We start from the raw sequence: 144179 nt of genomic DNA on the forward strand, positions 1-144179 counted from the left end.
TTCCTCTCTGGGGCTCATATTTAGAATAAGTTTGATAAAACTGGTTACCAAGTAACTCAGGAACGTGGACATGAGGTAGAGAAGTCTAACAAACAAGCTGCCTATTGTCTAAGCACACGGCCCTAATTTTACCCTGACTTTAGGGTAAGTCCTGAGGCACAAAGGTGGAGATGAAAAATAGAAAATCTGGCTTGTTCATTCTTTGAATGTTTCTCAGGCACATGACCAAAGAAAATGTCTCCATTCAGAGAGTGGAACTTGACCTTTTTCCCAAAACGTGAGTCACATGGACACTAACATTAGAAGTACTACATATAGTATTAAATAAATAGAAATGCCATTGTGCAATAGCTGTAAGTTTTGGCATTCCAAAATAAAATAAATGTCTCGGATTCTCATAAATTTGTAGAAAAATAGACTATCTTTATACTTGCTTTATTTTTTACTTAATCTTTCAATCCTTATCTAGAACCTCAAAGCCTTTAATCCTAAGTAGCACAAAATAAATATAGTCATGTGCTATATAATGACATTTTGGTCAACGATGGGCAGCTTATATACAATAGTGGTCCCATAAGATTATATTACCATAGTTATACTGTACCTTTTCTATGCTTAGATACACAAATACCATTATGTTACAATCACCAACAGTATTCAGTGCAATAACATGCTGTACAGGTTTGTAGCCTAGGAACAATAGGCTATATAAATATAGACTAACCCTAGGCTATATCACCAGGTTTGTGTAAGTACACTCTATCATGTTGCACAATGACACAATCACCTAATGACACATTTCTCAGAAGGTATCCCTGCTGTTAAGGGATGCATGACTGTACATCTGATGAACCTGAGCATTATCAAGTTCAAAAAGTTCTGACAGAATGAGCCAAAATGGCAATTTTCTCATGAGGAGTCTTTCTGGGAGATAGTAATAAAGGATTAGCTAAATTGGCATTCCAAACACTGTGCAGGGCTCAGGGTGTACAAAGATGAATAAATAGCGCCTGATCTCAAGGAACTCATCAACTATGAGGAATACAGACCCATAAATAGATAATTATAATATCATGAGGTAGGTGCACCGATGGACGTATGTATATGTGTTATGTGTGCACCAGCGAGTGATCCCTAGCTCAGACCTTTGGGGTAAGGCAAGAGCTTCTTAAATATCGACTTGAGCTGAGATCAAGACTATGTATGGGTACCAGACAAAAGGGTATGGGTGGAGTAGACGAGGAAAGGACATACACAGGCAGAAGGAGTAATATGAGCAAAAGGAACACAGTGAGAATAAGCAGTGGGGAACTATGAAAAGCTCTAAATTGCCAAATTGTAAATTATAAAGCGAAGAATGCAGGGATATGGGGCTACAGAGCTATAGACAGGGAACAGATCATAGATGAGAATATTTACCCCATGAAAAAATTTATCCTTGAGAAGTCATTGAAGGGTTTAAAGCAATCAAGGGGTATCATCAAACCTTAATTTTAAATAGATCACTTTGGTAGTCACTTAGAGAATGCATATGCAGACTAAGGGCTATAGGTTCAATGAGAAACTTGGGAAACAGGGATTTTTTTTTTTAAATGAGAAAAGAAGAACCCACAAAAAAGGCAAAAGGGAATAGTCAGAGAAATATCAAGAGAAGCTGCAGACTGTGGTGTCATGATTGTCAAAAAAGTAGAATGTCGTTTTGAGAAGTCAGAGGTCCATAGTAGCAAATAAAAGAAAGCAATCCAAGAAAGCAATTACTGAAAGACGTCCAATAGAATTCTAATTAGGAAATCAGTGATGCCTTTAATAAGAGCAGTTTCCTTCAAGCAGTAACTGCTAGAAGTAGCAGTAGAAGCTGGAGTGTCGTGGATCATGGAGTAAATAAGGGGTGAGGAAGAAGTGTGACAGAGTGAACCTTTAGGGAAGTTGGTGTGAGAGGGGGAGAATTACTGGGTGGCAGACAATGGACTTCCTAACAAGGGCGTGGACAGAGGCCAAGTGAAGCCAGGAGAGAAAGGTGAGAGACAGACAAAACAGAAGAGATGTCTAAAAAGGCAATGTCCCAGGGGAGGTGTGAGAAGATGAGATTTTTTGTTGTTGTTGTTGTTCAGTTTCTTTTCAATTTTTCAACATGGTTTGAGAGATCTTAAAAGGTAGAAGAGTTGAAGCCTCCAGAAAGAGGATTAAGGAGCCACATATTTACGTCACCAATGAGAAAGCAAGAATTTGAATGAATTAGGATAAGCCTTCCAGCCTCAATTTCTTGATGAAGAGGTAATACGAGTATAAAGATTGACCTGATCTCAAAAGACAACTTTGGATTGTTTGTATTATTTACACTTTATAGAACAAAATATTAGGCTGGCAAAATAAATTTATGCTAACAGTTTCAAAGAGCATCTGGAAGATCAGCCCCTTACCACTAACACAATCATACCTTCATCCTAAGGGGCTGAATATGCAACTTCTCATCTCTAGGGAAACATACTCATCAAATTCAATACAAATTCACACCCTTCATCACTGGCTTTTTGTGGATGCCCAGAACACCTGTGCAGTCATCTCCTGTATTAAGGCTTGACACGCTGTCAGTTCAGTCTTGTGACAACGGGGAATGCCAGGTTTTCCCTCCTCATGGGTACTGTCAGAATGAACAGCCTGTTCTTGTTTAATTAGCATCGATTTTCTTGAAACTGGCTATTACCCTCAAGTCTTAATTTTTTTAATGCCTTCTGATAAAATGACACTTCATTTGGTAAGTCTTATAAAAGGAGCACTTTTTCTAATGTCTTTGGCTAATTAAAGATTTTGCTACTTATTTATATTTCATTCATTTTGTGTTTCGATCAGAGCATCTTTCTGATTATCAGAAAAACGCAATGTGTGATACTCAATTCATAATAGGGAGAAAAGTGTAGTGTTATTAAGATCTGAGGTTTGTCAAACCAGTGGATCCATATGTCATGTCACACTTATCCTCCCATCCAAGTACTAAGCAGGCCCGACCCTGCTTAGCTTCCGAGATCAGATGAAATTCGGTGCATTCAGAGTGGTATGACCATAGACCTTATCCTCTACCTCTTCTTGTTTTAGTAATGACTATATCTCTAGCATTGCTCCATCCCACTGTATATCTAGCACCTTCAGTCAGTTAGAGAATAAGGCTAACACCAAACACCACCATGCATACATGGGATATAAGTCGACCTAAATTATATGTGATGAAATGGGCCATTTCTAATGCAAGCATTTTTTTCTGTAGATACACCAAGCTCTCACTACTCTGTTTAGAGCCCAGTGCTGTAAATACTAACTGCTGCATCCTTCTTAGGAAGACAGCCCAACTAAACCTCACTTCACAGTGGCTCTGGGGTAGTCTTTGGGGAGTCATTGAGGAAGATGAGATTATTGGATTTTGGATGCTTTATTCATAAGAAGTCTAGTAATAAGCAATGTTCACATATCTTTTTGTTCCTTCCCAAAAATCATATCTTTGGGGAGATGAATAGGCTCATTTGAGATCTTTTTTCTATATTCTAGGCACTATCTTAAGGGATTTTACATATCACTGCGTTCAATCTTCACAACAGCCCTGTGTCATATTTATTAGTCACATTTAGAAGAAAAAGAAACTAAGGAGGTTTAGAAATTTACCCAAGCATCTATGACTAAATAGTGCAAAGGAAGAGCCTGGGAGTCCAGATGACCAACTAACTAAAGGAAGAGCCCAACATAAAACTCAGGTTCCTACCCAGCAGTCTAGTGTTACCACGGTACCCAACAACAGTGGGCAGAAACAAATATCTGATCCCTTGATAGACTTACAAATTTAAAATCTCCAAAGAGCACTCCAGCCTTGATTGATACTGACATTTTCAATGCTGAAGATGCATCATGTTTCTTCTCTGGAGACTGAATGCTCTGAAGTTTGAAAATGATCAACTACAGAGTGTGTCTGGGGAACCTGAGTGATTATGCCCCAAACTGCACTATTCCAGGCTCTCTCCATGGTAAATTCCCATGCCCTCCTGGCTGACAAATGTAAATTCTTCCATTGTTTAGGATTTTCACTTCCAGATTATTCTCTGTCACCTCAGGGATGCCCCCATGTGTAACCTGGTGACCGTTTACACCGCAGCAGCTTTGGCTATAGTACATAGTGGCTTCCCTGCAAAAGTCCTCCACGTGTGTTTTCCTGTGCATCAGTGCTGCAGCCCCTCTGCACCGATACCTGCTGTTGCTCTGCTGATCTAAGGCCACTGACTACATTGCTTGCTGACTTCAGGGCCTGGCCCTTCTCACAGCAATAGTCTTTAGTTATTTAAACCTGTTTCCATCTCTCTGTCTCAGTCTCTCTTTCCTTCTCTCTCCAGCTATAGAGAACTTCATAGCAGAGCTTGTTGAGCTTTTAGAAATCTGTTTTGTTATTCCTCTTTTCTTTGCTCATGGGGAAGGGGAGGTGATGAGCAAAGCACAATAGGCGTTAGGATGTTCTAGCTCAGTCTCAGGCCCAGTCTCTACAGTGGCATGTGCCTCCTCCATTTATAGTGACTTTTCCAGTGATTTTTTTCCCTCATTTTCTCCATAATTTATTCTTGTATTATGACTCAATTTGGGGTCCTTATCATTTAGGAAGCTTTCAGGTACAAAATAAATAAATAAACAAATAATTACATAAATAAATATGACAGTCTTACATACATAAACCAAAAAAGTGGTTTGTTTGCTCAGGTCTGACATCTGACTTCAGGCACCAACTTGAACTAGAATTCCAAAAACATCTTCCAGAGTCATCCACTTTGTTTTCTTTCTTCAGATTTTGCCCCATTCTGGGTTCTATCTTACCCTGCCCAACACCTCCAAGCTCTCCTCCTGTGGCTATAGCGGTTCTAAGCTTCTTCTCTCAATACCAAAGAATCTCATTTTCATTATTTCAAATAAAATTCTCCACATTTACTCTGATTGGACCCTTTTAAATCACTTACTCATCCATAACGAATCAGTGTGACTATGGACTAAGGAGAGACTACCCTGATTTGTTTAAACCAATTAGAATCCACTCCTGAAACTATAAGTTTGAGGATTAGGGTTGGAAGCTAGAAGTTATTCCCCCAAACAAACCTGGGATATCACTACCAAGAAGTACAGGAAAAATAAATGGTAGACAACAAAGTGTCTACTAGAGAGTTTCCACCATCCTTAGGCATAATGGTACACGTCAAACCCCATTCCTAAGAGGAAGCATTGTCTGAATCAGCACACCAGCTAATGGAGTCCCAGCTTCAGCCCAGCTACTATTTTTTGTGGCAATTCTAATTTAAAACTTTAGGTGTGAAACTTGTCCCATTTATAGTTGTCCCCGATATCCATATCAATATGATTCAGTCTGGAGTCGGTGAAATTCCTATATCATCAACATCAACACTGTCCTAGGCTACCACTATTAAATGTTTATGTAAACACTTGAATCTACCGGTGATGAGACACCATTCTATTTTGTAACCAATACTTTAAAATTTGTTAAAACCAGCTGTGTATGGCCTAGAAAGAAATGACGAAAGAAATGAAGTTCAGAAGCTCATTTATGCATGCATTCCCTGGACACCAGTGCCTCAAAGATCAAACTAATACTGCCAGGGACACAGGGCATTGTGCCAGAGCATTAAAACAGTGACTCACGGTCAGTCCTTCCACTCTCACTCCTGGCATCAGAAAATCCCTCACCCAAAGGAAGGACTGGCATCAGCAAATTATAGGGTTATTTTCCTCTGAATATTTCATCAATTACATATGAAAATTCTTCATCATTGCAAGCAGACCTGGCCCAAATTATTTTAAACCCAATACCTGTCTCTTTAATTTGCAAAGAGAATCATTTACAAGTCAGTCTGTTTACCCCATCCATTTGTCCCCACTAGCACCATTTGTCACCCCTAAACAGAATTACCTGTACTCCTCATTTCCCCTCCACTCCAAAAAGACAGGTAAAAAAATATCTGACGTTCACTGGGATACTAGGTAATCACTATGTGATTCTCCCCATGTGCATGGTATTGGTAATAAACCTTTCTCTTATTAATCTGCCTTAATTGTGAGTTGACCTTTCAGCAAACTTTTGAGACAAAGGGCAAGTTTCCCTTCACCCTTACAAGTTTCAAGGAGTTCAGAGACCATTTTTCACTTTTTCAAATCCCATTCCATGAATAAGCTCCTCCTATTAGCCTAAACATAAATGTGGCTCTGTTTGCAAAAAAAAATTTAAATAACCTTAAATGGGTTTTTGCAATTACCCACTTCCTTACTCTGCCCCTCAGAATGCAATGACGCCCTATGTGTCCCCAGATGGTAAGTGTCCTCATCAACATCTGCCCAATGGCAGCTTCCTGGCTCTGTCCATGGTCCCTGTTCCATCTTGATGACTGAATCTTCATCTGACATCTCTCCAGCAAAATTCAGAAACATTTCCTCAGTCACATAAACATTTATATGATCATTTCAAATTAATTTCCAAGAATAATTTAGGATTTAATTTAAAATGTAAGAGCACATTTATCTTGCATTCCCCTGTAATCGGAAAATGAGCTCATTCACTCTAAATAGCACACTTGTGACAGGCTGGATGTTAAGTAACATTATCCTGTCACCAAAAGATTAATACGTCCAATTATCAGTGATGCTTTACCCTCAGTAGAACGTAAACTGAAGGGTAACCAAGGAAAGCTCCGTCGTTCCAGGGCTGGGGGTGGGGGTTGTGACCTAAACTCACAAGCTAATTCTGCTCAGCACAATGTTATATTTCCTGCTCTCTCCCTGATTCCCTGGAAAGGCAGCACTGTGTTCAATCATAGTGCTTAAAAGACACTCAATATACAAACACGTATCGATCACCTCGACTCTGGTAAGCGCTCACTGTGCTAGAAGAGCTAGGGCTTGGCACTTACCTCCTTCTGACTCATCTTCCAAACCCCAAGCAGAGGCTTGCGAGGCCTCCACACCTGCTTTGCCAGTGCACGTGTTTGTACGTGTTGAGAGTAGACGGAAGAGGAAGAATTAATACAGAAGCCTGGGAACTGAGCTGGGGGAAAGTTGAGCTCTGACTTTCTCGAGATGGGTTGTTACCACGGTCACTCAGCAGCAGGCAATGGCTTTAAGAAGCAAACTAGGGGAGAGGCTCTTTAACACTTGAAATATATCCCACCAGAAGTCACCCCACGTGCTCCCATGGCATCTGTAACTTAAGCAGCAAACCTCTCACCATGTCTGCATTGTTAGTCCGGAGGCACCAAAGAGCCTGCACATAGAAGTGAAAATACAAAACTAAGCATGATTCAATTTACTTTACAAAACCAAAAACGCTGCCACCCTTTCATGAAATTATACTGTATGCTTCCAAATATGAATAGGAATATCACTAAATAATGACCTCCACAATGTCAAAGTTTGTATGTAATATTGTAATGAGCATTTATCAACTTTGGATTTCTAGTAAACATTTTTTTCTATTTGAGAAGAATCTTAAATCCTAAAGTAAAGGTATAGGACTCTATTTTTTACTACCAATAAATAAATAAATAAGTAAAATTTTTTAACAATAGCCTTTTCCAGCCCTTGGGCAGCTAGGGTTGCTGGACACCAGTCATGGCGTCAACCAATAGATGTCTCAGCTAAGATTTTGAGACTTTGAACCTTGAGAGAGTAATACAAACAAGTTCAGAGAAAATTAGGATCTTAATAAAATACCAAAAGAATTCACAATATATTTTTTAAAAATTGTTCACCAATGACCAAGTAGTTTAACATTTGAAAACCAGTGTAATATACTATATCAGTAACATAAAGGTCAAAACCCACACAATCATCTCAATAAATGCAGAAAAAAAGTGTTTTTACAAAATCCAATACCCTTCATTATAAGAACACTCGACAAACTAGGAATGGAAGAAAACTTTCTCTACCTGATAAATGAGATCTATAGAAAAACGAAGCTAATATCATACTTAATGGTGAAAGACTGAATGCTTTTCCCCCAAGACAGGAACAAGATGAAAATGTTCATTCTTGCCACTGTCATTCAGCATTGTGTTAGAGGTTCTAACCTGGGTAATCAGCAAGATAATGAAATAAAAGGCAACCAGGAAAAGAACAAGTAAAAGTATCTCCATTTTCAGATAACATGACCTTGCATACAGAAAATTCTAAGGAATTCACTAAAAATCTAATTTGAACTAATATGTGCATTTGGAAAGTTTGTGAGACACAAGAAAAGATCAATTGTATGTTGATACACTAGCAATGAACAATCTGAAAATGAAATTAAGAAAACAGTTCATTTAAAGTAGAATCAAAAAGAATAAACTACTCAGGGATAAATTTAACAGTAAGAAGGGCAAAACATATACCCTAAAACTACAAAAACATTGTTGAAAGAAAGAGAAAAAATCAGTGCTTACTCAGAGCAGCTCTGGTGAAGTTGGGAGTGAGGCAACAGCAGAATGTCAAAGGATGATGACATCAAGGGACTGATGTCCTGGAAGCCCATATTCAGTGATAGTGGAGCAAGGATCATCATCAGCAGGCTTTTCACAGGATGGAATTTTGGCTGTGACATGGATCCAAATTTTGGTCCACTTTCCAAGTCTACTTCTTCAGCCCTCCTTTAAATTCAGAAACCTATGTATCCTCCTCGAGATAAACTCCATTTAGTCAGAGTTGATTTGTTCTGTTTTGTTTTGGCTTTTGTAACCTAGAACCCTGACTTGCACAGGTATTGCTGCACAGTTTTCTCCCTCTTCTGATGATTTTGCTTATTTCCATTGTATTAGAAAAGGAAAAACCCTTATAATTCTAAAAATATATATATATTAGCAATTTCTAAGTACCCATTGCTTTCCCGATGTTTAACTCATTCCCAAAATAACCGAATAACTTAATAATAACTTCATAAGTTTTATATTATTAATCCTATTTTAACATGTGAGAAAAGTTAAAAGAGGTTACTTAATTGCTTAACAGGGAGTTGATTCCAGATGGAAATACAGTATAAATTCTGTGCAATTTCTACTATACTAAGCTGTTTCCTTAACTTTCTGTCCTCAAAGCACAGAGAGCACATTAGCTTGCCTCGCCCTAAAGATAATGGCATTGAGGTCACCAGCACCTCCCAGAGTTTCCTTATTCCCTTTGTTTTTGTTTCTGATTTGTTTGTTTCTGTGGTGGTGGTATATATAAATCACTTAATATATGATTTTCAAATATTTTCCTTTTAAACCTGAGATCTACTCTCTTAACATATTTTGAAGTGCATAATACCCTATTAACTATAGGCACTGTGTCATACAGCATATCTCCAGAATTTATTCATCTAGCATAACTGAAACTTTTTACCAACGAAACAACATCTCCCCATTTTCCCCACCCCCACCCCCTGACAACCACTCTTGTAGTCTCTGCTTCTATGAGTTTGACTATTTAAATACCTCATATGATTGAAATCATGCAGTATTTTTCCTTCTGTGACTGGCTTATTTCACTTTATATAATGTTCTCCAGGTTCATGCATGTTCTCGCAAATGGCAGGATTTTCTTCTTTTGTAAGGTTGAATAATATTTCATTGTACGTATTTACCACATTTTCCTAATCCATTCATCTGTTGATGGACACTGTGTTGTTTCCATATCTCGGCTATTGTGAATAAGGCTGCAGTGAATGGGAGTGAAGACATTTCTTTGACATACTGGTTTTATTTCCTTTGGACATATACAGAGAAGCAAGATGGCTGGGTCAAACGATAGTTCTACTTTTAATTTTTTGAGGACCCTCCACTGTTTTCCATAGCTGCTGCCCCATTTTACATTCCTACCAAAAGTATACAAAGGTTCCAGTTTCTCCACATCTTCACCTACACTTATCTTTTGTATTTTTTATAATAGACATCCTAACAGGTGTGAGTGATATCTCCTTATAATTTTGATTTACACTCCCCTAAGCATTAATAATGTTGAGTATCATTTTATAATATATATATACCTGTTGACCATTTGTATGTCTTTGGAGAAAAGTCTGTTCAAGTACTCGCCCATTTTTTATTTGGGTTATTTATATTTCTTGTATTGAGTTATAGGAATTCCTTACATATTTTGGAAATTAACTTCTTTTCAGATATATGGTCTGCGATTATTTTTCTTTTGAATTGCTGGTGGCTATCTCAGCTCTCCCAATTAACAAAGAATGCTCCATATCTTTCGGATGCTGACCTCTCCTGGCCATTTCTGGTATTGCAGCTCACAGTATTAGGCAGCGGTCAGCCTGTTCTCTTCATTGTTAGGGGACGAGCCCATATGACCAGAGGTGCCTGAGAGAACACTGCTGGGACCCACAGCCGGTAACACCAAATCGTCTTTACATCGCTCTTACCATTATCCAAATCCAAGTTTGTAATAGGTGGGCACTCCTGAGAGCTCCCTCACCCCCCAGCCCAAAGCAACAGAGATTTCTCTGCCGTGGACAGCTTTAGACATGGGGCATTTTCCCAAACTGGGTTTCTATCACTGATTTGAATTTTCTCATTCTCATCTGTGTTGCCTGGTTTCACACCCTTTTCACACCTGTGTCCTCTCTCTGCCTAATTGAACAGCGAGCCTTGCTTTGATAATTATGAGTCTCCACACTAAATGATAGAATCACTAAATTTGGTAGCAATATCAATTAAGAGAGAAGAAAGGCTGGGCCCTTTAACATCTGAAATCCTTCTGTCACTCTGGAAAACTTTCAAGGTAGGAGCTTTGTCCAAATTAACTGATAGGAGACTCCAGAGGTCTCCAGCTGTGGTTAAAAATGGAGCCATCATTTTGGTCAGTTTCTATGGACAATCAGTACACTACTAAATAATTTCATGGGTCATAAAATTTTTGAAACAGCAAACAACCAGTCCAGTATGTTGTCAGTCATTCAAGCAAGACTTTTTCTTCATGCTAAGAGTTAATTGCTGGTTAGGTTAGAATTAGAAAGCAAACCTCTACAATGAACATTATCCAACTGGTAATATGTATTTGATGCCATTTACATTATGGTCACAGCTTGATAAACAATTTTAGATGGCTCATTTGGGTGACGCAAGTTTTTAATAATAGGCTTGGAGTTCTCTAACAGCAATTTCCTTAAAAAGCATACACATGAATTTGAGCATTTCTGAGAAAATTGTGGTCAATCTTTCTGAATTTAAATTTTAACATAGGCCATTAAATTACATAAACTTGATATACCAACCTCAGGAATGAGAAAGAGAAGGCAGAAGTCGAGAAGAATCAAGCCGTTACCACAACGAAGGGAGTGTGGGAGCCGTTTGCACAAGAAGCTGTGACGCTTTGCATTGTCAGCTGGCAGGGCCACTGTTGGAAGCAGTATACTGTATCATAGTTTTCATTTTCATTAAATCTTTTTATCTTGCCAATAGCATGTCTGCTTTCAATTTATGTCTTGTTTATTTCAGGCCTTAGGCCTGTAGCATCCTGCTGATAACACGGTCATATCATCTGAAAAAGCAACCTTTGTTTTCCTGGGGTGCAATTTCTTTATCTTTGCAAGGAGTCTAAGAACATTGGTACCCATTTCCCAAAAACATGCAATGAAAATGAACACAGTTCTAATCAAACAGGGAATACTTAAGAACCTAAACTTGATCTTGGCCCTGTGAGGGATGCAAAAGAAGTGTATATGAGTTAGAATACTTTGGGGTACAAGTAACAGAATATACAGCTCAAAGTGGTTTAATTGGTAAGAACAGTTGGTTTTTTTCTCCTGTAACAAAAGTTCTGGAGGCAAGGCAGCTCCGGGTTCTGTGTAGCTGCTCAACAATAGAACCAGAGACCCATGCTCCCTACAGCTTTTCACTCTGCCACACTTAGATTACTGGCTCTCAATTTTGGTTTTTCTCCTTGGGTTGACAAGACAGCCATCATTGGCCCCACACAACCACAGCAAGACAGAAAACAGTGAATTTTATTTTCATGCCTTTTTTAAAAAATCAAGGAGTAAAATAATATTTCCCAGAAACCACAGAGCTGGTTTCCATGCAGCATGCAATAGCCAGAATTGCTTCCACTGCCCAGGTCCTAGCTGCCAGAGATGTGAGAAAAAGAATATTAGGCACATTTAGCCTCTACAGAAGGACCAGGATTAAAGGAAGCACAAAGAAGCATGTAAAGTGCAGACAGCTGGCAGACCAGCAATCGACACACCCTGCAACTCAGTAGAAGGTATATTTTATTCTCAGGGGCTTATGATTTACTATTACAAATAATATGCTGAATGGTGGTTGACAGTTCATAAAGCAAATACTTCACAATATTCACATTACCTTGAAAAGTAGATTAGATTACTCTTTTTATATTTCTTAACAAGAAATGTTAATCTTAGTAATGAAACAGACTAGCAGTATAACACAAATTAGGCCTTCTTCAACTTTTTAAGTCCAGTGATATACAAATTTAGAAATCATAGACATCCATTAAAACTGGAATGGAGACATTCAAGACCAGAGACTGAGTCAGAGAAACCAGGTGCTACATAGCAGGATGGATACCAAAAATTAGCTAATGATCTAGAAAAAGAGGAAATTAGCAAACAAGAAACAATTAGCACAGAATGAGTGGCTAAATTCTAAGACAGGGCCCATGAATGCAATATCAGCTGAGAAGTTTAATTCCACAATATTTATTGGGCACCTACTATGTGCAAAATTTCGAACACCAAGGTGAATTAGACTTAATCTCTACCTTCGGAGAGTAGGGTCTAATACAACGCCAATTAGTAAATGCTCTGTAGGAATATGAATCCCAATATTCCATGAACACATGGGGAAAGATGGGAAAATACAGGCAGATTTTAGAGAGGAGGCAGCATCGTTGCTTAGCATTGACAAAAGCACTGAGATCAGCAGAAAGTGCACTACACATGGAGTCAACACCTATTAACAAAGAGAGAGGGTACTAGGGACTGTGCGTATAGAAGAATAGAGAAGGGAGCCCAACAGTGCAGGTGGAATGGTGGAATAGTTAGGAACTGCTGGGTCAGAAAGGATGGAGAATGGCATCTACTCATGAACTAATGGGCACCCTAAAAGCTCTGACTTAAGCATTATACAAGATATCCATGTAAGTAAAACATTTATGCTCCTCCTAATATTTTGAAATTAAAAAAAGAAAAGAATGGCATCTAAAGGGAAAGCGTGAGCAAAAGTGAGGGGGCAGGAAGGAGGCAGGAATGTGGCAAGGAATTCGAATGGCTCAGGGAATACCCGCCCATTAGAACTGAGGGCACGTGGAGAGCTGTGGGAACAAGGCGGGGTGGGTAGGAGGGGCCGGGCAATGGGGGCGGGGGAGATCCATGTATAGGTAGCTGAGCATTCACATGACACAGTAGTTCCAGGTAGAGAGGAATGCCGTGAGGGAAGGGGTATCCAAGGAAGATTAGCTTGGCTGAAAGATGCAGCTAGTGCTGGAGAAGGCAAGCCCAGGTGGGAAGCTACGGCAGTGGCCATCATGACACAATGCCTAAGAGCAAAGAGGGTAGAAGGACGTGAGCCTGTGATAAATATTTCAGAAGGGAAAAAGGGCAGAATCCAATGACAGAATAGATACAGGGAATTAAAGAAAAGTGAAAAAAAATTTCCAAATATTCTCGCCTGAACTACTAGAACAATGTTGCCACCAAGAGAAATGAGTGGCGAGAGAAATAATTTGTCTACACGGTAAAACGTCTGGTTTGAAATATACCGAATTTGTGGAACTGGTAGAATTCCAAGAAGACAGGTCCTCAGACTAATAGTCAGAAGTAAGATTAGAACTACACTTTTGGGGTGTCAGCCACAAAGAAATCAGATTGGAATGCCTGCAACTGAAAAATAGCAAACATGGCACCGACCCAGAAGAGAGTAGAAGATTAGGAACGCCGGTGTGGAGGTGCCGGTAGATGCTTTAGACTGAGATCCACTCACAGAAATAAGAATGAGATTACCAATGTGAATTCCAAACATGCAGTTCACTAAAAGCAAACATGAGTCTGAGTTTGAAAGAATGAACACTCTGCTTGTCATTCTTGTTCCTGTCCTCTTTCCTGTGTTCCTTTTCCCTAGCCACCTCCTCTAAAGGCCTTCTCGGGCCTATCGAATGTTTGTCTCCACACCCCCATCGCAGTGTCGACTTTTATTACAGCACCCTGTTTCATTGTCTTCACAGTAGCCATCACTATCTAAAACTATGTTGTTTACTTAATGGATATATGTCCACTGTCTGCTACATTGGACTGTTAAGATGGCCTTACTCAACATTATTTTTTTAGTGCTTATAACATTGGCACATAACAGATGCTTATTAAACATGTACAGAAAGAAAGTCTATGGCCACACCACCCTGAACTCTCTCTTGTCTGATCTCGGAAGTTAAGCAGGAACTGGCTGGGTTAGTAAGTACTTGGATGGGAGAATGAAAGAGAAAGCAGAGGGTGGGAGGGAGAGAGGAAGGAAGGAAGGAAGGTAGTAGGATGGTTGTAAGGAAGATTACATAGAATTCTTGCATATATGTTATATCCAATCAGTTACACATCTGCTAGGTATTAACATGTAACATATGCTAAATATTTGATGAGTAATTGAATAAAGAAATGAAGAGTAAATTTTAAAAAATAGGTACATGGTACATAACATTTTAGTAAATTCAGAAGATAACACATCAAGTAATAGCAACATTTTCTGAGGTTGCAATAAAAACATAAATGAATAAAAAAACTGTTTCATTTTTCCCTTGTCTCATCATCATTGTCACAATACCTCTGTTCTCGGCAAGAAAAGTTATAGTGCTATGTGTCCTCCGTTTGATCTTCAAACCACTGTGAAGTTTTCAGTGATTTTGAAAAGGGAATATTTTCCAAAATGTCACTGTTCTTTTTATCTTCTTGTGTGTGTCATCATAAATTAATAATATTTTTGAAATTAAGTGACCTAGACGTCCAGCCAAGCCCTCTGGCTGAAGGGGGGAAGGAATGCCATGGAACAAAACACACAAAAGAGTCAGACAAACAGGAGTAAGGGTTTTAAATATACCGTACCGAACTTTGAGGCCCCTGAGAGCTGACGCTGAGGACTTGACTCAGCCGGGCTGCGGTCAATTCTGTCACCTCGCTTAGAAAGTGCGCCTCTCCCCTTGCGTTTACCCTCTGAAGGATGCCCTCTGACTTTAAAGCTTTGGCCTCTCTTATAAAATACAAACTCTAGTCAAGCCCCAAATGTCACAAGTGAATCATCTTGGTGTTCTGTGAAATTCTTGAGCAAATACCAGGATCGCTAGACTCCCTTCTTTTTGTCAGTCTCACCTTTTTAATGATTCTTTCCAGAAAGCAGGAGTAAAAGTTGCAGAACTCCAAAGGGCAAATATGAGACCAAAAGGTGTTTCTAAAACAATCCCTTTTTGTTTCCAACTCAAGGTAATATTAAGGAATAATTATCTTTTATTTGCACTGGTTATCACGGCCTCCATAGCTGAGGTTTTTCTTGTACGTCCAAGGTCTGGGCAGTACCTATTTTAGGAGAAGTGAACACAGATAAAGCCATTTGAGGAAAAGCTCGAGGATATGACCTGGTCATTGCTCACTTGGGGTGAGGTCACCTCACTCCTTCTTTAACAAAAAGCTCACTGACTATGCTGACATATTATTGCAACCATTCCTTTCAAATTTAGGACACCTAGAGGAAGATTCTTCTATTTGTTAATAGAAGAACGAATATTAATGATGAAATTGATTCCAACCCTGGGAACAATTTGAAATAAACATTCAGGTAGGTGCAAACGTTGAAACAACCCGAATGTTCACTGACAGAAGAATTGTTATGTAACTGTAGTTCTGAAATGTGGTGGAGAATTAAAAAGAATGGGATAGATCCATACATGCTGACATAAGACACATAAATACTTTTAAAAGGCAATTCATAGAACCATGCATACAGAATTATTTATGTAAAAACAATGTCAAAACGTTTAAAATATAGATCAATGACACACAGATAACATTTTATAGTGAATACACCTGGGGACTGGGATGAAAGAGGATTTTCACATTTGCTCTAGACACTTCCATGTGTTTTGTATCCTACATAGTGTGTAATCATCTGCCGCCTGCATAACTTGAAATAAAGGTTCTGTGTGTGTATATTAGTGGTGGCATGGCAGGACTGACCCAGAAGGGACGTGTCCAGGAGTCTGGCTTGTCAGAACTCAGGCAAGCCTGAACTCGAAGAGGGGAGAGGATGGAAGGGAAGCAAATCAGATCTCCTTAGGCTGTACAGAAGATACCGAGGTGAGTTCTAGCCCCAGTGTGTGCAGAAACTGCTGACTCTTGGTCCTGGTTTGCACCGGCTTACATTCAGGAAGTTACTTCACCTTCTCAGTGTCAGTTTTCCACCCATTAGACGGGGAGAGGAGAGAAGGTCACATACTGTAGTAAAGTTGAATACATGGGGGCTGTGCTGGTCCTGTTTAAGCTCCTTGGCTCCATCTGACTTTTCAGTACCCAATCTGCACCATCCTGAATAAACCACTGGCACTACCTATCGTCCAAGTATTTAATCGTTCAAGTAACCCGGACCTTCTTCACTGTGTTTCAGTCATTTCCTGTGTCTTCTGAACTATCCCCGGTTCCCGTCTCCTGATGGACTGCTCCCAATTGCACTTACACAATTGAAACAGTGAAAAAATGCATGGTTCTTTTTTGCCTCTAAATAGAAAATAATGTTTAGTTTGGGATGAGAGGCTTTTGGTCCAAGGGCCATCTGGAGCAGGTAACAGAGAGGGCGGCAGGTGGGAACAGTCCTTACATGCTAGAGGCCAGTGGGAGGCAAATCTCAATTGAGCAGAAACAGCAAAAATGGCTAAGATGCCAATGTCTTTGGCTGGTGCTGAAGTAGCCTGGCTGGGGCCATGGATGCTTCTGCAGGGAGAGGGTAGGGGGAGCATGGAGAACGAAAGAGTCGTCTGCGGAAATGGAGTGGACATTGGTGATGTTCTTGGTGTCAACTCTTGATTCCACTACTTGACTGAAGAGCCATTTAAGCACTCTGGGACTCATTTCTCATCTGTGACTGGGAATCTTGACACATTTTTCTTAGGGTGATTGTGATAGTTAAATGTAAAGTGGCCAGCACAGTCTGGGCAGATGCCACGTGTCTTCCCTCTGCTTCAATTCTTCCTCTTTCTCTTTCATGCCTTTTCTTTTTGACTGGGAGGACTTCATCTTTACAGGATGCCATGGTATTTTACTCAGCATTCTTCTCCCTGCAGATGAGACATTCATTGTTAATGGAAATTTATTCTCTTATTACAGAGCTATTTTAGTGCCCAGATCATTTGACATGAATACCAATTAATCATGATGGCTTTGGGCCAGTACACCATATTCTTAATGCTCCAAGTACTTTTGGTCAGAGCATGCACTGGGAGAGCCACGTTCCATGGCTTCATGTAGGTATCTTGGAGGACAATAATGAGTGGATCAGGAGCGTCCTTGGCTTCCATTTTGTTCGATATTTTGCTCGTAGTATTTCTTAATTTCTCCTATCCAGATCAGTGGCTTATCGTGACCTGGCTCTCACATTCTTAACAACCACGTAAATCAGCATATGTCAAGACCTAGGGTCTATCCAGAATTTAGCCTAAAATGTACTTACAAAATCCTAACTCTTCTTTATCTTTATGGTTTTTTTTCTCAAATCTGTACCTCTAGGGAACTCTGAATTTGCTCTAGGAAGATCCTTATGAAAGTATTGCAACTAAAAGAGTAGAGAGGCACTAAAAAATGACAAGAAATTTCATGGAAAGTAGACAAAGATTTTTCTTTACACTAATGTAAAGTGAGGCTGGGAGTTACCCCCACCCTCAGTATTTTTTAAATAAAATTAGCTTGACCTGCTTTTACACAGGAACTTCTAGTCTTGAACAGTTGGAATGTGCCCAACTGAATAAACTCTCAAACAGTAATTCCTTTTTTCCCACCTAAAATTCTTCTGAAATATATTACATTTGATGGAACTTTCATAAGAGAGGTCAAACGCAGAATTAATAAAGAAAGGGGGGAGTGGTATTCACTGACATTGTCTAACTTTCAAGTAAATAGAGCAAATCCAGATTTATAGTCATGTGAACTATGCTATGCACATGGTATTTTCTAAAGGATTTCAGGGCCAGTCCTCCAAGTGTCATTTAGCATCTCCTGCAACAATAATAGCTTATTGTATAGAAAAGTGAAAATTATTGCTGTGATGTGCACAGTTGATGGAAAATAGACACAGCCTCCTCCTCAGTAGCTAATAAAAGGCCATCTGGAAACACCCTTCAACACTAATGTTACATTTTATTTTTTTAATGCACCAGAGACTGCATGGAAAATTAGGTTTTGTGAAAGCTAGCAAAGTGGCATGTCTGTTGCCTTTCCTTGGGACTTTGTCATTTATATTTATGACATTGTTTCTAAACTGACAAGGTGACTCAAATCAAATCCATTTGCAAGACTTACTTTGAATGTGCTACTGTGGATTTCTATATATAACACATACTCACCCTGGAAACTGACTAAATAAATATCATACCTTATGTACTAGTGTCCTGTGATATCTTTAGCAGTCAATGTAAAATACAAAATCTGATTTTGTTTTCCTTCCAGTCTTAACTGAGTGAAAAACTTTGTCCATTGTGTTATTGGATAGCCTATACATTTGTTTCTCTCTCTCATGTTTGTAAAACCAACATTTTTTCAGCTTACTCTGTCTGAGACACACATTCATATAAAGAGCGATTAAGGAGCATATTAAAGTATTAAGAAAACTGTGGCTCAGCAGGACAAGTAGATAACTTGCTGGTAACAGGCTGAACCAGACTAGAACCCAAGTCATTCCAGTGCCCAAGTCCATGTTTTTTCTATAACACAATATGATTCACTAAGATTGAGCTGGGACGTTAAGTCCTGGGTGTAAAATTATGAAAGCCTAAAGTGGAAGCTTGATGAATGGGACAGAAAACAGGAAAGGGAAATTTATTTTCAAATTGACATCAGAATCTTAGAAGGCATTATACCTATCAGTACCCACGAGTAAGTTATTTCCATATCACCTGCATACACACACACACACACACACACACACACACACGCACATGCAGATACACAGAAATACACACATGCATATCTGCTTTTAAAAACTCAAATTATTTAATAGGAATAAAGAATTTGACAGAGGAAATGTGTCTTTATGGAGGAGGTGTGTATGCAGCATTTCTTAGCACACTGTTTTCTTTCCACTCTTGGTTCTCTTAGAGTGCAAAGTTCCTGTTGATGGTATCCTCAGAAAGTGTCCTATCATATGTATTTAGATTATTAAGTATGAAATATCTGATTTCCTTAAGTACTAAATTTGACAATTATTTCTGACATTTCACTTTGAGACTTCTTGTTTTATTTTTATTGTGAAGGTACATCCTCAGTCTTTCAGATGAACGTTTTGGCTTGTGATTCTCTCTCAATATTTTTTTTTAGAGCAAATTTTGTGAAACCATGGATTAGTCAAGAATTCGTGTCATTTTTTAATATGAGTTCCATCGTGGAACCAATGCAACACAGACAGCTTGAAATATCAACAAAGTGTTTGGGAAGGATTTGGCTAATGAACGCATAGTATGTTGATGGTTTGAGAGGTTCCATTCTGGTGATTTTAATCTTGAAAATGAGCCAGGTGGGTGACCTGAGACCAAGGTGTATAATGATGAGCTGAAAGCCGTAGTGGAAGCAAATCCATCTCAACCTATGCATGAATTAGTGGCAAGATTTGACGTTACTGTCCCAACAATATTGGACCATTTGAAACAAATCAGCAAGGTAAAGAAGCTGATAGACGGGTTCCGCATGAATTAAACAAGTGTCAGCAGAGAAGTTATTTTGAAGCTTGCCTTTCTTTGCTGTCACGACATAAAAGGGAACCATTTCTACACCATATTGTTACTCATGACAAAAAATGGATTCTTTTTGACAATCTCAAGCTTTTGCACAATGGTTGGATAAAGTGCAAAAACACAGTACAAAACCGAATAATCATCAAAAAAAGCTAATGTGTCTATTTCGTGATCCAGCTCTAATATTATCCACTACAGCTTCGTGAAACCTGGTCAGTAGATGACAGCGGATGTCTACTGCAACCAGTTGGATAAAATGATGAGCATGCTTGCGATTAAGCAGCTGAAATTGATCGATACAGACAGGTCAATCCTCTTGTAAGACATTGCTCAACCACATGTCACACAAACAATGCTGCTCAAACTACAGAGGCTGGACTTGGAAACTCTCTATCATCTGCTGCATTCACCAGATCTTGCAACAACTGACTGCCACTTCTTCCAGGCTTTGGAGCACTTCTTACAAGGAAAGTCCCACTGAATAGTGACTTTGATGAGAGTCAGAAATTTTAAATGAATAAAGCTGCTATTTTCTATCATGTAAAGCATGGCAATTCCAATCAGCTACATCCTCAGAAAAACAATGGAGGAAGGTATTTCATAGAACTGTTTTTGCTCCAATCGAGAGTGGTTCATACCCACAGACTGGCTAATAATTGGATGTTTAAAGAACCCTTAGCTAAGTTCTCAGCAGATGGAAGTCTAGAATTATCTTAAGTGTCTTCTATAGAAATGTCTGACTTTTTAGAGGACAGAAAATACACTTTGAATATTGGGAGAAAAGAAAATCCATTTCTGTTTCTGTATTCTTCACTTAATGATCAAAATAAATCTTCTAGTCAAGGAGGCCAGCATTTTGGGGAAAATGGCTTTCATTTGGGTAAGTGAAATAGGAAGGAATTAAATTTTCTCATCGAAAAAGGCAGTAAGCACAGGTCATCTCAATTATTTAGCCTATTGCAGACACTATCTCTCTGAACCTTTTTATGTGAACGATGCTGCCCATCCAAATATATACAAGGCACATGTGTTAGTCCGTTTTGCATTGCTATAAAGGAAACACTTGAGGCTGGGTAATGTATAAAGAAAAGAGGTTTTAAAAAAAAGATGTTTATTTGGTTCACAGTTCTGCAGACTGTGCAAGAGGTGTGGCACCAACACCTGCTTCTGGTGAGGGCTTTAGGGAGTTTCCAATAAAGAAGAAAGTTGAAGGGGGAGCAGGTATGTCACATGGCAACAGAAGGAGCAAGAGGAGGAGGAGGAGATGCTAGGCTCTTTTAAACAACCAGCTCTAGTGTGAACTAATACAGCAAGAATCCGCTCGTTATCATGGGGAGGGTACCAAGCCATTTATGAGAGATCTATCCTCAAGACACAAACACCTCCTACCAGGCCCCATCTCCAACACTGGGGATCCAATTTCAACATGAGATTATTATTATTTTTTTTTTTTTGAGACAAAGTCTCACTCTGTTGCCCAGGCTAGAGTGAGTGCCGTGGCGTCAGCCTAGCTCACAGCAACCTCAAACTCCTGAGCTCAAGCGATCCTCCTGTCTCAGCCTCCCGAGTAGCTGGGAATACAGGCATGCACCACCATGCCCAGCTAATTTTTTCTATATATATTTTTAGCTGTCCATATAATTTCTTTCTATTTTTAGTAGAGATGGGGTCTCGCTCTTGCTCAGGCTGGTCTCGAACTCCTGAGCTCAAACGATCCGCCCACCTCGGCCTCCCAGAGTGCTAGGATTACAGGCGTGAGCCACCGTGCCTGGCCTCAACATGAGATTTTGAGGGGCCAAATATCCAAACTATATCAGCACATATCGAAAAGTTTTTCTCCCCTAAACGAAGAAATGGTTTGCCAGTGATCTCATTATCAGATTCCTTTGTGACCAATAACACATATTTAGTACAATGACCCTGGGTTTGAGTGTGGGGTTTATAAAATGGATTGAAACTAAGAAGTCTATTCTGAGACAGTCTATATTTTTAGTAAGCAGTCATAAAGGATTCCAAAGCAGGTCGACCATATGCCACAACTTGGGAAGTATCTCCCTGATCACAGTGGGCAATCCTAGGGAAAAAGAAAATGCAACTTGAAATCGGTGAGCTACGAGTTGGAAATTAATTTCAAAAAAGATTTAAAAGCAAGATGCCAATAAATGATAAAATCCATATTCTATATTTTCAACCTTAGCTCTTTTCATGAATTTCACGCTCTGTCCCTGTCATTGTTTAGGCTTCAAAGGTCGTCTCTTCTTTGAAACTTTTTGCTTCTCCCACAGGAGAAAATCAGCAACTTCTTTTGTGTTCTCACAGCACTACGTGGAGACATCCTTATGACACGTATTCACAGTCTTTTTATAAGTTCATCTTCTGCAAACTGGCTACCAGCTCCTCAAGGAAAAGAACGATGTAGTATGCATTTTTCTTTTATTTCCAAGGTCTAGAAGTGAAGCTGCCATAAAGTATAATAATCATTTGCATAGAAAACATTTATTATGCTTTCACTATATGATGTACAGTTCAAAGAAGTTATATGCATGATCTCATTTAATCCTTTCAACAGACATTTGAGTTAGGCCCTGTTTTCATCCCTCTTTTAAGAAGGAAAACTGCAGCAAAATGTATGCAGGGCTATGACAGCGCATGACGGCAAAATTAATGGCTCTCTCTGGAGTCAGTGCACGACCAGTGCACAATTAGTAATGGCCCTCTCAGTCAATGTTTTTGTAATCAAATTAAAATGTTCAACCTTAATATTTGCACTTTCTCAGGTGTATTTTCAATTTTAAAGAATATATTTACAGGCGTTGATGTCCTAACCCAGAGAGAACATGTTAGAGGCAAAAAGGGCCGTCTGCCTGGTGTCCTTCAACTCTCAATGTCTAGATAACCATTTGTTCTGTCTGACAGAAAATTGTCACGAATATTGCTCTGATGACCATATGGTCTGATGAGAATGATAAACCTAAAGAAGACGATAGGACTGTTTGATTTCGAGTAAAGATGGTTCAGGAAACCTGAGAATATCATCACCGTTGTTTTATTTTTCTACTCCTTAAGCAAATCCTAGGCTGAGTTTTCCATTCACAGGAAGAATTCAACAGCAGAAATCTCTCTTCGCTATGGAGATATGTAATACTTATTGGGTATGTGTAGCTCTGCAAAATCACAAAAAAATCTTTACGTATTTATTTCCCAAAAGTAATAGTATATTAAAATTTAACAAATAATAGTCAGCTAATAAATATAAATAAAAGCATACATTATTGTGAATTCACAGCATTTATCTGAATTAATATTTTGCCCATGATCTCAGAATGAAAATGGTACTGAAATAATCTTTAAGTAAGTTATTAAATTCTGCATTTCTCTTTTTTAAAAAACTTTAGGGGAATGTGTACTGTGTTTTCTATGTGTAAACACCCCAAATATCATGTCCTGATCTCATGGTAAGTAGTAAGAAGAGGTCAGTGTAACAGTAAGAGGTTTGAATGCAAAGGGAGGAAACAGGCCATGAGGAATTAGTAATGTAAAATGAGTAAATGTGAGTTAGGGATAGATTTACAGAATATAATTCAATATTAATCTCATGTTATTCTAGTTTCACTGCTAATGAGCTAACCAGTTTAGCACAACATGCAACTCAGTTCATAAACAATCATCAACATTTAGTTTTATTGACCACAGATCATAATCATAAAGGATGCCATTAGGAACATCTAAGTAAACTATTAAACAGATGTGCTTTTTCTGAGAGTGTTTATATAGCACCTCTGGGTTTCTAGGATGGGCATCATTTCAAATATAATGCCAGGGAAATAGAATAATCCTGAACTTAGGGAGACACCTACAGGTACAGTAGAAAAAATAAAATAAAAAGAAGATCTGAGAAACAGAAAACACGAACATTGTGTTTAGTTAGGAAAACCAGAATGGATTTTCTCTGAAAATATTTTTGAATGATGAGAGCATTTTTCATAATGATAAGCACAACATAGACAAGAATACCTTAACAAATATATATGTTTTTTCAATTTTATCTCTCAACTTTAGGCTACTTCTAAAACCAAACTTTGTCTAATGGCCTAAAGGATGGCCCCTAGTTCTTTGAAAGTGAGTCAGGATTTACCTATTGGTAGAAATAACATTAGCTGTTATCATTATCATCATCATCATCATTTTTATTGAGTGTCTACCAAGCAGCAACAAGTACATTTAGATATTAATCACTGTGATAAGATTTTTTTCCTCAGTTGAAGTAAAAATATCCCTCATAGAACAAACATAGTTCACATTAATAGATATTTCTACCTTAACATACATGATTTTATTATATCATTTTTTTTTAAGAATAGGTTTTTGAATAGTATGAAGTAGATGGGAACTTAAGGTACCACTAGAGGGTGCCAGTGACATACAGCATAATTTTGTTAGTGGGTAAATAAGTCCAGAACTGTTTGAAAGCCCCTCTCGGCCGGGCTTGGTGGCTCGTGTCTGTAATCCTAGCACTCTGGGAGGCCAAGGTGGGAGGATTGCTTGAGATCAGAAGTCTGAGACCAGCCTGAGCAAGAGTGAGACCCCGTCACTATTAAAAATAGAAAAAGTAGCCAGGCCTGGTGGCACATGCTTGTAGTTCCAAGTACTCAGGAGGCTGAGGCAGGAAGATCACGTTGGTCCAGGAGTCTGAGGTTGCAGTGAACTATGATGACACCACTGCATTCTATCAGGGGTGACAGAGGGAGACTTTGTCTCAAAAAAAAAGAAAAAGCCCCTCCCCTCACCACCACCCCCCATTATATGAATTCCCACTCCCTGAGATGGAAATCAAAGGAGGGAGTAATCATCCTATTTTCTTTTGTTTTGTTACTTTAATTTATTAATATTAATATATCTCCTACTTCCATATAGGTTTCACTCAGAAAGGCTGACTCTCCAAAGCTCTCCTCCCTTCCTATACCTTCATTATAATATTTGTGTAATAAATTCCCATTAAGTTGCAGGAAATGAATTTTGATGTCTTCAGTGCCCCCTAAAGACATCACCCTGGTGTGCTGCTAAAGCCAGAAAAGCCTAGAAAGCTCTAGTATTGGCAAACATTTCACTAGGGAAAAAAATCTCATAATTTTACCTTTTCCTGATTTTGACATTATACCAGTGTACTCTCAGTCATGAGATCACTGCACATCAAAAGAGGTCCATGAGAGAACAACTAAAGTAGGTGAGGGGACATAGCCTATTCCATACAGCAAATACCTAAGGATCAAGAGACTTTTTAAAAGATAAAATCCAGTTTCTGTCAAGCCAGTCTTCCAAAATAAGATCATATCTTCTCCATCCCTGCCATCTCTCAGTAGCACCTAAGCAGATAAGCTTAGATGCTTAGGATTTCTCTATTAAATCACTATAATGGCCTTTTAATTCTTATCTGCAATACTGACCCCATTAAAAGGCATCTTTCATTTGCTGTGCTAAAATGATCTTATTGGATTATTTCCCTGGTTAAAACCCTTATATGGATCTCTGTAACCTTCAGGATAACAATCCAAATCCCTTAACAGAATAAGCCTCTAAATGGTCTGGTCTCTGCCTAACTTCTTGGTTTCATGACTTGCCATCCATTCATTTTTAAAAATAATAACAGGAATAATAATACAATAACAATAATAACTAATACCTATAAAGCCTGTGTCACATTCCAGGCATTGTCCTAAACACATTTTTTATTGTAGCAAAATATATATAACATAAAATAGACCATATTATCCATATTTAGGTGTAGAGTTCTGTGGATTCAAGTACATTCACACTAGTCATGCAACCATCACCACCATCCATGTCCAGAACGTTTTCATCCTCCCCAACTGAAACTCTGAACCCATTAAACTCTAATTGCCCATTTCCCCCTCTGCCCAGCCCCTGGCAACTACCATTCTACTTTCTGTCTCTTTCATTCTCTTTCTACATTCTGTCTCTATGAATTTGACTGCTCTAGGAACTTCATATAAGTGGAATCATACAGTATTTGTCTTTTTGTGACTAGCTTATTTCACTTAATATAATGTCTTCAATGGCACATGTCCATATTATAACATGTGTCAAAATTTCCTTCCTTTTTAAGGCTGAATAATGTTCCACTGTAAGTATATATCATATTTTGTTTATCCATTCATCTGTCAGTGGACACTGAGTTGCTTCTGCCTTTTGGCTATTATGAGTAATGCTGCTATCAACATTTGTGTCTTAGTCTGCTCAGGGTGCCATAACGAAATATCATAGACTGGGTGGCTTAAACAACAGGCATTTATTTCTTACAGTTCTGGAGACTGAAGTGGAAGATCAAGAAGCCAGCTAATTCAGCTCCCGGTGACTGCAGTCTTAAAGATGGTTGCCTCCTTACTGTATCCTCACATGACCAGGAGAGAGAGGAAGAGCAAGGTCTCCTGTTTCTTCTTATAAGGGCATTAATTCTCTCACGAGGATCCTACCCTTGGGACCTAATCCAAATCTAATTACCTCTGAAAAGCCCCACCTCCAAACACCATCATATTGGGGGTTAGGGCTTCACAATATGAATTTGGGGGAGTCACAAACATTCAGTTCATAACAATTGGTGTACAAATATCTGTTCAAGTCCCTGCCTTCACTTCTTTTGGGAATATGCCCAGAAGGGAATTTCTGGATCATATAGTAATTCTATATTTAATTTTTTTGAGGAATCATCATATCGTTTTCCACCACAGCTGCACCATTGGACATTCCTACCAGCAATGCATAAAGTTCCAATGTCTCCACAGCCTCTCCAACACTTGTTCAATCTGGGTTTTTTTTTTTTTTTTTTTTTTGATAATAGCTATCTTAACAGGTGTGAAGTGATATTTCATTGTGGTTTTGATTTGCATTTTCCTAATGACTAGTGATGTTGATCATTTTTTTATGTGCTTATTAGTCATCTGTTCAACTTCTTTGGAAAAATGTCTATTTAAACCTTTTGCCCATTTTTTAATCAGGTTGTTTTCTGTTGCCGTTGAATTATAAGTTCTTTATATATTTTAGATATCAATTCCTTATTAGATATATGATTTGCAAATATAGTATCCAATTGTGTGGATTGCCTTTGCAGTCTGTTGATTTCTGTTGACAGTGTCTTTCAATGTAAAAAAGTTTTTAATTTTGATGAAGCCAAACTTACCTATTTTTTTATTGTTGTTGTTGCCTAGGTTTTGGTATCATATCCAAGAAATCACTGCCAAATCTAATGTCATGAAGTCTTTCCCCTATGTTTTCTTCTAAGAGTTTTATAGTTTTAGCTCTTATGTTTAGATGTTTGATGGTAAGGAAGGTAAAGGCCCAGCTTTATTTTTGGCATGTGGATATTTAGTCTTCCCAATACTATTTCCTTTTTTTTTTTTTTTTTTAAGAGACAGAGTCTCACTATGTTATTCAGGCTAGAATGCAGTGGCACAATCATAGCTCACTGTAACCTCAAACTGCTGGACTCAAGCAATCCTCCTGCCTCAGCTTCCCAAAGCCCTGGGATTACAATCATGAGCCACCAAAGCCCAGTCTAACACCACCATTTTTTGATTGCCCTAGTTTACTGCCTGGAGGTAGTTTCCAAGCCACAGCACACGGAATAAAATAAAAACAGAACATGGCCATCTCACTGAATTGAGGAGACTGAGATTCGAGTTGAGGAGGCCAAGGTAGTTAGAATTTGCAGGGCAGAATACCAAAGAGGGAGATGTTGCACAGCAAAAGAGACCTGGGAATTTTCAGTCTGGTTGAGGACTGATCTGTGCATGAATGCTGTAAAATCCCTCCAGGTCAAGGAAAAAAAACCACCAAATAGCAGTAGGCCAAACAATTCTGAGCATTTACACAGGGCTAGGAATAATTTACCTTTCCACCACTCTAAGTGAAGAGACCTCATATGACACATGATATTAAGCAAAATCCTCAGAAGAATCACACCTTATAAGTGGCATTAAATTAACTCTAATGTAAAGGCTGTTCTTGACCCAGCCTATCAAAGCTTAAAAGCAAGCATGGAAATAGTCAAACTGATCTGCAAGTAATTTAACTGGGCCAGAATAAAGTTCATTATTCTTTAAAGAAATGCAACCCAAAACTAGCACTTACCATCATAAAACTTACAATATCTGTTATCCAATAAAAAATTACCAGGTGTACAAAGCAGCAACATAACCCTAACCAGGAGGAAGAAAACCAGTAAGTGGATGCATACACAAAAATGACAGAAACAATAGAACTGTCATGCAGAAACCTTAGCACAGCTAATATACATCTTACAAATATGTTCACGGATGTAAAAGAAAACATGATAAATAAGAGAAATGGAAAGATACAGAAGAGACATAAATGGAACTTCTAGAGATAAACAGTACCTGAATGAAAAATATGGCACTCTTGTTAGGGAAACAGCCTCCTCACTTTTAGTTAAGGAACATAATTCAAAATACTTGGATTACTTAACTAACACTCTATTATCTGAAGACTATTAGTTGGAGACATATCTCTGGGATTCTCCAGTCTGGAGTTCTTTCTTTCTATATTTTATGTATTTTTCCTATATTTTTTTCAATAACACATTGTACAGAACTTTGAAACAGTCTAAGTATCAACAAATGACCTACCTTTTTCAAGATTAGTTTTTTTGATAAAATACTACCGGTAGCTAAGTCTGATACAACTCGCCTACTTATACATTGCTAGAAATATTTGGTTCACCTTCCCTGTAGTTATGAGACTCCACAAGTTCCCTTTAAGTCGTTTTACTCTTGACCCATTTAGGAAGAAGAGTTCAATGAAATGGTGTCTACGATCAGAGCAGTCTTTAGAGTCAAAGATTGGTGGCTGCTCTGTATAACGAGAGTTGTGACCATCCTGGAAAAACCTTATTTATTTACTAATTTCAGTTGATGTAGGTTTATTAATGGCATAGCAGATCTGAGAATAATGGCATTTTAAGAAGACTGCCTGTGAGAAAGTACATCCACAGATAACTTTGATGCAAAAGTGTGAATCAATATAAAAGTGATTCTTCAAATTCTTTTTACCAAGGATTGTACATGTACTCTAAATTTTGGACCTTTCCACTGCATGATGGATAGCAAATATGAGTAGGTATGACTCTTCTCAATGTGGTTCTCTTCAGATATAAATATGAAAACTGCTGAGCCTTGAGCCAGCAGACGAGGCTCCAGACATGCTATAAATACTGTCACTTTTGTTAAATCTTCCTTTCCCTGCCTCAGTTACCTATCTACAGTGAGGGCATATGATAACTTTATAATGTGTCAATTTAACTAGACTGAACTACAGTCTCCACAATTCTCAACTGTATTTCCAGTTAGGGTGGGATACAAAGGACGAGATATTCCCTCCTGAGAGTTGGAGGATGGAAAGGAGATGACAGTCATTCTGTAGCGCACACACAAACACACCTTCTTCCAGTTAATCATTTAATCTCTAGATAATGCTGGGAAGGGATCTTGTAGATATAAATAAAGTCCCTAATCAGTTGACTTTAATCAAAAGAGAGATTATCTTGAGTGAGACATCAGACTTAATCAGTTAAAAGCCCTTTAAAAGAGGGTGTGAAACTTTCCTGAGCCCAGAGACTCCAAACCCCGGCAAAATCAACAACTGTTCTCTCTTCACCCAGTTACCTTCCTTCCTTACCGACTCCCTGAAGAAACTAAGCCTCAGCTTATGCCTGTGTGGTTCCAGCCTGCTCATGATCTTCCCTTTGTTTGCCCTGTGGATTTCCGGAGGCTTAGCCAACCTCCGTAATTGTGTAAGCCAATTCCTTATGTTACTGCAAGTGTTACAGCGGGTGGTCCCGAGGACAAACTGAGCGGCACACAGAGAGTCGGAGAATCAAGGTTTATTCGCCGGCAGGCTCAGAGGGGGTCGTGTCACCAAATTCTTAGTGCCGTCCACCTAATTTTTCCCATTTTTATTAAGTTGAGGTGACCCAAGGGGAGGGGTCTCAGGTGACTAATGCCCGCCAGGTAATAGGTTTAGTGTTATGCTGATGTGCCAGATGTTAGGTTAGTGATATGTTAATGTGCCAGGTGTTAGGTTAGTATTATGCTAATGTGGGTCTTCCCCGAGGGGTGGGGGTCTCAGGTGGCTGCTGTGCTAAGTAATAGATGGGGGTTTTCCTTATCACTTATAATAAATCATGTTTAAACACACACCACACACACACACATTTATCCTACTGATTCTTCTCTAATTGAACCCTGATGGAAGCAAAAGTTTAAGTTAGGTAATGCCTGAGTTACTTATTTCTTCAGTTCATGTGTATGTATGTGGTGTGTTTCTCACAGATGAAACTATTGTTTTTTTCATTAGTCTCTGAACTAAGCAAAGATACCTAGATTACACTGGATATGAATGCAAAATCTTGCTCCCACTGGCATCACGTATTACAAATCTAATCTTATCAAAGATGAAACAGCTGTAACTAAGATGTGGGCACTATTAGATTGATGAGTGTACTGATCTATGAAACAGCATATACCTTAGCAAGTTAAAGTGCTTGTGTAGTGTGTATATATATATATATTTGGTAGCTAAATGTACCTTTATTTATTTATTTATTTCAGAGTATTATGGGGCTACAGTATATTTTGATTGTGCTTTATAATTGCCACTGGAATCTTCTATTTGAATCAGATGTTTTCATCAGAAAGAAATTACGTAAGTGATTTTATAATACTATTTGGCGAATATGGGACAGCTTGTCTGTACAAGACATACATTCACTTTCTTTGTATACTTGGTCTTGTCCTGATCATTTCCAAAACTATGCTCATGGATGGTCATAGAAGTTTTCATCCAAAAATTAGGATAGTAATAAAAGTTAGACATAAGGTACAATTTCTTTTGGAATCTTTTGGGATATAAATAACACTAAAAAATTTAAGTTTTGACATTTTCTGGATTTAATAACAGAAAATTTAATCCTAGAGTCAAGCCAAATTTAATTCCTATGGCCTATGCCACTGAATGTTTCTGGAAATAGGTTTTTAAGCAGTGAGGTTACTGGCGCCAGCACTTCTGCATTCAGGTAAAAAATACATAACGGATGTGAAATTTGGTATCAGGAAGCTCCTGTTCTTTTTCCCAAAATGGCCTACTCAAAAGACAATGAATGTCAAGAATTGTAAATTTCTTGAGGAGTTTATTTCACATGTCACCCATAACTGAACATAACTGAACACACATCATAAAAACCAAATACTTATTAAATTAATATGCATTTTTTATAAGAAAAAGTAAATAAAATGGCATGGTGAATATATCACTGGACTTAAAGTTAGATTGCTCATCTGTAAAATGGGAACACTAATCATGACTTAATACTATTCTAATAATCATGTTCTAAATTTAAGCTGTACCTTAGAAATTTTGTAGCAATATATAAATCTTATAATACCTTCTGAAACATTGTTCTCTGATCTAATAAGATACAATAGAAATTCATTACAAAATAATCACTGTTACTTATTTTATATTTATGTAATGGATCATGTTAACAATAAAGGACAACTTTCCCTCTTTAATGAGCAAAATTGCTCAACAAGCAAAGTACAGGTGTTCTTTGTGCTATTTTTATTTTTGCGACTTATCTTTAATGAGCTAATATATGCAAGGTAGCATCTTTCTGGATCTGGAAAGTTCAGTTCTTTCTATATCATACATCTACACCCTCCACTGACGTCACCATTCTGGAGAAATCATAATAGCAACGTAAGCACTTTGATTTAAGGGAATGTTCATAAACATCCACTCTCCCGGGTCTTGAGCCAAGGTTCACAATAACCAGGTCACATGATCATGCTCAGGAAGAAAGTATTTATAAAATCAGACTTGAAGAAATACGCTGCCAATTCCCCCCTATTCCAACCTACTGTGTTTGATTTAAAATTGTTTTAGCAAGGTGATTCTGGTAGAGTTTGGCTAAGGACCACACCCATAATCTATTTCCCCACATAAATATTCTCTACTATTTTTTCAAGATAAGTGTTTTATTTTATTAATATATGGATTTTATTTTCTGGGGTTCAAGTCAATGTAACGCTAAACTGAAGAATGGGACTAGTCATATCTTTTTAGGTAAAGTTTAATTCTTAAAATAAAAAGTAAATAGATTTATAAGAAATATTTCTAATAAATATAACACCATGGTTTTTAAAAATAATACCTTTGTCTAGAGCTTGTGATAAAGTATTACTACAGAGGGTTTTTAGGAATTATTTCTATTTTTAAAGTGAAACTGTATATGCTTATGATTAAGGTATTTTAATGTAAACCTTTCCAGGGAAGTACATACCAGGTGTTGAAATTAAATTGCAGACATAGCTTTACTCTCTTTCTTGATCATAACTAAAAGAGTATTTTAGAAAAGAGCTAAAGCAAAAACAGGATGTTATAGAGATTGCTGCTTCTTTTCCAAACACTTCTCAATATCATCAAGCACTTGAACGGCAGCCTTTGGAATTCGAGTCCCAGGACCAAATACATTGGAAACCCCAACTTCATACAGAAATTCATAATCCTGTTGAAAGAATTTATTTAATTAGTAAGAGACATTATTTCCAACTTCAAGGAAATAAAATAACAATGAACCCTGTTCCTTTCTTCTTTGTTCCCCAATGCCCAAAACCTTCTCAGCTGGTGTACTATTGGTATCTGGGGCTAAAAAATTCTTCCTTGATTGGGACTGCTATTAATAGCAAATAGCACACCCTCCTACCCCAAGTGATTAAAAGAACCAAACATACTCTGTCCATTTTCCAAATACCCTAGTGTATTATTTGTGGCAGGAAGCTGAATGGCCCTAAGAACTTCTGAACCCTAAACCATAATTTTCTCTCATCTAAATTTTCACTACTTGTCATTATTTGTGTTAAATTTGGTAACATATTATAGCTTTGAGTATACAAGACTATTTTCCTCCTAGGCATTTTGTCTGCAGCTAGTAAATGGTGGTATTTTGAATTTGCCTCATGATAGAATTAGATATGAAGCTAAGCTCATTTTTTTCATTTTCTGTTGCTATTGCTATTTGTGAGTTTAATGGCAGTTAATGTTTGACTAGGGCACAAATACTGCTCCAGACTTCAGGCTACTTTAACATCAGAACATTTGTAGCTATAATGTCAAGGTTAGGATATACATCCTTTAAGACAGACCCCGGGCCGGGCGTGGTGGCTCACGCCTGTAATCCTAGCACTCTGGGAGGCCGAGGTGGGCGGATCATTTGAGCTCAGGAGTTCGAGACCAGCCTGAGCAAGAGCGAGACCCCATCTCTACCAAAAATAGAAAGAAATTATATGGACAGTTAAAAATATATATAGAAAAATTAGCCGGGCATGGTGGTGCATGCCTGTAGTCCCAGCTACTCGGGAGGCTGAGACAGGAGGATCGCTTGAGCTCAGGAGTTTGAGGTTGCTGTGAGCTAGGCTGACGCCACGGCACTCACTCTAGCCTGGGCAACAGAGAGAGACTCTGTCTCAAAAAAAAAAAAAAAAAAGACAGACCCCGATTCTTATCCACTGGGGTGATCACATATGACAGACAGTCTGATTTGTGTTTACTGTTGCAGCATTCCTTCTCACAGAACCCACTCGTACTCTCAAGTGATCATATTTAGATGACAAATTATATGGTCACACTACTTATCCCCCAACTACTTCTTTTCCATCTCTATTATATCTTTCTAATATTCTTATATGATAATTGTAGAATTTTTCAATGGAATTTAACACATCTTATTGAATTTGGCTCCCTCTATTCTGTGAATTTCTGGAGTAGAGATCATGTCTAATCATCTTTGTATCCCCTGCACTTGACATATAAAGGTGTTCAAAACCTGTCATTGTTTCTGAGCAGGTGCTATCGATTTTAAGAGCTCATAAGAAAACTGGATGAAATATTAAATAACAATTATCTCCAAATTGGGAATGGTCAGAGTAATACGTTATCATCTTTTCTCTTTCCTAAAAATGCTGTGTAGCATTTGTCCTGACATCTGAATTATGAATTTGGAATGAGGATTCATCTGGAAGAAGACTGCAAAATGTTACAACTAAAAAAAGAGTATTTGACTTACCTAAGTCTTACATAAGCCTTGTAAAATGCACCTTAGTGAGGAGTTAAAACGTTAGCAATAAGTGAATCTGGGTAAAGGTATACAGGTGTTATTTGTACTATCTTTATTTTTGTACTTTCTGTTAGTTTGAAATGATTTCCAAATCAAGAATTATTTTTAAATATCTTCCTCTTGGCCAGGCCAGGCATGACGGAAGCAGGAATCATGAGTCTGCTAACTTTGCCTAAAATACTTGGAGGCCACTGCTACTAAAAGGGTTAGAAAATCCTGATTGTAGTAACATACTGGTGAGAATAGACATTTATTTAATTAGAATGCAGAAACTTTAAGCTCTTGTTTGATTAATCACTATGTATTAGTACCTTATAATTTAAAAACTAAGTGACTTTCAACTGAATAATAGCATTTTATATATTCAGTGCAAATAACAACAAAAATACAAGGGTACTGACTACTATAATTATATAATAAAGCACACTCATATTAACACATAAGTTTAACAGAAAATTGTTCTTAGTTGTTAAACTCATAGGGAAATGAGTACGGCAAACACCTACGGATGTCGTAATTCAAATATCCAGAGGGTTAATACAACTTGTATGAAATATATTTCTTGAAAATGTCAGCTCACTTATATAACAGGCCTACATTTTTTCTCAACACATTTTAATTCAAGTATTTTCTGCTGCCTAATTATTTTGGCTCTTACATTTTAATATCGTGCCTACTTATCACAGACACTAAAACTGCAATATAGATAGACTTCCATAAGTAGACTGCAATGAAGAATAATAGCCCTTTATTTTCCCAAGTAATGAACTATATTTATGAAAATAATAGACAAGTTTGTTAACAAAAGGAATTTTGTGTTGGCTGTATCACATTAAATACTGCGTTGTTAGAAAGAAAATAAATTGTATGTAATTTCTTCACTAGCCCCACATTATCACGAGTCTCATAACCTCATACATACATATTTTCTCCTTTCATAAGTGGTATATAAATTCACTATTCTATATTCTGAGCTGTAATGGACCAAAAAAACTGTAGAGCTGGAAACAAGATCACATTTCACTGACAGATTCCTGCTATAGTGGTGGGGCTTTTGTAGCATCTATGAATCATTTACTTAGAGCAGCCTCATATACAGTCCTAACTCAATATTTTTTCATTCTCAGTAAAAAAGTAAACCTCAATATAATTAAAAATTGGATCAGAAACAGACTCTATTTAGATCTTAACTAACTACTTTAACTGCTAACCTCACGTCATTAATAAATTAACTGATACCATTGTTACCTAGCATCCATTTCTCCTTTCCTAAGAGGGCCCATATTTTTGTTTAAGTATACACCTCTTCCCCACTCATAACTTTTAAGACAAGCTAATTCCATTTATGTCTGCATTAGGATATTTGTAGCCCAAGAAAACCATATCCCAATCAAATTAACTTAATAAAGGTATTTTACAGGACCATGTAACTGATATATCTCTGAGGCAAGGGCAGCATTTACAGATGGGAACGTAGAGGAAATGAACAAGGTAGCTCCTCCAAAACAGAAGCAAGCTCACTAAAGGACTCACTCTACCCCCAGGACAAGGAGTCCTCACTATATCTCTGGCTAGGGTTTGATATATTCACTGTGTGTTTACCATTGTTTCCTACTCCAGGTGTGAGGTTTTATTATTTTTATCCTGTTCCTTCTCCATCATTGTTTATTGAATATGAAGAAGGTAGATATCTATCACAGGTTACTGGTTTGCAAGGAGACAGTTCCCTCATAAAAGCTTTGTAAACTGTTATCTTAAATTATACGTAATGAATGACAGCATAACTTGAATCGAAAACAACACTGCCCACTTTTGTGCTTTGTAGAATTTACCCAGCAAAATCACCAGGAAATAATATGGTCTTAAATCTACAACAAATTTATCTTTAGAACCACATATAAGCTATTGTTACTCAGGAAAAATTACTAGAAAAATATAAGACATAAAAAATACCTGTGGTGGTATCACCCCCCCACACATGACAAGAATATCTGGGCGTCCAAGGGAGTTAAGTTCTTTGATGAGTTCAGGAACTAGGGTTTTATGCCCAGCAGCAAGCGTGCTTACACCCACAGCATGCACATCTGCGTCCACAGCCTGCTGGGCCACTTCACGAGGAGTCTAAACAGTCAGAAAGGAAAGAGACAAATCATCGTTTATTCCTAGGCAATGACTAAAAAAAAAACCAATTGTTTTAAAAGTGTTATACTACTTAAATCAACATGCTAAGATTTCCCTCATTAAAAAATAAATTTCAAGATAAAGAAGTAATACAGGTAGCATCATTCTTTCCTAATTTTTAAATTTATATTTATGCTGGGCATGGTGGCTCACACCCATAATCCTAGCACTTTGGGAGGCCAAGGCAGGATGATGGCTTGAGCCCTAGAGTTTAAGGTTGCAGTGAGCTATGATGACAGCACTGCAGTTTAGCCTGGGCAACAGAGCAAGAGAGCTGGTCTCAATAAAATTATTAATAAATAAACAAATATATAAATTATATTTACAATGAGAATCTTGTACCTTTTATATGAAATTATTTAAATACATGTAATTAGCAAAGCAATGTCACAAACTCATTATTACAGAAAGTAGATATGATCTTGGATATCTCAATTCATAATTGATACTTGTAATTTATGATTTTATGATTTTATATCCAAAACTGGTTAAATCCAGTTAATAGATGAGCAGCACATCCTCCTCGATGCCTTCTCTTTTCTTGTTTATCCACTCACTTGGGTGCTGTAGCCTCTTAACTAGTTTCTAGAGTTTTTACAAAGGTAATTTGGTCCATATTTTTATGTTAATTTGGTATTTTTGTGGGAGAACAAGGATCTAGAGCTTCCTTCCTAGTCCTCCCTCTTGCTGACATCACTCTTTCCCATTCTATTTTAAAACCCAAGATTCACTTTTTTACATTGTATTTTGTGTGTAGTCTTTGATTTTTTCATAGCTACTATAACATGTTGCCTTGTACTGTACAACCACTCAATAAATGTTGATAATGAAGATAACCAATACACTTTAAAAAATTATAATGTGAGATAGTCCACATTTAGACCATCAAACGCTGTAGGTTATTTGCTATATAACCTTTAATTCTTTTACCTAGTATCAGCCTAAGAGTCACTCTCTGCCCTGCTCAGTGCCCTAGAGATCCCAGCCCTACATAAGGCTCCCTCCCCTGCTCTCTGGCTCCGAATGCATTTTCCCAATGGAAGAGAAAGAGGTCAGCAATTTTTTTTCATGCTTTCTCTCTACCATGGAACCATGGTTCTGGCAGATGTGTATCCCTCCATGACTAATTTTTAATCAGGTGACCCTCTCTGAGTGTTGTGCTGGTAAATGACAAACAACTACCTCCCCACCACCAAATAAAAGCATGCATGTACACATACACACAAGAGCTAATTATAAGTTTTGTGGATACAAGGGGTGTATAATAGATAATTTACAAATAATAACAAAATATCTAATAATATTTATTGTAAATAACAAATAGTCAATTTGACAGAATGCTTTCATTAAATTTTGCCAAACTTAGCCAGGCGTGGTGGGTCACGCCTATAATCCTAGCACTCTGGGAGGCTTAGGCAGGAGGATCGCTTGAGCTCAGGAGTTCACCACCAGCCTGAGCAAGAGTGAGACCCCGTCTCTACTAAAAATTGAAAGATTAGGCCGGGCGCGGTGGCTCACGCCTGTAATCCTAGCACTCTGGGAGGCCGAGGCGGGTGGATCGCTCAAGGTCAGGAGTTCGAGACCAGCCTGAGCAAGAGTGAGACCCCGTCTCTACTAAAAATAGAAAGAAATTATATGGACAACTAAAATATATATATACAAAAAAAAAAAAAAAAAATTAGCCGGGCATGGTGGCACATGCCTGTAGTCCCAGCTACTTGGGAGGCTGAGGCAGTAGGATCGCTTAAGCCCAGGAGTTTGAGGTTGCTGTGAGCTAGACTGACGCCACGGCACTCACTCTAGCCCGGGCAACAGAGTGAGACTCTGTCTCAAAAAAAAAAAAAAAAAAAAAAAATTGAAAGAGTAGCTGGGCGTAGTGGCGTGTGCCTGTAATCCCAGCTACAGGAGGCTGAGGCAAGAGAATCGCTTGAGCCAGGGAGTTTGAGGTTGCTGTGAGCTAGGCTGACGTCATGGCACTCTAGCCTACGTGACAGAGTGAGACTCCGTCTCAAAAAAAAAAAAAAATTGCCAAACTTTTGTATTTGTAGCCAACCTATAGTTGCAATTCAAACATGATTTGACAAAATCAGACTACAGAAAAATGCTTAATTATGATCTGATTCAGCAAAGATGTCATTCATGTCATTGATGAATAAGTGTGGTTCTGACATGGGTTGACTGATATTTTTATTTATATTAGAGAGTAAGATGAAAACTAAACAGATGTATATCAGAACTTCATTTGTTTATAAATGACATAAGTAACTTCTTTCCTAAATCATATAATATTTTTTGAATACTAGAAGATTATTTCCTCAAATTTGGGGGTTCTTCCAATGTAATGGCTACAGATATGATAAACTTTTAAAATTTAATTTACATTATTTACATTTTCTTCATCACATTTATACATCTAGATAATCTAGAAAATAATAACTCAATCCCTAATTGTTAGTGTTTGCTGATTTCTCTGTTGTGAATACTCTAACCATAGCCAATTTCAGTCTACCAATATGACATTACTGAATGCAAAGCAGGAAAAAGATGTACAAAAGCCACACAATTATATAGTATCTCCACCATATAGATATAGATCAAAGTAACCTCAAGAGCATAGATAATAATAAAATATAGTAAGATAAATAGGAAATGATGAGTTTTAAGTACTTATTACCTTTGCTTTTAAGGTAATTTATTCAGCAATGTTAATGGCATGGTGAAACAACCGGCTTTTGAAATTCTTAGAAATTTAATTCTTGGTTGCCTCTCTATTCCTGGCTGATTCTCTTAATCCTGCCTACAGAACTGTAAATAGTCCCTTCATTAAATTTTCTTCAAACATCTAGCTGAGATTTGATTTCTGCTGAGACCCTGACATTGCCTCAGTAAATTGTTTTTCATTGTTTGTCTTAACCACACTCTTTGCTTCTAATCACAGCTCTCCTTAATTCACTTCAGAAAGTGATTTTTTCTACAAAGTAAAAGGCACTGTGCTTCTTTGAAAGACATGGCTCAAACGTAAGTTCCTAGGATTCTTTTTTTTTTTTTGAGACAGAGTCTCACTCTGTTGCCTGGGCTAGAGTGCCAAGGCGTCAGCCTACCTCACAGCAACCTCAAACTCCTGGGCTCAAGCAATCCTCCTGCCTCAGCCTCCTGAGTAGCTGGGACTACAGGCATGTGCCACCATGGCCGCCTAATTTTTTCTATATATATTTTTAGTTGTCCAGTTAATTTCTTTCTATTTTTAGTAGAGACGGGGTCTTGCTCTTGCTCAGGTTGTTCTTGAACTCCTGAGCTCAAACGATCCACCCACCTCAGCCTCCCAAAGTGCTGGATTACAGGCGTGAGCCACCGCGCCCAGCAGTTCCTAGGATTCTTGAAACAAGTGAGTTGTCCTCCTCTGCCATACCTTAATTATAACAGTAATTATCACAGGCTGCTGTAATCACTAGTAAGCAAATCTCTCTTTGTTAGGAGACTGTAACATCCCTAAGGACAAAATCGTATCCTACTGAACTCAGAGCCTAGCATCTGGTAGATGATCAATAATATGTAGTGGATAAAGCTTTTAATAGAAAATTTATTATAATGTACTTTTCAGACAGAATTTTTTTGTAGTAGAATAATTAATGTCAGCCTCATTTATCTCCAACAAATTATTTTCCTTTCAGGGTCTAATATTTTGTGACTAAACAGAATACTAGAGTGCAAAAAAAGAGAAAACCTACTTATGAATTGAGCTTACTCTGATGTCTGATGTTTGATTTCCTTTTCAAAACATTTTCCACCAATCCCCTGTGGGCTATCTTTCCCACAAAATAGTAGGCAAATCTCAATAAAGAGCACAGTAAGATCCTTGAAAGTAATCTTCATAGTTTCAGAGCCCTAATAAAAGTTTTAGTTCTGAACTGACATTTACTTTTACAAAGTCTGAAACATGCATTATATTTTTTATATTTTATTTTTATTGCTGTCATAATTAATTGGACTACATGCATTCAAAAATAGAGAATTTGTTAAACATGGTCTTTTATAAATTTAAAAACATGGTGTATCATCATTTTACTGCTTTTTCTAAATGTAAGTGACTTATGGCACACTTTTTGAAATTCCTCGCAACGATTTTTAATACCTGAAAAAGAGGGCCTATGTCCACATCAAAACCAAGATCAGCAAATCCTGTAGCAATAACTTTTGCTCCTCTGTCATGGCCATCTTGTCCCATTTTTGCTACAAGGAGACGAGGTCTGCGACCTTCACGGTCCATGAATTTATGAACCCTAAGAGACATTTTAAAATACAACAGTAGTTAAATATTAATTGTCCAAAGGTAGGATATAAAAACTGTAATTTATTCACAGCAAATATTTCAAGTTGATTCAAAAATATCTAATTTGTTTATTTATATTTTGTTAATATCTCTGTTTTACATTGAGAGCTCCATTAAAGCCTGATTATGTTGACCATCTCCCCCTTAGGGGAAATTGCAAAGATGGCACAGCCTATACGCACATAACACTGAGAACATCACAGTGACGATGAAAGGATGACAACTTTCTGCATTCCTAAGCCAGTCAGTCTACAGAGTACAATATGTAGAAATATTTAAATATAAACTAAAAGGTGCCTTCAGAGTCATTTATACATAACGGCATATATGTGACCCACTAGCTGCTATGAATTGTCCATATCTCATCTACCATTCACAAAGGGTACAAGTGTAAATTGTACCTGAGCTGACTGCAATATGGTTTTTTGTAATGATGTATTTATCAAAATGTTTGCCTGCTTACATTGACAAATTTACATCCAATATGAAAAAGCACTTATTTCTGTTAAAAGAAAAAATGTTCTATTTTGATGACTTTCACATTGGCTGTTTTGACATTTATCTAGTATATATGCATTGACATAAAATTTTTAATGGGAAGTTTGTTACAAAAGTTGAGAAGATCAGCACCAAAAAGCAAGTTTTTGTACTTGAGAAACATGATCACATTAATCTATATTTCTAATTCATGTTGTGGGAGAATTATTTATTATCAGTTCAATGAAGACAAATTTTTTTTTTTTTTTTTTTTTGAGACAGAGTCTTGCTCTGTAGCCCAGGCTAGAGTGCTGTGGTGTCAGCCTAGCTCACAGCAACCTCCAACTCCTGGGCTCAAGCGATCCTCCTGCCTCAGCCTCCCAAGTAGCTGGGACCACGCCTGGCTAATTTTTTCTATTTTTTTAGTTGTCTGGCTAATTTCTTTCTATTTTTAGTAGAGACAATGTCTCGCTCTTGCTCTGGCTGGTCTCTAACCCCTGACCTCAAGCGATCCTCACGCCTTGGCCTCCCAGAGTGCTAGGATTACAGGTGTGAACCATCACACCCGGCGAAAGACTGATTTTAATTTATGCATAGATGCCAACCAAATGTTTACTTTCAATTAGGAAAAGTAACATTTTGTAATTATTCAAGCATTTAAATAATGTAAACAAATTTAAGAGAATATGAAAGTCTACCGTAGTAAACAGATTGAAATCTAAATACCTGGAGGATATGAAGCAATTTCATTGTTAGTTAAACATCTGTTTGAAATAAGAAACTCCTGAAGGGGACTATGGTGAAAGTTCAAAATATTAATTTTATGAAAATTAATATTAGTTTTAATATTTAACTTAATATTTATTACTCAGTAAATATATCATACGCAAGTTAAATGATATAATATACTTATATAATAAATGAATTATGTATATTTTGTGGGTTATATATAATATAAATAATAATGAATATTTAATTTACTATTTATTAGTTTTATTAGAACTACAGGCTAATAGGAAAGCTGATTCAAATATTTTCTAAATTGTATGTGAAATTAAGCTCCCAGAAAATTGTGTTAACAGAAAAGATGAAATGCTTGCTTAAGAAATCTCACAAATTACCTCTTGATAGCAGATGTTATCTCTTTACTTTCTCCAAATTCCTGGCGATATGCTCCACTCACCATACGGTCATTAGCTTTATGTTCACCAAATACCTTTTTCAGGGCATCTGTGATTTCTCCAACTGTACATCTGAAATATTAAATGGTGGTCAGGGATGCAGACAATATACAAACAAATAAATAAATTAATAAGATAATTTCATATGATAATCCATACTATAAAGACACTAAGACAGTCAAAGGTGGAATGGGGTGTCTGGGAGAGCTATGTTAAAATTATTGAAGATGTAAAGACATGACTTTTGAACTAAGACATCAATAAGAATGAGGAACCCAAGGGAACATAAAGGGGAAGTGTGTTTGAAAAAGGAAACACTAAATGCAAAGGCTCTGAAATGTAGGAAAACATGTTTTGCATTCTAAAAACAAAACAACGGCATTGGGTACACAGCATAATGAGGAAAGTAAGATAAGATGAGGTCAGAGAGATAGGCAAGAGTCACATCCAGTACATCTTGCAGGCCATGATAAGATTAAGTTTTAATCTAAAAGGAATGGAAATCATCAGAGGATTTTAATCAGAGAATATATCTAATTTCTTTTATGAAATTAAAACTGGAAAAAAAAACCCAACACATACTATTTACTCTATGCCTTAATCACTTAAGACAACATGTTTTTTAAAAAGCTCTTTGTTAAGCAATATACACTTAAAAGCAAAAGGCATTTATTTAGTGACACTACCATATATTGGAAGAAAATGTTCCATGGGCCACTCGTTTTTCTGCATGTCTTGCAAAGCAAAGCACTGATTGCCCTTTTTTCTGGACTGTCTTTTCAAAGATGTCTGTATAGTCAATAGTTTTGGAAGACAGAGACATTGGCGACCTTCAGAGCAAATACTGTTTGCTTACTGTTCAATAGAATAACGTCTCCCTTTAGAACAATGGGCATTTTTTTACTCATTATAAAAGATCCAGAATCCCAAAGCTCAGGTTTTCTCTACTGGAATGTAACTCAATCCACTGCACATATTTACCCCTTTTTACACGGTTCTGTAGGAACTGGAACTCAGAGAAACTAGCTCCAAAATTACTGATACTCTGGCTACTACTATTACGGTAAAGAACTGTCCTTCAATTCTGATTCAGGGGTCTCATATCTTCAACCAACATCCCATGAAACTGTATAGAATAATTTCTTAGCTTGCAAGAAGGGTAAAATTTCAGACCCCTTCCATTTCTTAATATAATAAATTTATTTATATATATCTTAATATATTTATGTATCATATACAGTATAGCAAGATAATTTTATTAAGTGCCATATTCTGTTCCCAGCACTAGTTTTAATGATTTAAGGTCTCTTCACAACAGCCCTACTAGGTAGCATGTATAAAAAACTCCACCTTGCCATACTGTGCCTATGATAACACAGAAGCAGATTTGGCATGTGATTAACCCTTTTTCTATTCAGCCTGTTCTTAAACGTAGGATGGCAAAGGTTACAGGTTACAAAGGCAAAAAGTTTCAAGGAGGAAGAAGTGATGAATAATGTTAAGCATTCTAGAAAAATCAAGATATGGACTAAAAAATTTCTAAATATATGACAAAGAGGAGGTCATTGGTGAACTTAGTAAAACCAGTTATATTACAATAGAAAATCAAATGCAGTAGGCCAAAATGTCAACAGGAATTAAAAGACTGAGAACAATTACAAATTACTCTACTCTTAAAAGAATACATGGTTCTAACAAGGGAAGAAAGATTGGGATGGGGGTAGGGAAGATGGATGCTCTTCTGGTTGCTTCATGATTAAAATAATTCAAAAGCAATAGCATCACAAGTTTTTCCTATGAATTCTCAGATTAATGTCCCCCCATGCAAGAGCCATTTTAACTGGTGTAATATCAAGATAGTAGGCATAAGCCTGATGATATAGTTGAGAGTACATCAGTTTCAACCTGCAAATCGGTGAAATGGATTCATTATAACAGTTTTAAATGTTCTGAGCCACAGTGAAATACGTAAGTATTAAGATATTCCATTCAAAACACAGGAATGTTTCAAATGCAGAGATATTTTTAAAGGATAATTAAATTTATTATGGTCACCATTATTTTCTTTTGGGCTCACAAAGTTTATAGGATCAACCTTTTACTTAACTATACTGTGAAAAGCTAAATTGGTTAGTGTTTAGTCTTTGGAAATCTCCAAACTTACATATCCTCACCTTGCACGAGCTGCTTCCACTGCAAGACCCAGAATATTTCCATCTCCACTGGCAGCACATTCAGTTAGTGCAGCAAGACATCGTTCTGCCAAAGCTTGATCCCTGCTAGATTTGATCTTATGGAAAATGTCGAAGAAAAGGACAATTTACATGCATACGGAATAAAACAGAGATCAAGAGATTAGATCCTCATGTGTACCATATGCAAACTGTTCCATAATCCTAACCTCAAAAATAAGAAAGAAAAAATGAAGAGAATAATATATAACCTAGGAATTTCATTCATGCAGGTCATTCATTCACTCAGGACTTCCTAAAATAACACTAAATTTGGTGTAACCCTGACAAATTAGTAACAGGTAGGGCAATAATAGCGGTGACCTCCCCAAGTAGCACATACTGCTTAGGCTTTTCTAAAGTTGGAAGACATTGAAAATACATGGGTCTTTTATAGGAAGTATTTAGAAGGAACACTGAAAATAGTAACAAGAAAAAAAAATAGATAAGAACTTAGAAAATAATTTAGTTATATTTTAAGTTTCTTTTAGCTAGATATATAAAATATATTGGTAATAATATGCATGTACATTGCTGATCTTTGTGTTTAAAAATAATCCCAAGACAGTGAAAGAGAGTCAGTCAGAGACAGAGAGAAAGAGAAACTGAGGGAAAGACAATGAAAAGCATGGTCAAAAACTTTGTTCCTAGGTCCTAACTCTACTCTACTCTGCCAACAATTCACCAAAACAAAGTTGTCTAAAGCCAATATTTTTATAAGTTGTACCACCTGTAAGAGTCTAAAATATGATACTGTTCAAGATATCAGTAAAATCATATAGTATTTATAAGCAGAGGTGAGACAGAAAATGTATACAGTCATCCCTTAGTTTTCATACGGAATTGGTTCCAGGACCCCTCACAGATACCAAAATCTAGAAATGTTCAAGTCCCTTATATAAAATAGCATAACTAGTATTTGTATATAACCTATGCACATCCTCCCAAATACTTTAAATCATCTCTCAATAGCTTATAATACCTAATGTAATGTAAATGCTGTGTAATAGCCATTATACTGTATTAAATATTAAGGTTGGTGCTAAAGGAATTGCGGTTTTAGCATTGTTGAAATTTGTCATTTGATATTGGAATACATTTTTAAATGTGGTTATGTTATACATCATTTTAATGTGCATTTCTCACTTTATGTTTTTTTGCTAATGACTTATTTGCTGATGATTTTATATTTACTTTAGACTATGGAAATGATGTTAGAAAAAAGCAAATTCAAGCAATTTTCTTTTTCTTTCTCTTTTTTCATTTTATTCATTTTTTTTTTTTTTTTTTTTTATAGAGACAGGGTCTCACTCATTGCTCAGGCTGGTCTCAAACTCCTGAGCTCAAGCTATCTTCCCGCCTCGGCCTCCCAGAGTCCTAGGATTAGGCGTGAGCCACCAGGCCCAGCCTCAAGCAATTTTCCTATTAGAATTCAAAATGGGTCCTAAAGCAGCAAAGACAACTTGCAACAATCAACAACGCATTTGACCCAAGAACTGCTAACGAACATACAATGCAGTGGTGGTTCAAGAAGTTTTGGAAAGGAGACAAGAGCCTTGAAGATGAGGAGCACAGTGGCTGGCCACTGGAAGTTCACAAAGACCAATTGAGAGCAATCATCGAAGCTGATCCTCTTATAACTGCATGAGAAGTTGCCAAAGAACTCAATGTGGACCATTTTAGGTCATTCGGCATTTGGAGCAAATTGGCAAGGTGAAAAAGCTTAATAAGTGGGTGCCTCATGAGCTGACTAAAAATCAAAAAAATCATCATTTTGAAGTGTCATCTTCTCTTTCTGTACACATTGAACCATTTCTTGATCAGATTGAGACATGCTACGAAGAGTGGATTTTATATGACAACCAGCAATGACCAGCTGAGTAGTTGGACCGAGAAGAAGCTCCAAAGCACTTCCCAAAGCCAAACTTGTACCAAAAAATGGTCATAGTCGCTGTTTGGTGGTCTGCTCCTGACCTGATCCACTACAGCTTTCTGAATCCCAGCAAAACCATTATAACTGAGAAGTATGCTCAGCAAATTAATGAGGTGCACTGAAAACTGCAACGCCTGCAGCTGGCATTGGTCAACAGAATGGGCCCAATTCTTCTTCATGACAATGGCCGACTGCAGGTCGCACAACCAATGCTTCAAAAATTGAGCAAATTGGGCTACGAAGTTTTGCCTCATCCATCATATTCACTTAAACTCTCGCCAACCCACTACCACTTCTTCAAGCACCTCGACAACTTTTTGCAGGGAAAATGCTTCCACAATCAGCAGGATGCAGAAAATGCTTTCCAAGAGTTCATGGAATCCCGAAGCATGGATTTTTAAGCTACAGGAACAAACAAACTTATTCTTGGCAAAAATGTGTTGATTATAATGGTTCCTATTTTGATTAAAGATGTGTTTGAGCCTAGCTATAATGATTTAAAATTTAGTCTGAAACCTCAATTACTTTTGCACCAACCTAAATAATAAGAAAAAAGTCTGTACATGTTCAATATAGACATAACCATTCATTTTTTTTTTCTGAATATTTTCGATCCATGGTTGGTTGAATCTATGGACATGGAACCCACAGATATGGAGGCCAACTATATTAGGGCATGGAAAAACACGGTGACTCCAAATTCTCTGTGAAAATGTCTGGTTTTGTTTTTACCTTATACAGTTGTCTGCATTTTTTGTGATCTAAATTTGTAATCTAAGGGGACACAAGACAATACAGTGTGGTGTTTCTTATACAGTAAATCCTAATCCATGGATGGTGATGTAGAATTAGTGGATTGTAATTAGCACTTTTAAAAAATTGAAATAGAATAGAAACTAAGTGCACTGCACATAGTTTGGGTAAGCAGTTTTGTGAGACTTTTATTTCAGTTACGTGTGTTTACATACATGTGAATTTGTGTGTGTGTGTGTGTGTGTGTGTTTAGGTAGGCATGTAGGTAGAATGCATCTCTTACTGTGAGTCATGGTCATAAAAGTTGGGAAAACTCCAGTATGGAGTTAAAAGCATGGGCACAGGAGTCACACCTGAGTTCAAGTTCCAGTCTGATATTTGCTAGCTGAATGGACATAAGAACATTATTTAACATCTCTCCATATTAATCTCCTGTCAGATGGGATCGATGAAAAGAAAATGGTTCTTACCAGGATTAAATGAGAAAATGTATAACTAAGGCAATTCCTGGCATAGTACAGGCACTCATAAATCTTGATTTTATAAAAGTAATAGTAATAACAAGAATGTAGAGAGACATGGTTTTAGAAAACAAGAGCTTTTGTAAATATGATCTATATTAATAGCCAGAATAATATTTATATGACTTAATAATTCAATTCTTAATGTGTATTTTTAGCAATTATGTTTTAAGAAACAGGATTATTCCTGAATACACAGAATTCCAAGCTATTCAACTCAAATGATAATTATCATTTGCAAACATTTTCTAATTAAATTAAAATAGATAATGAGTATTAGTTAAGGACCTATTAATGCCAGCATTGTTCTAATCATGGGGATATAGCAATAAACAAAACAAAGTCTATGCCCTCATGGACTTTACATTTTATTGGAGAGAGAGAGAAAGAAACAATAAGCAAACACATAAACAAATAAATACATAATTTAACGAAAAACAGAGTAAATAAAGAATTGATTGAGGCAGCAGGGTAGCATGCTGTTATAGATATGGATCTCTATAAGCTTCTTAGATAAGATGACATTTGAGCAAGACCTGAAAAGTATACTTTTTCTGGTTTACTAAAAACTAGTCCTCTTAGATTAGGTTGTTTGCTATAATTATATGAACAACAGATTACCAAAATTCATGGAGTGAAAATAATGTTAAAATTAACTCTAGCTAGGGTTGTAGAAAAACAATTTAATATAAAATTACTGTTGAGGTTGTTCAGTTTGAAAATAAGTGTTAACACTACAAGTAAAAATACTGTTATAACCATTTGTAAAAGGGAAGCATGAGGAAATATAAACATTAGTCCATTGGCAAAAAGAATTCAGAGTACTGTAGCAGAAATACATTTAGGTATAAAAACATCTCTTGATTTTAGCTATGGTGAAAGTTAATTCTTCTAATAGAAGAACTTGATTTGTTCATGGTTCTAAGAAGGTTTAAAATTAGGAAAATGTTATACTAGAGCATCTATTTCTCCTAAATTGGAACTAGAGTCAAGAAACCTACATTCAAATCCCAGCTCTCCCACTTATAGTTTAAACTTGGAGTAACTAAATGAGACTGTCTAATCATTAGTTCCCTCATCTGTAAATGAAAATAAAAAGAGTAAATACCTGTTAAATAAAATAATACACAAAAACAATAATTCAAGAAAAGCACTTAGCACAGTATAGGGTACACAGTAAGTATTCAATAAATGTTAAATATTATTCCTATATTGTTGAAAATTATTACATTTTTCTCTCTTGCCCAAAATAAAGTTTATCATCACTTATGATAAATGGAACACCTCAAACTTTTAGGGTATAGAGTTAAGAATCTAAAGTACGAGAGAGGAAAAAGAGGTTTTCCAAATATAATAAATACTGAGACTTTTATGGTCACTGAAAATAAAATGCCACATGCTAAATAGGGCCTTTCAAAAAAAAATGACAAAATGTAATAGATGAGTGATTATTATTCCTGATTAGATTGAAGGTAAAAAAGAAAATAACATCATTAAACATCTACCATTAATTCTAATGGGAAAAAAATTGAAGATTATAGTCATGTGTTCCATCTAACTGGACAAAGTCTATTAGATTTTTATACAATATTTCAACTAAGGAGAAAAAAGTCATATCTTAAACAATCACAGGAAAAGTGAACAAACAACCACCATTGTGTTTTTAAGCTTCCTGCCTTGGAAATAGTAGTAATTATAAAGGCCAAAGATTAGGAGGCCAAGGTAGTATCATACAACAGAAATATATAGGTTACAACAGTGACAATTAATATGGTTTATCTATTTTAGTATTTCATCTACTTTGGTTCATCTCCGTGAGAAACTGAAAATAAAAAGGAAATATAGTATGCTAGTTTCAATCAAAATAAAGTTCAGTATAAACTGTAGCTTCCTAAAGCACTACCAAATATAGTTAAATTTAAAACATTAGAAAGCAAGTAATTCTTTCATTGTAGTATCAGGCACCATGGTCCAGCGGAAAGAAATTATAACGAGAAACCCTGGGTTCAAATACTAACTCTAAACTTCATTCTGTTTTGAACTTTGACTGAGTTACATAATCATCTAAACCTTATAGTTCTTATCTATAAATGATAGAAGGTACCATTATTGTAGTGTGGTTTTTAATAACAACAAATAAGTTTCACAGACGCAGATATCATGGTTTGAAATACGAGTTTTTGTTGTCAACAGATCCAGATTGAGCCCTGGCTGTTCAATTATTTATCCCAAGCAAGTTTCTCAATGTCCTATATTTGTAATGATGAAAAATACTGCCTACCTCATGTGGTTGTTTTAAGGTTTAAGCAGGACAATTTAAGGGCTTAGCCAGTGTTCAGAACACAGAAAATACTAAAAAAAAAAAAAATAGCTATTAATACCTTCTTAAGTTTTTCAATCTGCTTGCTACGCACTGAAGTATTATCAATTGCCAGAACCTCCACAGAATCTTCTTTTTCCAGCTGGTACTTATTTACTCCAACAATTACTTCAGAACCTGTTAATTTCCCAAAAGAAAATAATATGAAGATTCTATTCACAAATAATTGCCTAATAGTTATGCTCTGATTATCACGTTTTCCTTGTAAGTTTAATATTTTTAAGTAGTATTCTTAACTTTTAATGAAACTTAAATATAGATCAGCAAATCCCAATCTGGGATAGTAGTGTGAGGGGAAGAACAGGCATGTATCAGAGTGTCTGTGAAAAAGGACTTTTATTATTTTTCCAAACTATATACTTTCCCAGAGTTTCTGACAAATCTTCTAACACTACAAAATAAAAATAATCCCAGCAGTTACCATCTAAGATTTACAAGGTAAATAATTAACACTCAGTAGCTTTTCTAATATTTTCTTGAATTCTTTTAGAGCCAATTGCTTTAAAAAAAACTTTAAAATCTATAAGCAACAAATCAAAATTAAAAAGATACTTCTTTACATAATAAAGAATATATTATTTTGCCTCAAATTATCAGATTATTACTCTTATCTAAAAACAGCCCCATGACTCCATCCCAGTTTATACTCCTTCTTATTTCCTTCATAGCACTTATCATAATCTGTAATATTTTATTTCTTACTTGTTCATTTTTCTCTTTTACTAGAATGTAAGCTACGGGAACAGAGTCTATGACTGTCCTGTTCACAGTTGTATGTTCAAACATAGCAAGTGCCTCAAACACAATAGACTAAAAATAAAAGTGTTCATTGATTGAATTAATGAATAGTCTAATGCAGAGTACGATGACCATCAATAGTATCATCTTCAAAATGTTGGTGATAGCCACCCACAAACACGTACATATATGTAATGGTTATCCATCCACACACTTTGTACACATGCTTGCCTGTGGAATGCATGTATGCAAAAATCCAAATATATGCATATATACATATGTGTATATACACATGTAAACACAAAATTTATACAAATTTCATTTTTTCATTATTTTTGTTTTATTAATTATATATATTATCCTCAAACAGAAATTACTATTTCTTTTTAAATACTGAATTTCCTATATAAACTTTTTCACTTTATCTTACCAGAATCTATTCTAGCTTGTCTTCGGGCAGCACATTCTTCAATTCGAAGTTTAGGTATTCCTTCAGCTACAGCTTTGGCCATTCCACCCATTTCTTCAATTTCATTAATGAGCTAATAAGAAAAATATTAATAAAACTAAAAGAGAATATAGAAAATTTTTATATACTATACAAATTTGTTATTAGTGTCATATAATTACTAATATTAATGAAATCATAACCTAAATGTTAATATTTCATAAGAAAAGAATTAAGTAAACATCAAGGGTATTAATTAGAATTTGTGTGTTTAAAGTTATTTGAAAAGACAATTGAAAAATTAACAAATATATTCTGGAAAACACAAAACCTCTCACTCAAGTCTTAGGAGAAAACTAAAGATAATATCAATTCTCTAATCTTTATTTTTAGCTACATAAATAAAGTTTTCAGTTACATAAATAAAGACTCTTTAAGAAAAATGTATTTCAAAATGCAATTTAATTTTGATTTGAGCAACGAAGAAATGATATAACTTCATCTTTAATGAAACCAGAAAACATTTAAACCTTCAATCACAGTTTCACATAAAAACAAAAATAGACGGTGGAATGGTATATGACTTAGCAGAAAAGATCAAATCCAAACTTGCTTCTCCCTGAAGAATAATCTGTATTCGATGCTACACAAGACAAGGATAAGATGGGAAGCTAAAAAGAGGGAGACTAGTTGAGAGTTTGCACGACTCCTCTCCCATTCTGCCAGTAGAACCAAAGTTTACTGTGTACAGAAAATGAACTGGAGAGGCAATGAACTATCAAACACTAAATACAGAGAAAGGCAAGGGAAAGATGTTTTAATGAAATAAAAGCCAGTATTCAGAACAATAAGACTAAAGACAAAAAGCACACAGAGAAAACAGAGACAATATAGGATACAGAAGAAAACTTCAAAAAATATCATTAATATCCTCAGAATAAGAAAAGATTCTACATTAATGAAACAAATTAATGACATATAAGAGAAAAAGTAGAAAACAAAAATGAGCTCTTACAAATTAAAAATATGACATATGAATGTTAAAATATTCAGTAGACAGATAAAGTTGACAAATCTCCAAGAAAACAGAACAAAAAGGCAAAGAGATGAATTACAGAAAAGATAAGAACATCAGTGTATTATTCAAGGAAGTCCAATAGCTTATGACTAGGAGTTCTAGAAAGAGAAACCATAGAAAAATGGCAAGAAGATATTATCAAAGAAATAATACAAGAAAATTTCCCAGAGCTATAAAAAATATAAAAAAGGTATAAGATAAAAAAAGGCCCATTAAAGATTCTGTAAAATGTAGGAAAAAATACACATACCAAGTTATACATCAAGACCAAAAGTAAAGAAGAGATCCTGATGCTTTCAGAAAGAAAGATACAGGCCGGGCGCGGTGGCTCACGCCTGTAATCCTAGCACTCTGGGAGGCCGAGGCGGGTGGATTGCTCAAGGTCAGGAGTTCGAGACCAGCCTGAGCGAGACCCCGTCTCTACTAAAAATAGAAAGACATTATATGGACACCTAAAAATCTATATAGAAAAAATTAGCCGGGCATAATGGCGCATGCCTGTAGTCCCAGCTACTCGGGAGGCTGAGGCAGTAGGATCGCTTGAGCCCAGGAGTTTGAGGTTGCTGTGAGCTAAGCTGACGCCACGGCACTCACTCTAGCCTGGGCAACAAAGTGAGACTCTGTCTCAACAAAAAAAAAAAAAAAAAAGAAAGAAAGATACAGAATGAGAATGGCATCAAATTTCTAATCATAAATATTAAAAGCCAGAACAAAAAACAGATCAATGCTTACAAAGTTGCTTATGAATTCCTGAGTGGAAATAATTTCAAAACTAGTCAGACTATCAATCAAATACAAAATAAAATAAAGATATTTTCAAACAGGCAAAGTTTCAAGTAATTTCTCTCTCATGCACTATTTTTCCAGCAGGTTGTGATGAGATATACCTCAAAATAGCAAAGAGATAGACATGGGATTCAGTATTCAGAATTCAACACAGGAGAAGTGAAAACATTGTCCCAGGATAATAGTAGAGAAGTCAAAGAATAGCAATGGTCAGCAGAACTAGAGACAGAATGGTTTAAAGCAAATGAGAGCATTAGAGGACTTCAGGAAGGATTATATGACCGTATCGGTGGAAAAGAAGGAGTATGAATAAGTTAAACTCTAAACTACCATGCTAGGAAAACAATAGATAATGTCCAAGGTCCAATGTCTAAAATTGATGGAATTAGAAGAAATAGTATACATGTAGGATTTTAAACCATGCAGATAAAAACAAAAATAAACAAAAAAAGAAGTATGTGGCTTACTTACTCCAGGAAACAGGAAAAAGCAGGTGGAAGACAAAAAAACTGATGTTTTTGCATAAGCTTTTAAATACTGGTTGCCTTTTTAACTCTTTGAATAAAATAATACAAATAGAAATGTATTTTTTAAATTAAGTTTCAGTTGTGAAAACTATAAAATCAAATCTAAATTTCTTTTCTCTTTAATAAATCTTTATATCAATCTATAAATGATTTGATTTATAAATTCAAAAATCTATAGATCTTTATAAATCTGTAAATCTTGAAAGCAAAATTGCAAGAAGGAAACACTAACCTTCAAGGCAGCATCATAAACGTCATTTGTGAGACATTCCATCATATATGAACCTCCCCAAGGATCAGCCACTTTAGGAATCCCAGATTCTTCTTGAATGATGATTTGTGTGTTCCTGGCAATTCGAGCACTTTTTACAGTAGGCAAACCCAAAGCTTCATCAAAAGAATTTGTGTGCAAAGACTGAGTCCCTCCAAACACTGCTGCCATTGCTTCTATTGCAGTACGCACAATGTTATTGTAAGGATCCTAAAATATTTGTTTACAAAAACCAAAATAACGAAACTGGTGAAAGATATTGCAGCTATAAAAAACAATATGATCAAACACAACTGCTGCATGCTTTCTATGACAATGTCCACATTAGACTTCAGAATATCAAATAAACTTAGACAAATTAGTGAACAAGCCAGAAATAGAATTAAGAGCCAAAGTGTCTACTTTGTGCCTAGGCATTAAAACATTGTCTCTTATAATCCTCTGAAATATAAAATATTCATTGTGTTTACTTTTATATTGCCTAAATACTTTTCTATATCAAGAACATATACTTTTCTACTTTAATTATATAATCCTTCATCTCATAATTCACTATCTCCTAAGTATTTTGTATACCTCAAAGTATCTGCCACAATGATGTAATCAAAACAAGCATTCAACAAATGATTAATAAAGCAGATAAACAATGGATTGTGATATAGGAAATCTGAGTTCTAGTTTATTGTATTCGTAATTGTAATTTGGGAAAGTCATTGGACCTCTCTGAACTTCAGTTTCTTTAGATGTAAAACTAAGCAAGTTAAGACTAAAACGATTATTAAAGTTCCTTCCAATCCTGAAAAATCTCTATTTCTCTAACTACAAGGACCTGAAGTTATATGTCATATGGAGAATATTAGTTGTTATTCACTTTTAAATGTATAAAAGCAATGTATAATAACTTTACACATATAAATTATATGTATCTATTATGTAAGGAGAATATATAAAAAGATCACCACACAATTTTTAATGGAATAAAATTAAATTAAATTACCTAATAATCACGTTTAATCAGTTTGCTTTTATGCTTGTTTAAACATGTAACTTTAATAAATAAAATATCTGTGTATGTATAAAATCAAATTTTAATTAAGCAGTTCTATGCTAAGAATTCTAACTCTTAAAATTATATGAGAGTATTAAGTTATGACATTTACTTCTTCCTCATAATCAAATTTTATTTACTTTTTAAAAAGTAGGCCAGGCGCAGTGGCTCACACCTGTAATCCTAGCACTCTGAGAGGCAGAGGCAGGAGGATTACTTGAGCCCAGGAGTTCAAGACCAGCCAGAGCAAGAGTGAGACCTATCTCTACTAAAAATAAAAAAATTAGCCGGGTGTGGTGGTGCACACCTGTAGTCCCAGCAACCCAAGAGGCTGAGGCAGAGGGATCACTTGAGCCCAGGAGTTTGAGGTTGCTGTTAGCTATGAGGACACCACGGCACTCCAGTCAGGGTAAGGGAGTGAGACTCTGTCTCAATGAATCAATCAATCAACAAATAAATAAATAAAAATAAAAAAATAAACAGCACTACATGCAAGATGTAAAATGATTTTACATTGTTAACCACTAGAGGGAGCCAATCTTATTTATCATAATATGTGTAAATATAACACAAACCCAAGGGTGCATTATGTTTCAGAATGTTCATGATTTTCAAATATTAGCAGATAGCTTCTTAAATCCATTTCCTAATTATGCCATGTTACTTAAAAGAAAATACATGACTTTATTAAAATTTTATATTTTAAATTACATACACACCTGCTCAGTAAGTGACCATCCTGATGTCTGACAATGTGCTCTTAGAAGAAGAGATTTAGAGTCTTTAGGCTGAAACATTTTCTCTATTAAGTGAGCCCAGAGTCTTCTCCCAGCTCTCATCTTTGCTATTTCCATATAGAAGTTCATCCCAATTCCCCAGAAGAAAGACAACCTAAAGTAGTGTTAAGTCCAGAATTTAATTAAACTTAACAATATAGAACAGAAAATAAAACTAATTGTATCACACACTAGAAAATCAATGTCCACATTTTAATTCCCAACAACTAAATCTGAATTAAAATTAATACCCATATTTACGTGACTTTAAGTTTAAACTCACATAACAAATTAAATTTTATCTATGTGGAAGAAACAGTTGTGATTATTTGCTTCAGGTAAGAATGATTCACTTTGCAATTGGTTTTCTGTAGGAAAGAACCTCCTCTGTGTCCTTAATTAAATAAAGATTCAATTTCTAAAAAGAAAAATATTTTAGGAATACCTAACATGTTAGGTAGGGGACACCTACAAAGTGAATAAAATGAGAAACTTGCTTTGTTTAGATGGCAAGAAAGTTGTTTTTTTTTTTTTAAAGACTGATTGTGTATTTGGTCTATGCATATATTTCTCCAATTTGTCCCCAACCTCCACTACTCCCTTTTATCTTATATTCTATAGCTGATTTACACATTTAGGTTATTTTCTTGCCTCTAAAGGCACAAAGGTTGTGAATCCCCATATAAAACAAGGTGAACTTTAAGAAACCAAAACTTAAAAAAAATCCTGATGTATACTTGGAAGAAGTTCTTAATATATTAGTTCTCAAATATTTTGATCTCAGGATCCCCTTTTACTCTTAAAAATTACTGAAGATCCCCCCAAAATTTTCTTTATTTGGATAACATTAATCAATATTTTGCTTACTAGCTCATTTGAAAATAACAATAAACCTACAACATGTTAATATAAGTAATATTTCTTATGAAAAACTCTACTTCTTTAAATTAAAAAAATTATAATAAAAGAGTCATTTTATATTTTTGCAAATCTCTTTGATATGTGGCTTAAGAGAAGAGAGTTGCACACTCGTGTCTGTTTCTGAAATCTGTTGCAACATCACTTATCATGTAACTTCTGGAAAACACCACTATAAACTCTTGGGAAAATGAAAGTTAAAAAGGCAAATAAAGTTTTAATATAATCATGAAAACAGTTTTGACCCCAAAAACCTCAGAAAGGGTCTTAGCAATACCCAAGAATTTTTGGACTATACTTTGAGAACTGTTGTCACAATAAGCATACAAGATCCCTGCTATAAAGGAGCATTCTCTAGTCTATAAACACTCTGAAGACAGAAGTCATATTTTCTCCATGTAGTTTTTGCCAGCATATAAGGCTAGTTCATGGCCCAAAGCAAAGCTTACTAAGTGACTGCTGAACTGACTGAACTAATGATTGATTTTTCATCCTCAAATTTAAATACTTCATAAACTTCATTTAAGTTTTTCCATATTTTTCATACTCTATTAACAAGCTGTTATGAAATAAAATGTTTTCAACAGCACTGTGCATCCCAAAACATTTACATTATATATATGAAACAGAAAAAAATAAAACATAATAGATGACTTCCATATTTTAAAATGGAAAAATTAAAGTAAAATTGTCTTGACATTTTGTTTACATTTTAATATAATTTGTTAAAATGTGTGAGTCAATTGTGTTCTACAAATAGGTGCAGACAAGATATTCCCCTAATTTACAAAAAAGTATGGCCAATTTTAATTCTGATTTTTTATTATAAATAGTACTAGTTTATTCTCATTACCACTTAGATAAAACATGAGAAAATCTAAATCTAAACTAATATTTATATTTACAAATTCATTTTACTCATATAATTTGCTGTTCACTCATAAAATGGCCCTATGCATTTTCTTAATGTTTAAACAATATCTAAGTTTAATTTACTCACCGTGGTGCAAATTCATCAATTGTCAGGCCAGCTTGGAGTCCAGTTCTAGAGTACTCTAATCCATCTGCTATAGTGTAGGCCAGTTCCAGAATGGCATCAGCCCCTGCTTCCTGCATATGGTATCCACTAATTGAAATTGAATTAAATTTTGGCATGTACTACATAAAATAAAAATTACAATAGTGAATAAATAAAAATATTAAAAGTTTCTATTAAACACATTTTCTAAAAGCAAATATTATTTTAAAATCATCTTCAGCTCAAATATTCTTGGTAATTTATAATGTTAACTGAAAATATTTAATGCTTATTTGCTGTATTTAATTCACTCTCCAATTTAAATGGTTGGTTCATGAACCATCATCATTCAGGACTATACCTGTTTTATTTTTCCAGTGGAAAAGAATTTGCACTAACTATCCTTCTAAACGTTTAAACTTTGAATTAGCTACCTGAGATTAGAAATGTAAACTTTGGCCTGAGAACTAAATGAAGACATTTTTAATTTCCAAACCAATGACTTTGAGCTCATAAGAGATTATTAGACCCTATAACTTTGGGTTAATCTGCTAAAGATGTATAAATTTAATATTATTTACTGGTTACTAATTTTCTTATTTGAATGAAAGCATCAAATGTGAATACGTGCATAAAGGATAAAAAAGAAAATGCTTTGATCCTTAGTATTAATACTATATATGGAAACAAAATGGGATAAAATGTATGGCTTAAAAATCAAAAATTTAACTGTGATTTACTGTGACATTTAATGCTAAGCATATCCCAGACAGGTTTTCTACCACAACCACTAAGAAAACCACATTTCAACTATTCTCCTAAAAGTACATATCACGCAGAACCAAAACATTATTATCTTTCCCAAGAGTTAGCCAAACATAAAATAATAAAAACTAAATCACAGGAACTCAGTACAGAGGTAAAGAGCATGGGCTCTGGAGCCAGAGTGCTCAGAATTCTAGCTGTATAATTTATCTAGCTATGAGGCTGTAGGCAAGTTTCTCAACCTTGCTATTATTTCTGTGTTTCCTAATCCACAAAATAGAGATAATAATTGTAACTTCCTCATGGAAGTTATAGGATTAAATGAAATGATTCATTTAAATCACTTAGTATTATATAGGACATAGTGTTGTTATTAATGTATGGTATGGATTAAATACACCATACGTACATATATCATAGATGGTATGTACATAGATACCATGTGTATACCATCTATGATATATATACCATATACCCAAAATATAGATACATATTTTATATTTGCAAATATTTATCACTGAAAGCCCTTAAAAAATGTTTCACCACAAAACCAATAAAGGGATTGAATCACATGGAATTGACAGATTTACTTGAGTATATTTAAAGTTTACAAATAAGAAACAAGGACACAAATAGGCGCTTTTCTATGGAGAAAAGTTCAGTATAAAATTTTAAGAATAAAAATAGCAGAATATTAGAATATTATTCAACCTTAAAAAGAAAAGAAATTCTGACATGTTACAACATGGATGAACTTTGAGGGCATTACCCTAAGTGAAATAATCCAGTCACAAAAAGACAAATATTGTATGATTCCACTTATATGAGGTTCCTAAAGTAGTCAAATTCATAGAAACAGAAAATAGAATGGTGGTCACCAGGAGCTAGGGAGGGGGGGAAATGGGAAACTAGTGTTTAATAGGTTCAGAGTTTCAGCTGGGGAGGATGATAAAGATCTGGAGATGGATGGTGGTAATAGTTGCATGACAATGTCAATATACTTAGTGTCACTGAATTGTGCACTTAAAAATTAAGATGGTAATTTCATGTTATATGTATTTTGTCACATTTAATTTTTTTTAAAAAAATACAAAAGTTCACAATTTACAAAGTAGTTCAATGTAACATTTTTATCAGTGTCTGAAATTGGCATTTCACCAACTTACATGAAAGATTATATAAAGCAATTTTGAACTTAAGGGTGACATTAAGAGCTTGCGGAAGGTGAAATGCCCAAGTGTATAACAGCATAGACTGCTACTACCTACTCCAATAACCATTCTCCACCCTTCTCCTGTAATAAATGAACCATAAAATCACAGTGCCAATGAGCAAGGACTACATTTCCAATCTTCTTACTGCTATGTGTGTCCACTGACATATAAGCAGGAGTTTGGTGTATTCCTTCTGGAAGTTCACTTTAAATAAAAGGAGCTAGGCCTTTCTTCCCCCAGCACACACCTGCCCACCCCCCTTCCTTAACCATGAGCTGACACACTACCAATAGAGAAGCAAAATAAAAGGAGCCTAGTCCATGGAGATTCCATAAAGGTAAGCCCCTGACAGACTCCCTTCTGACCTCTTTTAGATGAAAGAGAATTGACTGACTCCTATTTAGTTTAAGCTACTATTTGCACGTGTTTGTTTGTCATATGCTGCTAACCACAATCTTCCAGTGCATGTTCTTTAAATCTAACAAGGTGACAGAAATATACAACTTTATGCAATAAAATTCATGTGGGCAGATGGAATATATGAGAAGAAATAAAACTGCAAAGTGTAAAGGCTAAATATCAAATGAGGAGTATGGGCAATGCTTGCTAGAGTTCTGAGATGATAGTAATTAAAAGGAGTGAAAGAGATAAAAAGGTTTGATGGAAAAGAGATTTTCCCTTTGCCATGAAACAATGCTTTAACTTTAAGGTAAGTAGAAGGAGATCATCACTAGCAAGAAGCAAAGTGTGAATAATGGGGGGAAAATATATATTAATTGCTCAAAAAAAATGAAGGAGAAGGAAAATGTTTCACTGTGGAGGTACTGCTGCTACTGTAAGAACACTATGGGAAACTTCTTTTCCCACCACTCAGATTGAGGAAGATGAATCAAATTCAGGGGTGAATATTAGGAACCTCATTGAGGTTGCAGATATGAGTGATATCTTCCAATCCAGATTTTAGCAGAAATAAAGCTGACATTCTTATCTCTATCTGTCTGACACCAGTGTCTACTTCACAACTGCACCTAAATTCTGGAGGGAAATAAAGAAATGTAAATTATGAGACCTCCGTGATTCTAATAATTATCAGATAATTAAATTTTAACAAAAAAGAAAATACATTAAAGGTCTACTACCCAGATTCCTACAGGTAATGACAAACCATAAAACGAGTACATTAAAAACAAAAAAACTAACTACAATAAAACATCCTGACTTCATACTATAACTATTATTGAGACTCAGTTACCAAATTCAAAGCATGCTGTAAAAATTCCGACATTCAAGGAACTACAGCAAAACCTACAATAACCACAAAGTATACCTTTGCTGTATATTGGAAGATGTCAGCAATAATTTTCATGGATGGTTCTGGAGGAAAAATGTAAGTATTTCTGACCATAAATTCCTTTAGTATGTCATTTTGGATGGTACCAGTAAGTTTCTCTTTAGGTACGCCTTGTTCTTCTCCAGTTACTATAAAATTTGCAAGAACTGGAATAACTGCTCCATTCATAGTCATGGAAACAGACATTTTCTCTAAAGGAATTCCATCAAAAAGAATTTTGGTATCTTCCACAGTGTCAATAGCAACTCCAGCCATTCCAACATCACCACGGACTCGAGGGTTGTCTGAATCATAGCCACGATGCGTTGCCAGATCAAAGGCAACTGATAATCCCTGCTGACCAGCTAAATAAATAAAGAAAAATAATCTAAGATTAAAGAGTCTGGCATCAATGTAAACTGATTTACTTTAACACTACTAAAAGTGTTAATTTATCTCATCATAGTATACTTTTATAACAAAATATTTTTATGTTCCCACATGTCAAAACAAATTTAAATAAAGATATTTCACTTCCTAAGAGTTAGCTGTTTCCCATGTGCTAAAATGTGCAAGTTGAATTCCTGACATCACTATAGAAAAGAATGGAAGGAACATAAAATCTCACTCATCTTAAGTTTATCTGAATATTTGGTGCTTAAGTACCAAATCATGTTTTATCTTAACAGTTTTTGACTGAAATATTTCTAAAATTCATGAAAAGATCTGGTTGTTCATACATAGTTAACATAACTTAGTATTTGTATGCTTACTTACTTTTCTTGTTCTTTTATCTAATATGGTCATAACAGGATGTCTTGGCTATTCAAATATTCTGGGAAACAGAATTATGACAGTCATATAAAATTTTTAAATAACTAAAATAGTCTACACTAAATATAAGTATACCCTCCATGAGTAATACAGACTTAAAAATCCTCAAGTTTAACACATCCAAATAATATGATTTTATTATAGATCAGAAAGAAGAAATATTAAGATAATTTTTACAGAATGAGTACCAGATTGCACTGAATATATCTGTACCACATTATCATTTATTACTTTCTTTGAGCATCTAGGGGTGGGGAACCTGCCGAGTTCTGATTTCAAGATTGTTCTTTTTGAGCACCAAAGGCAGCAAGAAAAGCTTCATCTTTCTCTGCTGCACCCCTTTTAATAAAAGGATATGTTCTGTAAAATTGGATTAAGTCAAAATGCTGCACGTAAGGACCTAGAAGGCCACATGTGGCCTTAAAGCCGCAGGTTGAAGATAGCCTATCTTCACCTCCAATCTCTATCTTGACAATGTTAAGTTTTTCCAAGGCAAAGCCAATGTCTCTTTTCTTCATGCAACTTCACCTCACTTAATTCCTTTTAAACAATGTGCATGTAAGTGTTGTTTACTTTCAAGTATTTAGCACTTTATTCTGACTCACATCTTTTTGACAACGGAAGCTGAAAAACATCCATTTTTTCAGAGTATAGTCTTTAACTACAAAAGTATAAAGTGACTATCATCTTTACAGAGATTAACCGGCCTCCCCTCAAAAAAAGCCAAGATTAGGAGGTATATATCTTATCATAAATATTATGTCTTACTTTAAAATCTCACCCTTAATATTGTCCTTATAGAACTTATTGCTCTCCTCCACAGTACTAAAGCCAGCATACTGGCGAATGGTCCAGGGCCTAAAGGTATACATGGTGGGGTATGGTCCACGTGTGAATGGCTTCACTCCAGGAAGTTCTTCGGAGAAGTCCTTAGTATCCCTCCTGGAATATAAGGGCTTTATAGAGATCCCTTCTGGGGTGTGCCATATTAGGTCTTCTGGATTTTTGCCTTTCAGCTGCTTTTTAGCCAGGGCAGCCCATTCTGGGTGAAGGGGTTGTTGCTGGTGTAGAAGTCTTTGCCATATGAGCCTGGAGCCTGATGATTCTTTTACCTGCTTCAGGTAATGAGGGAAAAGTAAGAAAAGCCGATTCTTAGCCCTCAACATGGTAGAGCATGGAAACACTCAACAGGAACAAGAACCAACCTAGAAAAGAAACACAGTGTATATACATTCAGTAGAGGGAGGAAAAATAGGAGCTATTGATGAGAAAAGAAAAGAGAAGGAAGAGGGCATATTAGTATAATTTCAACTCTTCCCCTTTTCCGCTTCCTGCACCTAATATTTTACAACTTTGTCACCTCTTCTCCACAATTACTATCAGCATTCTAGTTTCAGTCTTCTTCCTCAGTACCTCTTAGCTACCACAGTCTTAGCCCCCTCTAATCCATTCTCTACAACAACACCGATGAAAATCTATGTCACACTCTCCATGAATTTTTTCAAAGATTCTGTATCATGTGGATGCAGTATAGCCTTCCAATTAACTTTTTTCATTCAAAATGCTTTTGCTTTTATTAAATACCTAATTTATGATAGGCATTATGTTGGGCAATAGAGAAAAAGTGGTGACCAAGACAAACAGGCATTCAAGGCCTTCATGACCTGGTCTCTGCTTGCCTTTCAGATTCATCTCTGCCTTTGTCCTCTCTACACATTTTGTGTTCTAGAAATACTGGACTAGCTACTGTTCACTGCATATGTCGAAGTTCTGTGAATTTATCCTTGCTCTTTTTTCTCCCTAGAATGTTGTTCTTTGGCTAATTCAGCTAAGGTATTATCTCCAAAATGCAGTTTCTATATGCCAGGCGCATAGAAAGCTATAAAGACTTCACATAGAGTAGCAATTTTAATTTTTTGTGTTTTTTACTTCTTAAAATATTTTTAAATTTCAAAATGTTAAGTAGGCACAAAGGTTTTTGTTACATGGATAACTTTTATAATGCTTTAGTGTGCCCATCACATGAACAGTGTTCACTGTACCCAACAGTAGGTTTTTAACCCTCTCCTCCTCCCTTTCCTATGACCTTTATAACTCTTTGTGCCCGTGTGTGCCCATCGATTAGCTCTGTTATTACATGTGGTATTTGTTTTTCCATTCCTGAGATACTTCACTTAGGATAATGGTCTCCAATTCTATCCAAGTTGCTGAAAAAGACATTATTTCATTCCTTTTTATGGCTGAGTAGTACTCCATGGTATGTATGTATGTGTGTGTATATATACATATACACACACACACCACATTTCCTTAATCTATTCATGAATTGATGGGCACTTAGGCTAATTCCACATCTCTGCGATTGTGAATTGTGCTGCAATAAACTTTCAGGTGCGGGTGTCTTTCACCAGGAAGTGGGAACTAATATTATCCCCTTTTTATAGATTAGGAAACTGAGGCACTGAAGAGCCAGAATTTGAACCTAGGTAGCCTGTTTCAAAGTCTTTGCATTTAATTAATATGCTCATAACCCATCCCTGAACCCACAAGATGAGCTAACAGGACTCTTCAGTAATCTACTTCTCTGCTTGTCTATAAACTGCTCCAACATTAGAGCTGTATCTGCCTGATAACTAGCACAGTGTACTAGGTGACTGGGTCTAGTTTCACCATTTTACAGATGTAGAAATTGAAGTTCAGAGAAATAAAGTGGCTTGACCAAAATCCTACCAAGCAAAGCAGTTAATTGTTCACTTCAATTACTAAATACTTGTCAGAGTCATACAGCTTAAACATATGGAGCCAACTGTTTTAAAAGATATTGAAATACAAATTTTATTAATATATCATCATCTCATGTTGTTTTATACTGGCTAAGATAACAAATGAGTTTAAAATTCTGTTTTCCATACCATTTCTTACCTATCAATTTAGTGAAGCTTAAAGGAAATGAGTACTCAACACCCATTATGGGGTCATAAAACAAGAGACATAAACCATTGGTGGGAGTATTAACTGTTTTAACTACTTTGGAAAGGAAATTGTCAATGTAATAAAAAGCCTCAGAAAGGTTTATGCCCTTCTGCTGAGGAACATCACTCCTGGGAAAGCTACTGTAACAATATATAAAATAGATGTCCCCTATAGTTTTATTTGTAATAGAGAAAACGTAGAAAAATCATAAATGTCTAACAACATAAGAATAAGTGAATTACAGCATACATAAATGAGACCACTTTACATAGCTATTGAAATACTCTTAGAAAGCAAGCAAAACTAATCTTTAATGTCCGAAGTCAGAAGAGTAGTTTATGGTGGCTAGTACAGAAAGGGAGGAAGAGGGGTACTTTTTGGGGTATGGCTAATTATATAGACTTATTCTGTTTGTGGAAATTTATCAAACTGTACAATTATGTTATGTGCACTTTCTGTAAGAATATTAATACATAAGTAAAAAGCTAAAACTACGTTAGGTATAGTTTCTATAAAAAGAGAAAGGCTCAAAAAGTATTAAGTGAAAGAAGTAGCATACATAATTGCAAATGCAACATGTTCAACCAGGTAAAAAGTGCACAGAACAAAGTCTAAATGGAAATACAACAGAAACAACTCCAGTTGTTTTTTAAGTTATTACGATTTTTATTAAATCTACGAGTCCTTGTTATCCATATTTGCAAGCCATCCACTATATTCATTAGCTTAAAAGGTGGTTAAAAAAATAACAAGGTTACAACTGAATTGTTTCAGTAGCAGTAATACAAAACTACCTGAGACTAGATTGTTGACAGGAAATATCATACCCATTTCACACAAAATACTTGTGGGGCTTTCCTAAACCTAGACAAATAAATGATAGGAAAGAACCCTATATAACAGCGGCTTCCTGAAAAAAATCACATGTAAATTGGTGGAGGCTGGAAATAAACATCATTTTTAGATAAGAACACAACTACTGTTGATGGCAATGGGACTTCTGAATTTTCTCCTAAGACTCATCAAGAGTGGTCTCAAGTAATCAAAGCAACATGCAAAGCAAATATAAGTACTGATGATTAGAATGTGTTAAACAGAATCCATGAAGCCCCCTCTCATACCTCCAAAAACTATCCATAAGAGAAAACAAATCTGCACCAAATAATTTTCAAGTGTTGACTGTTGACATGCAGTTCCACATTAATACTTCAAGAAAGGCTCCTACCTCCAGTGTTAAACCAATTTGGGTCAGAGATGAAAACAAAGGGCATGTGAATTATATTTAATATTAGCATAAGTAAATCATTAAACACAAAACCATATCGGGAGAAAGTTATCAAATGGTTTAAAACCTTACACATATATATTATGCAGGGCTTCAACTTTCTGAAAGACCGCTTTCTTTCTAGACAAAATTGAAAACAAGTTAGTAATTTACGCTTTATGCCAATTTAGACATGTCTTTCCTATTCCACCTCTCACCCTTAACCCCACTTACATACAGACAATCACTTTTAGCCCTGCCAAGTTTTACAAAAACCCTAACAATATAACATGAGACACATCCTAGAAGGGAGGCAGCCATGGAGCAGCCATACGCTTCTGGAACCGCACAAAAAGTGACCTTTGCCTATGGGAACACCTTGTGGTGCCTGGGTAGCCAGAGAAGATGGGGTACGGCCTCTGAGGTGTTAAAAGCACCTTCTTCCCAGCGGCACCTCCGAATGTCCAAGGATCTGGCCAAAAATGAGAGGCTGGTCGAGGTGAGAATCTAAAGAAGGTAGAGAGGAGAGTGGGATCCCGTGATAGTAGGACAGAAGCTCAAAGGATAGGGGTAGAGGAGAGAGAGGAACCAAAAAAAAAAAAAATCCTAGGAAGGATCTTAAAGGTGCACAGTCCTACTCACTGGCTGGCCTGTTTCAGACTCCGCAATAGGAGAGGGCGGCTTGACTTTCGCGCCCCCAGCCTCGCTAGTCAGAGGCCCACACACCTGGACTTGCCCACAACAGACATACACACACACACGGCGCAAACGCCGACTCCAGCCAGAGGAGTCAGGGGGCGTAGGCCGACACCACCCTCCCTCCAGCCAATCTAACCGCGCTCTCCCGGCGCGTTTCTGATGGCGTGAGGGGTACGGCTAGAGGGCCCGCCTCCTGTCACACGCGTTTCCGCTCTCTTCCCGCCCACTTCCGGTTCAATTCCGCTTTCGATTGTTTGGGCGCGAAGTAATCTGAGCGCGACTCCCCGAAGGGTTCGACAGGATTCTGCGGTGAGTTGTGAAATCGCTTAACCCGCTGGGGGATCCAGGTTAGGGGATGAGCTTTGTGGCCGACGCATCTGTGGCAAACTCTGCGGTTTGTATTTGAGGAGCGTGAGGGGATTTTTCAATGGGAGGTGCCGATGTTCTTGAAGGTCTGCCATTTGGGGTCGCGGATTGAGGTAATTGACATGCGAGGAGGGAGTGAAGCCATACATAGTTCCTCCCTACTTCCCCCATGTCATCTTGTCCCCATTTCTGAATCTCTCCTGCAGCCAGTAGCGCAGCGAAGTTCAGCCTTAGAAATCAATGTCTTTTTCTGTTTCTGTTTTGCCAGACGTTATGCTCACCTCTTCTGTCCACGTAGAGGCCTAGATTGAGATACTTGATTTCCACGAGTTTCGACAAGCTGGTAAGGATAACAGGACAACCTAGGATGTCTTCCTCTTTCTTACAGTATATAGTATGGCCACCAACTACCGTTTCAGCCTTATTTCTTTTCACTCCTCCCATACCGATAAAAGCTTCGCTGAACTTTTCCTATCCCGGAACACACCAGTTTCTTTTGAGCTGTCCTGTCATCAGGGTTTTGCTGTTTTCTCCTGAATTTCCCTTCCTTCTGGCTAAATATTTCAAAATGTAATTCACATAATACTTTTTCCTCTGAATAACTGTCCAATCATGTCTCAGAGATATTTTCAGTGATGTGCCAGATCACTGCAATAAAGCGAATATTACAATAAGGTGAGTCACACAAATTTTTTGGCTTCCCAATGCATAAAAGTGATGTTTACGCTATACTGTAGCCTACTAAGTGTACGATAGCATTGTCTAAGAAAAACATTGTACATACGTTAATTTCAAAATACATTGTTGCTAAAAAATGCTAATGATCATCTGAGCCTTCAGTCATAATCTTTTTGCTAGTGGAGGGTCTTGCCTCGATGTTGATGCCTGCTCACTAAAGGTGGTGGTTGCTAAGGTTTGAGTGGCTGTGGTAATTTCTAAAATAAGACAATAGTGAATTTGCTGCATCTCTTGACTCTTTCTTTCACAAAAGATTTCTTAGCAAACAATGCTCTTTGATAGAATTTTACCCACAGTAAAACTTCTTTCAAAGTTGGAGTCAGTCCTCTCAAACCCTGCAGTTGCTTTATCAAATAAGATTGTGGAATGCCCTAAATCCTCTGTCTTCATTTCAACAATGTTCACATGTTCAATACTCACACCAGAGTATATTGCATCTCAAGGAACCACTTTCTTTGCTCATCCTTAAGAAGCAATTCTTCATCTACTCAAGTTTTATCATGAGATAATAGCAATTCAGTTACATCTTCAGGCTCCAATTCTAATTCTAGTTCTCTTGCTGTTTCCACCACATCTGCATTTACTTCCTCCGCTGAAGTCTTGAACTCCTCAAAGTCATCCATGAGGCTTGGAATCAACTAATTCCAAATTCCTTTTGACCTTCTCCCATGAATCACAAAGTTCTTAATGACATCTAGAATGGCACATCTTTTTCGGAGGTTTTCAATTTAATTTGCCCAAATGCATCAGAGGAATCACTAGTATAGCTATAGCCTTACAAATATATTTCTTAAGTAATAAGACTTGAAAGTCAAAACGGCTATAATTCATGGGCTGCAGAATAGATAATGAGTTAGCAGGCATGCAAACAACAACCATCTTGTATGTCTCCATCCCAGCTCTTAGATGACCAAGTACCTTGTCAATGAGCAGTAATATTTTGAAAGGAATCTTTTCTGAGCAGTCAGTCTCACCAGTGGGCTTAAAGTAGTCAGTAAACCATGCTATAAGTAGATGTGCTTGTTATCCAGGCTTTGTTGTTCCGTTTACAGAATACAGACAAAGTAGATTTAGTAGAATTAAGGGTCCTAAGATTTCCAGAATGATTAATGAGCATTGGCTTCAACTTAAAGTCTCCAGCTGCACTGGCCTCTAACAAGAGAGTCAGTCTGTTTTTTGAAGCTTTGAAGTCGGCATTGGCTTCTCTCTAGTGATGAAAGTCCTAGCTGGCATTTTCTTCCAAGAGAAGGCTGTTTTGTCTACATTAAAAATCTTATATTTAATGTAGCCACCTTCATCAGTGATGTCAGCTAGATCTTCTGGATAACTAGCTGGAGCTTCTACATTAGCATTTGCTGCTTCACCTTGTATTTTTATGTTACAGAGATGGCATCTTTCCTTATACTTCATGAACCAACATCTGCTAACTTGAAACTTTTCTTTTACAGTTTCCTCACCTCTCTCAGCCTTCATAGAATTAAAGAGAGTTAGAGCCTTGCTGTGAATTAGGCTTTGGCTAAGGTAGTGTTGTGGCTGGTTTGATCTTCTATCCAGACCAAACTTTCTCCATATCAGCAGTAAGGCTGTTTGCTTTCTTATTCATGTGTTCACCAGAGTAGCACTTTAAATTTCTTTCAAGAACTTTTTCTTTGTATTCATAACTTGGCTGTTTGGCTCAAGAGGCCTATCTTTCGACCTGTCTCTGCTTTCAACATGTCTTCCACACTGAGCTTAATGATTTCTAACTTTTGGTTTAAAGTGAAAGACCTGGCACCCTTCCTTTCACTTGAACACTTAGAGGCCAATGTATGATTATTAATTGGCGTAATTTCAATATTATTGTATCTTAGGGAATAGAGAGGCTGAGGAGAGGGAGAGAGATGGGGAACAACTGGTTGGTGGAGCAGTCAGAATACATGCAACATGTATCTTGATTATGTTTGCCATCTTATATGGGTGTGGTTTGTGGTGCTAAAACAATTGCAACAATAAAGATCACTGCTCACAGATCACCATAACAGATAACAATAATAATGAAAAAGTTTGAAATATTGGAAAAATTATCAAAATGTGGCACAGAGACAGGAAGTGACCACATGGTGTTGGAAAAATGCCATCGATAGAGTTGTTCCACCCAGGGTTGCCACAGACCTTCACTTTATAAAATATACAATGTCTGTGAAATACAATAAAGTGCAGCACAATAAAACGAAATGTGCCTGTACATTCCCACATATACACACGTACCAATTTGTGGTAGTTATTCACTCACTTGTCCCTTTCATAGCATTTACTGCAGTATATATGGTAATTGTTTTCGTATCTGTCTCTACCTACCCACTACCACTAGGCTATAGTTTCCTGTGGATCTAAGAACAGAACAAAATTTCTATTTGTTTTTATATACACTGCAACCAGCCCAACAGTGATAGAAATAGTGGCTTTTGTTTACTGAGTTCTTACTATGTCCCCAGTACTATTCTGGGCACATTATATATTCTGTACTAAATCATTTTAACTTTGCAAAAGCCTTTGATATATGTACTTTTATTAGTCCATTTTACCAATGGGGAAACTGAGTTCATTTGCTTGCCCAAGGGTATACAGCTAATTAAGTGGCAGAGCCAGGATTTAGAGTTTGGACAGTTTATCTTCATCCTTGGACTACTCTTAACCATTATGGCAGTGGTTCTCAACCTGGGGCACTTTTGCCCCAGGGGACATTTGATATTGTCTGGAGACAATTTTGGTTGGTACTCCTGGGTGTGAGAGCTGGAGGGATTCTGATATCTGGTGGGTAGACACCAGGAATGCTGCTGAACATCCTACAGTGCTTAGGACAGCTTCCCACAACAAAAAATTATCCTACCCCAAATAGTGCTGTGGTTGAGAAACTTTTTGCACTATGATCTGTTGCCTCAAGTAGGTATCAGTGAAGATAGTACTTCTCAAACTGTGATAAGGGACCAATTTTGTTTTGTTCTTTATTTTTAAGCAGTCATAACTGATACTTATGTAAAATGCAATTAAAAATAAATTATTAGTCAAAAGTGAATTAGTCATAGAATGTACAACACCAGGAGTAAACCCTAATGTAAACAGTGGATTTGGGGGTGATATGATGTATCAGTATACTTGATACATAACATCCGTTATGGCAAATGTTCTACTTTGGTGTGGGATGTTGATAGTGGGGGAGCTTGCAGGGGATGGGGATGGACAGGGGGTATATGGAGACTGTAGTTTCTGCTTAGTTTTACTGCAAACCTAAAACTGCTCTGACAAAGTATTTTTTAAAAATCTTAATTACTAAAAATGAGATTCAAAAGACAAGGACTAATTATTTTATGGTTAGATTCAACATACATAAAATTACTCTGTCCAATTGCTATAAAAGTTTCTAAGTGATTGCTCTGAATTTATGTACATAAAAGGATTATGCCAGTTTTGTGAACCAAATTTGGAGTAGCACCGAATTACGTGTTAATGAATAAAGAACATCAAGAAAAAATAATTAAAACCAAACTATAAGTGCCAAATGAGAGAGACCATAGAACCTGCAAACCTTTAAAGAGAAATGAAGTGGAGTGGTTAGGAAGGCTTTGGGAAGGAGGTGGCTCACCTGAGAGGGTAGGCAGAGACCCTCAATAGAGGGTAGGAGAGAGCAGCTCAGGTAGAGGATACAGTATGTTCATGGGAGGCAGAATTACTCAAAGTGTGTTCAAGAAATCATCAAATCTAGCTAGAGAGGGAGATTTGATTAAGGAGTAGTAGTAGGAGAGAATTATGAAAAGCTAGGCAGGGTTAGATTGTTAAGGATGATAAATGGCATGGTAAAGAGCTTGGATGTTATATGATAGATATTGGGTGGATTTTTTAATCAATTATTTATTCCAAAATTTGGTATTGGAAGGAACTTAGCAGGGCTGGCTCATGTCTTGTCTATGCAGTGTGAGCTGCAACACATTGGCTCAGGTACATGCACCAAGCTGACAAGTTGGTGCTGACTGTTGGCTGGAAGCTCAGCTAGGACTTTTGCCCTGGGTTTCAGTTCCTCTCCATGTTGGCCTTCCTCATATGGTGGTGGCTGCGTTCCAAACAAGATGAAGGTGAAGCTTCCAGTCTCTTCATGTCTAAGCTGGAACAGAATCACTTTTACCGTATTCTTCTGCTCACACAGCTGCAGAGTCTGCCAAGATTTAAGACAAGGGTACATAGACCCTATTTCTCATTAAACACTACGGGAAAAGAATTTCTACCATTTTTAATCTAAAGTCTCAGCTGTCACTTGCCCCCTCACCTGGGTGCTCTTATTCAGTGAACAACCTGCTGCACATGTCAGCCTTTCCAACAGAGATCCACAAGTGAAACTCCCACATGTGGATGGATTTTTAAGTAGGGGAAGTATAGGGGCATGGATGTTAAATTGAGAATGGAATTAGGCATTTTAGAAATGGAACAGAGGATAGAGACTGGAAAAGCAGGGTAAAGTGATATTTTGCCTTCTACTCCTTATTATAATTGATCTGACATGTAGTTGCTAAATGTAGGTTGTGATCTTTCAGTTGATTCTTTCTAACTATTGTTTTCAGACTTAAATGAAAAAAAGAAAGCTTGAAGCTTTTAAAATTTGAGGGAATAGATTTATCCAGAGTATCCCTTTATTGCCTGTCTCTAAATCTGCATATGTAATTAACTGTATTAATACAATTAATTTGGAATTTTTAGAAAAAGAATGATACCTAATATATAGATCTAGCCATACAGGCCCAGAAAAATATATAGGCACACACATATATACGTTTATATGTGTTATGTGTATATACATGTTTCCTTGTGTATTGTACCTAACTTCTAAGTTAGGTGGTCTAATGTGAGAATAACTAACCCATTCCTTGTTCCTGTTATCAGAGATGAATTTGGTAGTAAAGGGCTATTAGAGAGGGAAAAGGAGCTATTCTAAATTTTCTCATTGACATTGCCAAGGAGAATTTGGAACATTTATAAGGACTTTTTTTTAATAATGTTGTGCAATGTCTGTTTTGTAATTTGTAGGAGGAGAAAGTAATCAGTATACTTCTGTGCTCTGGTTAAAATGCACATAGCACAGATAGGGTTACAGCTTAAATCCTTATGAGTGGCAGACTATCACTGAATTTCCACAACATAGATTGGTGGCATAATCCTAAAAATTATCTCCTCCTATCTTTGGCAAAAATTGAGTAATGGTAAATCCATTACTTAAAATGAGAAGACCTGGATATTATCGTTCAAGCTGACATCATCTGTGACCACTTTATATTTCCATTTTCTTGGATTTAAACATGGAAATAATTTTATTATACCAGGGAGTATAAAGTAAGAGTTGCAAAAGCATTTTTAAATGATTTTTTAAAGCCATACAAATGGAAATAATTTCTAGGAATGAAATTGAATTAGATATCCTTATTCTGATGAGAGCCAAAGTTACTTATTTTAAATAAATGTTTAAAAAATACACAATACTATCCCCAAACTTTTGTTATGATTTTTTTCTTTTTTTTTTTTTTCTGAGACAGAGTCTCACTCTGTTGCCGAGGCTAGAGTGAGTGCCGTGGCGTCAGCCTAGCTCACAGCAACCTCAAACTCCTGAGCTCAAGCGATCCTCCTGTCTCAGCCTCCCGAGTAGCTGGGACTACAGGCATGTGCCACCATGCCCGGCTAATTTTTTCTATATATATTTTTAGCTGTCCATATAATTTCTTTCTATTTTTAGTAGAGATGGGGTCTCGCTCTTGCTCAGGCTGGTCTGGAACTCCTGAGCTCAAACGATCCGCCCACCTCGGCCTCCCAGAGTGCTAGGATTACAGGCGTGAGCCACCGCGCCCGGCCTGATTTTTTTCTTAAAAGGAGAATTTGAAACATTTATAAGGAGGTTTTTTTTTAAGAAAATATTGCGCAAAGCTTTAGCATTTTTCTGTGTTCTTTTTGTCTTTATGGAGTTTTTTTTTTAATTGTTCTATTTAGATCAAGATGCCTGATAAACCAAATGCTTCCAAGAAAAAGTCTCAACAGTTAAAAAGAAATTCAAAAAGAAAAACCAATGATGAGGAAGTAAAGTTGTCAGAGAAAGAGGTAATGAAAATACCAAGTTTATCATTTAGAACTCTTTGATTAGAAATATCATCTATTTTATGAAAAGAGTAAATGAAGACTAAAGCTCAGTTTTACCACAAATTATAGCAATTCACATCATTGTATGGGAGTTTTTGCAGCATGATTTGTAAAATTCTCAGATAAAAAGTATTATTTATTTCAATTTCTAAAAATAAGTATTGACCATGGACTTCTTTGAGAAGGAGAGGGTCATGGGGCATTGCTAAGGTGTTTAAATGGGAAGATTAGGAATAAAGTGTACAAATTCTTATAGCATTTAAATGTTAAAAAACAAGAGAATCTGTCATTTCATGGAGGAGATTTTTATTACAATAGAGAACAAATAGTTTGGAAGGAATTAGCTTCTTCCTACCATAACTTTGCCCCTGTCTTAGAATAAATGAATTAATCAAATTTTTTTGTTTGTTTAACCTGCTCATTAGATAATGCTTGTATTTGTTTTGCAGGTAATGTATGTAACACTATTTCACAGGCAAAATGAGTAATGATTTATTTGAAACATTGTTTGACACTTTATAAAATTTAATTATCACCATTGTCCAAGAATTGATTTATTATATCCTCTGCCTGTGATAAATACAAACCTTTCTTTTGTAGAAGTGGCAATACACATTTTTCAACCTACCAGAAGTTATATGAATACTCTTCAACATACATGATGAATCTATTATAAAAGCAGTGTCTTTTTATCTCATGTTTTCTTCTGTGTGTGTTTCTCCCTCTAGGTTAGAAACATAGCAAAAAGAAAGAAAAATCATCCAAAGCATCTGTCTTCTGAAGGTATTTCTTTTTTATTATCTTGTTAACCTGCTGCTTTCTCAAGCTATCTGTATTTATGAAAAATTTTTCAGCATCTTGTTTATGAGTTCTACAAAAGTGAAAGATAGTAATAAACAGCTACATTTGCATTTTTGCAAAAATAGATGGCCCTGGTTAGTCAGTTATTTTGGTCAACTGAAATTTTGCTTAACACCTGTGGCAAAATACTGTGGAGGCTTCTATGCCACTAAGTTGATAGGAACTAGAAAAAATCAAAGTGGCCCATAGTCTAAATTGTTAATGATCTATGATATAAAGACAAACCTTACGGATTTCTCTTCAAGACAAATATGCTTTCTGTTCTGTATAGATTAGTTTGGAACCACTATCTAAGTTTGTTCGGAGTAAATTAGTTTGGAGTAGTCGTCTTTGCTTAAACATCACTTCTTCATGGAAGGATTCTCTACCTCTCCTCACCTAAGACCAGGTTAGGTCTTCTAGTTTTATACTTCCATTGTACACCTGTAATTTGTTTAATATTTCTTCTCTCCAAAACTGATCATCATGAGAGCCAATATTATATCGCCTTTGTGTAGCCCTTATAAGTAGAACAGGACCAACAACATAGTTAACACTGAATCTGTTTGTGGCTTGATTAGTCTATTTCGTTTCAATTGCCACCCAACATTTGGTAGAAATTGTTCTCTGATCTTCTCAATAATGTTTTTAAAGAGCTCAGGTCATTTCTGAGAACCAAACTTTGAGTAATTATATCTTGGTTCTTCCTTTTAAATTATTTATTTGGGGTTTATATTGCAATATCCACCTAGTATTTTGGTAACAATAGATATGTTCATATTCAACATGTAGCATATTATGGCTGTATAATAAAAAGTAAATTGAACAGTTTATACAGTTCTATAATATTTTGTTCTCATAATTTCCATAAACTTTTAGATTTAAAATAATCACTTTTTAAGTAAAAATATGCAAACTTCTGGATTGATCATAGCCTTTTCTATTATCAATGACAGGACAAACAAAGCATACTAATGTAAAACGGATAAAGATAGCATCCAACAAGAGAAAAACCTGGCAACCTCTTTCAAAGAATAGCAGAGACCATTTGCAAACTATAATGGAATCAGCAATAATGTGAGTATAAAATTTTTTCATTTCATTCTTTTGGTTTCTACTTGATGTGTTTCCTATGGACATTATCCTTCTAAATATTACTATTTAAGTGATAGAGTATTTTTCTATTTCAGAAGAATTATATTTAATGTCTTATGGTGGCATTAGCCTTTAGCAAAAAAATCTTTACTAACTTTAAACACTTGAGATTGTATCAGTGAAATAAAAAGCAAGTCTATGTAGCCCCACCTGCTATCTATAAAATTTTAATTTATTCTGTCAATAGGAATTCTTTAGGAAGAAGTTAAGTTCAAAAGGACACTTTATATAGAAGCTGCCATGGTGGAGAAGACACAAAGAGAATCAGACAGAATTCTGCCATCATGGAGCTGAACTCCATCTGAAGAGCCAGGCATATAAATTATAATACATGTAGTTTTAAAAAAATCAGTTTTCATTGTATCTCTGCTTAAAATGCTTTAATATGAAAGGAAAAGTGATTGATTCTGCCTGGCTAGTGAGTAGAAGCACTTGAGAGAAATCAGAGAGAAAAAATACACAGATTATATTATTTGTGTTTCAGACTGCTATTTATTCAATCTTTTTTTCTTTTCTAGAACAATTTTAAGTAAAAATGTTAAAGGAAAAGAAGAAATACAGTATCATCTCAACTTCCTGAAGAAAAGGTATTATAGTTACGTTATTTGAAATGATTAAAACATAATTTTTAAAAATCTGTCTTCTTCCTATGTTGCCAAAGCAGACACTTGTGAGATCAGTTTTTTAAGATGAGCAATTTGGAAATATGTATTTTTTTTTCTTTCCTAACTGCTGCTGCATGCATTTCTGAAATAAGTGTCAGAGAATTTGTAAAAAAAAAAAAAAAGACTCTGAAAATCACAAAATACCCATTTCCACAGTTTACTCTTCTGTATCGGGATTTGAAAAATACTTTGTCAGTTTTAACTCCCTTCATCTTCATTTTTAATGATTTGAAGTTAACAGTTTACTACTCGTATCTGATATTTATCGTGTTGCTGTGTTTTTACTTTACTTCATATTGTCTTACATTATTTGTACAAGCAACAAGTATAATTTTTCCAAGATATTAGTGTTCTTCATCTTGTGATAAATCACCAATGGAGGTTTCTTTTCAAGTGTTCTTAAATCACTGCCCGTGATTTTCAGGCATTACTTTTCTGTAGTATTTATACATTTTCAGAAAAGAATGCTGTGCATCTCAGTTTCAACACAGCAAATGAACTTCTACACAATTGGTTTAATAAACATTTAGAAGATACTTCATAAATGAAATTTTTATTTTAGTTAAAAAAAAAAACATCCCTCTTAGGAAGACTTATATAGACAGGTTGTTTTTGCTTAATTGTGATAGTCCAATGATGATTTTCAGGATAACTGGAGTTTGTCTCAACAGTTTAATGAAAATAATTATGATTTGTGCAGTTTATGCTGCCTACCTTTTTCTTAAACCTTAAAATTAAGGTTTTTAATAAGAACCCAGAAGTGGGATAGTGGGTTCCACTGTTGTTCATATTCCTTCAAATCTGAAGTAGTAGAACTTTTTAGAAGCCAAAGATGCTGCTTTTAGGTAGAAGGAACCAAATTTAGCTTTTCTTCCTTGATTTTTTTTCCTCACAGAATTCAAAAATCAAATCTGAGAAAGAAAGCTATCTTGCTTTCTGCTGGATGTAAAGTAGAAATAGATCTGTTTCTACTGGTGATCTAATCAACTCAAATTTGTAGGAGAGTTTTTTGACTTTAATATTAAATACTATTCATGTTAATAGTACTTTAGAGCAAAGCACTTAACTCTTAGTGTTTTATTTGCCTTAAATTCTGTGGAACTCAGTTTTCTTTAAAATCATTTAGAGTAATTAATGTAAAACTTCCCTTTTATTGGTCATATTCTCTAACATAACAACTCAGGGTCATACTTAAGACTTCTAGACCAGTGTTCTATCTCTTACCCAACAACAATTCACATTAAGTGATAGACATATGTACTGCAATAGCCTAGGAAACATGTAAATGATGCAAAGAAGTTTTCATTTTGAAACGTGTATTAATAACTGGTAAATGTGTAAAATAGAAACTGTTCTGTTATAAAACAACCTCAGTGCCCCATAATTTGAGGCCACTCTTAATAAATTGAAAGGTTAAATGATGATTTATTAGGCTTTTGTTGGGGGAGGGGACCTACTGCCATAGTTAGCCACTGTTAGTAAAAGAATGTTGTACCCTTAGGCATATGGGAGAAAAAAAAATGAAAACTAGCTCAAAATAAATAACACTAATGGTACTCAAAAATAAACAAAACAATCATGTTTTTATTCTATCCTTAAGATTGCTACAACTCTATGAAACCCTGAAAGTCCCTCCTGAAAAGCTGAAAGATTTAGCCAATGTGTCAAGTCTACTGAATATGGAAAGGGCACGGGACAGAGCCAATGAGGAAAGTCTGGAATTACTGCAGGTATGAAATTTGAACAGGGAATCCATTATTTAGGGAGTTAGTGGAAAGAACAAGAGACCAAAAAGTTTTTTAAATTATCATGATATTCTTCCAGTAATAAATACTGGATCTTGGACCAGATTTTTCATTAAATTATTACTTTTTTTTTAATCCAAGCAAAAACTTTGTCTGAACTTTGGGCCTCTGAAGTATTTCTAATACATTTGTGGTTAAGTTAGCAGCCCTATTTGTTTCATTAGACTTTAACTGAACTCTTAGTGTTTTTAATTATCAAGGTATAGGAACTTGTCACTAAATGCTATGGAATTTCAGAACATATTAATTTTGCTGTCCTTTGTATGGCAAGAAGACTCAATCATCATCATTATAGTTAATGTGTATTGGGGACTTTCCACATTCCAGGTACTATTCTAAGTACTTTATAGTTATATCCGTTAATTCTCACTATGACTTAGAGAGTTTGACCTAAATTATTCTCATTTTACGAATGTGAAAAAAAAGACATATTGCTATTCCTAACAGAGGCTTAGACAAAAAATTGCTTAAAATTGAGATACAAACCTTGTCAGTCTAACTTTAGAGTATGTTATTAATATATTGCATACTATGGAAGATAATGGGAGATAACATTAGCTGTCAGGATTAACTTAAGCTTTTTTTTTTTTTTTTTTTTGAGACAGAGTCTTGCTCTGTTACCTGGGCTAGCGTGCCATGGCACCAGCCTAGCTCATAGCAACCTCAGAATCCTTGGCTCAAGCAATTCTCCTGCCTTAGCCTCCTGAGTAGCTGGGACTACAGGCACATGCCACCACATTTGGCTAATTTTTTCTATTTTTAGTTGTCTGGCTAATTTTTCTTCTATGTTTAGTAGAGGTGGGGTCTTGCTCTTGTTCAGACTAGAACTTCAAGCTTTTAGTTAGTGGATATCTGAATAATTAAGAAAAGCAAACTTGAGTGCATTAATTAAATAATTATAAAAACTAAAACAGATTGGACCATATATCCTTGAGACATTATGAAGTAGATTGTAGGTGTTGTGCTTAGGTTTTTATTAGCAATTTAGTAAGTGCAGAGTAGTATTTGTTTCTATAAGGAATATAGTCCCAAAATTTCTAATAATTCGAAATTCACAAATAATTCCAATTTTTCCATAGGATTGAGAATAAAGTTGAAGGGATAGGTTTCTGAACAACAAATCTTTATATCTTGCAAATTAATAGGGTGGTATTTTTTGGTGGTTGCCTCACTTTATTCATAGTGTGATATTGTATTTAATTTCCATCTCCATGTTATACTTTTTCAGGGACTCTTTTCAGTATTGGCACTAGCTTCACAACTTATTGGACACTTAGATGATATTAATATAAGTTATTTTTAAAGGCTTTAAAATATAATAATGGTGAATTTTTTAACATTTAATATTTCTACAAATCAGTTAAAGGTATTCTAAAATAGTAAATGACAGTATGATTTATTTTATTTTATTTTATTTTTTGTAATACTGGGAAGCATTTCTAGCTTACAACTAAAATTGGACCTCCCTGAGACAGAAGCACAAATACAGTCTATTGTTCGCTTGGTAGTCAGTTACTCAATGGAAGCACCATTGGCATTTTGAGCTGGAAAGTTTTTCACTGGTATAAAAGGATCTTTGAACTAGCAATTTGTAAACTCTGTCTGTATCTGTTAATTTTCTTCTCTGTGCCTTACTTAGAATCACTGATTTTTCCCACTGCAGCCTAGAGTTATGGTTGGTGGTGATTTCCCAAAACCTAAGGTAGTAACAGAAGTTTTATTCATTCAACAACATTTTCATTGCCCTCTCACTCAGCGATGGTGCTGGGGAAAGGCGATGGTGATCAAAGTCTCTGAAAGATTCTGGGGAAAGACAGCATTAGAACTGCTGAAGCATAGTTTGTTAATCTCCCTTGATCTTATCACAAAAATGGAGCCAAGTATTGCAAGAATGGAAAAACAAACACCACATGTACTCTGTACTAAATTGGAACTAATCGATCCAACACTTAAGTGTACATATGGAAGTAAAACTGAACAGAAATCAAATGGGTGGAAGGAGGTAGGAGGGAATAGGGAAATTCATACCTAATGGGTACAATGCACACTGAGTGAAGGGCACACTTATAACTGTGAGTCAAACTGTACAAAAGCAAATTGTGTAACCAAAACCTGTGTACCCTTGTAATATTCTGAAATATAAAAAAAAAATCAAAATCTGAGTTAGCATAAGAAAATATGAGAATAAGAGCCAAAAATAACATTCCTGTATATAACCAAAGCATGCCAAAAAGACATGTGCACAAAACAGATGAACATTAACCTAATTTCTCAAGTGAGCTGAAAGAAATTCAGAAAAATGATAGAAGACATGGAAAAAATCATAAATGGAATTAGAAATATGAATAAATGAAGTAACAGAATTTAGGAAAGAGTTAGACATAAAAGAAAAAATCCTTTAGATAGGCAGAAACACTAAAGCAAATAAACACACCAGATAATGCTTATGGTAAATGGAAAGTAAGGAGGAAATTTGTAGAATCATAAAATATTTTTAAAAGGAATTGAGAAAAAGGCACAAATATAAGAATTCGACAAAGAAGATACAGCATGCTTACAGTAGTAATACCCAAAGAAGATAAGCAAAGCAATGGAACAAAATAAATCTTATAATGAAAATTTGTAATCCTTATTATATTTAACTCTTTTCTTTATTCAGTGCTATTATTCATTCCCCTCTGTGTCAGGTTGAATTGTGGCCTCTAAAAGGATAAATCTAAGTCCTAGCTAAGCCCTGAAACCTGTGAATGTGACCTTATTTGGAAAAGGGGTTTTGACAGATACAATTGAGTTAAGGATCTGACAATGAGATTATCTCAGATAATCATGGGTAGATCCAAAATCCTAAAGTGTTCTTGTAAGAGACAAGAGAAGGCACAGAAACAAAGAGAAGGCCACATGAGGACAAAGGCAGAAATTGGAGTGATACAGCTATAAGGAATGTGGACAACCACCAAAACCTGGAAGAGATAACAAAGCATTTTCCCCTATTGTTTCAGAGGGATCGTGACCCTGCCAACACCTTGATTTTGGACTTTATGCCCTCTAGAACTGTGAACAAATAAATTTCTGTTGTTTTAAGCCAAGTTTGTGGTAAAGCAGCTACAAAAAACTAACGTGGTTTACTTTAAATTTGCACTGGACAACACTCTGTTTTTAGATCCAACAACCAATTCACAGAAAATGCAGAGCTGAGGAACAGGTTAAGCTTCACCAGGGAATGCAGTCCACAAAATTCAGCCTGTAGGAAGGAAATCCCACAGAGCGAACTATCTAATCTGCACAAATAAACTGCAAGGAACCAAAAATATTGGAGTGGAAGAAAAGAGACCTAAAAGACAAATCAACCAGTCACAACCAATCTGGAACCTGATGCAAACAAAATGTAAAAAAATTCCAATTTTTGAGAAAATCAGAAATGTAAACACTATTTGATATTAAGTAATTTATTGAGATTTTTTCAAATGTGATAATGATATTATTATATATTTTTAAGTCCTTTAGAGCTATATTCTGAAATATGTATAGATGAAATGATAGGACATCTAGGATTTACAAGGGAAGGAGAAATAGATAGAGTTAGAAGTGGAACAAGATGGCCATGAGTTGATAGTTAAATCTGGGTGATAGATACATGAAGTTTCATGATAACATTCTATCTTGTTATATATATTTGTATTTTTGGGGAGTGGGGGAGATAGTCTCACTGTTGCCCCAGCTAGAGTACGGTAGTGTCATGATAGCTCACTGCATCCTCAAACACCTGAGCTCAAGCAATCCTCCTGCCTTAGCCTCCTGAGGAGCTGAGACTACAGGCACATGCCATGCCCAGCTAATTTTTCTATTTTTTTGTAGAGATGGGGTCTCGCTCTTGCTCAGGCTGGTCTCAAACTCCTGAGTTCAAGCAGTCCTCCTGCCTTGGCCTCTCAGAGTGCTAGGATTACTGGTGTGAGCCACTGCACCTCGTCTGAAATTTTCTATAATAAAAATTTGAAACAGTCTTCCATGGAGTTTACATTCTAGTGAGTGGAGCTCACAGTCCCAAAACCTTAGGTACTCAGGGATCAGCACAACTCTTGCTATAAAGGGCCAAACAATAAATATTTTGGCCTTTGTCTCTGTTGCATATTCTTTTATTTTGGGTTTTAACCACCCTTTAAAAGTGTACAAACCATTCATAGTTCTTGGATATATAAAAACATCCCATGGGCATTGCCAACCACTGCTGGTTCCCCTTTTTTAAAAAAAGTGGTCATTTAGGAGCCAAGATATATTTCTTAAGGAAGACTACTGTAGTTACCAGCAACAATTCTGCTTTCAGTATTTTGAGAATAATGTGAGATATAGCATCAACTATGTTGCTGAGCAGGACTTAAGAGTTATTACTTCTGTATATTTTATGTTTGCATTATTCATTGGTTTCCTAATCCCCAGAGACAATGTTATCATTGACTGTTGCTAGGCCTAGATTTGAAAGCAATGTAATACTTAATTCCCTTTAGAAAGCTAGAAGCTAGCAATTCTCTACTTGGCCTACAAACAGCAAATCCCTGATGTCTCCATACTCATTTCATTCATTTCTCATTTTCTCTTTGTCTTTCTTTCCCTGTAAATTATATATTCCTGTAGTGTAGGATACTGTCGGTTTTTTTATTATTATTATTATTACTGTCCTTGCCCTAATGCCCAGCATTGCTTTCTTTTGGCAAATTAAAATAGCAGACACTCAAATGTTCTCAAATAAGTGAAAAACTTTTAGAGTTTCTCTGCTACTTACGGAAGTTAGATGCTGCTTAAGGAAAGCTTCTATATTTATCTCATTGGCCCAAGGCTCTTCTAGATTCAGACTGGGTCTTCCAGCATCTCTGATACTAGCAGCTTTGATAAGTTTTAAGGAGTTGTTCATATACGTGAAGTGTATCTCCTTATTCTAGGGAAATTAGGTTTCCTTATAATATGTTATCACATTGGCAAAGCAGCTTTCCAGGAAGTCTGTTTTTTGAAAGAAAAACAAAAGTAAATTCACTGGTTTCTTCTAGAAGTGTTTTAATATATGAGATGTTTTTAAAATATATATGTATAATAATATGTTATGGTTTAATAATGTATTTAACTTGAAATATGAATTTTTTCTTTCTGACTCAGGAAGAAATAGATAAAATGGTAGAGACCACAGAGTCGATGACTGGGAATATTCAGAGCCTAAAGAACAAAATTGAAATTCTGGCAAGTGAGGTGGAAGAACAAGAGAAGACACTAAAACAGGTAATAGTTTAGAAATGTATTATTGCAATTTGGGTATCATTTTTAATGCTTAAATTTTGCCAAGGCAACTTTTGAGTATAATAAGATGAGAGAAATCAGCCTTTTCAAATAATCTATAGTTTTCTTTTCTACTTTAGATGCTCCAAGTGGATAGTAGTGGTGTACTCTCTCTTCCAGAACTTTCTCAGAATAGTCTCAAAGCACCCACACTTCAGGTAAGTACTATTTACCATACTGACTACAGGCATACCTCAAAGATATTATGAGTTTGGTTCTAGACCAAACTCAATAAAATGAGTCACTCAAATTATTTGGTTTCCCATTGCATATAAAAGTTATGTTTATACTATACTATAGTTTATTAAGCGTGCAATAGAATTATCTCTAAATAAACAATGTTCATGCCTTAATTTTAAAAGTACTTTATTGCTAAAAACTGCTAATGATCGTTAGAGCCTTCAGTGAGTCATAATCTTTTTGACTGGTTGAGGTGGCTGTGACAATTTCTTAAAATTAGATAACATTGAAGTTTGCTGCATCAATTGACTCTTCCTTTCAAGGAAGATTTCTCTGTAGCATGTGATGTTCTTTGATAGCATTTTACCCACACTAGAGCTTTCAAAATTGTAGTCAATTTCCCAAACTAACCAAGTGCAGTGGCTCACTCCTGTAATCCCAACACTTTGGGAGGCCAAGGCAGGAGGATAGCTTGAGGGCAGCAGTACGAGACAAGCCTGGGCTACATAGCAAGATCCTGTCTCCACAAAAAAAAATTTTTTTAAACATTAGCCAGGCATGGCGGCATGCACCTGTAGTCTCAGCTGAGGCGGGAGGATCACTTAAGCCCAAGAATTCTAGGTTACAGTGAGCTGCGATCAGGCCACTACACTCTAGCCTGGGCAACAGAATGAGATCCTATCTCTTAAACAAAAAAACTCCTTCAAAAACTTTTCCTTTGCATACACAACTTGGCTGTATGGGGCAAGAAGCCTAGCATTCAGCCTATCTTAGCTTTCGACATGCCTTCCTCATTGAGTTTAATCACTTCTATTTAATAGCTTTGATTTAAAGTGAAAGACGTGGCAACTTCCTTTCACTTGAACACTTAGAAGTCATTGTAGTGTTATTACTTGGCCTCATTTCAATATTGTTGTCTCAGGGAAGGGGGAGGCCTGAAGAGAGAGAGAGAGAGATGGGGAAACAGCCAGTCAGTGGAGTAGTCAGAACACACTCATGTATCAGTTAAGTTTGCCATAGTATATGGGTGCAGTTCGTGTCACCTTAAAACAATTACAATAATAACATCAAAAATCACTGGTCACAGATCATCAAAACAGATAAAATAATAATGAAAAAGTTTGAAATATTGTGAGAATTACCAAAATGTGACAGAGACGTGCAGTGAGCACATGCTGTTGGAAAAATGGCACTGACAGACTTAATGCAGGGTTGCCACAAACCTTCAATTTGTAAAAAACTCAATATCTGGGAAGGGCAATACACCAAAGAACAATAAGACAAGGTATGCCTGTATATCACCAGTACGCATTGCAGGTATATAAAACATCATGTCCTATTTCTTTATGTAAATGGGATCCTGATATCAACTATTTGGCAAATTACTATTCTCATTTGACTATGTAGTGAATGTCTTTCCTTGTCAGTTCATTTGGAGCTCTCATTCTTTTTGGTAGCTATATAACATTCCATTGCATGGATTTATAATATAATTTTTGTATTATAGAAATAAATAAGTTTTTGTATTTCAGATAATACTGGGTGCACCCTTGTACATATATCTTTACAGATTTGTATAGTCATAATTGTAAGACACATTTCAATAAATAAATATTGACAGTTGCTTTTGTTTATGCTTCTGACAGTGACATATAACTCCTTAGAAAATACCACTGTCTTATTTATAGTAAACCCCACACTGATAATAAATCTTTCTTCAAAGGACCCAGTACATATTATAGTGTAAATGTTTGAGCCAGTGGAAAGTCTTCATGTTTTTTCAAAAAGTAATTTAAAATTTTCCTATCTATCATCCTCCAGTGGTAAAAAGGAGCAGGAATGGGGAGAGGAGGGAAAGATAGATTTGAAAGAAGAATGGCCATAGTTGATGATTATTGAAGCTGGGGGGTGGTACTTGAAGTTGGGTGGTGGGTACCATGCTCTCTAAATAACATACCTTTGACATTTTTCATAAATTGTTAAAAACTGATTATACTATCTTACCCACAGAAGGAAATTTTGACGCTGATTCCAAACCAGAATGCTCTTCTAAAGGACTTGGATATTCTTCATAATTCATCCCAGATTAAGAACATGTTAATGTTCATTGAAGAATCCTATGAGAAACTGGATGCCACTTGAAGAGTTTTTTTTTAGATTGTTCCATATTTATTGAATGTTTATGAATTTGTAAAACTATTAATCCATGATGATATTACAGAGGCTGAGACTTCTGCAGGATGTATCCCCTGATATGCACTTTAAAATTAGCTTCTATAGATCTATCATTAACATCTAATGGATTTCTGAAAACTCTTTTTAGCAGTTGCCAAATCTAGGAAATCAACACTTATATTGTTGTATCTGCAATTATTTGCCTAAAACCATGAAACAAGAAGTCATGATCTAATAGTTTATAATGGTTAAATGGAGCTCATTTATTGGTTAAATATGGAATTGTGGTATGTAAATTATGTACAGTACCTAGTATATAAAAGCACAAGTGTTTGCTATCACTCATTCTATACTGATGGTTTGCATTTTCTGTCTGATCATCTAGAAATTGAAAAATCCTCGAAGGCCTTCACTTTTTCACCTAAGTCTCTAGTCTTTTTGTGAACTAGTTAACATTTGTCAGGTATGTTTAACTTTGGAGGTAACATTAACATTTTATTTCTTTGGTTGGTTAGTGAATAGATGTTGAACATTTATTTTCTACTGTCATGAAAGCATACTTTTACTTGTAAAATAAAATAACTGCAATTTTATTATTTTTTCTATCTTTTACTTATCTTGTCAGTTAATATAGAACATAATTCTGTTAATACCCTTCAGGCAGACACCACTAGGAGCGCACCTGTAGTTAAACAAGTTGGATTTTAATGCTCATTGTAATGAGGGAGATAACACATTATGTGGATCCTGGGGCAGCTCATTGAAAGGATCAAAAGCAATATCCCCATAAGAAATAACGGTAATGGAGGATTGATGGATTTTAGAGGGAAAGTCTTTAGGAAAGGAAGCCTGGCAAAGAGACTAAAAATAAAAGATATTACAAAATGTCTTAAAAACCCTTCACTTGGAAACTTACAGCTTCATGTTTTTAGAATGACTAGTAAACCCCTAACTCATTGATTCTTAACATTAATCATGACATTTCTATTAGCTTTTGGTGGGGAGGGAGGAGTTGCATTAAACATGTGCTGCTTCTCTCAGGCCATCTATTAGGTTGGTGCAAAAGTAATTGCAGTTTTAGCATCTTTGAAATTTGCTGTTTGATACAGGATTACATTCTTAAATAAATATGGTTATGTTATACATCATTTTAATGTGCATTTTTCACTTTATGTTTTTTTGCTAAATGACTTATTGGTATTTATTTTATATTTATTTTATACTATGGAAATGATGTTAGACAAAAAACAAATTCAAGTGATTTTCTTATTCAAGTTCAAAATGGGTCATAAAGCAGCGGAGACAACTTGCAACATCAACAATGCATTTGGCCCAGGAACTGCTAACGAACATACAGCGCAGTGGTGGTTCAAGAAGTTTTGCAAAGGAGACAAGAGCCCTGAAGATGAGGAACGCAGTGGCCAGCCATTGAAAGTTGACAACAACCAATTGAGAGAATCATCGAAGCTGATCGTTTCACAACTACACGAGAAGTTGCTGAAGAACTCAACGTCAGCCGTTCTAGGTGGTTCAGCATTTGAAGCAAATTGGCAAGGTGAAAAAGCTCGAGAAGTGGATGCCTCATGAGCTGACCAAAAATCACCATTTTGAAGTATTGTCTTCTCTTATTGTATGCAACAACAATGAACCATTTCTCAAATGGATTGTGACATGCAACGAAAAGTGGACTGTATATGACAACCAGCGATGACCAGCTCAGTGGTTGGACTGAGAAGAAGCTCCAAAGCACTTCCCAAGCCAAACTTATACCCAAAAAAGGTCATGGTCCCTGTTCAGTGGTGTGCTGCCAGTCTTATCCATTACAGCTTTCTGAATCCCTGCAAAACCATTACATCTGAGACGAATGCTCAGCAAATCAACGAGATGGACCGAAAACTGCAACGCCTACAGCTGGCATTGGTCAACAGAGAGGGCCCAATTCTCCACTACAGTTGCATAACCAACGTTTCAAAAGTTGAACAAATTGGGCTACAAAGTTTTGCTTCATCTGCCATACTCACCTGACCTCTTGCCAACCAACCACCACTTCTTCAAGCACCGCAAGAACTTTTTGCAGGGAAAATGCTTCCACAACCAGCAGGATGCAGAAAATGCTTTCCAAGAGTTTATAGAATCCCGAAGCACGGATTTTTACACTACAGGAATAAACAAACTTATTTCTCACTGGCAAAAATGTGTTGATTATAATGGTTCCTATTTTGATTAATAAAGATATGTTTGAGCCTAATTATAATGATTTAAAATTCAGGGTCCAAACCCACAATTACTTTTGCACCAACATTAATACTTAACATATTACTGAAAGTCAGCCAGACTTTTAATTGACCATCACTGCTGAGTGATAGTTCTTCACCCTGCATTAACTGGCCATACTACCCTCTTATAGCTTATAATGTAACTTTGAGAGACCTACGGTATCTTCTGTTAGGTAGCAGGCAATCCAAAACATATAATATTTCTTAAAGGCTGCATTTTGGTGTACTCTTTGTGAAGAATTTAAGAGTTAATTACAGATCCAAATACAATTAAACTTCAACTGTCCATGGTCCCAATAATTCAGATAACAGTATTCCTAGGTAGTGTCCTCACCAATCCATGCCACTTATGTTTCATGTCTAGTGACTGCTAAGTGCCAAAGCCAGAAACTTTAAATTCTAAAAAAGACACATATTTAAGAATAGAGGGAAGTTGTGTAAAAATATAACAAAAATCACATTTCAAATGAAATGCAGAAAATATATATAATTCAATAAATGGTCTTGAGAAAACTGGCTAAACACAGGAGGAGGGGCTGAAGGATGGTTAATACTCCCACTTTATGCCAAAATAGAGTCCAAGTAAATAAACAAAAATAGAAATTAAGAAGAAATTATGAATGAATAGTGGATGCCAGCGTAGCAAATGCCCTATTACACATATAAGCAAAACTAAAAACATAAAGGTGAAAAAAAGGTCATTACACAAAACAGCTTTTTAAAATAAGATTTTTAAAAACCCAAAACCAAGGCAAATACACAACACAGACCGGAAAATATCTCCATAACAAAACAAAGAAAATCCTTATTAATAAAGAGCTTTAAAATATCAGTAACAAATAGGTTAAATACCAGTAGGAAAATGAGCAATTCTCAAAAGAAGATATATTCAATATCTTAAGTATTTGAAAGATGTTCAACCTTATAATAACCACTTAAATGCAAATTAAAACAAACGTTTTCACTTATCAGATTAACGAAGACTGGAAAAAGCTAAAAAGGAAAATTACGGAACACACTTTTATTATTGAAAATGGGCACCCAGTAATTCTGCTGAAGGAAGGAGATAAATTGGTATAGCTTTTAAGAGACAGGCTATACAGATACGTTGCAGAACCTTAGTGAAATGTCAGTCACTTAAAATTCTTACTTTATACAAGCTCCTCCATTTTCCTCAAATTTCAGCTGGGCATATGTTTAACAAACAGGTTTTGTTTAAATATGAGACAACTGCACTGGAACCTAAAATTAAGGGATTTACTTTCTTTTATTTGGCTGGATAGAATTTCTTGGCATTCTCTGTTTACCAAAAATATGCAGTTGCACCTGTCAAAATTAGTATTTGAATTGGCTTAGTCTCTAAACATGTCCAAATCCTCTCATGTTTCCTTCATTGTCAAGAAGTATTTAGCTTTGAGAAAGAAAGGAAAGAAGGAAGGCAAACGCAGAGAGAAATTCATATTTCTCAATTGGGGTCTATCATGTTGAAAAGCGACTGAGCCATTTCTCTGTTCTAATTAGCTTTTCTGGTTAAGAGCCGCTGTTGTTGAATGTTTTTCTTCACTACTAAACTACCACAGAACCACTTTCTCTTGGCTTAGGTGTTGCTCTCTTCATTAAAGTGGGCTCTGCTGCTAACAGGGCTTTGAAGTTTTGTAGCAACCGTATCCAAAGATTGGTTATAGTTGTTAAAATTGGACAAAGAGGAAGATAAAGGAGAGACATTTTCTAAATCCAGTAAGACTACTGTAGAGTACATTTTTAAAATGAAATTGTTCATTTTTTAACCAATAGAAATAAATATGCTGTAGCCAGTTTCACCCTGTTTCCACCCTCACAGAGATAGTTAAACTTAATATAAGTTTTCAAATGGGACAATAGGGACATATGATGATGATAGCCATGATAGAAATGGCTGACATTTATTGAGTGCTTGCTATATGCCAGACACTGTTCTAACCCCATTGCACATATACGTGTATTCATACCGATGTTTAACCTTAACGACAGTCCTGTGGGGATTAAACCTCCTAACAGTTATTATTATCTCCACCCTGCAGGTTAAGAAACTGAGGCACCGGTTGGCTAAGTAACTGTCTTAAGATCATGAAAACAGTGAATGATAAAACTAGAAATCAGAAAGAATGATTAAAATTTTGACTTAGGAATTTTCTGATAAGCTACCAATAGAAGGGGCTACTGAATCTAATTAGTAAATCCTATATTACAGCAAAGTACAAATCCGTGAATTTTTTCGGATATAATTTTGGTTATTTTTCCTTCAGGTGGAAAGCAACTGTTCTAATTAGTTCTAATGTATTATAGAGAATGACAAACTTAAGTTTCTGTTTTGAATGCACATGGAAACAGGATGTAATCTAAATTTGGGGAGACATTTATATGTCTCTCAGAGTCCGTAAATAACCTGACCTCTAACTTTTTAAAGTCTTCCCTACGATATTGTACTTAATATCTAAAAGAGTTTCTGTTCTACAAATAACAGCTTCTGTTTAATTTTTTAAAAATTTCATTCAGTTAATATTTATAAAAGATCATATTTATAGAGGCTTCTTACGGCCACAAACAGGTGTATGTTGCTCTCAATGACATCCTTTTTTAAAAAGTTATCAATACTCCAGGATCAAAAAAACTCTTATTTTGACATCCAGTAATTGACATCTAATACAATTTCTCTGGTCACTTTTACCAACTGCCCATTGCATCACTTAGTTCAGTAAAAAATGCCCTAACTTCTAGTAAAAAATGTCCCACCTTACCATTTTATGAAATAGAAAGATGGTAAATAGTATCCTCCCATGTGACCACATTCAAACTGAAGCATTCTGCATGGGCTGTTGAGACATCTGTACTGCTTGTTATTCCAAGATGCAGGCATTGTGTGCTGAAATGTCTAAGTAAATATTTATTTGGTGCTTGAAATTGTGGCCACTTGAGGGAAGTGAGTAAACTCTAAATGATTTTTAATTTCAAAACCACAATGAGATATCACTTAACTCCAGTGAGAATGGCCTTTATCAAAAAGTCCCAAAACAATACATGTCGGCGTGGATGCGGAGAGACAGGAACACTCATACACTGCTGGTGGGACTGTAAACTAGTGCAACCCCTGTGGAAAGCAATATGGAGAGACCTTAAACAGATTCAAGCAGACCTACCATTTGATCCAGCAATCCCATTATTGGGCATCTACCCAAAAGAACAAAAGACATTCTATGACAAAGATACCTGCACCCGAATGTTTATAGCAGCACAATTCACAATTGCAAAAATGTGGAAACAACCCAAATGCCCATCAATTCATGAGTGGATTAGTAAAATGTGGTATATGTATACCATGGAGTATTACTCAGCTATAAGAAATAACGGTGATATAGAATCTCTTTTGTTCTCCTGGAGAGACTTGGAACCCATTCTATTAAGTGAAGTATCCCAAGAATGGAAAAATAAGCACCACATGTACTCACCAGCACATTGGTTTCCCTGATCATCACCTAAGTGCACATTTGGGAATAACACCAATTGGGTATCGGACTGAGGTGGGGGGTGGGAGGAGGGGATGGGTGCATGCCTACATGATGAGTGTGATACACACTGTCTGGGGAATGGACATGCTTGAAGCTCTGACTCGGGGGGATGGGGGGGCATGGGCAATATACATAACCTGAACTTTTGTACCCCCATAATAAGCTGAAATAAAATAAAATAAAATATAAAAAAAAAGCATAGGGTGAAGAAATTAAAATTCTCAAAATCACTCTCATTTCCACAAGTATCCTCTTTAGAGATTACCCCCTTTCAGCCTTGGAAGTTTAGGGTAGCAAAATCTTCAGAATAGGTAAAAGTACCTAAAGGGACAAAACTTCAATATTATTTTCTCATTGTACCACCACTTGTCCCATTGTACCCCTAAGTCCCATTCCTTTTTATGTTCCATGAGATCCTGATGAATAGATGGGTTTTATGTTTAGAAAATGTCCATCTCTAAATCAAGATTAGTGTTTGTTGGCTCTTACACCACAAGACTGAAGGTGACGGGAAAGAAGAGATGCAGCAGAAAGGGCTGTGCTGTATGTGAAATGATTTTCACCTGACCGACTTTCACCACAGCCCCTCCCCTTCACAGGTGTGGGCACTTTTTTTCCCTCTCCTGTTTCCACTAAGGACTAATTAGAGAAGTAGCCTTGAAGAATGAACTTACCATTTATATAGACGGAGCCACTGCACTGATACACAGCTGAAAACCCTCAGTTTCAAACTGAATTCTCAACAGCAGGTAAGCGTTTATTCATTATAATAATAAATTCCCCAAGTCATCAGTTTATAATTTCAGGAAAGGAATGGAAGAAATAGAGGAGAGATGAAACTCAACCTTATACAAAAAGAATATAATTAGGTTTAGAGGAAAAGATATATTTTGTTTTTGTTTTTTTTTTTTTACTCTTAAATTTTGATATAAGGAAAATAAACATTATGAATTATAACAATATTCTTTACATCGTGATATGAGCACAAGAGCAACAGATAAGAGAGTTGTTCTCACTGAACAAAAATCCTGTAAGATGAAAAATAATTACTAGCATTGGATTGCAAGTGCTAAAAAAACTTTTCTTGTTAACAAATGCCCACCGTTGTAATATAAATGGTGAATTGCATTATATTATCAGAGATCTTATGTTTTGTTTATAAGAAACACAAGTTTCCCAGCAGAGTGTCATGCTTTGATTGTATGATTAGTATGAATTAATAAAATATTTTAGATGCTTGCTCTGTGCTGATGAACACTCAAATGCCCCAAAGAAACCTCACTTCCTAAAACTTAGATGAGCATTTATTTTCCTTGACAAAGACTCAGTGAGTCTGTTGTTGATAGTTTGATAAAAAGGAGTCACAAAGCCTTAACTTTCTGTTCTGGAACACACACTGATTATGGGCAATCCAGAACACGAACACATATACTGTAATTGAGTGGTAACTGAGCAATAAGGATATGACATTCTGATCCTGTAGCTTTTAGAGTTAAAGTTGTCCTTAACTTTCTAATACAATTCAAAAGTGTGTAAAAAAAATATTTTCTTCATCTATGAGAATCTTCACATTCTATTTTGTGGCATTTAAAAAAAATCTTTGTATTTAGTGAAAGATCTCTGTGAGATTCATCACTGTTTACTGCAAAGTTATTGCCAAATGTTATGCATTAATTATGGTGTCTTCTCTGTGCGAACTCACAGGGGAAATGTCTCTCTGATTTTAATTTGTAACCCTGAGCAATGTTTGTGAATTGCAAGGGTATAGTCTGGAAAGGTAGGCTGAAGCCTGATTGAGAAGAGTTTTGACTACTAAGAAGTTAGATAACTGGACTTTAGAGACGGTATAAGTGAAAGAGCAAGCTAGGGGAAAGAAAGCAAGGATAATTTTATGGGCAAACTGAATTATGTAACTAACAATGTTTATGTTTGTTTCTCTTTGTGTGAACTGCTAGAAAGCCTAGAGTCAAAAGTGGCCTTTCACCTCCTGCAAGTACAGTGGATTCTCATTGTTTGTAGTAGCTATGTTCAGTAAAATTATACTGTCTTAGTACTGAAACATAGCTCCTGGTGGAAATAGGTAGGTTCCTGCAAGCCTCTGGTCACACATATTTTGGTCTTCAGGTCAATATCTAACCTTATTCTGTTTTTGTTGAAAGACACATTATTTAATATATATTGTTGATTCAAGAGCATTGTAACTCATGCCTGAATGTAACTTATCTAACCCATGTTTTTCCTCTGTAAGGCACATCACAGCCTTTTTGCACTTAGAAATACCTAAACAGCATTTAAGCACTATACAGTATTTTAAACAGCAAAGTCGCCAACAAAAAGCACAAACATTTGAAAACCATGGCACTAAACAAAGAAAAGGACTCTTGTTTACAGTATGAGAACAGAAACCAGAAGGCAGAGTATGCCCTGTACAGCCAGCCTTAGCTGGAAGCATGTGTTAGGAGACTCAGTGTTTTTTGCTGCTCTGTGCATGTCTGCAAGTGACTGCAAAAGTGCTGCCAGTATTGATTTGGGGGTTACAAATACATTTTGGTGAGCAGGTGAATTTGCAAACATGGAATGAATCCACGAATAAAAAGGATCAACTGTAAACATAGGATTATAGTCCATGCTCTGCATACTAACCTTACTCTTGACTCCATATTACTTTGTCCCTCTATTTTTTCCTCTTGCCTGAATTTTAATACAAATTCAATTTTTCTTATATTTTACCTATTTTCGTAAATGGTTTTAGATCCTCCAGGGAAAAAAAACAGGTAATAAAATTCCTACTCTTTGCATTAGCTACTTTGCTAAATATTAGGGCATATAATTCAGAGATTCATAACCTACTGCCCTTCATTTTCTATCAAGAGATATTGAATTAGAATAAATAAATATGTTTAAAATAAGTATCTACTAAAAAATTTAAAATTTAGAGATGACACAAATGAATGAAAAGTCAAGCAGATACAAGAGTGAAAAGATGCTGGCTATACTTCTTTCTTTGCCATCCTCAAATCTAGAAACTCAATCTTTTCAAACTTTCTAATAGTGGTCCAGACAATTAGTATGAAGGTTCAAAAACCTCCTGACTTTCTGGTGCTGCCCAGGCCCTTAATATTGCTTATAGAGAACACAAACACCTCAAGTGTACCACTCAGTGGACCAGAGCCCATAGGCCTTGATCATATGCTTCTAGAAGTTCAGACTCACATAAAGTACATGATAGAGGTTTACAGTAGATTTTAGGTACATTACAATCGAACATTCAGGGTATCATGTAGTCGCATTGGTACACCACATAGGGAAATCAAGTGGTGTTTTCTACCTGGAAAATGCATTGTAAAGGAATGGTCCCAGCTCTCCACCATAACCCCAAAAGCACCAGGTTCTCATGTCTAGCTGAGTTACCTTTGCCTTCCTAGTGCCCGAATGTTAAGTGTAAGTAGATAAGCTTCACTACATTGACGGTTGGAATTTTTTTTTTCTTTAATTCAATCAAGCCCTGATCGGAATATTGGGGGAAAAGTTTTCTTGGGAGCAAAGCAGGGGAGTTGAAGGATCAAAATCTAGAAAATGTAAGTGCATGCGAATGAATGAGTTTGCATACATTATATAATATTTAGGCCCTTCTTCTTTCCCTAATGATGCCTGGCTAAAATAAGGCTCAGCCTTTGCCCACATCTGATTCCTCACTCTGGTTGTTTCTCTCCAAGTTGTTCCTCATAACCACCTGACCCACTCAAGTCTTTCTCTAGTCTTTGTCCCACATTGTAAAAAAGGAGCTTTCCTACTTCGCTCAAGATTCTTACCCTGAGTTTCGTGTTACCCATTCACAAACTATTTAGAATGTCCCTCCTATGTGCCAGGCCCTGTGGCAGATGCTGTGTATACAGTGGAGCACAAAGCAGACACGGGTCCTACCTTCATGCAGCTCATAGGCTCCTTGAGACAGACTTAAGGAAAACACAAATAAATGTAAAATTACAACGTTGTTAGTGCCCCAAAGGAAGAGTGTAGAGTGCAATGAATGTGTCTAATAGAAACACTTAACCCAGTGTAGATACTCACATCTAACTGTCCAGGATTAGATCATTAACACTCCATTTCCACATTTTCACTGGGTTAGTCTAATTTACCCATCTCTGTGCCTCCCCACCTTCATTTTTGCCTCTCCTAAGGGAGCAATGGCAGTCAGAGTTATACTCAATGAAAATAGGACTACATGGATATCCCTAAATAGATTCAAATGTTAACAAGCAAAAATTAAACGCCTACCTTCAAGTTTCTAGTTAGGTGTGGAATTGTAAGAGCCGGGGAGAAGATGTTGGTGCTAAACTGTTCTACCAAATTACTGACGCTGGAGAAAATGTTGAAGAGCTGCTTTCCTGAATCACTCAAGGTACTATAAAGTTAAGAATTTTATTTTATTGCTTTGTGGTATTAATCTGTAAAATAATGTCAAACTTGCAGCTGTTTCCCATTTTTTTCCCCTAGAAAAGACTCTAGGAGCATTTGTTAAACATACAGCTTCCCAGCCCCCTCTTGCTAGATACTGATTGAAAAGATTGTGGAGAAGGCCCAGGGAATTTTCCTTTTGATAGTCACTCTAGATGACTTCTAGGGAAATTTAGGTAAAACTGGGCTAGATTATTTCTAAAGTAAATTTGAATTCTAAAATTTTTTAAATGGCAGAAGAGTATGAATTGGCGGCATCGCAGTTGAGGATATAACCTAGGTAAGCAATAGAACTGAAGTTTAGGGATTGTTAATAAAATTTTTTTTGCTTTCAAGATCTTTATTTCTGAAGTTTTTTCAATGGCTCCGTTGGTCATCAAGTTCCTATCTGTTTTAAAATCCAGAGAGCCTGCTGATAACTCAGTGCTACTGTGGAAAATGCAAATAATCAAAGATTGCAACAAATGTAAGATTAGAACTGTTATAATAAGCACTTCGGTGCTTACTATAAGAAGCACTGCATTCAAATGCAGAATGCAATTGAATTTGCCTTTGAGGGCTGAGTTTCTTGAGTAAAGAGATTGCCCTGCAAAATGGTTTTCAAATGTGAATGGCATGTAAATCACCCAGGAGAGACATAGCAAATCAGAATTTTTGAAAATGGAGAACAAGGTCCTGCATTTTTAACAGACACCCTGGATAATCCTATGTATATGAAAATTCAAACAAAAGTGATCTAGAGGGAGTCCTCTAATGCACTATACTATGTTGATTAAATCTGGTTCATCTTGCCCTATGGATTGTGTTTAAACTGTATGTGGTAGGGAAAATCTGAGTAATAATATGGGATCATCTGGCTAAAAAAAAGTACCAAATGGACAATCTAACCCACATTTTCCCCTGTCGAATGCTGACCCTGAAGTGAATTACTGGAATAAGATGGAAAGCTACTTTGCTTTAATAACATGTCTGGCTAACTCTTTTGCCAGAGATAACTAAAAAGGTTTCAGTGACCTTTATAGGATCATAAAAGATGTTAGAGAATAAAAAGAAATGAAAGAAAATATAGTTTTGTTTATTTACCACCCTTCCTCTTTTCTTTGGAGTTTGTGGCTATGTATTGTGTAACCTCAGCTTAGTGTTTAAGTGATTAAATATCCTTCCAAAGTTCCTTCATAAACTCTATCGGTTCATTTCCCTAGTATTTTTACTTCCTTCTAGTCACTCCCCCTCTCCACTCAATACTTGCCCTCTGAATAAACAGCTATTGGAAGAATTTATTCTTTGTTTGTTTATTTGTTTTTAACCAATGTCAGATCTTTCAGTTGGTGCGAAATCATATACAAACAAGTTACGGGGATTTTTTCTCTCAGAATCTAAATATAGAAAGGGTTTTTCCCTCTTAACCTTCTGAACATTCCAGTCATATTCAGGCTACATTCTGGAATAAGGATGTGCAGTCACCTTACGTGAAACCATTTTAACAAACATCACTCTGTATGTGTAAGATGAGCAGCTGCAGACTTTAATGACTAAAGGAACAAGCAAGACCCTTCCAGGATACTCTAGTTCTTGGATTTTCATTTAGGGTGATACATGCTACACATTAATGTAAGCTGTACTCAATTTGGAAGGACCTAGTTATGAGGATATTTGAATGAAGGCCCAGATGGGGTGAGAAAGAAGAAAGTTGCATGATGTTCTAGGCATCGATAAAAGGTGAGTGATTTGGATTAAGATAATGTATAAAGCAGGTAAAATGTAGGTAGGTTCCAGGGCCCTTATAATTAAAAAAGATTCTTTCATTGAAGTCTAACACATACTAGAAAGTGCACACGGTAGAATTATGCAGCTCAATGAATTTTCACAAAGCCACTACTTGTGTAGCATCCACTCTAGTCGGGAAAATCATTACTTCACAAGCCACTCCTTCCCACCCCCAGTGCTCCTTTCCAACTATTGCCTCTTCCTACTCCCCAAAAGTGACCACTATCCTAGTTGCAAAGCTGTAATAGAGTTTTGCCTGATTTTGAATGTAATATAAATTGGATCACATCATAAGTATCTTTTTTGTATCTAGCTTCTTTTGCTCAATATTACGTTTGTGAGATTTGTAGTGATTTCATGTAGCAGCAGTCTATTTATTTTCATTGCTGTTTTGTAATCCACAGTATGACTATGCCACAATTTATTCATTCCACTGTTGGTGGACATCTAGGTTGTTTCCAGCTTTTTGTTTTAATTATGAAAATGCTATGAACATTGGCCTATAGCTCAGCAGTCCTCATTATCCCTATAATTTTCTCCAACCTCTATAAGCACACGTGGCATATAAAAGTTGTTTTGTAGAACAAACATCTTTCTCCATAGAGAAAAAAGTGTGGAAGGCCACATAACAGAATTCCAGTGTTTCTCCAATATTGTTCAGTCACCAAGCATTCAATCAGCTACGTCAGGCTCCATGGGTATAATGAATGAGACATGGTTATGACCCTCAGGGAATGCTATAGACCCTTTCTCTGTAAAATCAGAGATGTAGGTTGTTTTTCTTTTTTTTTTAATTTGAGTCTATATCACCTTCAAATGATATTTAATTTTATTTAGAGTTGAAGGAGTAGGTTATTTTCATATAATAAACTGAACTTAAAAGCAGCTGACCATCAGGATTCTCTGTGGAACTTTTTAAATATGTATGAGCCCTAAATCCACACATAATATTCTGATTCATTCAGCAAGCGTTTGTTTCTGACCTATGTGCCAAGCACCTATCTAGTAGGCCTGTATCAATCCAGTACTTCTCGCTATTGTACTGTAAACAAAAAGTAGGTTTGGGGAGAGTTTTCGTAGGATTTCATACTTTTACCAGTTTTCATGTGCACTGGTGAAATAACAGTAGAAAAGTTTGTATGTGTGTATATTGTGTGTGTGTGTATATATAATGTCCCCTCTCATGACCAGGATTGCACAGTAGAAAAAGAAGTGAAGAGGGTAATATACAACCAAAACAGCTAATAGTGTGGTTGGCTTGTCTCTCTGGGTTTTCTGGCTCAGGTTTATGGAGCAGTGATGAACATAAATCGTGGGAATCCCTTCCAAAAGGAAGTGGTATTGGATTCATGGCCAGACTTCAAAGTTGTCATCACCCGGCGACAGAGAGAGGTACAATTCTGAAGGGAAAAAAAAGGATTGGAAAGAAAGATTTGATAACAGAGATAGTATAACCATAGTAACCATATACATTAGCTTACTACACTACATATTCCAATTAATATTCCAAATTAGTTTCTAATATTCCATATTCCAAATTAGTTTCTAATTGGGCTGGCTTCAGAATATTAAGAATATGGAAAACTTCCAGTCCCAACCTGTTCAATACAGTGTTTCCTTAGCATTTTGTAATCTTTGGAAGCACGAAGCACATGTGGCTGATTTGTAAATACTAGCTTTTCCCCTGGGCAGATGATTCCTTATGACTGATGGCTTTGGTCATGTGGGTAAATGTGGAACAAGATTGAAGAAGACAATGTCCACTCCGTTCTGCCTCTGAGAACAAGCGAGAGCTCAAGTGGTCAAAGAGATGCTGCCCTGATCACATTAGAAAGATTCTGAGAGTTTTGATTCTTGGAGGTGAATCTATTGAGTTATAAACTTTCTGTTTTTATAAATAAATAAATCCTAGAAAAATGTGAAATAGATGTCTTAAAACTTTCCTAATCTCAGAGGAGAGAATCAAGTAGAAGTCACAAAATTTCTCTTTTTTCTCTCACTACAGCATATTAGCCTTATTCCCACTTAGCCATCATTTTATAGGTGGCTAATTTCATTAATGGAAAATTAGCTAGATATGCCCAGCTAATGGTACCTAATCTATCTAAGGTTTGGATTATCCTGAAACATTATTTATGTTTTTATGATTATGTATTCTGTCCTAGGCTGAGACAGATAACCTTGACCATTATTCTAATGCCTATGCTGTGTTCTACAAGGATGTCAGGGCTTACCGACAGCTGTTGGAAAAGCACGATGTTATTAACTGGGACCAAGTTTTTCAAATACAAGGTGAGGTCAAGTGCAAGACATACATTATGCAATCTTTTTTTCCTTCTCTTTATGGTATATATCAGATAGATATAGATAGGTATTTAATATATATGAAATGTATATAGAGTGCTTGAGTGTGCCACTTACCCTTCCAATTTTTCATAATGACTGGGGGTTGATATAGGCCATGAGGTTTCTGTTTATGACTGTTCCAGTGAAATGAGTTCCTTAATCATTTGAGAGGAAAGTAGGGATCTCCGTGTTGGAAATACAAAGTCTAGCAAATTTTTTCAACCATATACAGCTGAAGTCCTATAACAAAAAAAAGCTTCTACCCACTAAGAAAATTTACAAATAATGACTAACACACATTCATAACCTAAAGACTTAGGATGTTGTATAAAATGCATTTGTAAATGCTCGAAAAGACCTTATGGAGGAAGCATTGAATTCTCACCTTTATAGATTTATCCCAGTTATGCTCATTAGAAGTAAGACATGTTTCTACCACTCCCTTAGCCAATTTAGAAAAAAAATTCTCACCAGTATTACTTTAATGTGGAAATGAGGAAATCTCTTCCCTGCTGTGAAAAATCATGGCAGTAATTCAATAGATCTTGGCGCTTCTGGCCTACTATTCTTAAATCACCTCAATCCATCATTATAGAGAAAACATGCCTACTATTGCCATTTTTTTTTTTCAGAAGGCTGAGCTGATAGTTGTGAATCAGTCATAGTTATCCAAATTGACCCAATCATTCTTCCTGAAGCTTTGGTGGAGACAAATGTGAATTACTAGCACCTAATATAGCTGGAGTGGTGAAAGCCACTTATTTAGTTAAAAAGTCTGTTTAGGCATTACCCTTGACTTCTGATGTAATTGTGTGACTGTAGACTTCTGTGGTAATTACTGTAATCTCCTTAGAATATTTTATATCTTCTAAGTCTTCAGTATCTTTGCTATTCTTGATTACAGCATCTAAAAAGATCATGAATCCTCTGTTTCCATAACAGCCCCAAATCATGAAAACTTCAGACCCTGTCTACTGCCCATATAAATGGTCAGTCTTTTATCCTTTGCCACAGCGCAGACTCCAGTCACAGATGCTAGTTGGGCTACTGTAACGCAAGCATTCGACAGCAGAGCTGCTTCGGCACTGGGTGTCCAGAGGGATGGCACACCCTGCACAAAAATGCCTTTGCTGTTTTTCATCTAAAAGCCATTCATAAACCATATCTTATCAGGTTTAACCCACTAACATACCCAGAGGAGGCAAACCTCTTGTGTTTGCCATGTGAGGACAGGAAGTGAAGAAGCACACAGCTACACAGACAGGCCAGGCTCTTCTGCTCAATACTGGTTGCATGGATGAGAGAAGGAATGTCTACTAACCTGAAAGTTTCAGAAACCTACCCACTGGTGACTGATCTCATAAATGTCCTGAGTTCTGGCTTGTCCAATTAGCGACTCCTCCCCTTCTATGGAGGTAGGTGGACAGAGACCAAGCAACACGTGGAAGTTCCTTTCTCTTGTGGGGAAGGAGAAAATCATTCACTAAAAGTGGTAACCTATTCATAGGGTAGGAGGACCTGGTCAACAACACCGGGAAGGGGTAATTAGCAAACTCCAAGACTATGAAAACTACACAGCAAACCACCGGATTTTTTAACAAATAAATTGAAAGAATTAAAACAAGAAGGGTGGGAATTAAAGGAAAATATGTAGATTAAAAGATTTACAAGAAAAAAGGCCAAAATTAAGGACACATGTTTGGATAATAAAACTATAAAGAAAATAAATTATTGCCATAAAATTATGATACTGGTTATTTTTAGTGGAAGAGAATAAATTGTGATTGAGAGAGAGGTAAATAGAAGTGGTGAGTAAATTTCTATTTTGTGGCTTCAGTAGTTAAAATATATAAAAATTAAGTTATGCATTTGTCTTATGCAGTTTTCTATGACACATTTTATAATTTTAAAAGTTTTTTAAAATAAGTGTTAAGCTGACTTTTAAAAATAGTTTATTTGTGTTAGGAACATTGTATGCCTGTATCAAAACATCACATGTACCCTATAAAGATATACAACTATTATGTACTCATAATAATTAAAAAGAAAAAAATTAAAAACATTCTTATATTTCAATTTACAGAAGTTTTAAAAATTAATTGGTTCTATTTAACTTGGGAGAAAGGAATTCTGCTTCAACTACCATCCACACCTTTGGTTGGCACTGCCTAGTTCTTTCTCATAGTCTTCTGAATTCCTTAGATGTAATTCAGTGTTATAATATGGGATGCTAGCCAGAGCACCCATAATTTTAATAGCATTAACTTGAAGACTGCTTATCTTTTCTGAGGCTTAACTCCCTGAGGGAGAAGCCCAGGCTCAGATATCACATTGTGTTCAATACACCTTCCCACTCATGTGTTCTGCAAGTCTCAGGGCCACTGTGAGAAGTCCCTCACCAGAGGGGAGGACACAAGCCATTAGATATGGAAGGAAAAGGGAAAGTCAGTTTCCAGAGAGTTCAATCAATCAAGACACTGACTAAAAAGGACAGAATAGATGGGGATTTGGAAGGGTAGAGACAGGAGTTATACTATTAATATAAGCACAGCTAGAGTGGAGACCACACCATTTTTGTGTACCACTGTGAAGCATTGCCCAGCACAGTGCTTTCTATATAACAAGTATTGAATGAAGATTTATAGGTAAAGTAGTATAGGTATGACAAATAAGTGGGATCTGGATGAGTTAAGTTCAAGATAAATCCCACCAACACTGGGTTTACACCTTACATTCTGTAATGACCATTCTGGCAACAGACTGGAAGAGTCTTTAGTGGGTTTGCCACACCATACAAATCTAAGCTCTTTTACAGTTCTAGCTATATGGTAGGTCATAGACTTTTAGAGCTATAAAACATTCTCACTATCTTCAAGGAGCTTAATATTAGTCTAAGGAGTCAAAAAAAATTAAGACTCCCACAAAATATTCCAAATTCCCATGTGATATTCCCATGAGAAGTTTCCATGAAAGATCATGAGGGGTGGTCACAATGGGCAACACAATGAGAATTTGAAAATTCTCCCAAAATTTGAAAATCAGACACCAACTAGCTTATAATAATTCGTATGTAAATGTATAGTGTTTAGGATAATACAAGGTGGCAAACTGGTGATGTTGATGATACGCACCATAAAAATACTGCCAAAATTTTCCTTTTTGCTTTTTCAGATAAAATACCACATTTTAAATTGTCTTTCTATATACAGGGCTGCAGAGTGAGTTATATGATGTCTCCAAAGCTGTTGCCAACTCAAAGCAGTTGAACGTAAAACTAACTTCCTTCAAGGCCATTCATTTTCCTCCTGTTTCAACTCCTCCAGACGCCAGTTTCCTGTATGTAAATCAAGTTTCTGTATCTGGGGAAGGGCTGACTACTATAGAAGTACAGATAGCAGTAACTGTAGTACTTAGTGTCATTACAGAATGTTTAGACACTTTCGATTTGGGCCATTGAGGTTAAATATGTGTGTGTGTGTGTGTGTGTGTGTGTGAGAAAGAGAGAGAGAGAGTGTGTGTGTGTGTGTGTGTATTCTTTTCCTCCCCCCCGTGCTTGACTGCTCATAATTTCGTTGAAAATAAAATCAGTATCTTTGTCCATAGTTATAAGTGAAATCAGTATAGCTGTATTTTCATAGTATACATAGAAAAAAATCATTCCTTCATGTCCTCCTCTCCCAAATAATTCTAATTAGTCTCTATTGCCTGAGTCCAAAGTTATTGTTTTTGTTGTTTCAGAGCTAAGGGTACATCACTGACTTACGTTGAGCTCTTATGGGCCATGTACTAAATGTTTTAAATACATTACCCCTTTAATCCTTCCACAACCCTTTGAAGTAGGACTATTGTTAAACCCTTTTTTAACAAAGTTGAAGTAATACATAGGAGTAAATTGTAGAGCCAGGAAATAATCCCAAGAAGCCCAACTCCAGGATATAATCTTTCAAAAACATTTATTGGGTTTTAATCTTCATTCTTCTTTTCTCTTACTCTGTAGTGCCTGCTCTGTCATTTACTAATCCTTTCCCTTCAGCTTAACTTTTATAAACCTCAATTGTTTCTTCTCAAAAATTAAGTTATCATTATTAATATTGAGTTAATATTTTCTTTACATGTTTTTTGTAAGAAAATGAAGCAGGATACTTGAAGAGTACCCACCTCAGTGAACGTCAGTTTTCTTCACTTGCACAGTGAATGTTGAATTTTTGAGCAAAACAAGACTAAACCTAATGTACATTTTAAGTCACAGGAATGCAATCTTATCTAATCCATGCCCCTGTATATTCTTTCCACCTCTTGGATTGCTTTGAAGGAAATGTCCCAGATTTTATCCTTAAATATTTTAAGATGTATCTCTAAAAGATTAAGATTCTTTACCCAAAGAAAGCACAATGCTGATATCACTCCTGTGCCAGGGGTCCCCGAGACCACCCACAGGCTCTATGATTCGCTATGTTGACTCACAGGACTCAGCAAATGTAGTCATACTCATGGCTGCAATTGATTACAATGAAAGGACACAAAGCAAAATCAGCAAAGGGAAAAGGCGTATTGGGTAAAGTACAGAGGAAACCAGGCACAGGTTTCCAAGAGTGCTATCCCAGTAGAGTCACACAGGATGTGCTCTGTTTCTCAGCAATGAGGTGTGACAATATAAGTAACATGTTGTCTGCCGGGGAAACTCATAGAAACTCGGTACCCAGAATTTTTACCAGAGGCATCCTCTGCCTAGCACAAACCAAATTCCTAGACTCTTAGAAGGAATGCAGGTGTTCAGCATAAACTACATTGTTGCAGTTTAGTCACAGTAAACCACTTATCTGAGTCCTGGGGGTGGCAGGACCCCTCCCAGATCCAAGTTCCTAGACACACCAGCTAAGGATCCCCTCGCAGTTAGGCCTTTCTAAGGGCAATAGCTCAAGCCTTCTATATTGTGTCTTTTCTGCACAATCCCTTAAAATTTTGTTAGCAATATTTCCTTAAAGTAAAATAACCAGTTAGCAGTCATATTTCTCAAATTTTCATAAGATTTTTAATTCTTTTTATTAATTGTTTTATTTTAATATGTATGGCAGTTGAATTAAAAGTTATAACACAGTCTTGTGGGATTTCGCAATATACGTTTTTAAGTCTGTTTTGAATCAACATCTAAGTAGAATCCATACATTGGGATCGGTTAATATAGCTGAAGTTTCCTTTGACATGTACGTTCCCCTTCATCTTTATTTTTTATGTTTTGTTGAAGAAATTAGACTATTTGTTCTGTAGAGTTTCCCACAGTCTGTTTACTATATTGTATCCCTCAGGCATTACTTAAAATTTCCCTCTGTCCCCAGTCAGGCCTTTTAAAACCGGGTTTAACTTTAATTGATCTTTTTTGCAGGAAGTTAGACAATTTGTTTTTAACACCTAAATTATTACCCAAATTTGTGAACTCTGTTTTGAATATCCTGACCTTCAGATACAAGTTAGCATCTCTAACATAAACTATTCCTGAAACACTTGCCTTGGTAATGTTTTTATTTGCAGCAACATTTCTGCCTGAGGCTTCTTTATCCTTGCTTTAATTTTCAAAAATTGAAAATCTCATTAAGCCAATTATTGTTTTCTTCCCGCCCCGCCTTAGTGGATAGATGACTGGCCCAGTTCCATAGCTGGCAGTAAACTTGGAATGTGAGCTAACACTACAGACAGCTAATAAAAAAATATATATATATATATATACTTCATAAAAATCATAGCAAGAACATTAGCAATCTCTTACCAGTCACTGGAATGGTCTAATGATATTGATAACTTTAAGAATGAGAGCAAATTCTGAGGTGCTGTCAGCCTCATAGGCTTTCCGCGAAGCAATCCATCTCAGTTCTTAGAAATTGTTCCGATTTCATTTTCTTTATCTTAATATCAGGGGCTTTATACGGTCAATTGATAAAAACTTGCATAACATGAAACTAAATATAGTGAAGGCTAGTGGCCTATAAAAATACTGCTAGTGGAGAAGTTGGAGGTAGAGAATATTTAACCTAGAGAAGAGCAGGCCTAGGGGACAGTCTGGAAGAACTAACGTTGCCAAAGCATGTACGTATGCCTGGCAAATTAAGAAACTTATGTTTCTTTTCTGGCCGTGGGTATGTAAGATAGAAATTCTATGTTAAAACATTTATTTTACTGAGAAGTAAATATTAGGGATCCAAGAATCTGGACTTACCCAAGGCCTCACAGAAGATTTCAGCAGAGTCAGGACTTAATAAGAGCAATTCTGAGATCTTTTTTACAGAAAGACAGTGTTATAAGAAAAACTTTATTAGCCAGGCATGGTGGTATACACTTGTAGCTCTAGCTACTTGGAAGGCTGAGGCAGGAGGATCATTTGAGCACAGGAGTTTGAGGTTATGGTTAGCTATGATCATGCCACTGCACTTTAGCCTAGGCAACAGAATGAAATTGTGTCTCTGAAAAAAAAAGAAAAATTTCAGGTAAATTTAGCAGAGTTTATTTGAGCAAAGAATGGCTCGTGAATCAGGTAGAGGTTCAGAACTCCACCCAGCAGTGTACACAGCAAGCTTTTACAGGCTAGACACAGATGCAAAGTACAGAAATCACCTGATGGGCAACAGCTAGATGCCTGCCTTATCTTGGCATGGTCTGAGCACTTAGCTGCCTATGAGTGGCTGAAACTCAGCTGTTTGTTTTACTCCTAGGAAGTTTGTTTACATACTAAGTTAGAGTGCAGTTCAATACATAGGGACTTGAGGTATGGAGGCAGCCTGAGGGTGAATTTAAGTTGATTTAATAACAGAAACGCTTTCCTTAATCTGTACTGAGGACAAAAACAGGTGGACATAAAATTAGAAGGAAGGACTTAAATTAGATAATAAGTGTTTTGTGTTATCAGAGATGAAACCCTGAAAGATGCTTGTAAGTGCGAAATGGCCTATTTTAACTCACTGACAATGTCAGGCACTGGCTCAGAGATGGTTTCTCGGTTTGAATCAGTATGGAAAGAGAACTAGCTACTTGCAGTCACATGATTCTGAGCTCCTGTTTCTCGTGTCATTTCTTCTAGGAAAGGGCCTTCCCCACGACTCACCTACCTGAGTGTCACAGACGCTGATCTACTCAACCGGACTTGGTCTCGGGGTGGCAATGAACAATGTCTCCGGTACATCGCCAACCTCATCTACTGCTTCCCCAGTGTGTGTGTCCGTGATGACAAGGGAAACCCAATCTCCTGGTCTATCACAGACCAGTTTTCCACCATGTGCCATGGCTACACCCTGCCAGAGCATCGCAGGAAAGGTTATAGCCAGCTGGTGGCCCTCACGCTGGCTAGGAAGTTGCAAAGCCGGGGATTCCCTTCTCAGGGAAATGTCCTGGATGACAACACGGCATCTATAAGTCTCCTGAAGAGACTCCATGTTGAATTCTTACCTTGTCGTTTTCATAGGCTTATTCTCACCCCTGCGACTTTCTCTGGCCAGCCTCCCCTCTAGCCCAGTGAAACTCGGGGAATTTTCTTACTTTTCCTGAACATACACACACTCTGGCTGCCAATGAGGGGAGAATTAAAACTGGAATCAGGAGAATCTTGGGTTGTTGAAAAAGGCTTGGAGAAGACATAGAGGATCAACCTGAGAAGCCTTAACTCTTCCCATCTCAGGTTTCTACAGAAATAACCATAGGGGTCAGGGGTGTCTGTGGCTGAGAACAGAAGATTGTCTTCCTTTAGGATCCACTGCAGGGGAATGGGTTCCAAAGCCAGCAGTTCTTAGCATACTAGCAGGAATTACTGCATGAGAACAAAAGATTGAACACAAGACCATGTGGCTACTGCTTTATTACTGCTGCTTGGGCTCTGCTCTGTATTCTCACAACCACACCAATTCCCTCCTGCCATAACATTCCCCTGTCCCCTGCTCACCAACCTGTGTTCCTACCACCTCTGCCTCAAGTCCTCTGTACAGTATCCTGCTTTTTTACCTTTAATTACTTGCTCACCACTTCTGCTTAGGACTCTAGCCTATAGTTCTCCCCTGGGAATGTTCAAATGCAATGGTTCTCACATTTTAGTATTGATCAGAAGAACCTGGAGGGCTGGTTGTAACATAGGATGCTGGACTCCTCCTCCACAGTTCCTGATTCAGTAAATATGGGGTAGGGCCTAAGAATTTGCATTTCTAACAAGGTCCCACTGTTCAGTTGCCTTGGCTGGATGAAGATATGGGCATTTTAATGCTATAAACTGATGGTTGTCAGTATAGGACTAGACCATACCTATAATCTATTTCAGCCCCCTTATTTGTAATCTTTCTCATGTGAAACTAAGATTCATATATAGATGTGTATGTGGGTATGCAAATTACGTGTGAGCATATATACCTATATATATATTCCACTCATACCTTCTATGTGATGTGTATACTCATACAATTTTGATAAGATAATAAACTTTAACTCATTACACATGAAAGCTTGAGGACTAGAGAAAATAACTTCTCCAAGATTATATTCTGTGTAATCAGTGTAGGAGGCCAAGCCAAAATGCTGTCATTTTGATTTCAATCTATTCTCACTAAATCATGTATCTAAGCATTTAAAGAAAATTTAAATGCTTGAATAATTAAAATAATACTTTTATTATTTTATGCTTGTCATTTATTTTTAATCTGAGTTCCAATTGCTTGTGTGTGTGTGTGTGTGTGTGTGTGTGTCTTTCAAGGGCAGTAAAGAAAGAAAGAACATCGCCAGTTGTGTTTTCTGAAGCAGGCACAAAAACAATGGCCAGATTTGTCTAATCTGTATAAAATCGACTTAGCCATATAGAAAATATTGGTTTTTTATCCCCATGGAGGTCATAAAATCATGACAACAAAGAGAAGGGAAAATCCACATTTTGGATATTTATTCTGAGAAAAGCAAACAAACTGGATAATACTATAAAACACATTTTAATAAAAAAGAAGACTCCTTTAGAGTAAATATGTGCTTAGGTCATCCTGAGCCCATGGTTACCTGGAAACTTATCCTTGGTACCAGACAGAAGAACACCAAGTAACTGGAGTTTATAAACCTCTTGGGAGAATATGATCTAGTTTCTGCCCTAGGGATGCTCATTATCTTTAGCATTGATTAAGTGTGGATTGCTCCTGCCTTATATACGGCAATATTAGTATAGCCTATTTTCTTCCTAATGATAATTTGCCTGTCACTTAACATTGGACTATATGCTGATAATTGTACCAAATACTAGATATGTAATATATAACTTAATCCTTGTGAAGGATAAGTTATTGTCTTATTGTGGGAATTCTGGCTTAGAGGTATTATGACTCACCAAAAGTTGTGCAGGCTTTAAGTGGCCAAGTCATGATCAGAACCTGGGTTTGTTGGATTCCAAAGCCTGTACTACTAGACATTATGCTAATTGGCCCCTTAAGCATCTTGGAACACTGAAAATGGATAGTCCTTTATCTCATTGCTTTCTGAATTTTCCACCTCCACCCCAACAACGGACCCCATATTTTGAAAGGTTTTTACCTTTTTTTCTTACTTTCTCTTGCAACTAATCACGTTGGGTATGACTGCTCAAATTTCAATTCTGTCTCTGACCCTTATAAGGAATATGCAGAGAAATGTCTGGAGTAAGGAGAGAAGGACAAGAAGAAAAGAGAGACTCAAGAAGTAGGAAGGGCTTGATCTATATAGGGCCTTATTTGCTTTGCTAATTTAAGGAAATTCTTCAATGTAGTATATAAACCAGTAAAGAGTTTTGAGCAGAGCATTAATCTGTTTGGAAATTAGTTGGGAGTCTACGGTCTAAGCCAAAGTTGACGGTAGCTTGGATTTGAATGCTGGCAATGATGATAGTGACACGTGAACAGTTGCTTGAGCTATGTAGGAGGAAAAGTTGTCAGGAGTTAGAAATTTAGTGGCTGTAGGGTATGGTGAGAGAGAAATGTCAAGCATGACTCCTAGGCTTCTATGTTGGGAAACCCATAGCTGATAGTACTTTTCACTGAGATCAGAAACACTGGAACAGTGCCAGGTCTGGAGCAATCGAGAGAAGGAGAAATTGTTCAGTTTGGGGATGTTGAGTATTAAAACGTACAAATGATGGAATTGAGTTGGATATTTTTGAGTCTTAAGTTCAGAGACGTTATCTGTGATAAAGACATGCATTTAGAAGCATATAGTGACATATGGTAACAGAAGCCATGGGTTTGGCTGAGATCGTCTAGGATTGGATCTTGAATACATCAACTATTTAAGGTGAGTGAAGGAGGAGGTTCTGGCAAAGAAAGAGCAACTAGAAGATAGGAAGAAAGATATAAAAGAGAAAAGAAAAAGATAAAGGGATGGTCAATGGTGTCTAATTATGCTAAGAAGTCAAGAATCCATAAGGAATGAGAAATTCCCACTGCACTATCAAATATTTTAAACATGTGTACCAAAAAGAAGCCATCAACAGGAATATATTTTGTAGGATTCTGTTCATAAACAGTTCAAAACCAGACAAAACTATTCTACAGCTTTAGAAGTCAATAAGTAATTGCCCTTCAGAAGGATAGGTACTAAAAGAGGACATGAAAATGGCTTCTGAATTTCAGGTAACTTTCTGATTCTTGACCTGGTTAGGCTACGTAGGTATGTTCACTTTGTGAAAGTTCATAGAACTATGCAATTATTATATATCTACTTTTCTGTATCATGTTGTACTGCAATAAGGAATATTAATTAATAGAAAACAAACCTGGCATCTGAAAAAATGCATATTCCTTAGACCTAACAGTTCCACTTCTTAAAATTTGTCTTACTGGTGTAATAAAAAGTATGCGAAGATTTATATAAAAGGATGTTCATTACAATATTGTAAAGGCAAAAAAATAAATATTTTATATAACTCACTGATTAAATATAATACAACCATCCAGTGGAATTCTATGGAACACTAGAAAACTACACTTGCTGATATGGAAAAGATGTATGTGATAGGACTAACTGCAAAGCAATGCAGAGCAATTATAGAAAAGTATGTACTAATATAATCTATTTGAAATTCAACTGTGAAGGTAAAAATGGAGTAAGCAGATAGGTAAATAGTTCTGAAAGCAGCTCATGGCTTTGACTGAAGAGACAGGAGCCCTTGGTAAGTAACAGCAAGTATTTTATGGTGTGATCGTGGCTAGATGTAATGATAAAAGGAGTCAGTATAGGTAACATGCTCAGCTCTCCTGAGATGTGTATTTGTCTTGTCTGTTCTGAGTGGATCTTGACTAGGTTTTATAAACATCTGTATGTTTTAGCAAGAATGAGTATTCACCCTACCTAAGACACATTGTTGAAATATAGAGGGGAACAATTGATAATTCAATGTGCTTTAATGTTGGGAGTAAGATAAGGCAGTGGTAATGTTAGGGACATTTATACATCCTCTAGAATAGAAACTCATTTGATAATATAAGGTTTGATTCTACTAATTTTACTTTTTTTTTTTTTTTTTTTTGAGACAGAGTCTCACTCTGTTGCCCAGGCTAGAGTGAGTGCCGTGGCGTCAGCCTAGCTCACAGCAACCTCAAACTCCTGAGCTCAAGCGATCCTCCTGTCTCAGCCTCCCGAGTAGCTGGGACTACAGGCATGCGCCACCATGCCCGGCTAATTTTTTCTATATATATTTTTAGCTGTCCATATAATTTCTTCCTATATGTAGTAGAGATGGGGTCTCGCTCTTGCTCAGGCTGGTCTCGAACTCCTGAGCTCAAACGATCCGCCCACCTCGGCCTCCCAGAGTGCTAGGATTACAGGCGTGAGCCACCGCGCCCGGCCTAATTTTACATTTTTAATAAGTAATTTTTTGTGCTTTGAATCTCCAGAAAGAATATGAAATAATTATATATTAAATTCCCTTAAGTTGTCTATGACCCACCTAAAGTTTTGTATCCATCGTCCCTAACCTCAGTAAACACTAGGGACAAAGAAAAAATGGAACTGAAAGTGAAAGGTAGTAGGTGGAATAGCACAGCACCAAGTACAAAGACACTGTCTTCCTTCTTGCCTGGAATGATTGCATTAAAACTATTTCGGTGAGGAAAATGAAAATACTAGAGGTATGAAGTACATAATTTTTTTCTGTATCAGTTTAGCTAGAAGTAACAACCTAGTTCACATTTCCCAAGTTTATAATAATGCAAGATTCTCAATCTTAGCTCTAACTATAAAAACCTATAAAAAAAAATTGCTGACAACCCTTTGCTTTTTCTGATCTTGGCCATGCTTTGTACCTGAGGAATGGGATAAAAAAGGGAAGATAGCCACTCCTACCTCTGCTCTTTTCCTTATCACTTCCCACCTCAGCGGTGCTGGTGTTACGCATGTGCCCTGTCCCAGTTTTCTTCAGTTCTTGAGGGAACGTTTTATGTTGAGGGACCTTTTATTCACTTCCCCTTATTCCTACTCTTGAAGAAATTATGAAAAGCATAGCTAATGTCCGGGTATTCCTCTTACTAATTTATGTGCAATTTCCTCTTCCAGTAACAGATCTACATGTTTCTGAGGCAAAATATGTTTTAGATTTTGGGTATTATTATTATTTATTTATTTTTAATTTAGGATATTATGGAGGTACAAACATTTTGGTTACATGAAATGCATTTGCCTCACTCAAGCCAGGGCTACAAGCGTGTCCTTCCCCCATACAATGCGCCCCATTTCCATTAGCTGTGAGTTTACCCCCACCCCCACCCCCTCTATCCTCCGCTCTCCCATCCCCCCACCTGACCAGCATCCAGTGAGTATTACTACCATGTGAGTACCTTAGTGTTGCTCAATTAGATTTTGAACACTGTTAAAAGGTATTGTTTATATAACAAATGACTATCACGTTTAGTTAATACTATGCAGTTATTGAAGTGAACACTAGATGTCAGATTTTAGTTCTACATTATTTTTCAACAGCGGGAGCACTTGAATTGTTTCTGGTTGTTTCTTTAGGATTTTTGCTGCATTTTGGACAACGTCCTTTCGGTTGATTCCTATAAGCTTAACTACCACATCAAAGGATATGAACATTTTAAAATCTCAACATGTAATGGGAAATGCTTGTTTCAAATGATTGTGCCAACTTATCCCATTTGACCTCACTGTCCCAGAGCTGAGTAGTTTTGTTTTACTTTGTAAGCAGTAAATAAAAACACTTTGCTAATTTAATTGGGAGGGAAGCATTTATGTTTATTAAAATTTATGTGCCTTTAATTTTTAATGAGATCATTTTCATCAGTATTTTTAATACTCATTTGTAATGGTAGCAATTATTGATTGGGTACAGTTGCTCACGCCTGTAATACCAGCACTCTGGGAGGCCGAGGCAGTAGGACCACTTGAGGCCAGTTTAAGACCAGCCTGGACAACATAGTGAGACCCTAGTCTTTACAAAAAAAAAAAAAAAAAATCAGCAGGGCACAGTGCCCCACACCTGTACTTTTAGCTACTCCAGAGGCTGAAGCAGAAGGATGACTTGAAGCCAGGAGTTTGAAGTTACAGTAAGCTATGATAGCTCCACTGCACTCTAGCCTAGGCAACAGAGTGAGATGCTGGTTCTAAAAAATAAATAAAACTCCAAAAACCCAATTTTTTTGTATATCAGATCTTTTTGTATTCTTTTTGTTGGGTTTTTGATGGTTTTCCTTAACCAATAAATAGAGCAGACTGTTTACCTGTTGAGAATATAAGCTCCTTTGTTATTTGCTACAAAAATTTTTGATTTTGCATGTAGTAGAATATTAGATAAGCTTTAAAAACTTTTAAATATTTTAAGTTTCTATTCTTTAAATCTTTTACTTTTATTTTTATATTTCTTTCATTTTTAAATCTAAAAAATTATTAAAAGCATTATGAAATACACCCTTATCTTAAAAATTGATACTGAATATTATAAAACTATATACATATAAGGCAAACATTGAGTCTCTAATCTCTTATCTCTCATGCCTGCTACTTTTCTTTCTTCTTTTTTTTTTTTTTTTTTTTTGAGACAGAGTCCCGCTCTGTCATCCTGGCTAGAGTGCTGTGGCATCAGCCTAGCTCACAGCAACCCCAAACTCTTGGGCTCAGGCAATCCTTCTACCTCAGCCTCCCAAGTAGCTGGGACTACAGGCATGGGCCACCATGCCCAGCTAATTTTATCTATATATTTTTAGTTGTCCAGCTAATTTCTTTTTATTTTTTAGTAGAGACAGGATCTCGTTCTTGCTCAGGCTGGTTTCGAACTCCTGAGCTCAAACAATCCACCCGCCTCGGACTCCCAGAGTGTTAGCATTACAGGCGTGAGCCACCGTTCCTGGCCATACTTTTCAAGAATAACAATTGTTAATAGTTTATGTACACATCTAGAATTCTCTATATATGTGTGCATGTGTATGTGTATATATATGCATATCATATAATAAAAAGCACATGAATACACTTTATCATTTATAAAATGGGATCATGCTATATACATTGTTTTGCAACTTACTTTTTGACTTAACAATATTACTTGAGTATCTTTTTATGGTAGTTCATACCAATTTTTTTTAAATGATCATACTAAAAGTATATTCTACTCAAGATTCAAATGGTGACTTAAATCTTGTTCTAAAAATCTAATGGTTTGATTTTTTGCTTTTAATGATTATATGTAATTTTAGTGGAATTTAATAGTTTCAACTTTGGATTTAATTAAATGTATGTGAAATCTACTTTGGTTTGAGATATAAGCTGAATTCAAATTTTATTTATAACTACTAGGAAGTTTTCTAAATAATATTTATAAATAAGTGACCTGAGCCTTTATAATAGCCATAACTTAGCATATATGTTCAAGTCATGAACAAATTCATCGTAATTGGTTCTTACCTATTTATCAAAAGATATCCAAGATCTTAAACTGAAGCAGTTCTGCTTTGCCTTACTTATCAGTTTGATAGGTAAAAGAAGGAAAATGATATTTCTTTTAAAATATTCCATTATTTATGGAAAGACCTCTTGTTTTTGAATAAGAGATTCAACATAATAAAGATGTCAATTTTAGGGGGAAAATGTAAGACTTTTTAAAAAAAATTTTGGCTTTCTGGGTCTGGGAAAGTTTATTCTAGGGCTCATATGTAAAATACATAGGCTAAGAATAGCAGTACCCAGCCTGAAAAGGCTGGGTAAAAGGGTAGGTTAACCCCCTTAGTGTTAAAATATAAAGCTTCTATAATTTAAACAATGTAGTAATAGTACTTGATTATGCAGAACAATGAGACAGAAAACAAAAAGCACCAGAAATAACAATAAGTACCTAGAAAAGTTTAGAAATACGATGAAATTGTCATCTCTAACCACTGGGGTAAAAATAGAATTTTAAATAAATGGTAATTGTGATAAGCAGACATAAATTCTGGTCTCTCCAGTTAGGCGGAAGGCCAGAGTCCACCCCAGATGCAGAGAAAAGAAAGAAGGTCTCGTGATTATTGACTGTGTTGACGATTATCTGCTAGCATAGTACAATGGGTGAATAATCAAAGTGCCCTAAGGCAGGTCCTAGGTCTAAGGGAAGGGGGAGTCGATTTAACAATACTGCCCAGCTATATGAAGTTAAATTTTACAATGCTTATTTAGGTTGTAGGAAATTGTACTTTGTTCTGACTGATGCTATCTGCTTCTGTAAACCTGCTTGCTTTTTTTACTAGATTGTTTAAAATAGTTAATCAGATAGGACCAGAGGGTCTTTAGATGATCTCATAACCTTGAAGCTGGAAATTGTTGCCTAAGATGTCCCAAGGTATATATGTTTAATGTTCCATATGGTGCAATGGTGAAGGCTATATAAGTTGTCACAAAACCCGTGCTCAGGGCCGCACTCCGAGCTCGGTGGGATTCCCTGCCGGAGGGCGTGCTGCTGGCCAGCTAATAAATACTCACTAAATTCCATCAGTCTTTCGTGGTTGACTTTCTCGCTCTGGTCCATAACAGTAATGAGACAAATGGACAATGATTTGGAAAAAGTAAAACAAATTTGATCCCTAACTCACACCCTATACAAGAATAAATTCTAAATTAATCCAAGATATAAATAACTAAATACTTTTAAAAAGAAAAGAAAATAAGTCATACTATTTCTAGAAGAAAACATTCATTTTTTTTTTGTAACCTAGACACAAGGAAAAGCTTTACAACCAAAACTACAATGTCAGAAGCAATAGAGGAAAAAAATTAAGTTCTATAAATCAACATGTATGTATGTGGTTTCTCAATGCCGAAACAGCATAACTACAGCCAAAATACAAATGACAAACTAGGTGAAACTATTTGCAACTTATGTCACAGATAAAGGGCTATTTTCCATAGAAGAGAAACAATACCTAAAATTGAGAGATGAAAAAATTGTTAAAACTCAATAGAAAAATGGACAAGTGACATGGTCAATTCACAAACTAACATTAACAAAATGACTCTTAAACATATGATGCTGAATTTTACTAAAAAAAAAAAATACTATTTAAACTATACGGAAATACGATTTCTTACCTATGAGATTGGCAAAAATCAAAAATCTTGAAAACACAGGTTGATAAAGCTGTAATGGTGAGGCATACTCATACATCTGTAATAAGCATACAAAATATTACAACTCTGATGAGGGATACTTAGTAATATCTAAAAAGTACATATGCATGTACTTGAGCAATTCGTTTTCCAGGAATTTATCCTGAAGATTCCTCAAAAATATAAAACAAATATTTGCACAGGGTAATTCATGCTGATGTTATTTGTAACAGCAAACTTTTGGAAACAACCTAAATTTCCATCCTTAAGTATCCAGTTGAATAGATTATGATACATCCACACAATGGAGCATTATATAGTTGTAAGGAAATTCCCTCTGATATAAAATAATTTTCATCATATATTTTTAAAGTTTAAAAAAAGCTAAGTGCACAGAGTATGTAAAAAAGAATAAGAAAAGTGTGTATCAATATAGATCTCTGCTTAATTTTGCAAATAGAAGCTCAGGAAAATTAAAACAGAAGCTAATTTAACAAAAAGTGACCTATAAGTAGTAGAGATAGGGTTAGAGAAAAGACTTCCCTGAATAAATCCCTTTTGAACAATGAATAAACCTGAAGTTAAAAGTAGTATCTATTCCCTAGCTCTGCCCACTGAAAAGACCTACAAGTAACAACACCCAGAAAGCAATGACCATTCCTAGCACGGATCTTGGTTTCTGAATACCTTTTATGGGGAATAGGACTCTTGGAGAAAGGACTGGTCTCAGGTCTGGGTATGTGGCAGGTAAAGAATATCTGGGGCAAGAAAGTGAGGAAATACATGATTAAATGTGATCATGTCAAAAGAAAACAAAATTGGTGTAACAGAACTCCAACTTTTCAAATTTGGTATAATTTGAACATCAAAAATAACAATAATGCTAATGGATAGCACACTGATTTTTTAAAAACTCTTTGCATTTACCATGATATGAAAAAGGGGAGTGAGATGACAAGCAAAATCTTTTCTTTACAGAAAAATACCTACTAAAGAATGTAGAAGAAATGACAAAACTAGAAAATCGCCATTTGCAATACCCAATTTAATGATTGATTTGGGCAAGGTTTATCACTGGATGGCTAAATCAATGAATGAATGGTTGTTGGGAAACAGGATAATAACATAGTATCAAATGCTTATCTCACAGATTACTTATTAAATGCAAAGGGCAAACGTAGCTTTATAATAGGATGTACAGTGGTCACTATCTTAACCAAACTGATCAACTTATCAACTTAGCATGAGTAATGGTGGAACAACCTAATACCATGTGCCTTTTGATATGGATGCAATAAAAACTGCAATATACCACCTATGGAAAATTCTTGTCAAAAGTGTTTAACTGGAATCTAATCATAAAGAAACAACCAGAAAAATCCAAACTGTGGAATATTCTATCAGACAATTGGCCTGAAACCTTCAAAAAAGTTAATATCATGAAAAAAAGAACGCTTCGTTTTAGATTATAAGAGGCTAAGGAGACTTAATTAACTATAATTTATGAACCTTCAGGGGAATAAAATCTAAAATACACATTTTGGGGACCATTGGAAAAAATTAAATATGGACTCTATATTAAAAGATATTATTGAATTAATGTTAATTTTCTTAGGTATGATAAGGTAAAGTAGTTACATTGGAATTCATTTTTTAATGTATGCTTAAGAATTTACTGGTAAAGTATATTATGTGCAACTTAATTTCAAGTTGTTCCTAGTGAAATGATGTAAACACAGTTGTGCGTGGGTGCTTGCATATGGGAGGTGGGAAAGAGATATCAAATATGATAAAGTACTAATAATTAATGAATCCAGGTGAAAGCTATATAGCTGTTTATTATATCATTCTTTTAACTATTGTTATGTTTGAATTAAAATAAAACTATTGATAAAAGTGGTAGACTAACTGGCAGCTCAAACTGAGTACAAAGTCTCAGAAGTTACCACAAATTGAATATAAAATATATTTAAAATGTTATTTCATTTTCACTTTTCCTGGACTAATGATTTGTTCTTTCTCTAGCTTCTCATTAGTAACCTGGTAAGCAATAATTATTAATAAATACTGAGTTTGCAATGTTTTACTCTACTCAAAAACCTTAAACCCAGACACAAGAGACAAGAGTGTCAGCAAGAGTTGATGGAAACCTGAGAAGAAAAAAGTGCAGAAGTGGAAACAAAGACATATCACAGAAGAAAGAAAGAGAAAGCAGAGCTCCAAAGGAAAAAAAAAAAAAGTAGGATAAATGTGATAGGAATAGAAAGGGAAGGGCCAACTTAATTCAACAATGATGTCAGGCACTGTTCTAGGTATTGGGGTTGTAGCAGTGATGGGTACACTGCAGTGAACAAAAGAAGCAAAAATCAACGCCTTCCTTCTAGAGGAAATGGCTTTTGCTAAGTGGCAGGCACTCTTATAGGGGCTTTACATGTATTAACTCACCATATGAGATTGGCTCTCTTCTTACCCTACTTTTCAAATGATGAAACTAAGGCAAGTAGAAGGTAAGTATCCTGATCACACAACTAGTATATAGCAGAGATAGGAATTAAATCTAGGGAGGTTGGCTCCACTAGTCACACTCTTGATTCTGCACTATATCACATTAGAAAGTAAGGTAGGGATGTGCTGTGGTTTGAATGTGTCCCCCAGAAAGCATGTATTGGAAACGTAATTCTCAATGCAACAGTGTTGGGAGGTGGGGCCTAATAGGAGGTATCAGGCCATGAGCGTTCTGCTTTTATGAATGGATTAATACCCTTATTATAAGAGTGGGTTCATTATAAAAGGACAAGTTTGGTCTCTTTCTTTCTCCCTCCCTCTTGCCCTTCTGCCTTCTGCTATGGGCTGATGCAGTGAGAAGGCCCTTGCCAGATGCCAGCCCTGTCAATCATGGACTCCACAACCTCTAAAACCATGGGCCAGTAAATTTCTATTCATTATAAACTACCCAGTCTGTGCTACTCTGTTATAGCAGCACATTAAATGGATTAAAACAGATTGCATAAAAGACAAAAAAAAAAAAAGAAAAAGGAGGAGAAAGTGAGAAATTGCAAAGAAAGGGTAAAATAGAGTCAAAGCATAGCCTGAAGAAAGGATGGCTGTCAGGAATATTAAACTGAGAGAAGGCTAAATCTCATGACTTTCTTAGTAATAGCATGGTATTCAAAATAAGAAAATGTCATAGGATTGTTCTTAACATAGGGGATGAGAAAAAGGAGGAGTAGAGGTATGGATCAAGGTTGGCTAATGACCAACTCAACCTACTATGTCATTTTGTCTAAGCCTTGCCCTGGAGGGGTGAATTATGAAGTTTGTATAGGAGATAAAGAGGGATTATTACTAAGTTTCTTTGAGTTCATGGACATTCCAGATCAACTTGTTTGTAAACTTGATAAACAACAGTATTTTCCACCTACTCTTTGCTTTGTTGATGTAATGTAGCACATTCATAAATCTTCATGTGGAGCTAAAAATTTGGGAAATGAATTGTCTGTGGATGTAAGATACTGAGGAGTTCCATGATTGTTATAACCCTATCCTGATCTTGTACATTAATTATATAATAATAGAATAGAAAAAAAATTGCCTTGCCCCCTTAACATTTTGTTATTATAACCTAATCATGATTGAATACTAAGATTGTGAATTTTTTTACTAATATGAGTGGTTGTTTTATTTGAAATATTTAGTAAATATTAACTTATATTGAGTCAAACATTAAATTCTTTCTGAAATTACACTACATGCTGCTATTTAACAGGTAAACCTTTGTCTGCACTCACGATGGATAAGGCTTAAAGAATATTGGTTCTTTATTATCATCATTAAATACTGACTCAATTACCGGTGATGAAATTTCCTGTTTAATAAGTTGCTTATTCAAACTCAGTCAGAGAGCCAGGTCTTAAATCCTGATCTCTGACTGGAGAGGATGATGATTCATATTTAAAACTTTGTACAATTCAGAAAGCTGACTTAGTTTTAAATCTCATTTAAGCAGCTGCTACTCAGAGTGCTACATGAGTCATTCTTTGCAGTTAACTGGCAAACCTAGTATTCTTTGTCTTTTAACCCCGAATTTCAAAGTGTCTTGTCTACATCATTTAGGAGTTGCCCCTTCTCTATGGAGTGGAAGAAACTAAATGTTTCATTCAAAAATATATATATGTGTGTATACATATGTGTATATATATATATACACACACATATATGTATATGGCATGTTAGTATCAGGGGCCCATGTTAGGTAAACTTAAGCCTCTTTTATTTTTTCCCAGAAACACACATATTGGTGGCTCAACATTTAAACCAAAGATCGCCTATTTAAAAAATTACCTCAATTTCTATTTTATCTCAGACTGCTGAGCTAAGCTGCTTGATATTCAAGAATTGCCACTTTCCCTCTGTTCCTCCTTTTTCTTTTTTTTTTTTTTTTTCTTTGTTGTCCGGGCTAGAGTGCTGTGGCATCATCATAGCTCACAGCAACCTCAAACTCCTGGGCTCAAGTGATCCTCCTGCCTCAGCCTCCCCAGTAGCTGGGACAACAGGCATGCACCACCACGCCCAGCTAATTTTTTCTTTTTTCTTTTTTTTTAGTTGCCCAGGTAATTTTTTCTATTATTTTTAGTAGAGACAAGGTCTTGCTATTGCTCAGGCTGGTTTTGAACTCCTGAGCTCAAGCGATCCTTGTGCCTCAGCCTCCCAGAGTGCTAGGATTACAGGCGTGAGTCACCATGTCTGGCCTGTTCCTCTTTTTTCCCCCCAAATTTATAACTACCAAAATTTGCCTTTCTATCCCAAGATTATTAGTCTGGTTCTCATTTTCTACCTTAAGCCCTTGACTTCTTTATCTTTCTCTGAGAACCTCATTAAAAACTATGCTTTGTGTTCCCAGTTCTAAAGAACAATAAACTTTAAAAAATTAAATTAAACATATTTTATGGGCTCTGTAGTATACAAAGAGTTACCAGCAGGATTGTTTCATCTGAACTCCATAATAACCCTGGGAAGTAAGCAGGGCAGGTACTGTTTATACCTCACAGATGAGAACATAGATTTGGAGACATCGGAGACTTGCCTGAGGTAACACGGTCCCTCCAAGCCTCCTGACTCCTTAGTCCAGCCTTGTTTTTCTTTGCCTGGTCTGGGTTCTCCAGGCCATGAGAACCTTAGTTATAAAAGGAAGTATCATTAAAATCTCACTTAAAAGGCTTGCAGTTTCCAAGGTCTGCCCATGATAAGGTTGGATTTTATAATATTTATATAGAATAAGCTTACAGTATTTTCAAACCTGCACTTTGTGTTCATTTAGGCTGTTTGTTTCTTCTTTTATTTATTCATTCAACTATGTGTAGTCGTTGGTTGGGGTAGGATTATGAAGATCTTTTATGCCACGTCTAAGAATCTGACTTTATTTTTTATAAGTTTCAAGAGTTGGAAAGTAAAGAAGAGAAAGGAAAAAAATTAAAGAAGTGGAATGTACAACATTGGCTACATTTAGATATGCGGGATAGAGGTAGCCACTGAAGGAAAGGGAAAATAATAGAATTGACAGTCATGCTGATCTTTGAAATAAGAAATACAGAAAGAGGAGGGAGATTTAAGAGAATTAATGATTAATTAAATTTCAGGCATTTTAGATTTAGAGTTACCGTAGAACTCTCATAAGAGAAGTCCAGTAGAAAACTGAGGGGAAACATATTTTACTAGGTTAGACTATGGTAAGAGACAGCCCCAACATTTCATTGGTTTATTATAACAAAAATTTATTTCTTGCTCAAAATGCACATTAGGTGCTGCAGCTCTGCTGGATTCTACTCAGCTCTGTTCCAAGCGTTGTCTTCATTCTGGGATGGTGGCCAAGATGGCAGCCCTGATCTGGGGCATTCCCAGAGCCAACCTTGCAATGACTTTTCAAAGTTCCACTCAGATGCATCCAATGTCACATCTGCTTATATCCTATAAGCTGTGGCAAGTCACAGGGCCAATGTCAACATCAGTGCGATGGGGAAGTGTATCCCCATAAAGGGAGCATTATAAGTCACATGGAAAACAAACCAGGAAGTACGATCCTCCTTCAGGAAGAGGAAGTAAATAATTTGAGACAATAATATAATTTACCACAAGTTTAGAAGTAAGCAGCTTGGTCTAGAATAGAGATATAAATTTGTGGATTATGTGTACAGGTTGTGGTTGAAGCCATGGAAATGGATAAAATAATGGAGAGTATTTTAGATTTGTGATGAAAGAAATGGCAAGACCAAAACTGTTCTATTCATATGCCTCTATGTTTACCATTTGCCAACAATGGCTCACAATGTTGCTTTATTCAGAATACCTTATTTGTCACTCTCATATCCAAAGTGTTTTGTTGTTCAGCTGATTGCTTTTCCATTATAGAAGCCAAAGACGTCCCCAAGGGTGTCTTCAACTATATCTTTGCTTCTACTGCCCTGTATTGTCAAGGGGTAAGTAGATAGCATAAACTCAGCCCATGGATACTTCTGAGTGGGATTTCTTTTAATTACTGTTTTTTGTTTGTTTGTTTTGTTTTTGTTTTGAGACAGTGTGTTGCTCTGTTGCCTGGGCTAGAGTGCAGTGGCATCATCATAGCTCACTGCAACCTCAAACTCTCAAACTTCTTGGCTCAAGTGATCCTCCTGTCTCAGCCTCCCAAATATCTGGGACTACATGTGGGTACCATCATGCCTGCTAATTTTTTCTATTTTTTGTAGAGACAGAGTCTCACTATATTGCTCAGGCAAGTCTCAAATTCTTGGCTTAGGTGATCCTCCTGCCTTGGCCTCTTAAAATGCCAGGGATTACAGGCATTAGCCACCATGCCTGGCCTAAATTTCTTTACTTTAAATTCCCTTTATTAAATTGTGGTCCCTAATATACACTTTATTCTTCATTTTTCCTTATTTAGTGTCATAGCCTTAAAGATAATCTATTTCAGTGGTTCTCAAACTTGGTGGCATGTTAGAACCGTCTGAACAGTTTTTTCCCCCCAAAACAGTTTAATTAAAAAAAAGTGAAGGATCTGAAAAAAATGGGGGTGGGAGGAGGGGAAACCCAAAGGAGCATATACCGTGTGAGTCCACTGGCTCAGTCACACAGAAACACCATCATCAAAAAAGAATCTGAACAGTTTTTAAAAATGACAGTGCCCCAAGCTTCACTCCAGGCCAATTAAGTCAAGACCTTTTAGATGCACCAGATAACATTATTCTTTTTTAAACACTCCCCTAGGTGATTCCAATGTACAGTCAAGTTTGACAACTACTGTGGTATTTTTCAAATCTCATTTAAAATTGGAAAATTTGGCTGTTTCATGTCTATCAGTTTTATATGTCAACCTGATTGTAAACGCTAGTAATACAAATTTTTGCATTTACTTAGCAAGAGTAACATAGTTATACAGGGTGTGCATATCTAGCAACTAAATAATAAAATCCTTTATGCAGTGGTCCTTAATCCTAGTCACACATTTTAGACGGTGTGGTTTAAAAAAAAATACCTGCACCTCCTTCCTCCCATCCTCTGATTGATCAGCATCAGGTGAGGCCTGAACTTTACATACAGTCATAGTTGAGAACCACCACTAATCTATTTCCTGATGAAATTGATATGTGAGTGAACACAATCTGTTATAACATATCAGGCTCTTTTATCTTTAAAGATGAAAAACATTATCTAAACAAATTTCTTTACCAACTGACCCAGTAAGAATAAATGGGTCTAAGAGTCTTTGCTAAAAGAAAAACTATTGTCTGAATTGTGAATTCTGTTCCCAAAAGCACTAATGGGCAACTAATCTGCCAGTGCACTGAGGATCTCTATAGAATACAGCGTCACATTAACTCTAAAACCAGATACAGAAACACAAATTATAGCTAATATGCTGAAATAGAAAAGTTCTTTGTCACTCTACTTTCCACAACCCTCTGCATTTCCTAAATTTTAAAAGTGAAGTCCGATTACTGCATTGCCTCATTTGATTAATATATTGGTTCAATTGATGTATTGCTGCATTTCCTAATGCCAGAGCCACCTCAAACTCTTTGTAGCCAAACAACTACAAATCCATTCTGGTCCCAGTTCATCTCCCTCACTTTCTACCCCCTACTCCCCATGTATATGCCTATTTCTTTGGGGGTACGATGTTACATGCTTTCTAAACCGACAAGTTTAAATCTTAGTAAACAAAAAACAGCAGGAACACAACCATAATAAAGAAAAACAAGTTAGGTTTATTTTTCTTGCTGCAGCAGGTAAGAATGCACCCTTGAGTAATTAAGAGACAATTCATTAAGCAGAGTTGGCAGGGGCTTTTTATAGCATTTGGACTTGAACTGATGATCTTAAGGAGGATTTAGGGAAGCAGGAGCCAGTGCTGCATTAGATGTTGTCAAGAAATGGGGTTAACTCAGTGATAGGGTATCTCAGTAGTTTTTATCCAGGACATGAGAGGATTGGCTGGGTGCAGTGGCTCACGCCTGTAAGGTCCATAATCCCAGCACGTTGGGAGGCCGATGTGAGAGGATCACTTGAGCCCAGGATTTCGAGACCAGCCTGGGCAACAAAATGAGACACACATCTCTACAAAAAATTTTAAAAATTAGCTGGGTGTGGTGGCATGTGCCTATAGTCCTAGCTACTCAGGAGACCAAGGCAGGAGGATTGTCGGATCACTTTAGCCCAGAAATTCGAGGTTTCAATGAGCTATGATCAGACCACTACACTCCAGCCTAGGCTACAGAGTGAGACACTGACTCTTTAAAAAAACAAAAAAAGAGAGAGAGAGGATTAAAGCAGAAGTAGACCAGAGCTATCATTGGTAAAGGAGCAATAGTCGTTTCTGTTAGATATAAGAGAAAAATGTTTAATTTTCTTTGTGGTTTTGTAATGGCTGTCTGTCTTGTTCCAAACATGGTCACAGAGTGGCTTTCTATGGACCTATGTTCCATGAGTGTCTGTTATGTTCAGTTGGGATCATCATGGCCTGGCTGATTGAAGGCCTGCTTTTTACTTTCTCACAAGTTAAAAATTGTTTACTAGACCAGTTTTTCAACTCAAGAATGTTAGATATGATGGAAGAAAACTGTGAAATATTACTGCAGGTATAAATTAAAGCCAGAGCCCTGTAAGTGGAGGGTAAAACTTCTAAAGGCAGAGGTACTAAAATAACAGGGTATCTAAAATAATTTCACAAGAATTTAAAATGACTTCTGGTTCTAATACACGAAATCAGACAGCTTAGCCCTTGCAAGGGAGGCAATCAAGGACAAGCTTCTTTGGAACCCTACCAGGGCATAGTGTAGACTGGTGATCCCCCATCACTTATTAGACCCCAGGAATATAAATTGCTTTATTATTCCTTACTGGACCGCATATTTGCAGCTATTATGGGCAATTCAGAGAAGAAATAAATGGATTCATTTTAGCACCCTTTTTCAGTCTTTTAGGCATTTGAGATATTAAAGCACAGCACACACCATACAAGCTACCTGTTTTTCTGGTTTATATTCTTTTTAGACTTTTGAAGATTGATTTATGTAGCATGTCCCTTTAATGTTCTTTTATGCATTGATACACAACTTCTTGACATCTAGAAATGCAGGTACTACATGACAAACAAGTCTACCTCATTCCTCAGCGAATACATTTTTCCCTTTACTCGCCCCCCACTTTAATTCCTCATACAATCCCCAATGGCAAGAAAACTATTTGAAAGCAATAAATCATGTGGCTTACATTATGTTTCCTCAATACAGGCACCTTCACTGAAATTCTTCCAATATTCCTGCAAGGAAGGAAACTATAATGTCCTCATTACCACTTTAAAGCAGCAAAAATGAACTAGAGTTTATCTATGTAGATTTGAACTTGAACTGATGATCATAATGTCCATGGACCACTAGCTTCAGAATTACTGGGGGCCTTGATAAAATTCTATCTTCATCTAAACCCTACCCAGAACCTGTAAGAACAGAATCTTTGAGAGTAGGGTAGGACATTGATCTCCTGGGGTATTCATGTGCATTAAAGTTAATTTTTTATCTCCTACCTCTGAACAGAGGATTGATGTATGTTACTGTATATATACAGGAATAAAAACATTAAGAGGATAAACAATTTGACTTGTTCCTCCAGATGTCTCTATCCCCTAGAAAAGTGGCTGACATTTAGTATGTACTCAGTAATTACTGGTTAAGTAAATCAATATAAAAGAATATGAAGTCATAGGCTAAAATTATCAAGGTTATTTAGAGATCATTTTGTAGCAAAATTAAACACGTTAAAATCTTGGCTCCACTGTTTATCAGTGTTTGACCTTGGGGACATACTTGACCTCTCTGTGCTTCAAAGTTCTCAAGGAAAGCAAAGAAATAGCACTACTTCCTTTTGTTATGAAGAATAAATTAGCTTAAAAATATAAAGTGCTTAGACCAATTCTTATCTAAAACACTTAAAAACTTTAGCTGTGATTTAGCAATAACCAGCCCAAGGTCAGCATCTAATCAGCAAGATCCAACCCAGATTTTCTCACACCTCCTACAACACTTTCTTCCTTATATGGTTTGGCAAACATCAGAATGTCCTCCATTTCCAAAATATCTCTTTCACCATACTACATGGTCCTTCATATATGGGCAGAAATTTCCACTATTTCAGTCAGTTTTCTCAATCATACAGGAAAACATTGGGCATATTATAAAAAAAGCAGCTGTTACCAAAGGTGACGTACAAATCACAAACTATGCTCCTCTTTTTCCATTACTTAGCCTTTCCCATGAACCTTAGGTCAAGACTAGTGTGTCAGAGGGCCTGGTGGAGATGGGTAGATTCTGAAAGCCTAGCTAGAGATACAGATTTGTTTTAACCTCTGGGGTTAAGGAGAAGGGGTGGGTGGAGAGGGGATTAAAAAAAAAAAAAAAGACACATACACAAAGTTTTAAATCTTGAAGAAGTTCATTCAGCACTCAGCCCCTTCCTGAGATAAGCATTGATTATAACCAGAGTGAAAACTGGTGTGACCACTGTCCTACAGACCTTGGCATTCCAAAGGAAGAAGGACTGACAAAAATTTATTTTCTCCAAGGCCTCAACTTCTCCAATCTGACTCTCTGATCTGCATTCCACAATCTTGGCCGCACGGTGGGGGTGGATTCCGAGTGGACCCAAAATCCTTTTCAGAAGAATTTGATTAGATCATATAATTAAAAAAAAACCAATCAAGCTTCCTCGTTCCTTCACTCAAGGAGCGTCTGTGGAAAGAAAATACTTTGGGGCATTTCAGGAGGGCGCAGTGCGAAGGTGTCTTTTGCGAAGGGCGGCTGGGAAAGTAGGATAGAGCTGAGAAGTAACCATGTAAATGACAAAGGGAACAGGGCTAGGACAGGGTAGGACGGAGAAGAGGAGCGACTGGCGTTCCTGTCGGGCGTTCTGTCTTTGAAAGACGGAAAACCTCGAGGTGGACAAGGCAGAGAGGAGTGGAGGGAGACGAGGCGAGCGTCAGCACCGAGTCGCCTGGGGCTGATCCTGCCTCCTGCGCTCTGGGGCGGGGAGTCCCCTGCCGGCCGCGGAGGCCACACCCAGGGCCCGCCAGCCCCGCGCTTTCCAGAGCTCCGCAGGAACTTGCTGCTTGAACCCGTCCAAGAACGAACGAATGAATGACCCTTTGGCCAGGATGGGGACTTCTGGGCCCCAGGGCGCTGCGAATCCCACGGACTCCCCCCGCAGCCTGGGGCGCACCGGATCCTTTCCGCGCGAAGTGGGGCGCGGGGCTCCCCTGGCTCAGGGCGGCCCGAGCGCCGCGACGGCGGGGGCGAGCGGAAGCCAGGGCGGCGGCCACGAGGACCGGGCGGCAGGTCGGACCCTCGGACCGCGAGCCAGAGACAATTTGGACCGTGACTCCTGGGTCAGAGAGAAAGTGCTCTTTCTTCTGCACCCAGAGAGGTGGTTGGGGGCTCAAGGGGACCCTGCACGGGAAGAGGTGGCCGGTGGGGAGGACCTTCCTCAAGCGAGCGGAAACCACCACGACCAGGAACCCAATTGCCCTTCCCCTGTTTTTCAACGAGAAAAGCGAATTCCTGGCGGGCAAGTAGCCGCTCCCCCCAGAGCCCCGCCGCGGGACCCCGCAGCCCCCGCTAAATCAGTGCTCGTGCGGGTCGTGGATTATCAGGTGACGCAAGAAGTGCTGCAGACCGCGTGGACGAAGGGTCGCATGACCAGGAGGACCGAGGAACATTCCATGACCGCGGTCACTTTTCGCACCAGTAGAGAGTGAGACAGGCCGTGTGGCACCGGGACCCCTGCTGAACCCTGGGCTCTCCAGGCACGAAGAGAGGCGCCCCGCGTCCGCTCCCCTAAGAGGAGTCTCACTGTCTCCGGCGACATGATGCCCGAAGGAGCTGAAACTCGAAACGGGAGCACGAGGAATGTTCAGGTCTAGTGGATGAGCGATAATCCTTAAAAGAAAATGCTATTACGGGAACCCCAACCTGCAATTAGCCGACAGAAAGAACCTTTTAAGACGCTGGCTCAGCGCTTCAGGGAAGCAGATGACACCCAGGACAGCTCGAAGAACTGTAAGCAGCATAATACCTCCTTTGTGGCTTAAATACCGTGACGGTCTGGGGACCTAAGTCATTCAGAAGAGGGGGGAAAAAGGATATTTTCAAATGGGCAGAATGTGGGAGTTTTGAAATGAGAAAATGTGTTGTTAATTGGCATTTTCCAATTGATCTTCCTCCTACCCCAACCGCCTCTCTCCAAAATTTTTCTTGTCACTCTCTTCTGATGTGCAGAGTTCTCAGTTTTCTCCCTGCATTTCAGTGTTAGGAAGAAAAAGAGAGGAGCTAAGGGAAAGAAGGAGTGGGGGACAGAAGACAGATTTGAAGGTGAAATTCCATTTAAAAGGACTTTACCTCAAGGAGATCTAATTTAGTCCAGTAAAAATGCCTTTAATGTGGAATTTTTAATTTTAATGTTAAAAATACTGCATATAAGTCTTCTGATCTAGAAGTAGATAGAAATGTATAGTTTGCAGTAAAATGACTGTATGTCTTATTCTTGTCCATAGGTCTTTGTTAATGAGATTTGTAGTCAAGAATGGATTGATAATACCTCTTTCCTGGTGTTGTTAAAAACAAATCTCTGCTGGTGCTATTGAAACAACTTATTTTTCTTATTTTATTTATTCATTTTTTTTTCTATTAAACAAAGTCTGTATTAAGTCTTTAGTAGCTGGCCTAGTTGGAGCTCTTTGAGAAGCAATGCAGCCCTCCAGAGGTGAACTGCTTGACCTTAACCACTACTGAAGGAGTATTTGGTTTCTGCAAGAATTAACAAAACAAGTGGGACTCTGGCTTTTGATGAGTAAAGGGTTGAAGAGTGCCTCCTATCCTTGTCCTTCCACTTTGCCCTTATTTTTATTTTAGAGGTTGAACTGTCCTCAAAAGATCATCTGATCCACCTCCTGGCAGGCCAGATAGGTAAGATATGTCCTTGTTTTACAGATGAGCCAACTGAGGCCTGGAGGTCATGTAGCTTGTAGAAGTCACACAGCTAGTAATTGCATGTGCTTACTTAGTGAACAAAGAATGTGCTCATCTGCCTCCCCAAGGTTTGGCGATGGCCTTTAGAGGAACTTACTTCTGGGGGGGGGGTGGCAGGAGGTGGTCATAAGATGACTAAGGACATCCTAGGTTTTCTAACTCATGTTTATGAGCAATACTAAAATCACCTTGATGTCCCTGAACCCTTCAAGGCCTGTTGGCTAGAGAATGACCACCACCAGTTCTCAGGCCTGTGAAACCCTTAAGAGAGGAATTCAGCATCTGAGCTTGTTCAAAACTGCTTGATAGATAGAAAAGGTTATATTTGATCCCTAAAAATGAATTCGCTTTTTCACTAACAACCCTACCTATTTCCAATGTGCAGTTAACCTTTTTGGCAGATGAATTTCAGACCTGAGCTTATTCATGTAGTTGGCAGACGCTCCAGGTGATTAATCATTATCTATAAGCAACAAAAAAGGCCTCTTTTACAATTACCAAAAATGGTAGCATCAGTCAGTGGCCTTCTCTGTGGAGAGGAGCTCTCAGTTCAACTGCTTGGGTTCAGAACTGGCTCCCCCTCTTACTAACTGTGACGTTGGGCAAAGTGCCTAATCTCTACATGCCTCTGTGTTTTGATTTGTTAAATGGGGATAATAAATATCAACCTCATAGAGTTATTTTTTAGGATTAAGTTAAATGAAGATACTTAGAATACTGCCTGACATACAATAACTGCTCAAAGTTACCTCATTATTATTGGCATAGTTGTTATTGTTTAGTTCACTTTTTATCCTAACCGGGCTTTAGTCTTTTATTTAGTAACAGAGAACAGAAAGTATATAACATAAGAAATCTAGTGAAAGCCAAATCAGTGGTTTTTACGAAGACTCTCTTCTGTACTCCTAAAAGAAAGGACTTATTGCTAGCTTTTCTCACTGTTTGATGGATCAATAAATACATTCCTTAAATTCCTTAGAAATGACCTCCCCATCTTGTATAAAGCCTCCTACTAGGATTAAGGTGTTGCTATGCTTGACAGAGTCTTTAAAAGGATTTCACAGACTGCCTCGTTCTTGGCAGATGGGAGCTTTGAATAATTTCTTTAAGACCTGTCTGGTTAGTTTGTTTTCCCTCTGGGATTTTATATCTGCTGCCCTATCAACTAGAAAAGCAAAATACGCACAATTAGTTTTCATTTGATCTCTTTTCTGCCAAAAAATGTATTTATTCAAGTTAGCTTACCCCCTTGAATCCAAATATGTTTGAGTTAATTTTATCCCCTTGAAGTGAAAATTTATGTTTTTATTTTATTTTATTTTTTTAAATATCCCTGTCAGGGCAGAATATTTATTTTTAAAGTGCTTATTCAATCTCTGTGTAAACTGCCTATACTGTTAACTGCCTACAGCATGTTGCTAGTTTTCCTTCTCACTGGAAACAAAAAGCAGTGTGTTGAAGTACTGTTGAATTTGCTTCACAGGTTTTCCTGAACCAAGCAGAACCCTGTCCTTTGAGGAGCCTGAGGAATCTTTTCTCATTCACAAGTGTTTTGGGAGTGCATCCAAAGTGAAACTCTGAAAATCTCTGAGAGTGGCTGGGTCTTAGCTCTTTGATCTTACCTCCACCTCACCAAAAAAATATGATCATTTAAAATTGTGTTAGGTGAATGAATCACATCAAAGACTTCCAGAAGTCACCTGGCCATGCAAGTGACCCAGTGACCATAAGACATGTCATTGTCACGTGATCACCATGGATCAGGCAAGTGTCCCCCTCTCTTAAAACCCTTTGTCCACAACCATAATCACCTTTGAAATTCATTACATTTGACTTGCTACTTTTATTCTTGGACATTACCAGCACTTGGTGATTAAACTTGATGTGGCTCTTTGCTTTAAAAAAAAAAAAGAAGAAGAAGAAGAAAGGAAGAAAAAGCTTTTGTTGAAAGAATAAGTTATACTCACTGCAGAAAAATTTGGGATTTTTGTGAGGCAAAAGAAAAGTAGAATAAAAGAAACAAAAACTTACCTACTATCCCAAATCTCTCTTAATGTTTGGTTATGTTTCAAGTCTGGTTTTATTTTCTATTTTTGTGTCTCTCTATAAAAATGTATACATATCCTTTTCTAATCATAGACTATATTAAATAGTGTAACCTCTGTATATTTTCTTATTATTGTGTTTATATTAACTAAGCTCTGCTCAGTGTGTGGTTTGTGAACCCAGCAACATGCGTATCTTCAAGAAAGTTTTTAGAAATGAAGAATCTCAGGCTCTACCCCAGATCTACTGAATCAGAATTTGCATTTTGACAAGATCCCTGGGTAATTAAAATTAAAGTTTGGGAAACATTGACCCAAGTTCTGCATCTTACTTTATCCCTTACTAAAACTAAAAAGTTTTTATTTTTTTGTATTCCCCATTGTTAACAATGCTATGAAGATAATAATTTGTAGAATTATGAAAACATTTAGAGATTTCAGGAGGGTGAGATATAGTATATATGGTTTTGTAAATTGGCAAAGACATCTCTAAGAAGTTTTGTAAGGTCTCTTTTAAACGCCTTATTATTTTCAAGTTTTTTCTAATGAACCATTGATTCGTTATTGTATTTCAAACTATTTCAGAAATGTGGTTTTTTCATTGTCTAAGAATGTAAAATAACATTCTCAGAAAACACCCATAAGGGAGAATAAGCAGGAAGTCATTAATACATTGCACAAGGGCAAACCTCCGCTGGCCTGAGTCAAGACTTGTCAGCCACTTGTGATGAATTGTGAGGGGGTGGGGAAAAGGTGAGGCCAGAATTTGAATCAACTGATTCAGATAAGAAAACAAAAGGCTGTGACTCTTGAACACCCTGACATCTCTGTAGTTGCAGCCAGTACTTTGCTCTGTAATTAGGGAGGGCAAATACTTGTGAATTTACTTCTCTGGATGAAGATAAGAGAGTTCAGATTACTTTGGAGAGAGTAAGGGGTTATGATTAGTTCTTAGGCACTGTGCCGCCAATAGTCACCAACAAAAGGTTAAGACACAGTTATCTTAAGAGTAAGGAATTAACTGAAGTCAAACTCATGTTTCTAAGCTTAAAACATAATAAGAGTACATTGAAGAGACTGCAGTCTTCATAAAAACGGAACAAACAGAGGCTGTGTGTTCAGAGCTTGGTATAGTAAGGGAGTCAGCCAGCATCACTTGCTCCTGGCAGGGGAGCAGAGGTGGGCAGGGCAGTGGGAACCCTTTATAGTGACCAAGATGATCTTAACATTCCACCAGCTTGACTAAAGTTTAGATAGACTGACTTCTTCCTGACTGTACGTCCCTGACCTCCCTTTTCTGAGAGCATTTACTTTAGAAAATTTGCAATTGTAAATTCTTTCTCTGCCCCTTTGAGGTGTAAATCTTTCCCCAACCTCTTGCTAATCTTACCAGGTAGGAATGTCTGTTTTAAGGACCTGGGAGCCATCCTTTTGAAATGTAATCTTCTAGAAGGACAGGGCCCCTAAATCCCAGTCTTTGGGAGGGCAGGAGCCAAAAGTTGTCAGTTAGCAAAATAGATGGCACAATCACGTCAACCAATGTGTCCTCCCTACCACCTTCCAGTACTTTGCCGCTAGCTCACCCCAGTACTTAAAAACTCTCCCACCTCTTGTTTCAGAGGAGTTGAGTTCAGTCTCTCTCCCCTAATGCAATAGTCCGGAAGAGGCTCCCTGCTTGTTTACTTCTGTCCCATGCAATGTTTCTTTGACAATAGTGAAAAGAGAAAGGCTTTAGGTATGCTCTGACTGGAGCCTGTTGGCACGGGGAAGCTGGAGGCAGGCTATGTAGAAGGGCAGCTTGTTATAATATATGATTGGTTTAGAACTTTCTCAAATGGGGCCTGAGTTGGAAGGGGACAAAGAAATGGAGAAGCCGGCAGTAATTAACTAAGTTCTTACCTTTTGGGCTGACTGCTGCACGGGCTGTGGTTTGGCTTCCCATGCCAATTGTCACAGAAGCTGTAGGTTGGCGTTCTGTAATAAACAGTATTAACCTCATAAGGATTTTTCTAGGATTAAGTTTAATGAGAAATACTTAGAACAGTGTCTGGAATATAGTAAATAATCAAAATTAGGTACTAATTATAATTATAATTAGTACTAGTAGTTGCGGTGGTGGTATTGTTCTCTTTTCATCTTAATTGAGCTTTAGTGTCTATTTAATGGCAAAGAGCAGAAGGCATACAATGCAAGAGGTAATATCAGACCCAGAGTGGTGATTTTTACTAATACTCTTTTCAGTCTTTTTTCATATATTACCATATATCGAGATAGGGAACTGGCAGGCATTGCTTAACTGAGTCAGGAAGTCTCAGACCACCCTGATCAAAACAGGATGGGGGGTGGGCAGGACAAGTTATAACCGGTTAGAACCAAGATGGTGGAGGAATGGACCCCTTGTTGACCTTGGGGCTTCATTAAACCCTCATTACCATAAAATTTTTATAGGGAAACCTCCCACTCCTGTCAAGCACCTGACAACATGACAACTCCAGATTGACCATAGTTAGTCAAAAGGAAGGCTTCATCACCCTAATTCTAGGAAGACACTCCCCTTTCCAAGAAATAACATGAATATTCCTCCCCTTGTTTAGCCTATAGTTAAGTCATTGCTTAAATAAAGGGACTAAAGGAACCACGAGGGCTGTTCTCTGCAGGGAAAACTAGCCTCTACTCTTGTCCGTGGAGTAGATTATCTATAATTCCTAAATAAAATTCACTTTCACTTTACACTGTCGGCTTGCTCCTAAATTCTTTCTTGCATGAAGCCAAGGATCCACTTGGACTTCAGGTGATCCCAGCATTGGGAATTACTTTCCTTTGTCAATATGATCTCGCCATTGTCCATTTATATATTCAGTCTTTCATTAATGTTGGGAGACATTGAAGACAGAGTTAGAAACTGGAAGAACCAGTCACAGAATTCTTTTTTTGAGATAATCACATTATACTTATTTTGTAGAAACATCCAGAATGCAGCATTGCAAGGAGTTTCTTTATGGGAGTAAAATATACATTAGCATAATTTAGTCTTTTTTTTTTTTTTTTTTTTTTTTTTTTTGAGACAGAGTCTCACTCTGTTGCCCGGGCTAGAGTGAGTGCCGTGGCTTCAGCCTAGCTCACAGCAACCTCAAACTCCTGGGCTCAAGCCATCCTCCTGCCTCAGCCTCCCGAGTAGCTGGGACTACAGGCATGCGCCACCATGCCCGGCTAATTTTTTTGTATATATATATTTTAGTTGTCCATATAATTTCTTTCTATTTTTAGTAGAGACGGGGTCTCACTCTTGCTCAGGCTGGTCTCGAACTCCTGACCTCGAGCGATCCACCCGCCTCGGCCTCCCAGAGTGCTAGGATTACAGGCGTGAGCCACCGCGCCCGGCCTATAATTTAGTCTTGAATGTTGGCACCCAAAATGCTATGTGAGGGACTAGTGCCACCTTACTGAAAACGAAGTAAACCCTGAGTAGAGTCTTACCTAGTGGTCACTGAGGTTATAGGATATATAAGACTGTATAACTTGCCCCCACCTCAAGCCCCTGAGTGCTAAAGCTGCTCCATTTGCCCACTGGATCATCCTTGGGCACATATTCTACTTCCAGAAAACTTTGTGACTTTGAGCTTATTTTGCCAGCCCATGAGATCCATGGAGAAGTGGGTACAATTGAATGTCCCGAAGTCAACTTAGTTGGGAGAGGAGTAAGGAGGCATAAGGGGTACCAGATAATTTTTACCAGACCAAGACAACTTTCAGGGAGGTCTTCTGAATGCAGTCAACTTCTGTAAGGATTCTCTTGCTGATGTCCATGTTTTACTGGGAAGACCTGAGCAACTTGTAGACTTCCCAAGCCAGCCTCAGTGTTGACCCAGGTCCCTGAGGTTATGAGGTATAGGCTCTACAGTCTTTCTATCCCAGCTGGGTGGAAAAATGTACAAAGCTCCAAATGGATTAATCTTACAATCAACAGTGGTCCTATTTCTCCTCTGTTGGGAGTATGTTGGAATTGAAGAAAGGGGATTCTGTGACCTATACTCAGTGGCAGGCCAAGGACTGGGCAATGGGCAGGGTTTGCCCAGGAGTGAACAATAAGCAGTGCATTGTCTTTACAGATTGTAAAACAGTGAAAAATCCAAACTAAAAGCCTATCTGCTTTTTTTTATTGCCTAGTGATAAAATATTCTTCTCTGAAGAAAAAGCATTGTTGATCTAAATTCTAAAAAAATCTCTGTGGTTCCTACTTGAATTTTAATAAAACAGATGTAAACTTCAAATTAGCACATTTCTATTTTCCTTTACTATATTTTTTTTCTGTGGGGAAGATCATTTAAAAGACTCTCAGTGTTGTCCCCCCCCCAATCTCTCTGTCTCTGTCTCTGTTGTCTCTGTTTTTCTTTGTCTTCTCTCTCTGTCTCTCTTTCTCTTTTGTTTCTCTGTCACACACACAAACACAAATTCAGCTACATGCATTCATTTTGAGAGTAAATTCTTAAGGGTTCAGAATCTTTCCAGCTCACTTCAAGTGCACTTTGTGTCTCCAACCCCTATCTGTTTCTGGACTTTAAGAGTGGATTCAATGTAAACAATAACATAGCAGTTATAGTAACTAAGGAAAAGAATTTGAGTTTCTTCAATACTGACATTATATGTTACTTACTATATGTAAAATTTAAAATAGGAATCAGGAAAATGCAGTATTTTTGTTAAGTGAAAATGTAGCTCACTGGTGAACTATTTTACTGGATTTGAATAATACCTTTAACATGAAATTTATTCTTTTTTATTGTTAATTTTTTTAAAACTAAAGAATGAATCAAGAAAATAAAACATTACATGAGTGGTACAATTAAGTTTTTGTCTTAATTATGTTTCTTTGGTGGACATTTCAGTTTTAGGAAAGTTTACTTATTTCTATAAAATATTGTTATGTTAGACTGTAACCAAAGGATCAAATTTTGTTTGTTTTACTTTATGATTATTACTAAACATTATTTTCTCATATTGGTATAAAAAATTAATGCTTCTGATGGCAGATACACTAAGTATACCATTGCTAGCCATAAAGTTATAAAAATGGAAGCCTGACAGGATTGGAACTAAAACTGAGATTTCCTGATCTTTAATCAAAGTTGTTTCTATTCCCTTATAAGAGAAAGAAGTTTGTGAATTAATTTTGACTTTGGATTCAGAATTAATTGCTATATTATTGAATACCAATTATTAACTAAGTATAACTCAGAAAACACAACTACCCCATAAATATGTTCAAACAATAAATTAAGATTAGTGGGTCCCATTTCTGTATCATTTACACTTTCCTTTAGTTCACCTAGGAAGTCAGGGAACCTGAGTGTTCCCCAGTTGACTTATTCTAGAAAGGCTTTGTAGAAGATGCTGGTTGGGGACACCAAGAAGGATAACAGCCTAACATTCCTCTCAGCTTGACTAAACTTTAGACAAGTTTCTTCCTGACTCTGGGCCCTGATCTACCTTCCAGAGCATTTACTTGAGAAAACTTTAGTTTGTATATTCTTCCTCTGTCCCTTTGAGATGTAAATCTTTGAAAAAGTTTTTTGCAGTTTTACCATCCAGAAATGTCTTTCTCAGGGACTTGAGAGCCATCCCTTTGAAATGTATTCATCAAGGAAGACACCCCCTAACTCCCAGTCTCTGCAGGAGGGTAGGAGCCCACCTTCAGTGGGCACCAATTAGCAAGCACAGGTGGGCCGATCACAGAGAAAATATTTGTAAATTCAGGGGCAACTTAATATGCTGGACACATCATCCTCTTGATCAGACTCCCCTCCTAACCCTCTGTACTTTCCCATAGCTCATCCCACCACTTAAAAACCTTTATGCCCTTAAAAAACCTTTCAGCAGAGTTGAGTTTACACTGAGTTCTGGCCTCTCCCGCATATTGCGATGGCCTTAAATAAAATCTTCCTTGACTGTTTATCCAGCACAAGTTTCTCTTTGACGTAAATTAGGTAAGAGCCAGGGAGAAGCACTTATGTTGATGGGGATGCACATTTGACTTCATAAAAGCTAAAAGATGATTTCTGCCTCAGGAGAACTGATAATGATTTTTGTACTGATAGAGTCCCTTGCAGGTGCCTTCACTGGGACTTCAGAGCACTGAACACAGAGATGTGGGGTCTTCAAGTTCCAGTTATGCTAGGAGCAGGAGTGAATACTTTCTGATCTCAGCCAGCTGGCTTTACTCACAACCAGTTGTCTGATATTAACCGTTATTTTTTGGTTATTCACAGAATGAAACCAATGTCTTACGTTTAGTGTGAGCTTCACTTAAGAGTCGAATTTTCTTCATTCCAGTTTTTTTTTTCATTGCAGTTTTGATAATGTCCCTGATCCCAGGATAGAGTGTTATGCAGTACATCCCTCCTCCCCCAAAACACCACACCCATTAGAACTATTCATTGGTGATCCTTAGATGTCTTATATGCCTTGGAGGACCACAACAGTTTTATGTTTGAAGGACAAAACCCTAAAACACTAAGTGAAGGTTCTATTTGTCAAATGTTTATTTGTTTTGCCTTGGAGCATGGCCGTAGGAAGGTTTCTACTATAGCAGTTAACACCGGAAACTCAGTCTGATGGCACCTGAGAACTCTGTGAAGGTGTGATTGACTGCTTAAATAATCCCGAAGTGCTTGGAAGAATATTGTGCCTGGCAAAATGCAGGAAGGGGACACCTGGGCTAAGGACCACAAGGTAACATCCAGAACTGGAGCTACAGCACACACACACAGCCTAGACCTGGAGCACAGCACATATCTCGTGGGGCATTGGTCGAGTGGTGAAGCCAATGTCCAGGGTCAGGTCCAGGTCCAGATGGCAGACTCCAGGGGGTGGCCGGAAGGTGAACTTCTGCAGGAGGCTGGTGAAGAAAAGGGAAAGCTCCATCTTGGCCAGTGACTCACCAGCTCACATCCGGCGACCTGGAGAGATGGACATGCTGGAGGGTTATAAGACATATTGGCGCTAGCACTCTGGGAGGCTGAAGTGGGAGGATCGCTTAAGGTCAGGAGTTCAAGACCAGCCTGTGCAAGAGCGAAACCCGTCTCTACTAAAAATAGAAAAAAATTAGCCGGACAACTAAAAATATATAGAAAAGATTAACTAGGCATGGTGGTGCATGCTTGTAGTCCCAGCTACTCAGGAGGCTGAGGCAGAAGGATTGCTTAAGCCCAGGAGTTTGAGGTTGCTGTGAGCTAGGCTGACGCCACTGCACTCTAGCCAGGGCAACAGAGTGAGACTCTGTCTCCAGAAAAAAAAAAAAAAGGATTTCCAAGTTCATAAAAATATTAAAATGTAGATATTTTGTAATACAGAGAAAGTATCCCAAATTAGTATTTTGGTTTATATAGGACCTCTAGTAAATGTGTTAACTCCACAAATGGGGGAACATTTTCTCACTATGCCTAGTAACAAGGCAGGATTTTTTATGGGGTGAAAGGCCGTGGATATTACCTCTCTTTGGCTGGAAATGTTCATTAAATAAAAGCTAAGCATTCAATCCACAAATGTATGTTTAATGTCAACGTTTAATGGCAACATGGTATAGGTAATCAGCTTGTCTCTGAGACTGTTGCTCTCGAGGGGTTTACTGTGTAGTAGGTGAGTCCTACAAGTAAATATGTAATTATAATACAGTGTGATAAGATTATGATAGGATGTTGGGGTTGCCCAGGGAAGGAACACCTAATCCAGCCATTTGGGTTAGATTTTCCCACCTGCTCAGGAATAAATGCATTATGGGTGGTGTCATCTAACTGGATGATAATTAAAGAAACTTAGGGCGTGAGTTATCTACCCTATATTTAGGCCTTATTCAGCTTCATGCTTAAAGTCTAGCAATCCAACAAGATAAGGTATGCATCATTATTGTTCGCTCTTAAAGATAAATAGGTGATAACATAGTAGGATTATTTTATTTATTTTTAAAAGAAATGGTATATGCAAAATTAGGAGCAATCCTGGAGACCAATTAAAGACATTTAGACCAAACAAACCTTCCAGAGAGCAAGATTTCTATCTTAATGCAGTAATTAGTAAATGACAAGGACAGAATTGGTAGGAGCCTTAAACACAACTGGAAGAATGAGCTAGAAGAATGTGAGGATTTGGAGAGACTGTAGCCCTCACAGTTGAAGCACAAAATTGTTTGATAATATTTTTCCTAAATTGTGACAGTTTGATCATGATTATGTTAATATTTTAAGAATATTTCCATTTGTGGTAAAACCAGTATTACTACTTGTAGATTTCCTTGATTAAAACAAACAAACAAACAAAATGTCCCAGTATAACTAGGGAAGTTTAGAATTCCTGAGCTAAGCTGGGCAAAATCCTTTGAGAATAGGCCGTTGTGCAAAAATCTAGACTATTACTACTTATCTTATAGTCCAAAGAAGCCCCCAGCCCTAGGTGTGTGAGAAACCAGGGAGAGCCTGAATACAATGTCCATCAGAGTTCAAGAGAAAAAGGAAAGGTAATTGTTGTTCACAGTGAAAATGGGGTGTCAAGGAGAACATAGTTCCTTTTCTCTAAATGCTAATAGCAGTAACTCCAAGAGTTGATAAAAAAGGGTCTGGAAAATAACTTTAGGAGTGATAAAATCACTGCTCCACCTTGTCTCCTACAAAATTAGGGTTTGGAGTTAGAGATAGTTAAAGTGCTCTCCAGAGACCATTTTATATTTATGTTTCTATAGTTTTTTTCCCCCCAAAATATAAAGGAAGGAAGAATTGAGAGAAATGGAGCTCATAACATTGCAAATTATATGTACATTGTTTTTCATTTATTTTAATTCTTATTCTAGATGTGATTTTTTTAAAAAAGTCATTAATACATTTAACATTTTCTCAGGATATCATCCCCTGGCCTTGTCCCTGTGTGTGTGTGTGTGTCTCTCTCTCTCTCTCTTTGTGTGTGTTGGTGTGTGAAAATTAGGAGACTGGATTGTATGCTGTATCTCTGTATTACTTAGTTATCGGTGGGTGGAGAAAGCCTATCCTTGGGGTGGCTGCTGTTTACCCATCACTGAATGGGTATCTGGAATAAATGTAAGCCATTGTTTGTATTAATCTAAGTAGAGGCCAAGATGACAAACTACCTGGGGTGCAGTTTTTTAAGTCTGCTAGGAACAGAGAATTCATTTCAGGCTCTTAGGCATCTAGATGCTTATAGAGTCAGTTCATTTAGTTCTCTGATTTCAAAATTGACATTAGTGAAAATCTCTTTCTTCCCGCTCCCCAAAGAAATCTTAAGAGAAACACTGAAATTTACACATATTAAAGCAAATCTTTTCTGGTTGGGGTGAAGTAAGCTGCCCATCGTCTCTCCCTGTTTAACTTTCTGCTCAAACTCCTGAGGCTCTACCCTAGCTTCAGCCACAAGGAATTTTCAAGGATTCCCTCAGAAAATTTTGTCCAATGTCTAAAGTCCCACAGCCAATTTAAAGGCAGAGAGAGGACAGAATCCCTGCTCTTTCCATTCTTCCACACTTCTGAAGTTTATTGCCACATGGGAAAGTACAAAACCTTAACAGTCCTAAGACAAGGCCAATCTCCCTAGAATTTTCAAACTACCTTTCTCAAATAATAGACCTTACCCGCTGAAAAGGGCATGAAAGCTGCTTTCTTGATCAACTTTCCCTTAGAGTTGAGAAAATGCTCAGGATTAAAAATGTCTGGTTTTTCCCACTGTGTTTGGTCCCGAAGTACTGAGGTCAACAAGATGATGGCCTCAGCGCCCTAGAAATAAAAATGTTGTTAATGACAGAGATTAAATTCCTACCTAAAAAGGAAGCTCTCTAAAGCCATACTGTGATTTTGGTTCGCAGTTCTTCAGAAGTGCGTTCTGGAAGGAAATGGAAGAGGGGGAAGCAAAGAGGTGGCAGGCGGGGCTTGTGATTCGGTGTGGACTATTCATTTACCCAACCACATTTTTACCCAGTGCCTACTGAGAAGCATGAGCCTTGGACTCAGAACTGGGAACAAATTCTTACGTGGTCATGTAGTTGCTGTGTGATAACAGCGTGTTATTTAACTTTTGATAAGCCCCACTTTCTAAATTGGTATGATGAGAGTTAGTCTTCATTTGGGACTGTGAGCTTTAGCGGAAAGGACACGTGAAAGAACCTAGCACAGTTCCTGGCAGGTTTGGGGGCTCAGTGAGGATTTGCTCTTTTATCTGCAGGGACTATGATAGTGGACGCTTAATCAAAGAAGCCCATGGAAAAAAATTCTCAAAAATAAGCTTTCCTGCTTCCGTAGCTTGCCACATACTTTGAAACAATTTTCTAGAAAGAAAAAGTAATTTTAATTTTGATATAGGAAAGGGTATTCTGAGAACTAAAATGATTAAAATAAAATAGTGATAGCATTTGGACTAACACAAAAGAAAAAAAAGAATAAAATAGTGATGAAAAAAGAAACCCCTAAAATTTAGGACAATATTCATATTCACTATTTCATCTTGATTAATCACAGCTAACCTCTTTTTTTTTTTTTTTTTTCCCCTTTGAGGCAAGGTCTCCCTTTGTTGCCTGGGCTAGAGTGCCGTGGCGTCATCACAGCTCACTGCAACCTCAAACTCCTGGGCTCAAGTGATCCTCCTGCCTCAGTTTCCCAAGTAGCTGGGACTACAGGAGTAAGCTACTGTGTCCAGCCACTGCTGCCTATTTAAGGAGGCTCTGGAATACTATCTTCATGGTTAGTTGCTTTTTCACATGAATCTGTATAGCTTTGGAGTCATGCAAAGCAAACTGCTTTAAAATAATCTATTTTAAAACTTTAGGCTGGGTGTGGTGGAGTATACCTATATTCCCAGCTACTCTGTAGGCGTTTGAGACCAACCTGGGCAACATATCAAGAACCTGTCTTTAAAAAAAATAATAATGAAATAGGAAACATTACTGCTCTGTCTAAAATTAAAAAAAAAAAAGAAACAAACTTTGTTCATCTATCAATCTGTGAATGCTTATATGCACTTGGGCATTGTACACAGACTTTCTCCTCCTCATAGCAACTGTGCTAGGTCATTTTCATTTCACAAAAGAGATGACTTGGGCTCAATGTGACTGGGTGACCCAGTTAGACCCCCTCTAACTTTCTAATACAATGCTCTCCCTAGCAAGGTAGATAGCTGGAACTAAAATCCTGCCACTATTACTTTTCCTATGAGAGTCTCCTTTAAAAAAATTTTTTTTGACATAGTTTGTGTTTGTTTTTCCATGTCATCGCTAATCTGATTAATTCAGTCCAACTGTGTACTTCATGTGTCTGAGAAAAGAAACCCCAAAGATGAATGTGTTCTCCTTGCTCC

General features: G+C 36.7%; 4 protein-coding genes across 6 annotated transcripts; 3 read left to right on the top strand and 1 right to left on the bottom strand.

The window, feature by feature from the left end:
- Nucleotides 1-31212: 31212 nt before the first annotated feature.
- Nucleotides 31213-66929, bottom strand: MMUT (methylmalonyl-CoA mutase). Its single transcript, XM_069487669.1, has 13 exons — nucleotides 66807-66929; nucleotides 62709-63132; nucleotides 61091-61458; nucleotides 57767-57924; nucleotides 55792-55963; nucleotides 53986-54234; nucleotides 51345-51456; nucleotides 50178-50293; nucleotides 44533-44648; nucleotides 42299-42430; nucleotides 40503-40650; nucleotides 36143-36310; nucleotides 31213-32581 (listed from the first exon to the last, which is right to left on the bottom strand). The coding sequence occupies exons 2-13, from the start codon at nucleotides 63091-63093 to the stop codon at nucleotides 32453-32455; spliced, it is 2253 nt and encodes a 750-aa protein (XP_069343770.1). The 5' UTR covers nucleotides 63094-63132; nucleotides 66807-66929; the 3' UTR covers nucleotides 31213-32452.
- A 193-nt stretch (nucleotides 66930-67122) lies between these two features.
- Nucleotides 67123-86822, top strand: CENPQ (centromere protein Q). Of its 3 annotated transcripts, XM_069488352.1 has the most exons (10): nucleotides 67123-67172; nucleotides 67498-67572; nucleotides 73974-74081; nucleotides 74849-74903; nucleotides 75917-76037; nucleotides 76634-76702; nucleotides 78381-78510; nucleotides 83731-83850; nucleotides 83988-84065; nucleotides 86098-86822. In XM_069488352.1, exons 3-10 carry the CDS (start codon nucleotides 73980-73982, stop codon nucleotides 86227-86229), a joined length of 807 nt encoding a protein of 268 aa, XP_069344453.1. In that variant the 5' UTR covers nucleotides 67123-67172; nucleotides 67498-67572; nucleotides 73974-73979; the 3' UTR covers nucleotides 86230-86822. The 3 variants fall into 3 exon arrangements, with proteins under 3 accessions (XP_069344453.1, XP_069344454.1, XP_069344455.1); XM_069488353.1 differs by lacking the exon at nucleotides 67498-67572 and having other exon boundaries at nucleotides 67129-67172; XM_069488354.1 differs by lacking the exons at nucleotides 67123-67172; nucleotides 67498-67572; nucleotides 73974-74081; nucleotides 74849-74903 and adding an exon at nucleotides 75279-75369.
- Nucleotides 86823-96407: 9585 nt separating this feature from the next.
- GLYATL3 (glycine-N-acyltransferase like 3) lies at nucleotides 96408-108150 on the top strand. Its single transcript, XM_069488946.1, has 5 exons — nucleotides 96408-96485; nucleotides 99593-99700; nucleotides 100474-100600; nucleotides 103864-103990; nucleotides 107724-108150. The coding sequence occupies exons 1-5, from the start codon at nucleotides 96408-96410 to the stop codon at nucleotides 108148-108150; spliced, it is 867 nt and encodes a 288-aa protein (XP_069345047.1).
- A 20747-nt stretch (nucleotides 108151-128897) lies between these two features.
- Nucleotides 128898-129518, top strand: C15H6orf141 (chromosome 15 C6orf141 homolog). Its single transcript, XM_069489223.1, has one exon. It carries the CDS (start codon nucleotides 128898-128900, stop codon nucleotides 129516-129518), a length of 621 nt encoding a protein of 206 aa, XP_069345324.1.
- The last annotated feature ends 14661 nt before the right edge of the window (nucleotides 129519-144179 follow it).

Source organism: Eulemur rufifrons, chromosome 15 (assembly GCF_041146395.1).
Source record: "Eulemur rufifrons isolate Redbay chromosome 15, OSU_ERuf_1, whole genome shotgun sequence".
Taxonomy (NCBI): Eukaryota; Metazoa; Chordata; class Mammalia; order Primates; family Lemuridae; genus Eulemur; species Eulemur rufifrons.

Bases quoted from the DNA above. Each gene is read 5' to 3' on its own strand.
- CENPQ (XM_069488352.1), top strand. From the start codon at position 73,980: ATGCCTGATAAACCAAATGCTTCCAAGAAAAAGTCTCAACAGTTAAAA. The intron at 76,703-78,380 runs GTATTATAGTTA...TCTATCCTTAAG, and splicing joins CTCAACTTCCTGAAGAAAAG to ATTGCTACAACTCTATGAAA. The intron at 84,066-86,097 runs GTAAGTACTATT...TCTTACCCACAG, and splicing joins TCAAAGCACCCACACTTCAG to AAGGAAATTTTGACGCTGAT.
- GLYATL3 (XM_069488946.1), top strand. From the start codon at position 96,408: ATGTTGGTGCTAAACTGTTCTACCAAATTACTGACGCTGGAGAAAATG. The intron at 96,486-99,592 runs GTACTATAAAGT...TTTCTGGCTCAG, and splicing joins GCTTTCCTGAATCACTCAAG to GTTTATGGAGCAGTGATGAA. The intron at 103,991-107,723 runs GTATGTAAATCA...CATTTCTTCTAG, and splicing joins CCTCCAGACGCCAGTTTCCT to GAAAGGGCCTTCCCCACGAC.
- MMUT (XM_069487669.1), bottom strand. From the start codon at position 63,093: ATGTTGAGGGCTAAGAATCGGCTTTTCTTACTTTTCCCTCATTACCTG. The intron at 44,649-50,177 runs GTATTAATAGCT...ATTTTCCATAAG, and splicing joins AGATTGAAAAACTTAAGAAG to ATCAAATCTAGCAGGGATCA. The intron at 40,651-42,298 runs GTAATTTGTGAG...AATGTCTCTTAG, and splicing joins ATAACATCTGCTATCAAGAG to GGTTCATAAATTCATGGACC.
- C15H6orf141 (XM_069489223.1), top strand. From the start codon at position 128,898: ATGAATGACCCTTTGGCCAGGATGGGGACTTCTGGGCCCCAGGGCGCT.